Source organism: Adiantum capillus-veneris, chromosome 23 (assembly GCF_014529385.1).
Source record: "Adiantum capillus-veneris isolate H3 chromosome 23, ASM1452938v2, whole genome shotgun sequence".
Lineage (NCBI taxonomy): Eukaryota > Viridiplantae > Streptophyta > Polypodiopsida > Polypodiales > Pteridaceae > Adiantum > Adiantum capillus-veneris.
The window spans coordinates 79,455,426-79,599,604 of NC_140953.1; positions in this window are offsets into that span (position 1 = coordinate 79,455,426).

A 144,179-nucleotide genomic window follows, 5' to 3' on the forward strand; every position below is an offset into this window, starting at 1 on the left:
GTATTTGAGACATTCTTGACATACCTCACCAAGGCAATCCAAGAGTCTCTTAAGGATAATCGACCCCCTCAAAATAGTCACATGTATCCAAGAAGGGAGCAACAATGGTGTTCCATTTGCTTAGGTCCACATAGCACTAGTGAGTGCCCTACGTTTAGAGTAAAATTTAATGGAACTTGCAACGCATGTGGTAGGTATGGTCACCAAGCTAAGGCTTGTTTAATGATCAAACCTATGATGGCAAATAGACCACCTGTAGCCTGGACGGATGCGCCTCGAGCTCCTGTATTGATGCCTGCTCCACCTGTTGAGCAACTACCGCAACACATGGTCCCTAGATCTCAAAATGTTGTACAAGCTACACCGCTACCACCTCCTGTGCTAGGACCGCAGCCCCCGCATCCAAGAGTCGCCCCCGGTGAACCAAGTGGGTTGCGAGCCATCTAATGCTTATGCAGATGGCTGTGAGGAGGAAATAGACACTAGTATTGCCTACGGACTTGATACATTGGAAGAGTGTCCTATATACTACATGGAAGATTGTTGGGGGCAAGTCAAGCCGGTTTATCAAGCTGCTGCTCTCGCATCCAGAGGTCAAAATATCAACACCCAGGCTAGGAGGCCACCTCTTCAATGCTACGAGTGTGGTGGACCACATCGGGCAGCGGAGTGCTCTATTAGGTTGCAAAAGAATGCTGCTCAGATGCAAATGAATCAAGGGAGCACGTCTGCAATGCCAATACTCATATGTAATCGTTGTGGCATAGATCACTTGATTGCCCAATGCCCTTATAACCCAAATGCGCCTAAAATCACACCCCTAAATTTGGTCGAAATTGCTAGTGTGACATCGCCAATACCACCCGTTGCACTCGCTTATGCGATTACACAGTCCATGCTTCAAGGGCAAGGCCATATCCTCGAAGAGAGAGATACCGCGTCAGTTATCCAAGCAAAGAAAAAGAAGACACGAAGGAAGAGGTCGCAGAATACGGGAAATTCAAAGCCAAGTTCCAAAACAAACATAGGAACAGGAGATGACCCCGTGTATATGAATGACCTCGAGGATGATTCAGATTCAATCGAGACAATGGAGACTAGAACCAATACCACAAAGGGAAAGACCGACAAAGAAAACCGTAACATGGAACCAAATGAAAACCGAATAAGAGAAAACCATAAAGAGCCTCTGAAAACACCACAAGTGTTTCCAAATCCAATCCAAGACCCCCAAGATAAACCGCAGGGGCAAAAAGGGAAGAATCGTAAAAAGAAGATTGGGACGTACCCAAACCCAGTAGACGAGATTGAGCAGGTGAAACATCTAAGAGGTTTAGTGGAGGAGACTCAAAGGAAACTAGAACTAGAACCCATGCATGTCAAAATTCATGACACAGTGTTTCCCACGCAAGTTCATCCACCCCACATGAACCATAGACCGTTAGCCATACCTAGTATCATCCAAGAAGGGAGTGAGGATGGGACATCAGAAAGTGAGCATACACCTTTGTTGTTGGAAAGGATGTTTAATGAAGGAATACCTGATCCCATTGAGGAATATGAGATTCCATCCTCACCAGTTCCTAGTCAAGGACCTACACCCTGCAAAATGCCAATGAATGTTGCCAAACTAGTGAACTTCATGTCTTCTGAGGTCCGAACCACGATCATAGCAAAGCTGTATGGAGATCCTGAGTTATTCTTTTCACTTCGAGCATTCCTTAACGGAGAGTTACAAACGGGATTACCGCAGTTTGCGCAAACAAATAGGCCTGACTCGATTATGATTGATGAGGAAAATCATGTGCAATCACTTGACTTAGATGGACACGAGTCTGTGATCGAGGTACCCATTAACGAATTAGGGCAGTATTTTGAAGGCGACGAGTCTAATGCGACCCTACCCATCACTACCAAGGGATTAACTATAAAGGGAATTCTTGATGGTGGTGCAGGAGTTAGCATCGTTACAAAAGATTGTTGGGAATCCATGGGAAAACCCCGCCTCAGTGTTACTAACATTGTGGTAAAGATGGCAAATGGTACCATAGCCAAACCTATGGGGATGCTCAAGGATCTTAAGATCAAAGTTCTAGGACACAAGGTACGACATACGTTCATTGTAATGGATTTCTCTAAACACCTTATGTCATATGAAATGATTTTAGGACGACCATTCATGAGGGAAGCACAAATGGTTCATGATTGGTCTAAAAATCATGTCTATTTGCAATTCCAAGACTCTGTCCTTAGAGTGGATTTGGTGACTGGTAAGGTACACCCCTTAGGGATTAAAACCATTATTGATCATCGCTCTGACACCATAGTTCACTCGGCCCCACTACAATATTGTTACACTTGTAAGAAGGATACAAACATTGGCCAAGATTCTCCTTACATGGATGTGTTACCGGGTATGACGGAATCAGACAACGTGGACTGGGTACACCTAGTTGCAACCATAGATACCTGGGGAAATAGAGGAACCACTTGGGTCATACCAAAGGGGGAAGAGGTACCACAAATTGCACCTTTGAACATGATAAGTGCCATACATGCATCTTCTAAGGGCAAGGCAATTGTAGACCAATCTGACAGTGACACCGATAGCTCAATAGAAGACTTTGACCAACACGACTCAGACACGGAATCCCAGAGTGAAACGGATTCTGAATCTCATGAATTAGAGAGTGGAGCAAGTTCAGAGTCAAAACATTCGGAAGGACCGAGCACATCAACCGATGATAGCTCCTCCGAGAGTGAAGAGGACACCAAGGAGGACTCATTTAGTGAGCCAGATCTAAATGCAAATCAAAAGCAGGTCTCAAATAAGAAAAAGAAAAAATTTAAGAGGCATCGATATCGAGCCAATGTACGTGCTAGGATAAAAAAGAAGAGATCCTCAGCAGAATGGCTCAGTTATATAGGAGCATGTGATGCTCATCAAAAATTGGTAGACGATTGGGGTGAATATCTCCAAAATGTTATGTGGTGTAGACCACGACCCCATGACATAGCCCAATTAGAGATCATAGACAAGCCAAAGTTGAGCCGCACTGCAAGGAGGCGTCAAAACCAAGAGTTAGCTCGACAACACAAGAAAGCAGAAATAGAAGCATAGACCAAGGCACAACCAGAATCCACAGATTTGCATCCTGCACCAGAACATTTCAAATCTTACACCACAGGGAAAGCAAAGGTTGTGTACACAAAAGCCCAAAGAATACCTATCAATGGGAATAATGGAATCTATGATGGTCCGGCAATAGTTAAAGAAATAGAATTAGCCGACCCTGGTGAAGAATCAAAACCTGTTTTTATTGCCCAAGACCTCACAGAAGTTGAAGAGGCGGTCCTCAAAGAGCTTCTCAAGGAATTCAAGGACATATTCGCTTGGACATACCATGATATGAAAGGTGTTCCACCTTCTGTGGTCCAACATACAATCCCTATGATTAGCACTGCGAAGCCCGTACAACAAAGACCCTACCCGATGAATCCTAAGTACGCAAAGATCATTCAAGAAGAACTAGAAAAGCTTATCAAATGTGGGTTCATATATCCTATTGAACACTCTGAATGGGTGTCTCCAATAGTTATCGTGCCAAAAAAGAATGGGAAACTCAGGGTGTGCGTGGACCTCAAAAAAATTAATGCAGCTACTAGAAGAGACCATTACCCCCTACCATATTCCGAACATGCACTCGAAAGAGTTGCAGGCAAGGAATCTTATAGCTTTCTAGATGGGTACTCAGGCTACAACCAAATCACGATAGCACTAGAGGACCAAGCTAAAACTGCCTTCATCATAGAATTTGGCGTGTTTGCATTTCGTGTGATGGCTTTTGGCTTAACAAATGCCCCTGCTACATTCCAACGATTAATAAACACTGCTTTTAAAGAATATTTGAGAGAGTTTTGTGAAGCTTTCTTAGACGACCTTTGTGTTTACTCTTCTTGGAAAGAACATCTATCATGTTTGCGGAAGGTGTTTGAAAAGTGTAGGTTATATCGTATCTCATTGAACCCGTTCAAATGCCAATTTTGGGTCAAGCATGGAGTTATTTTAGGGCATATAGTATCTAAGAATGGTATCTCAACCGATGAGAGCAAAATTAAAGTGATTCTAGAGTTACCACCACCAACCAATTACAAGGGAGTTCAAAGGTTCATGGGACACGTGGGTTATTATCGATGGTTTATTTTATTTTCGTTGAGATAGCACGTCCTTTGTACAAGCTTCTCATTGAATTTAAATGGACTGAAGAGTGTGACCAGGCCTATGAACAATTGAAGAAAACACTAGCAAGTGCTCCGATTTTAAGGACACCTAACTGGCATGTCATTTTCCATGTGCATATTGATGCATAAAACTTTGCTATTGGGTGTGTTCTCACTCAACCAGGAGAACATAAATTAGACTATCCCATTAGCTTTGCAAGCCGTCAATTGAACAATGCTGAAAGGAACTACACCACTACAGAGCGAGAAGGTTTAGCAATGGTTTATGCAGTAAAGAAATTTTGCTACTACCTTCTAGCAAACAAGTTTGTATTTTATGTGGATCATCAAGCGTTGTTGTATCTGGTAAACAAGCCATGCTCCACAGGAAGAATCACACGATGGTTGTTAATTCTTCTGGAGTTTGATTTCACGATTGTAGTGAGACTCGGTAAAAGGCATGTCATGGATGATCATTTGTCTCGCATACCCAATGGTGAAGCCCCTACAGGAGTTGATGATGAATTACCCGATACTTCCCTATTCATAGTTGAGACTATGCCTGAATGGAGTGAGAACATTGTTAACTTTTTAGTTAATGGTTTTCCACCCAAGGAACTTCGTAAGGATATCGCTCGAAGGCTAGTAAAAGAATGTGAACCCTATTGTTTGATTGCCGGAACTCTGTATAGACTAGGCAAGGACGATATTCTTAGGCGTTGTGCCCGTGAGGATGAATATTTGTATATCTTGCAAGAAGCACATATGGGCATAGCAGGAGGACATTTTTCAGGAGACCTGACTGCTAGAAAGGTGCTGCAATCAGGCTATTGGTGGCCAACTTTATTTAAGGATGCATCACTTTTTACAAAAGGGTGTGATGAGTGCCAACGTTACAAGACCACACAGCGCAAAGACAGAATGCCCTTACATCCTATTAAAGTAACCCAATCATTTGAAAAATGGGGCTTAGACTTTGTAGGTCCAATTAGTCCCGCAGCTCGCAACACTCAATCTCGATATATTCTAATTGCTACGGACTGTGTAACAAAGTGGGCTGAAGCTAAGGCTTCACAAAAAGCTGACGCGAGGACAACAGCTAAGTTTCTTTTTGAGAACATTATCACAAGATTTGGTTGCCCTTTTGAAATTTTTAGTGATAATGGTACCCATTTTATAAATGAGGTAATAAGAGAGCTTACCACGACCTTTATGATATCACACCATAAGTCTACACCTTATTACCCGCAAGCTAATGGACAAGCCGAGAGCACCAACAAGACTCTAATCTCTATTTTAACCAAGACGGTAGAAGCTCATCGCATTGATTGGGATTTGAAGTTGACATCTGCTCTATGGGCTTATCGTACTGCTTATAAAGTGGCTATTAATTGTACGCCATTCAAAATGGTATACGGCCAAGAAGCGGTTATGCCTTGGGAGTTTGTCATTCCTAGTCTTAGGGTAGCTTCGCAAGAAGGATGGAATGGTAACCTCTTAACCGAGCGTTTGTATATCTTAGAAAAACTAGACGAAGTTGGCTGTGCAAAATGCTCTTGTGGAAAAGAATAGGAGAAAGAAGTGGTTTGATCGCCATGTGAAGGACAAGGACATCAAAGTTGGTGATAAAGTCCTTATGTATGGAGTACGTAAAGAGAAGAAAAAGTTGAAATATGCTGGTAAAGGACCATATAGAGTATGTGAAATTACCCCACAAGGTACCCTTCGTGTGGAAACTCTTGATGGAGTTGAAACCATTGGATTCCTCAATGGGAGTAAATTCAAAAGATATTATGATCCTTTAAGCCAAGAAGAACTACGGGCCATTCATCAAAAGAAGGCCGCCAAAGCACAAACCGAGTTAAAGAAGATACAAGCTCAAGCTGAGGCTAAGGAGCGACAACAACATATAAGACAAAAACGAGAGGCTAACCTTGGAGTCACAAATGCATTCCACGTGGAAATCGAAGAGGATTGGTTGGACTCTGACACACCTCTACGATACCCTTTTGAGTTAAATAGTGCCTATGGAAAAGTGCTATATAACGCCTTATTGGACATGGGTGCTAAATATAATCTGCTATCCTATGGGGTGTGGTGTCAGTTAGGGAAGCCACCTCTATCTAAGAGTATTATCCAAGTCAAGGGTGTCAACAAGAAAAAAACTACGGTTTTTGGAATCTGGCACACTTCTGTCAGTTATGACAATGGAATTGTAGCTCAAGACTTTTTGGTCATGCCTACTGGAACTATGGAGGGTAATATAAACCTAGGACGCACGTGGATGATAGCCACCAAATGCACTATTGATTGGGGGACAAGGGGTGTCACAACGCAAAAACCAACTCTTATCCCTACCACTCAAGCCATAGTCCCTGAGATATTGCCTAAGGAAATAAAACCCAAGACATTGCATGTCCAGGAGGTTGAACCATACGTCCCCATAGCCCAACTCTCTAGATCTTCAACTGATGTAGTTGAAAGAAAGATTGAGACACACAAGAACCATCCTAATATAACAAAGAAAGCATACAAGTGGGTCCCTAAAGCTTCTTTAGTAACCATGGCTGATGCTAAAAAACGGAAGCCTCGTAAGAAACGTCCCACTCGCTCCAAGAAATGTAAGAAAACGTGGCGCTGGATTCCTAAACGACTATTAAAAGCCCAAGGATACTATAAAGGAAATGATCAAATCTGGGTGCCCAAACATAAATTGTACTCTTACCTGTCACTTGGCCCATGTAAACCCAATCCTGTGGCTCCAAAACAAATTGAAAATCGTGGAAAGGAAAAAATCACGGAATGCGACACACCTGCTCCAGGGCTAGTTTGGGTAACAAAGAAATAACGATTTGTTCCACCTAGCTCAGGAACAGGAAAAGCAAATGAAGCTTCTTGCTCTTCATGTAGTTCCTATACGGAAATAGAAGCTTCGACACAACCTCCACCTACCATTGTACATATCCATACAAGCAAGAAAGAGTTTGCACCTCCCGTTGTAGATTCACCACCTCCAACAATGTTGCAAATAAAATCATGGGAGAGTACCTTACCACCCTTGCAACTAGATGAAACACATAGGGTGATCGAAAACTATTGGTTAAAGCCTTTACCCATAACAACTTGGAACAATTGGTTTCAAAAGGTGACGACATCATTCCAAAAAGTATGATCTACCCAAGGAAGGGGGGAGTGTTTGCTGACATCCGTCATTCACTTTCTTCCCTCTCAACCTTTCTCCCTGACCTCTCAATCTCCAATCTTAGGGAATGTATATATAAAGCCTTATACTCACAAAAACAAGATAAAAAAGTAAAAGAGCAAGAGCCATAACACAAAATAATAAAAACAAATTATGCACAAGAACACGACCCTTGTAATATTTGCACTCTAACCATCATCTATTTGCGTGTACAGATATGGCTAGTACGCTAGAGTCATCCACTCCTGCCTTGGGTGAGAGGTACCCTCGTTACTTTTCACAAATGTTTCACATGGTCTTTCCAGTGCTTGTATGTGAATGGGATTTGATAGGTACGCTAGCATGTGAGAGGAATTTTGAGGAGTTAGAATGGCTGATACGTCTCTTGACCACGTTTGATCCATACTTAGTAGAGAGCGTTTCTCCCATTGCACAAGCCTACCCTTTTGACCAAGATGACTATAGGCGTCTAGTGACCTTCTTAGTAAACATGGGCACTTATGATGAAGAAGAAAATTTACATGACTACACGGATGGCACATATGGTCTCATGGATGATGACTTTGTTTATCTCGACGACGAGGATAGGGGTTTAGCCTTAGGGTTTCTCCCCAACCTCTACAATATCCTAATCCCTTGACTCTTTAGGGGGAGTGCAAATAATTAGGTTAGGGTTCCTTATGTTTTTTGTTGTGTTCAATAAGTGTTGGTACCTTTTCCCACTAATGTGCCTCCTGGAGGTATTCCTTTTGTTTCCTAGTGTGTACAGGAGTGTGTTGCTATTGATAGGATTTGGACCTTCATGGAACCTTTCTCTCGTTCACACTTCAAATCAAGCGCGACCATCAACACAAACAGGTGTTTTATGTCCATTAGCATTGCCCTTATCTTTTTGCATCCATGTTTGTCTGCTTTGATTGTGATTGGTAGCATAATATTCAGCGCATTTGCTTAGTATCAAACATTTAATTCAATGTAATGTTTTGTCATAATCACTTGTCTAGGTTTAAAAATCAAGCAGTCCGACTAAGCTAGTTTGACCAAGCTAGGTATTAGAAATCTTCTCTTAATACCATGGGGAATGCCTTCCTAATAAGCAATGGTTACTTAGGTTCTTAATCCGATTTAGGCAGCATTGTGTGAAATGTACTAGGGCTTTCTAGTGGGCTTAACCCTATTGACCTTTAGCTTAAGTATTATAAAGGGAGTTTACTAATGTGATGAGCCTGGGGAGGGTAACAATGTTATATGACCCCCCAAAGTTACAAAATTAAAATGCTGAAAATGAACAAACAAAAAATCAAAGTGCCACAATGTAAAATTTTAAGCTGGAAGAGAAATCCCTGCTTAAATTGGTACTTCACTCACATGTATCGCCTATGGTACTAGAGCCCTAGAGGTTCCCAGTGTGGGCGCTTTTTCTTGAAAAGCAAAAAACCCAAGGCATACAAAATAAGCACACACATCAAAATTGAATCAATGTGAAAAGACTTTGGGGGGTGAAAGAAAAGGTAATCAGTCAGGCGATGATTTCATGAGAAATTCCTTTTATCGTAGCTTAACTACAAGGTCTTCTAGGTATAGCCTCTAGTCAGCCCTCGAACATCAAATACTTGGCTCTCGCGATTAAACAACTTAATTGACCAGAAAAAATTGAGAAGTTACCCATGGTATTAATAGTCGAGCTCTAGTGCCTTTTGACCGTTAAATTAGCGACCCCGGACTTGTTTAATTTTTTACCTTTACATCTGTTTATGCATTTGATTATATTGCAATTTAATGTTTATTGCTGACAAATTGTCTAAAATTTTGTTACCAATCAATTTGTCAGTCTAAAATTGCATATGATTTTTAATTGTATATGAGGATGCAATTACTGTGGCAATGTTGTTTGATTTTGCAGTGATTGAAGAAGGCTACGCACATCCATGTCGACTGCTCTTCCATCTCGACGAACGAGCTTCAACTGGATAGCTTCCGAGGACGGAATCTACATCAGGAAGGGGGGCATGTTAACCCACACGGCACACGGACACCCTATGATCTATAAACGTTGTATTGTTTAGAGTCAGGTACCGGGCTTGTCGGACCAATAGGAACAGGGTAAGGGTGATCGCCGACGACAAGCGCACTCTAACTGGAATATTCAAGGAGTTAGTTGGCTAAGTATGGGCGCCCAAGTGTGAATGGGGTGAGCTCATATAAAAGCCACTAAACCTAATTTTTACTCATTCTCTCATTGTGCAATAGAAGCCGCTCTTGCTCCATCTCCACCTTCTCCTTCACCATCTCCTTGTGTGTGTGTGTGTGTACATGAGAGAGAGAGAGAGAGAGAGAGAGAGAGAGAGTGAGAGTGTGTGTGTGATCGAGCGTTGGGGCGCCACGACGGCGGCGAGGCGGTTGAGCGCGGCGTAGCGGCGTCTCCCTCTTCTTCGGGGCGCGGGAATCCTTCATTCGCAACTACACAGGAAGGTGAGTGACACACCATTCTTCCTTGTGAGCTTGTCTGTTGTATGACTGTGTGCTAGGAGCCTTTGTGGCTCGCACACGGCGCATAGCAAGTCCCTAGCCGTGACAATGAGCAATCACATCCGAATCAAAAACACAAAACAATTGCATACCTCATGAATTGCGTGACAACTTGTGCTACCACGGTGTCAATCTGCAACATCATGCATGCCAAGATATAGCTTGCCTTGGAGCTTTGCGTCCATGCCCTCATAACTTACACACAGAACCATGTCTGTCTTCGTGCATGTTTTGGATTCCCCTTGCAAGCGTTATGGTTGCAGTAGCTTCCTCTTGCGGTAGCATACCGCACCACTTGCAAGAGCATGCACGATGCCATAGCTGAGGGAATGCGGACTTCAATTCCCTTTGTCGGCTACATGGCTTTTTTGCCTTTGGCATCTTGCCGATTGTAGCTAACGACCACGACTTTGTGGAAAAATTCAATTCCCAAAACACGGACAACTCGTACTTGCCAAGCGGGAAATTGACGGGTCTCATCCCATGCTAATCCGCAATCTTTGAAACCTGCGGCGTCATGGCGATCTTGTGCAATCCTACACATCGCAGGCAACCTCCTCCCTGCGTGGGAGGGGGCGCTTAGGATGACCCTAGGCCACCCCCCCTTGGGCGGCCAAAAGAAAGTGACAAATTTTGTTTTTTAAAAAATAAAAATAGAATTTGCATGTGAAACCTGTGGTGCCATGGCGGTTGCCGACTACGCACGAGAAGAGGAAGACACCACTTGTGCATGGGCCAGATTCGAGCAGTGCTGCAGAAGCGAAAAACACTACGGATGCCGGCACGCATCCATCAAGCTAAACCCCATGCGCTTCTGAGGTGGTCGAAAATTTGCCCCTTCCCAACACGAGCTGGCATACACACGTTGCCTTCGATTACCCCTTTGTCGGTTGAGCAACCCCGACTTTGCATGCCTTTGCATGTTGCTCGTTCCTCCTTCCTTGCAAGCTCGCCCAAAGAGAAAGAGAGAGCGAGAGAGAAGGCCATGCTTTCTCTTTTTCCATGGCTCCCCCCTGCTTCCTCTCAACCTCGCTCTGATACTAGTGAAAGGATAGGGGAACTGAACATGCTCTCATCCACCCAGCCATGCCCTATATAGGCCCTTGGCTTTCTAAATATAGGGACCCCCTTGACTGCATGTCCGTCCTGGCCCTTGGCCCGGATTGGTCCTACCCTGGTCCTGACACTTCTCGTCCTTCGACTTCTCAAGCTTATCCTAGAACGAGAACGAGAAAAGAGAGAAAGCTTCCCTCTTCTACTTCTTCAAGCTCGTGAATCCCCTTTGCTTCATCTCCCTCAAGCATCTCAACGACCGAGAGAGAGAGCCTTGCTTTGTATCACCGATACGAGAAGAGAGAGAGCGGGAGAGAGCCTTTGCTTTGGTAGCTGAAGTCGAGAGAGAGAAGGAGCAAGCTTCCTGAGCTCCTGGCCTCGCCTCTTTTCCGAACTCCCACCCCTTCTTTGGTCGTTCCTCACTCCTTGACAAAATTTTCTTCCCTTCGAGTCCTCCTCCTTCCAATCTTTTCTTGTTTTGAAGACGAGAGCAAGAGAGAGAAAGAGCTTTGCTTGTCGAGGATGATCCGTGAGCTTTTTCCCCTTCTCGCCTTTCGACTCCTTGCTCCTCCTTATGCCTTGCCTGTTATGCCATGGAGTACTTCTTGCCCTTCGACTCCCCTCCTTGCTTACACGTTCTCCTCCTGCTTCGTTACCTCGTTCCCCCTTTTATTAATAGCCCTATTCTTTTTTTTTTTAATGAAATGATGGCGCTGTCGTTGTGAGAACGACGCGGATGATGTGGCAGGGCCAAGGTTCGACCAACATGGAAATCGACGGGACTCGCTCCGAAACTGTTCGCCATGGGCTGTTGATTCTTTCTCGTTTCATAGCATGCTCGTCCAACCACTCTACCGCCAGTCGCGAGTCCCCCTTCTTTGCTTGCACCTGTTCTCGTCATCTGCTCGCCATGAAGGCTTCTTGTTTGTTTTTCTTTCCCCATCCACACACTAAGCCCTTAATTCTTCTTTTGGGCGGCCAAGGTTGTGGCCCTTGGGCAGGCAATCATTGGCCATGCCCTTTAATTGGGCAGCCTTCAGATTGTAGGCACACGGCCACTTGCTATTAGTTATGGGCCCTTGGCCTTTGAGTTTCATAAATTGGGCGGCCAATATAGTTTTATGGACAGTGGGCGGCCCTTAAAGGGTACCCCATTTGGCATGCATAGCTTCACTTTATTTGGCATGCTGCATTGATCAAAGCTTTGATCCGCAAAAACAAGGCATTATATTTGGCATGCCATCATGCTTTTGTAAAGGCGCCATAGTTGGTATACGCATCGGCCAAATCATTGTTCAAAGTGATATACCAACCAAAGCAGCCCTTGACTGACAATATCGACGTGAATTTTAGTCCAGCTAGCCGGGCATTGCCAATCACGACTATTGCCACCCAAGCACTACATGAAATGGCATCCCTAACATGAGACTCCTCAAACTATTACTGTTCCCACATTCCAAAACCCTGGCTGCAGGTCAAATTTTCCAAATGGCACTCCTATCGAGCAGAGCGGCCTAGTACGGAGCCGGTCCCCTGTGAATCTTTAACGGCTAATATCTTGGCGATCGGAACTCCGATCACTGATCTGAAAAGATCGATGCGCTCCACAAAGTGAGCACTTCAGCCCGATGCATTCATTTCAATTCTGTCATCTCAGTTGCAGTTGCCCAATCCAATACAGATCTGCAATTGACTTGAACTTCAAACTGCCATAAATTCCTCACTGTAGCTCCAATCGACGAGCCGTAAAGATAGGCCGGTAGAGCACTTCAAGTATTGCAGTTCTAGATCATAATCTCCTATCTGTGCTCACTTCAAGCATAGTCCTTTTTAGCATCATTAAAGCATCAGGTGGCTATTTTAAGCCGCATCTGGCATACATTAATAATTAAACTTGGTTTGTTAACAAGCCCTGGTCACTGACTGTTAATCAATAATAAACTCGATATGTAATTTTCTGGCATCTTTCTTAGCATGGGAGCGGAGTTGTAGGATAGCGTGACCATAGCCTAAGCCCGCTTTTGATGCTAGTATCAAGCACCCCTTCCACAAAGTGCCATGTTGGCCATACGTGTAATGAGGGTCTAAGAAGAACTCCGTCATCAAACAATCCCATCCAAGGGACTTCTCCTTGCCTAGTGAACAGAGAGCCTATGAACATTATACATTACGGTGGTGTGAGAGAGGAGTTTGATAACAACACAATGGCCTAAGTGAGGGGTGTTCTCCAACAGAGACGCGCATAAATGGTATGTTATCCAATGGTGGCAGACGCGGTGAGCATTGGATGTGGCTTAGCGGTCTGTCAGCGCCTGTTGATGGGTACTAGTGGCTTGCTAACTGTTGGTGTTGGAGGGTATTTGCAGGTCTGCTGGCATCTCTTGCGGGCCTACTGGTGGCTGGCCCTACCCTGGTCAGTTGTGTGGTGTGCCCCCAACACTACCCCTATTGGCTACGCAAACATCGCACATCAGAGAGAGCTTGAGAGAGAGAGAGAGAGAGAGAGACGAAAGCCCTACTGGTGGCTGGCAGTTGTGTGGTGTCCTAAGATGCTTTCGACTGCCCCCTGCTGGCTATGAAAAAAGCGCACACCATTGCCTATGAGAGAGAGCTTGAGAGAGAGAGAGAGAGAGAGATTTCATTATCATCATCAGAGGTCAAATATAACCTATGGGACCAAGAAAAACATACATGATGCCTCTTATCAATAGGGTACATTGGCCCACATGATTAGATGGGGATACAACAAAATTGTGACATGCGTCACTTAGGGAATGAGGGGAGGGTGGTTTGGAAGCTCTTGGAACCCAAAATTCCTCAATTATGGCCTTGTCACCTCAATAGATGGCCCATTTAGCTGCTGCTTGAGCATCTCACACCTTTTGAAGTTCTTAATTCTTGATTTTGAGTTGAGCAACGGTCAAGGCCTCACTTATCCAAACTTTGGAGCCCTTGAGTAGTCGAGCTTGTTGTAGGAGTGCGATCCACGTCTCTTTGTTTTTGAAGACAAGGGTGCTTTGGTGGGTGTGGTTGTCATGATGGACCTTCTCGACTGTGTTGGGATCAAACTCGATTGGGTGAATGGCTTGGTTAAGATTGGATAAGGTCAAGGTGTAATCATCATTCTCCCCCCACCAGGTGGAGGACAAGCCACCGATGCGGAGGGATAGCATCAATCCTTCTTGTCGATGGCGTTCTTGTATGCATTATTCTACTTTGGAAGAGACGGTGGCGATTGCTTTGTTGACTTGAGTGGCAAGGTTTGATACGCTTGCGGTGAGCATGTCAAGCGTGGCATGTCACTCAACTTTCTTTGCTTTGGCAAGACTATGATCGGTGTCAACTTGCTTTTGTGATTCCAAGAGGGTGAGACGGGCCTCCAAGGCCGCAAGGTGCACCTTGAGTTTCGTGTTTTGATCTTTAAGTTCTCAAACTTGTGCTCATAGTTGGATCCAAAGAGGCGTGTTGGCTTGATTGGTGTGGATGACCTCCCTCATTGTCGTGCCATGGCATGCTCATAATGTGAAATTAAGGTATCTACCTCACTCTTAATGTTTATCATGTGTGGGACCAAATGATACAATGTATATAGTGTGATATATGCGAAAATGAATGTCACGGTTGCAGTCGTGTACATACCTTGCCGGGCGGACGAGGCCCTACACGTGGCGCCATGGAATGCTTTTTCATATAAATATATTCCTAATTTTCTTTAGGAATGTACAAATGTCAAGTGTTTTGAAGTGGCACGCTCGTTTTGCTTAGAAAGTTCAATGCGGACAATCTCGGCCAAAAATAGCAGGTTTCATGCGCTGGTGTGAAAGACGTGTCCAAAGTGCTTACCAAGTGGGAAAATGAGGTTTAACATGAAATTTGAGCCCAATGGGATTTTTCCACAATTTTAGGGATTTTTCCCAGCTCGTTTGGGCTTTTTACGGACAAAAAGTGACATTTTTGGGCTAAAAATGGCCTAAAAATGGTAAAAAAATAGCCTAAAACATGCTCAAAATAGCTCAAAATTCCATATCAATGATGTTGGCGTTGTTGCTCAAGTTGTGTGGGAATTTTTAGAGCCAAGAATGAGCTCATTTGGGTACATGAGCAAGGAGATACAACCATTCCTTTATAGGGTGCTAGTGCAGTCCCGTGCTGCTTCCACTACATGGTTGAGGCTGTGAGGCCTCTAATTAGGGTTTCCACTCCTCAAATAACTACTCCAATGAAGTACTGAAGCTTCCATGAAATGGTCACGACGAAGAATCGAAGCGTAAATTCATGGTTTTTAACATGTCGAATGAGCACTGCATCTGTGCAATTGGGAGCGCGGCTACACCTAATCTTCACACACACACAAGAGTTTTGAGTTAGTATTGGTTCTTTTTCAAAGTGGAGATTTCATGGCTGGAGTTTTGTTCTTTTTTAGTGTGTTTTTGGCTTCAAATCGTCTACGCCTTGCTTGATTTTGCTACGAATCCTCACAGTCAGAGGCCCAGCGCTTTCCTAGTTGCACTGCGCACTTCTTGACACGTTTTTGGTGAACCCGACGCGAAGTAGGCTAGGGTGAGGGTTCAAAAGCTTCATTGAAGGTCTAAAATCAAAGCTTTAAATTTATGCAGCAACAAGAGCAACAGGGGGTTCGGTTTTATCCAGTGACAATGAAAATGTTTCAAGCTTTTGCAGTGTTTATGCAGCAGCAGCAAGCTGCAGAAAGAAGGGAGCTCTCCTCGACCAAAGAGATTCAATCTGTGGTGAAGAAAATGGACCAATTTAAAGGTAAATATGTAACAAAGTATCTTTGTGGATATGTAAAGGAGATGGAGCTTCATCGAGTGCCCGAAGCAAAGATGGTGCAAAGTTTTGAACTTGTTGTGGTTCCCGAGATCAGAGAGCATGTAAGGGGAATTAGAAATGAGCATGGGGAAACTTGGGAAGCATTCAAATTAGCCTTGAAGGAAGAGTATTTCATGGAGGACTCCGAAAGGGTAACAAAGAGGACTTTCTTAGAGTGGGTAGTTCGGCCAAAAGAGGGGCTCTCGCCTACCGAACTGCTCAGGGAATTCGAACGCCGTTATGATCAAATTTCAAGAACTGAAAAGGCTACCCTAAACTCGGAGAAGACAGAGCTCCTTTTGCAAGCCGCAAGTAAAGAGATTCAAGAGAAGTTAGAGCTACTACTTGAGGATAAGGATGCGGAATAGGGTTTGAAGACTGATTGGAATGAGGTCGAAGACGCCATTTCACTGCTAGCTAAGCGACAATGACAAAGAGACAAGATGATAATCAACCCTACTCAATCCCCAAGTGTTCTCGAGAGTCCTATAAAGCTTGTTATTGTGGTTCCAAAGAGTGACAAATCCATCCTAGATGATATTGTCAAAGGAATGCAAGAGCTCAAGTTAAAGCTTACAAGGCTAGAAGAAAAGGGGCAACCATCAGGTCCGAATCTACAGGGCAATGACCGCAAACCAGAGAAGGCTTTGTCAATAGATGCATATGGTGTGATAGTACTGACCATGGAAGGAGGGATTGTGAAAGTTTTAAAGACGCTTTGACAAGGGAGATCGTTTTCTTTAAAGATGGAAAAATTCACTTAAGTGAAACAGGTAAGCTCTTGGGAACAAACTTTGGCAAAGGCGGGATGAAGAAACTAGTTGAGGACATGGCTACTAGCCATGACATCTCGATGTTTGAGGCAGCTGCCTATGGGTTGAAGGTGGATCCTATTAAGAAAAAAGGATCATTCAAGGTTGGAGAAGATGAGTCTGATGATATTGGAGAGCTATGGCCATGCGCTATAGAGTCTGCTATGAAGGGTAAAATGACTATAGAGGTTTTACATGAAGTTGGAGATTGCATTCGGCTTGAAACAGGTTGGAATGACCCTGTGGACTCTTTGTCAGTGCATGCATATATTGCCAAATGTCAAGCAAATGAGGGAATTGTTGAAGAGAAACTTAGACGCGAGAATGGGGATGAAGGGCCTTCAAAGCGGGCAACGAGGAGTGGAGGTAGAAATGACACAGTGCCTCCTAGATCACCTTCCCCGCAACAAATGCCTGTCCCCGAAGTGCCTATGCAAGAAGCTAAAGACAAGAAGAAGGATGCAACAAAATCCAAAGCAAAGGGTGCGGCTTACAAACTCCAATCCGATATAGAGGCAGCAACAGATCTCAAAAAGGTTTTGGAAGAGAGGATTCTAAAAAATAAGGTGGAATCTACCTTGGGTGAGGTCCTTGGTATAGCAAGGAATTCCACAAAGAAATAATTGATATCATCAAGAGGAAGCGGCAGTCTCTTACTGAATCTATCCATGTACAGGGTGAAGAAGAGACTTTAAATGCACAGGGTGTACAGGTCTATGGAAAACAAGGTGATGAAACTATTGTTGGATGCTACAAGTCTAGGGGCGGAGTAAAACACGTTCGCTTCTTGGATGATGAAGGTGAAGTGGAGACCACTCACAAGAGCTACTACTTGAATAGTCACTGGGCAAGAGCAACTATTGAGACGCTGGTAAAAGTGGGAGACTTAGAAGAGCCATACATTGCGTTGATAGATCATGGGTTGGAAATTAACCTCATGTCAAAGAGTCTTTATCAAAAAGGGAAATGGCCAATTGATACATGGATGGATGATTCGTGCAGCAAACAACTCATCAGGGGAGCTGTACGGAGCTTGTCCAAATGTAAAGGTGACTATTGGGGATGTGAAAGATGACCAAAATTTCTTTGTACAGGAGATGTCTACATATCCTCTTATCCTTGGGTAGCCATACATCACTGCTACTCGCATGGAAACCAAGGTGATGGATGATGGGTCAGCTTATGCAAGAATAAGGAGCAGGGATGGAAAGCGTGCAGTACAGTTCCTTACTGTTTGTGTAGACCATGAAAGGAACCGTGAAAGTCTTAGAGAGCAACCCTTGCCAAAGACAAACAAAGAGTTCAAGGACTACAGGGATATGAGGGGTTTTGGCCATGTACCATTGTAGAGCGGGATTGCAGTGGTACAAGAAGAGAAAGGTTATCGCATGATGTATATGCAAAGGATACATTTTCTACAGGTTTTGTAGGATTATCAGACTATGTATCTATTGCTTTTACAGAGTGTGAGGACTTAAAGTGGGGTGAATGACAACATGTAAATAGTGTACAAAGACGTTTGAAGATGAATGGTTTGCTAGAAGATGAAGAATGCATTGCAAGTGTGTTTGATGAGTGTTCTTTTGTGGATACTATGCAAGATTCGGAGTCTTTAATGGATTGTAGTCTGTGTATGGGAAGTGAGGTTGTGAAAGTATGCTCAATAGAAATGTACAAGGCCATTGAGGATTTCAAAAATGCTCAAAGTGTTGATGTACGAGTGGAGACTAAGTATAAGTCCGTGGCAAAGAAAGTGAAACCAGTGGCATTACCTCTACCAAAAGACTGCACAAATAAGATGGAGCAAGCTGCTTTGCAACCTAGCCTTTTTAACCCAAGCAAGATTGGACACAAGTTCACAAAGGATTCTTTGAAAGAGTTAAAGGTTGGTTGCGAGGATAGTTTGACAAAAGCTGAAAAGATATGCTTTGAAGACATGCTTGCCAAACATGGAAAAGCTTTTGCATTTGAACCTTATGAGATAGGGTGTGTTGATCCATCCATTGTTGCTCCTATGGTGATCTTCACTATCCCTCATGTACCTTGGAACTTGAGACCTATTCCTGTTCCAAAGGCTCATTTTCCAAAACTCATTGAGTTACTTAATGAAAAGATCAAGATGGGAATCTTGGAGCCTTCTTGTGCTCCGTATTCAAATAGGTGGTTCACAGTTCCGAAGAAAAATGGTTCTTTACACTGTATTCAAGATATGCAACCTGTAAATAAGGTGACAATCAGAAATGTGGGTATAGGGCCAATTGTCGATGAGTTTGCAGAGGCATTTGTAGGAAGGGCAATATATTTTATGGGAGATTTGTAGTCAGGGTATGATCAGTTCCAGCTAGCAATGGAAAGTAGGGACTTGACTACCATGAGGACACCCTTGGGTTTAGTAAGGATGTGCACCTTACCTCAGGGGGTAACGAATTCAGTTGCACACATGATGAATGGTATGAACAAAGTCCTACGTGACTTCATACCGCAAACTACAATGCCTTTCCTTGATGATGTGCTAATCAAAGGATGTGATGTAAGTGATAAAGATGTGGCTCTAGACTTGAGGGGGTGCTGAAAGTATGTGGCAAACCATATCAACGATTGTGATAATATCTTGTCAAGGTTGGAAGAGGTGAACCTTACCTTGTCTGGCCAAAAGTAAGTGTTTGGTGTGAATGAAGTTCTTATTGTGGGACATATGTGCGGGCCATATGGTAGAAGGCCTTGTCCTGCAAAGATTGATGTAATCCAGAGAATGAAAGAGAAATGTATAAATGTCACTGAGGTTTGAAGGTTCTTGGGTGCATGCGTGTTTTATGTTATCTGGATTCCTCACTATGCACATGTAGTAGAGCCTTTGTATTAGCTTTTGAGAAAGAACAAAAAGTTTCAATGGGAAGAAATGCATACCCATGCCATGAGGAAATTAAAGAAGTTGCTGCTTATGTCTCCAACTTTGAGGAAAGCAAACTATGAATGTGGAAGATATGTAATTGTGACAGTGGATACTAGCCCCACAGGAATTGGATGGGCGATTGGGCAAGATGATAATGATGGCAAGCGATATGTGGTGAGGTTTGGAGCAAAAGTCCTAAGTGCTTGTCAATGCAACTATCCATAGGTAAAAAGAGAGTTATGGGGAGTAGTCACAGCTTTGAAATGTGACAAAGAGTACTTGATAGGAGCAAATGTAATAGTGGAGACTGATTGTCTACCCCTTCTTGGAATGATCACAAGTTGCTCAACTCTTGACATTGCGATGTTGAGATGGATTGCCTACATAAAGTCCTTGAACCCAGAATTTAAGCATATTGCAGGGAAAGATAATCCAGTTGCAGATATGCTTTCAAGAGTAAGGTATGAAAAAGAAGAAGACATGGTTGTCGAGGGCGATGATGTAAGCACATAGTTCTATAGTATCTTTCATGCCAAGGGTGATCATGTTTGCCTGTCAAATGCACTTGAGTCATTTACAGAGGACCTATATCAAGGTGACTGGTTGCTCATTGGACGCTATCTGAGCACTTTGAAAAGGCAAGAAGGGTGGATTGATCACGAGGTCAAAAGAATACGGAGAAAGGCCTATGGATACTTTTTGAAAGATGGGTACTTATGGAAGCGTCCAAAACAAAGAAATGGAATGCCAATGAGAGTCGTAAATGATAAGGACGCTCAAAATGAGCTTATAAAAAAGTTTCATGAGAGTCTATGCTGGACATAGAGGTGTATGGGCCACCTTTACTAAAATGAAAGAGAGGTATTGGTGGGAAGGTATGTATAAAGATGTATCTCACTTTGTGGAATCATGTGAAACCTGTCAAATGTATTCAAATGTACGTCATCGTGATGGGTTGCACCCTACTTACCCATTGGCCATGCATTACAAGTGGGTAGTAGATTTGGTTACAATGCCATTGGGCTTATGGCAAATGAGATACATAGTGCTTGCACGAGAAGACTTAACCAATCAAGTTGAAGGTCGTGCTCTAGGAACAAAAAGCACAGAAGGGGTATGTAAGTTCCTCTTGGATGATGTAGTTAGTCATTATGGCTGTGTTGGAAAAATAACAACGGACAGGGGTGAGCTGGATGCTGACAAAGCAAGGGAGTTTTTCTCTAGGTTGGGCATTAAACTTGCTCTCACTACTACTGCATATAATCCTGAGGGAAATGGTAAATCGGAGCGTGGGCATCCTCCTATCATTAAAGCTTTAGCTAAGGCCTGCAAAGGTAAAATGGGAGAGTGGCCTAGGTTGTTGTCTTATGCTTTATGGGCTGATCGTACAGTTATACTAGTTATATGCCTTTTGAGTTGATGTATGGTCATAAACCTATATGCCTTTTGAGTTGATGTATGGTCATAAACCTATAATGCCGATTGAGGATGTAATTCCCACATGTAATGTATTGCCTTGGGAAGATGGAATGAGTAGGGAAGACCTTCTTGCTTTGCACATACAACAGTTAGAAAGAAGACCCCAAGATATTGAGATTGCAATAGCACGATTGAAAGATGCAAGGTTAAAGAATAAGGACAGATTTGATAAGAGGCATAGGCTCAGACCTAAAGCTATTGAGGAAGGTGATTGGGTGTTGGTGTATGACAGTAGTCTTGAAAACCAACATTCAACAATAAGAAAGCTTTCAAAGAGATGGTTTGGTCCTTATGTGGTTCAGCATGTACATGGGAATGCAACTTATACCTTGCATGAATTAGATGGGACAAAAATGAAGATTCCCATTGCAGGGAAAAGAATCAAGTTATTCAAAAGAAGTGGTGATACAGATCCCTTTGATTCACAGGAAGGTCAAAATGAAGGCTCTGATGAAAATGGTATGGATGTGGATGAAGAACAAGAGGATGATGCGTTAGATTTTGTTGCAAGCTATGATGAAATCGACATGTATGTTGACTTAAATGAAGAGTGAACCTGCAAAAGATATCTGTGGCACATGCTGAAGGATGTGCAGGTTTAGAGGGGGTGGATGTCGTGCCATGGCACGTTCATAATGTGAAATTAAGGTATCTACCTCACTCTTAATGTTTATGATGTGTGGGACCAAATGCTACATTAGGAAAATTTTGAACTCATTTTTGGGCCTTTTAAGAGTGCCACATCATCAAAGTTGTACAAAAGAAAGTAACCCGGTAGACCCCTCTAAATATTGCTTAGAACCCCATGATATGACCTATCATTGGAAAGTTCTTGAAAAATGGATTCTAAAGAGCCAAGGTCCGAAAAGTTTGGATGCCTTCTATGAAAGTTATGCCATTTTTTTTCAATTAGCCAGGTTTTGTTACCATTACGGTAATCTAAAATCAGTTTTTTCTAGATCTACATGAAGGCAATGTCCGATACATGCATGCTATATATCCATAGATAGCATTGAAGAGTAGATTCTAAATATCCAACCTCCGACAAGTTTGGATCTTATTTGCAAAAAAATTACCGATCCCCACTTTTTGAAAGCTATGCCACATCAACAATTCTTACAAGGCCCATTTTTGAGTCCAAACTTTTCCTAATGCAATGTATATAGTGTGATATATGTGAAAATGAATGTCACGGTTCCAGTCGTGTACATACCTTGCTGGGTGGGCGAGGCCCTACACGTGGCGCCATGGAATGCTTTTTCAAATAAATATATGCCTAATTTGCTTTAGGAATGTACAAATGTCAAGTGTTTTGAAGTGGCACGCTCGTTTTGCCTAGAAAGTTCAATGCGGGCAATCTCGGCCAAAAATACCAGGTTTCGTGCGCTGGCGTGAAAGACGTGTCCAAAGTGCTAACCAAGTGGGAAAATGAGGTTTAACATGAAATTTGAGCCCAGTGGGATTTTTCCACAATTTTAGGGATTTTTCCCAGCTCGTTTGGGCTTTTTACGGACAAAAAGTGACATTTTTGGGCTAAAAATGGTACAAAATAGCCTAAAAAATGCTCAAAATAGCTCAAAATGCCACATCAACAATGCTGGCGTTGTTTCTCAAGTTGTGTGTGAATTTTTAGAGCCAAGAATAAGCTCATTTGGGTACATGAGCAAGGAGATACAACCATTCCTTTAGAGGGTGCTAGTGCAGTCCAGTGCTGCTTCCACTACATGGTTGAGGCTGTGAGGCCTCCAATTAGGGTTTCCCGTCCTCAAATAACTACTTGGGCTTCTCCAATGAAGTACTGAAGCTTCCATGAAATGGTCACGACGAAGAATCAAAGCATAAATTTATGGTTTTTAACAGGTCGAATGAGCACTGCATATGTGCAATTGGGAGCGGGGCTACACCTAATCTTCACACACACAAGAGTTTTGAGTTAGTATTGGTTCTTTTTCAAAGTGGAGCTTTCATGTCTGGAGTTTTGTTCTTTTTTAGTGTGTTTTTGGCTTCAAATCGTCTACGCCTTGCTTGATTTTGCTACGAATCCTCACAGTCAGAGGCCCGACGCTTTCCTAGTCGCACTGCGCACTTCTTGATATTGTTGCATCTTGTTTTGAAGAAGAACAAGTGAGACCTTGGAGGTGGGAATAGGGGTTAGGTAAGCTCCTTGGGTTTGAAAAGCTAAGAGAAGAAATCGAGAGCCAACAAGTCAGTAGCGAGGACCAGCGCTTGGTGAGGAGTGAGGATCACTTGATGAGATTCGAGGAGCGCTACCTGATGGTGGGGTTGCACTTTGGATGATTTGAGGCCTCCCTTTAGGGCTGCCCCTTGCCTAGGGGGAGGCCGCTGAGAGTGAGTGAGGGGATACCTGTTATTCTACGGCTTTCACTGACTCTACTAGGGCTTCAAAATAGAGAGAGAGAGAGAGAGAGAGAGAGAGAGAGAGAGAGAGAGAGAGAGAGAGAGAGAGAGAGAGAGAGAGAGAGAGAGGGTGTGAAAGCGATGTCGATGGTGATGGAACTCTATGCGTGCATTTCTTCCTTGTAACCTCAGTTTCCTCCCTTATCCCCTGTCGCCATCTCAAGAAGTAGACCATGACATCGATGTTGTGCCAAGTTCAAAACCTATAAGTAAACCTACTTATAGATTAAGCCACTCTAAAGCACAAAAAGTGGGAAAAAACTTAACAAATTACTTGAACAAAGGCTCTATTGGGCCTAGTCCTAGTCCTAGTCCTTTGGCATTGCCTATTCTTCTAGTGAAGAAGAAGGATGGATCTTTACATATATGCATAGATTATAGGGCCCTTTTTAAGATAACAATTAAGAACAAGTATTCGATGCTACGTATGGATGAGTTGTTTTATCAACTCTCTGGATCAATATATTTTTCAAAGATATACATGAGATCTGGTTATCATCAGGTTAGAAGTGGACTAGAAGATGTTGTGAAGACTACGTTTAGGACCGGTTTGGGACATTTTAAGTTCTTGCTTATACCATTTGAGCTAACCAATGCACCAACGACATTTATGATGCTAATGGACAACATTTCACGTCCGTATCTAGGAAAATTTGTAGTAGTTTTCCTACTCTATAGTAGATCTAAAAAATAATACTTAGAACATTTACGTCTAGTGTACGAGTTATTGAGAGAACATAAACTATTTGCGAAGGAAAGAAAATGTGATTTCTTTGAGACAGAGATTCATTATCTGGGTCACATTATATCTGCAGAGGGAACGCGGATGGAACCTGAGTGGCTAGCACTAAGAAATCTTGAGGAATTGCAGATTTTTCTTGGTATGTCAAGGTTCTACCAACAATATAAGAAGGACTATGGAAAGAGCACAGTCCTATTGATAGACTATCTGAGGTAAAAAAGTAAGATTATAAGTTGGGAGGAAGACCAACATAATATCATTGAAAGGCTTAAGTTGGCTATAGCAGCTGCAACCTATATTGACTATAGCAGATCCAAATGAGTTGGAGTTTTGGTCTTTTTGAGTGTGTGTTTTGCTTCAAAAATCTACAAATCAACAGGTACTTTCATGAACTCTCACAGCTAGAGTCTTGGCACCTTCCTAGCTAGTAGACTGCATAATTTTTGACATCTTTTGGGAAACTTGACGTGAAATCAAATGGGGTGAGGGTTTTTGATGATAGGAAATGAAGTGTACATGATGTGATTCAAGCAAGTGATATCAAGTACAAAGTCAAATAGAATTTAGTTACCAAAGTGATGTAGATGGAAGAAGCGGTGAGGATTGCATTGGGTGTAGTGTATTATAAATGCAATTTTATTGAGGGTTATGATCCAAGAGGATTTCTTGAGTTCTATGAAAAGGAGATGAAAGTTCTTGAAGGATTAATGATCATGTACTTTCAAAAGTTAGTGGCTCCAGATTTCTATCAACAGGTCCAAGAGATTGCAAGCAAATGCAAAGACAATTGGAATGCTTTTTCCAATGCTTTTATAAAAGAAAACTTCGACTTCATGCAAAGAGAAATGAGATGAATTACTTCAATGGATTCATATGTCATACATGATATTAAAAATAAGGAATTTATATAAGTACCATGCTATGCAAACAATCACAAAGAGCTCGAGAAAAGCTGGAAATTGTAATAGTTGAGTGCCTTCAAGAGAATAAGGCATTTCTACATGCAAGAGATGAGGACATAGTCAAAATTCTTTAACAAAAAACTTGGTATTTCATTTGTGGAAAATGATATTCAGGCTTCCTTGGATGATCATAACTTGGGGGGTGCACTGTTCAATACCCCCTATGTAACGTGCGCTCGTGGGGTAATTAAAAAACCTCCTTTTTAGTATGTTTGAATGAATAAAATGACCCCTTATTTTATGTTTTTTTCCAAAATTGAATATAAAACTCCCTTATTTTAATGTATCTCTGTTAAATTGCCTAAATTTTTTCATTTTAAACCCCCTCATGATGAACTCATGTGGTACATTAACATGATTACATAATGCACCCCCCGAGGATCATAAGGAGTTTCCTTCCAGATTTGTGGTGAAAGATGCTATCAATGACATCAAGTCTATGAAATATGTTCATGTAAACTCGATTTCACGTGGCTGTTTGTTGGATGTGAATGCCTCTTGTGATGCATGTAATTATATTGGTGACTTGGTTACACAAAGTACATCTTGTTATGAAGGAATGTCATGGATCAAGGAAGTAGCAACGGGTATTGTGTTGTTGAGGGTGGTGATTTGTGCCTCCAAGAGATTTTCAAAGTGCCAAATGTAGGGAGTACTTGTTCTACCAACATATGAAATTCCAATTTTGATACTTCTATGTGTGCTTCTTATGCTTGTGATCTAATGGATGAGATATGTTTCAATGGCATAGACGCTCCTTTAGAGGGGTGTAAGTGTATATGTAGCCTTTTATCCCTACTAATGAGAGATTATGATGACGACTTGGAGAAAGAGCTGAATGCTATCTTTATCAAGCATGCTGATTTTTATGAGGTTGAAGTGCAAAAGTACTTGAAAGAAGGTGCATGGTTGAGAAAAAGTGTGAGGGAAATATGGCCTATATGCATACCACATATGATGAGCATCCACTGCATCATGGGAAACTCTTGCATTTGAGGCTAAGTATGAGAAGACACTAGCATAAAGTAGCTAGTGTTAGAAGGGTGAAAGTAAAGTTATCGGATCGGATGCACATGTAGTGTAGCTTCATAAAGTCATCGATGTCTTGTGTGTGGATAATGCTTAGATATATAGATTAAGGGTGAACTAGGATTACATGGATGGTGGAGGCCAAATAAGCATTCTTATAGAGAAAACAATTCAACAATTAGGATTGCAAGTCACAAGTAAATCTTTGTTCAGTGTGAAGATGCCAAATCATAGTAGAGTGAAATGCTTGGGTGTCATTCATGACTTTGGGCGTAATGTTTTGGGTCAAAGGTGTCTCATGGGTATTCATGTGATGTCTGCAATCTAAGACAGAGAGGACTAGCATACGCTAATATCCACCAACCTTGCCATATATAGGCTTGTAGCCGGCTAAATATATCACCCCTTGACCGCATGTAAGTCTTGGCCCTTGGCGTGGCATTACTCTCTCTTGGAGAAGTGTTTTCGTCCTCAAAAACACAAGTGGTGATGTCTTCGTAAGAACACTAATTCTTTCCACAATGGCATCCGTCACACGGGCCAACTGTCCATTTGATCAATACATGGTGCAATAGGAGGTTCAATGAAACCAAGAGAAACATCTTGATTTTCCACATTTTTGTCCCTTTGCAACTACTTGTATCTAAACCAGATAAATACGATAGTTTGTAGAATAAATTTATAACTCACTTGAGTTATTTAAATGAGTGACCACAACTAAGAGGTGTCTAAATGAATGACCAAGTGTTATAATTTCTGAAGATACGAAAACATGCAATAATACCCGAGTCTTGTTAGATTTGTATGAAAGTGACATACTGACATATCTCATAAACCAAGATTAATTCCTTGACTTGCTATCATTTCTCCTCAGTAGACAACCCCACCCTAAATGTTGATCAAGATTGAAACCTTGACATAAACATGCAGGGACTAAACCTAGTCACAACATGATTTTCATCATGATAAGAAAACACCAAACCAGAAAGGTAATTTTTTCAATTGGGTTTCTTCTTGCTAATGTATTCTCTTAGCATATTCTTTAGCACTATATTAATACTTACAAGTTGCCCATCTATCTCTAGATGAGTGGTAGTACTGTATTGAGTTGTTTCTCCCCAACCATTTATAGACAATCTTTCAAAAATGAATGGTAAATGTGGGTCACAGTTACTCATAGCCAACTTGGTTAACTTTAGAGATGAAATAGGAAACTAAATAAAATTTACAAAGTCTAGTCAACTTATCTACCAGCACCATACCAAGCCATCAACTCGTATGGTGGTTGGTAGATCCACATTAAATCTCATAGAGATAATGCACCTATGGTGCAAAATTCTTTGTAAGCTATCAATTTCATGAATTTTCATGCCGCTCCAAGTAGGCCTTTGCTAAACACTAGAACCCATAACACCTAGTGTGCATGCATTTAGCAAAAAATTATTTGAACTTGCGTTTTTCATGACTTTAATTGCCAATGTGTACGGCAAATTTTATTCTCATAGCACTCCGATAATAGGTGGAAAAACAATGGGTAAATAGCTCTACAAAAAGAAACTACTTATTGCCCATTACAATTACTTGAAAGCCTTGAAAAACCGTTGGACCATAATAAAATGTGAAAATCAATCACATTAGGGTACCAACAATGAAACATTTTCATTAACAAGACATAGCTATGATATATGTGTAAACAACCATTCTTCAATGTTGTTTATAATACTTGCAACCTCAACAAGTCTGTACTTAGTACCTTCTGGCCATTGAAATTGTTCCTAATACTACGTGCTAAAAATGGTCTAAATAAACGGATGTGACCAACACCTGGGGACTCTATCATGACACATCATTAGGTTACAAGTGCTAGTGTTAGTCTTAGAGACTCATATTCTCTACATGCAAAATATGTCTCAAAAAATCATGTCAAGAAAAGTGACATCCAACAAGTAGAGATGTATTTGTGTGTAGAGGTTACAAACACTCAACGACATGAGTGAGAGGAACCCTCATATACCTTTCTCCACATTGGCTAATCCAAAATCCATGAGTTCCTAAACCATGTTACCCCTCTTGTGACTAACATGTGCCAAAAATCAATCATCACCATGTAGGCCTATGATAGAGTAAGAGACAATGGAATACCTTGTTTCACTTCAATGGTGGAGTGAAGTAAATCAAATATCCCCTCTAGAGTGTGTATGTGTCCCATCACTGATTTGTATAGATCCATGATCCCCCAAATCAACTCAATGAGCACTCCCATCTCCTACGCATCAATATGGATTTGGGCACCATGTCAAATGCTTTGCAAAAGTTCACAAAGCTACAATAAATCCATCTCCCATGTGCCCTACCCTCAATGATGGCTCTGAGTGGAGAAGCCTCTCTTGAATGAAAAGTGCTAGCTCCAATATCACCCCCCTCTTGAGCATGTCTCTTTACTTTGGGACTATATTGCTCTATTGGTATGATCTGAGTTCAAGAGTATGTGGGTTGTAAACCAAAGGCTTCAAGGTAAAGTTGAAATATATTTGGTGATTCTACATGTTCACTTTCTTCCATCCAGTCCTCATCCATAGGTGGATAGTTCTTGAACTTCACCAAATAAAATCTTTGAACCTGTCCCTTGACTTTTCTTTATTTGCGTGCCAAAATCTACTCAGGTATCAAGATCTCATCCAGTTCCTCAACTTTAGGTTGATCTCTAGCTAGCATATGTTAGGCACATCACCACCCACAAAGGGCATGAGAAGACTCATGTGAAACTCATTGTGAATCTTCCAACTATCAAGAAATTTCAGCCTATATGAAACATCACTGATGCTATCAATGACTTGAAAAGGCCCATAGTAACACATGATGAGCTTTGGAAACAACTTTTCCTTGCCTTTTCAAACTGTAATAAAACCCAATCACTAGATGAAAACAACAATTTATGTCGGTGACTCGATCAACTGCTCTTTTATGCTTTGCTTGAGTCTTCTCCAGGGCAATCTTAATCTTCTTATACATTTCATCCATATTTTCCACACATTGATCTACTTCAAAAATCTTACCTTTTGTGTGAAAAATGGGGATACTATTTTTACCACCCTTAACAATCTCAAAAGGTGCCTTGCCTGTTAATGAATGCACCGTATTGTTGTATGCATACTCAAGCAATGGGAGATACTATTCCCATTTGCCCTTTTTGTCTGACACATAGCATTCGAGAAAATCTAAGATAATAGAAATAGCCTCTTTTGACTGTCCATTAGTTTGTGGATGAAATGAGGATGAAAAACTTCTCCAAAACAGACACAGTTGAATGTGGCATACCATGGTACTTGAACACATTGCACATGAATAAACTTTCCATTTGATCAAATTTTATCTTCTTCTTGACAAGAATAAAGTGGACGTGTTTACTAACCCTACAAATAATGGTCCATATACCATCATTTTCTGCCTTTCTCCTTGAAAGATCAAAGATAAGATTCATAGCAATGCTTTTCCATGGCTTATCTGGAATAGGCAATGACTGTAACAACCCTGGTTCCTTTTGCTTCTCAAACTTGACCTTTTGGAAAATCACACATGTGTGCACAAAGGCATCCACATATCTCCTCAAAGTAGGACATTAAAATAATGTCCAATCGCTTTCACTATTGCGTCTATACCAAGATGCCTTGCATGCAATGGGACATTTCTTTCTACCATGACCTTATGTTGCAATGGCCTCGTGAAAAAAAGATCCTTGCAAAATCTTCATCATTGGCATACTGTTCCTTCATGTCATCAAGCTCATGTTGATAAGGAACTGACACAACTAAAATTTGTGGCTCTCTTGACAATGCATCAGCCACAAAATTCTTTTTGCTTCAATTGAGCCTAGCCGCTTCCCCACTAGTCGGATTTTAGTGTCAATTGTCCCAACCAGCTACTGATTGCTTGGACTTGACAAGTGCAGTGAAACTCTTGACCATTGGCCAAGAATTTGGGATTTCAAAAAGAGGGTCCCAAAAATTAACTAAAAATCATGGGAAAGAAACCAACAAATAAAGTTAGCGGTTGCCATCATCTCGTGACATGAACTTTCACCCGGTTCCTTTGTTTTTTTCTCTTCACTGGAAGACTCTTGCGTCTCTAAGGTGGACACTAACTTGTCCATAAGATAAGTCAATGACCCTATTTTTCACAACCCATAAGCCTTCAAATGGTGTCATACTTCTTTTCTAAGCAAAAATTCGGTATCTCTCTGGGAAACCCATAGCAAATCCACTCAATCTGGTCCCCAAAGTGATCCTTGTTTATAGGTAAATATGTATTCCAAAACCTTTGGCAATAGTCATCCAAGGTGTCTTCCTTGGTCATCCTTAGATGATTCCAAGCTATTGTGATGACATCCTATTCATATTCTTTTATCAACCATGCCGAAGTGAAAATTATCTTGAATTTTATCCACTTTGTAGGTGCTTCCTTGTGTAACAATAGAGTAGAACACCATGTCTGTGCGTTTCCTTTCAAGCCAGATGCTGCCCCTTTGTACCTTGGAGTGTTCTAAGAAATGATGTCTTGAGAAGGCGACGTGAAAGTGTTGTACAAACTCAAGGGCTTGATGGGTGTCCTGATAAAACGTGCCAAACTTGAATGCTTGGACCCCATCATTGAACTCCCTGAACTTCTTGTTCTTTCTATTTCTGCTAGATTGCTTCCCATGCTTTCTAGACTTTTCCAAAGATATGATTCTCTTTCTTTCTCTTTGCTTCTTCTGTTAGTTCTCTTCCTCTCTAGAACTAGAGGATGATGAATTGTTGGAACTCTCTAATGCGAAGCAAAATCTAGCTCATCCTCGAAGCGAACATGCTTCTTGGATCTGCTAGCCACCTCAAAAGTCAAAATATGCCCAAATAATCGGGAAATCTATTGACTTCCTCTTCTTTTGAGAGTGATTCTTACTCTTCATGAGAGCGCTGAGTCATTGTTCTACCACTTCATCAAAACATTCCTATGAGTACAACTTCTGCTTGCTTGCATGCTTGACTTTTCTTTTTGTTTCCTTTTTGACTTGAGAGGAGCTTACACGGCCTTGCGCCATCTCACATGCACATCGTCAAGAGGGTAATTATACAAGTGATCCATGTACTCTAGTCCTTGGAATACCTGATCAATCTTTTCATGCGTGTGTCAACCTGCAACAATTGACGCTTCTAGTTTGCTCTATCGAGATTCCCCTCTTGAAATTTGCCAATTTTTTTGGATTGCTCAGAATTTTTTTTACTCCCATTGGAATCTTCATTAATTTCTCATGTTCCTTTGTTGGGAATTTTTTGTTCGTTCGTTTTGTCGAATTCTCTGTGAGAAGTTTTTGTTCGTTCATTCTCTTGGATTCTCTAGGAGAACCCATGTGTGTTGCAAAAAGGATTGGATCCTTCATAGAAGAAGAATCATTATGAGCTTTGATACCATTAAAAAGGCTTGGAACACTCCAAGTGACAAATCAATAGCAAAAGTCTATAGGGCACAAGCACAACGGAGTTTGATGCACAAATGCATTGGCTCCAAAGATTAGCATCCCTTCCGATATTTCTTTTTTCTTGAGTCATGAAAGTACAACTCTCGAGGGTCCTCTACTCTCAGACTCACATCCAGATACTCTCTAGAGTGAGAGGCCCAAGGGATCTTTTGAACTTATAGGGGATGCCCAAAAATAGAGCCTCAAAAGCATCAAATCAAAAGCACTACAACCCCAAAAGAAACTACCCTAGAAAAACCCACATAAATTTGCAATTAGCTACAAAAGTAAAACATGGAATTTCATATAGTCTACCATGTTATCCAATTAATGAAAACATGCAATTTTTGTACAACAATTCCACATGGCATGCCAACGCGATTGACAAAAATCAGCCTCATAAGCAAGCTTTTGGTACTTTGGATTTAGACTCCTTGATCGGTGCTCCATAAGTTCTTTAAGTTGGTAGGGGTGAGAATTTTAACCCCTAACCCCTTTAGGCCTTGGGCATCTTTTGGGTTCAGTTTCTCTTGTCTATCCGGCCTTTTCTCTTCTAGCTCGGCATGCCATGTCATCACTTTGTGAAAAATAGCCGGAAGTGCAAAAAGCAAGGTTAAAGGAAAGGTTGCAAGATGCTACTTTGTAAAGTTCAAGAACTATCCATCATTAGATGCAAAATGGATGGAAGAGTCTAAATGGTCGATTCACCTCAGTCATTGCAACTATATCTTGAAGCCTTTCAAATGGAACCCACAATGACTTGATGTAGCTCTATGGAGCAATGTGAGAGCATGGTTCATGATGCTCAAAAGAGTTGTTAAGCAATACTATCTACTCTTTCCATACAAAATTTGGGTGGAGAATTTTTTACTCAAGAGTAAATCGGAAGACTTCTATGCTTGCTATATGTGTGGTAGCTAGGTTGATAGGATTGTTTAATCATCCAAACACTACATTTTTGGAAGCATGTATATCTTTGATTCCCATCATATAGTATTAAGAGATATCACCAGGTATTATTGGCATGCAAGTGAGGTCACTTGCAGTATTTGAAGGGTGGGGTATGTCATTGAGAGGTGTATTTTTCCAGTTTCCTTCTTTAAGTATGTACTACATATTTTTATATATGTTTATTTTGCTTGTTTTCCCAGAACCCTTGAAAATCTTCAAGTGGACATTGCATGGCCGATGTGAAACGATTGTAGCTGGCTACAAACAAATAGGTTTCTCACATTGGGAATCTAGGTCAGTCAGTCAAGGACTGATCAAGTCAGCTAGCACTAAACTTTGATGAGTATGGAAGCTTGTGTGCACCAAAATGGAATTTGGGCCACTCATCAAGTCACTAACAATTAGATAAGTTTGTAGGAGTTAGGAAACTGAACCATAAGGGGCAAAGTGGACACATGGATGATGGAGAGCCACCTGCTTGGCTTCTCACCTTTCCAAAAGGTCTCATCCTAAAAGGGGGCACCCAAATATTAGAAGGGGTTGCCTTTGGCTTATTTGTGAGAGGATTTTCAAGTTTGAAGCTTTAATGGAAAGCTTGCCTTCTCCCTTGTCTCATGTAGCATGATAATTCTACTCTCAAGCATCTCTCTCCCCCTTACACATATGGTAATGCATTGGGCTTCTCAGATGACTATGTACACCTATGTGGGTTTTATGCATGTTTTTTGAGGCAAAAGCCTTTTGAACAAGAACCAAATTAGCTAGTTGCTAATCCCCCACATGTACACTACTCCATCATGGCTCCTTTTCCCAAAAACTTGGTTTTTGACCAAATTAGAGCAAAATTAGCTTTGTTGTTTTCATATCTCTCCTCACTCAGCTTGTTTGATCCCGTTGGGATGTATTTACACTGTGTCTGACTGGCCACTTTTGTGAGTAGCCACTTTTGTGGCCACTTTTCTCTGGAGATACCATCTTATTCATGCCCTTGGTTTGATTTTTTCTACACTACGTTGGGCTACTATTCTACTTATCATACTATCCGAACACATATAAATTCCCAAATTGCACTGGAAAAAGTTCTCGTCTGTTTTAACTAATTAATTGGTACCAATAAATTCATAAGTTCATTAGCATGTGCAAAAAAATCATTTTCATTTATTTGTAGCCTTGGCTATAAATATTACATCCCTTTGGCTTCTAAACAATTGTCCTCAACTGTAGAGATTCATGATATTAATACATGATGTCTAAAAAATCTTGCAATTTTGATGTTGTCATCCTCTGAGAGGAAAATAATTCTTGAACTTTACTAAATACTTATGATGAGTGCTTAGACTTTAGTTGGAGCTTTTGATGATGAATGATGGCTGCTAGAACAAGGATGTTTTCAGTTTCATCTACTTCAGGGGGATCTTCTATAACTAGTTTTGCAGGAGGTTTACCAATGAAAGGTCATTGAAGACTCATGTGAAAAGCATTATGGATTTTCCACATTGATGAAAGATCCAAGAAAAATGTGAGTTCATTTACTCATTTTATAATCTTAAATGGTCCGTAACATTTGTTGGAAAGTTTTACAACTTTCCCTTTTTGATTGGCTATTTCTTAAGTATGTATTTGTCAAACTTGAGAAGAAAAAATTGTCCTTCAACTACCTGCTGATCACGATGATGTCTATCTATTGCTTTATTATGTTTTTCTTGAGATTGAAGGATAGAGTGCTTCACTTGAGTGTAAGTGGTATCTAGCTCTTGAATAAATTCATCAGCTACAAATATCTTATCCTTGGTGAGAAGGGGTTGGGGAAGATGTGGTTTGCTGTAAATATCCTCAGAGAAGGAGCGTTCCCTATAGAGGAATGTGCAATGCTACTTACTCTTCTTAGCTCCCTTTGGCTTCTTTTCTTGACCTTTGGGCTAATATAAAGGCCATTCTTGAGTGGGATTATCTCTCTAAATAGAGAGATCCTTTTGCTTTGGATGAAAGGTACTAAACTCCTGCATACAAGGAGTTTCTTTTGAATGGAAATTTCCAGCAACAACTAGAGAAGATTTCATCATAATCTAAAGGCTGTTTGGAGGGTATTGTTTCATGCTTTTTTGAAGTGTTGATTGGACTTTAGTTTCACACTTGCACATCTTTTTGTCATCAAAAGCTTTAACATCAAGGAGAATCTCCTGGAATCCTATCTTGACTTAGACAGAAACTACATGCCCTTTTTGGAAGAGCCAATCCCATTCTTTTTGTCATTAGAAGCTTTCATAAAGGGAGTGACCTTAAGGAGAATATCCTAAAATTTGTCTTGACTTAGGTAGAGACTACTTCATGCCCTTTTGCAAGAGCCAATCTCATTCTTTCTGTATGTACGTATACTGTTCCCACTACAAGATCCCTCTGGGGTTGTGTTGGAGCCTTAATATGAGATATTTTTTGACTCAATAATGGGGAAATTTGAGGTGGATCCTCTATCATCTATGATTTCCCCTTTTAAAGATCTTAAGCACTTTCTGTAGTTCTAACCGAGCAAGAGTGTCTCGCAATTTTTCCATCTATTACCTGAGCCGCTTGAGCTCTTCTGCTTGTCCCACCATGACAACAGGTATTTTCTACCAAGGACCATCTCTCCTTAAAAAAGGAACTGCGGAGACCTTGCTCTAATACTGTTGTCACAGATAACAAAAGCATGCACAACAACACTTTTGCAATTGCATGGAGATGGTGGCTCATGAATGGTGCTTCACCACCTACATTATGTAGATTGGCTATTAGGGTGCTTGCATAGTGTGCTACCAACACTTTTGAGTGAAATTGGAGTACCTATAGAAGATAGACCACGGTGAAGTGTGGATAACAATGAAGATGACCAAGAGGCAGGGGAGTAGGTGACGATTGAAGAACTAGAACTTTGTGAGCTTGGTGGATGTACTTTGTTTGAATTGGATGTGAATCTTGAGGTGGATGATTGTCCTCCTAGAAGACAAAGAAGGCTATTGGGGAGTAGTGATGTAACATAGATAGAAATGTAGGTTAACATTATGGTGGGGTACAGACCAAGTTTAAGTCCTTTCACACAAGCCATGTAAACTCTTTATTTGGAACCAGTGCCAGCTATTGCTTTATTGTCTATCAACATTGGAGTTTAAGTGGAACCATTTATGACTTTGAAAAAGAAATTACTTGAATCAATTAATGACTTTATCCACTTTGCATCAAAGTCTATCACCATCCAAGTTAGAGTACATTTATAAGGTTAAGTGACAAGTCGTGTTTACCACCATTGTCTATCACCATTGTCAAATGCTACTTTAATGTCTATCACCACTATAATTAAGTACATTTAGGACAATAATATCAGAACCATCATGTTGGATAGACACCAAGTAGGACTATCAAAACATTTGCAACTCACTTTATCCACTTGTCTTGTTACAAGTCAGTTTACAAAACACATTATACACAATGGCACTTTCACAACCAAAAGTTTTGTAAACGAGAATATCATATTCAAAGATTAAAAAAGTCACTTCAAATTTTACAAGGCTTCTATTTTCATTGCAATGGTATCATATACAATGATTCAAAAGTCACTGCAATTCACTCCTTCTGACATCTATAAAGATAAATTTAGGTTAATCAAAATAGAGTCTCTCTCTCTCTTGCAATGGTTGCCACTAAGCATTGATAGTATTTCTCCATTTGGAACATAGAATACCCAAGCTCTTCAATGGCCTTTGCATATATGGCACTCATTATTCACCATGTTTTACATGAGGCATGTAAAATGATACATATGGTTGCAAGCTATTCTATTATGACCACTGCAGCTATGGAAAAACTATCCAAAAACTAGGCAAGGATCAATAACATCTGGTGTGTAAATGAGAGGTGCCCGCAATTTGTTGGGATGCTTGATTATGATCATGATCATCTGTTGTTGGAACCACTCCTTGATTTTAGGAAGCTCATGCCTAAGGAGCTTGATGTGTCTCTGTAAATCTTTGGAGTTATCCATGTCACAGGCATTAGGGGAAGTTTGAGGTCTTGTATTTTCCTTTTGACGTTTAGACAAAGTGAGTGCTCTAAGCCAATGAGGGGAGGGCCTCCATTACAGAATCTTATTTTTGGAATTACATTCAATTTTCTTAAGTCAATTTTCTTTAAGACACAATATGAGGTAGCTCGGTACATGTGGCCTTTACCTAAAAAAGGTCTCTTTCACCACGATCCCAAAGATTTTTTGAATCTTCTTACGGTCTTCTTTTCCATTCTTTTCCCACCCCTCTTTGTCTCACCTCTCCTTCCCTCCTCTTTCTGTTGTCATCTCTTCACCCTCATCTGCTCTGGATCCTATTCTCCTTAAGAAATGGAGTCAACCCGATCCAAATGCCCTAGCACATCCATTGAATCTATCACCACTTATGCCACATTAGATGAGAACAACCAATGGATCCCAATATCTGTAACCAAGGGTAGTTGGATTATAATGCAGTAGAGAAGGAGAAAAAAAGACTCATCCAAGAACCCATTCTTGTCATGCTAGAAAGGGAGAGCGAAAGACTTTCAACTTGTTGGATCCAAGAAGATAGTGAAAGAGGATTTGGTGCAGCATGTTTACATGTATAAGGAGCTTTACCTACAATCCAAAAGCTCAAATCTTCCTATGCACAAAGCTAACTATAAGTGTTTCACACTTCTCTTCTTGTTTGTTGTTCAAATGTACAAAAAAGATTATCTTTCGTACTTGATTGTTATAATTTTGGTTTGTGTTTCTCTACTATGCTCATACAAACTTGTATCCCTCAAGCATAGAGGAATGGCAACTAGTGGAGTGTGTCATAAATATTTTAGATATCTGGCATGGATCCATTGGTGAATATATTTACAAAGTGAGAACACATAGTTCTCTGGTAGAAAAGGGGATATTCTTTTATGATCATTTTTATTTCCTACCAAAATCTATGAAAGATTGGGCACTGTCATCAAGGTTGCACTGCCTAGTTTCAAAGCTATAGGTGCAAGATCTTTTATGATATCCAAAAGTTTTTAAAGGCCAACATTGCAAGCAAGATGAGGAGAGTTTCAATGTTATGCCTATCATTTGTGAATTCTTTGCAAAGCTTGATGTGAAAGTCTCTAGAATAATGATGCTGGTTAAGTGCTTAGACAATGAAGATGTGTTAGAATTTGTGGATGAGGGTTGGAGTCAAAAAATAGTGGATGGGGTCCTTTGCAAAGTGCAATCTGGCTATACCCAAAACTTCATTATTTTATTTTTTATAATCGATGGAATCATGTGAAGGGGACTTGGTTCCTTTAGATCAAAACATGGACAATTTCAATGAGAACCCCATTCAGGACATTGATGTATGGATGCACAATGAATACTTGACAACATTAAAGATAAGAACCAAGTGCTCATTGTACCAAGTGAGACAGGACTTACACAATGAGGATATAAATTACCTGCAACTTTTGGTTTTCAGCTAGCTAGAAAGAAGGTATGTAGGAAATTGTTTCTCTTCTAATAGAGAAATTTTTGTGTGACCTATTCTTACTTTTCCTATTTTTCAATATGGATTGCAGGTCCCGAGGAGGATTGAGAAGAACGTTTTATGCCAAGAAGTTCCAGAAGGAATAGTACATCTTCTGTTAAGAAATATGATGTAGCTAAGTAGATAATTGAGTAGATTACTTAATGGAGAGAGATAATTTTCACACACAAGAGATTATGGAGTAGAGAGAGAGAGAGAGAGTACACACAATATACGTGGTTCACCCAATGTGGGCTACATCCACGTGAAAGCAGCCACTTAATGGCTTTAGTACTTCAAACAAGAAGTAGGTTACAAAGGGATTATACCCTTAATAGAACTTCCACCTTGCTTCACTCTCACCACCTCACACCCACCTTGTTACATCAACTTCACACTGTGAAATGTGTGTAGAAATGGCCTCCTTTTATAAGCCAAAAGGGTTGCCCTCTCTCATGAGAGGCAGCCATGTGTAGCCGCCCTTGTGTAGATAAAAGTCCAAATCGAACCCTCCAATCCGCCCATGTGTGGCCGCCCTTGAGAAGACAAGTCCTCCTTTGAAATCGGCCACCGGCCACTGACCATTGACTTCCGACCACCGGCTACCGGCCAACCGGCCAATAGATCGGTCATTTTTCGACCACTTTTTGGCCACCATCCGGCCATAATATTCCCACGAAGAAAATTTTGGTTTCCAGCGGCGGTGAGTGATTTTGGTTTTCGGTGAGTGATTTTTCTTCATGCACGATGGCTTCTCCTCATAATGGGGGCCTCACAAATATGCGTTTTTACCACAAAAAATTACAAGGGTTAAATCAGGCTCCATACTTAACATCTTCTTCTAAGCTAAAGCCTGCTAAAGCCAATGCAAATTGAATCAAACTGGCATTTTGTACATATGTTGGTTGTCTCTTCTTGTAGCAGATTGACATTTTGTACATTTCCATATTAATGACAAATGAAATTCAAATGCCTTATCTTGTTTGATTTATTGTTCAAATGTCTTGTTTTATATCTTATTTGTTTTTTAATGTTAAGATGTCTTGTTTGATGTCAATGTCATCAATATTGTATGCCTTCACGACACTATGCCTTCAAAACACTATGCCTTCACAACACTATAAATAGGCCAATTTGATTTTGGTTTGTCACCCTTTTTCCTCTTCCTTTTTTTGTAAGAAATATGTCAAGAGACATGGTTATGGATTCTAGCTCCTCTTTGTCATTTCGTGTGAGCAAGAAGGAGAAGAGAAAATCTCATGATAAGGAAGAGGTGGAAGAGAAGTAAGAGAATGAAGATAAGGAAGAGGTGGAAGAGAAGGAAGACTGTGAGCCAGTTTTCACTATCTCCACTTGAAAGGACTCTCACCATGGTTGGCGGATATGCTAGGCCCTTGTGGGGTAGGGTTGGAGGATGGCATGGATTATGGATTGGGCCTTGATATGTTTTTCTTAACACAATTAACACTAGAATGGTAACATGACACTTTTATGTCCTTGGACACTTTTGTGTCCTGTTAAGTGACCATTTTGCTTGAATTATTTGAAGAGTATGAAAATGAATTTCTAGGTGCTATATATCCACAAAGTTGCCTTATGAGCTGAAAAAAACTTAGCATTTTTTTGGAGTATCGATCTCACCATTAACCTTACTCTTGCACAACATTTTTGAACCTAAACTGTGTGAAAAAACGTGTCCTATTTTTGGCTTTTTTTTCAATTTTTGGCAACTATACCACTCTAAACTTCATGTTTGTAAGGTTTAGATGGCTAGAGGTTATGACCAATTTACAAGAATTGCATAATCCTGTTTTTTGGCCAAAATTAGCACTTTTATGATTTTTTTGGTGGCTTTCTTGATATCCAAATTCAATTTTGATTGTGTAAGTGTAATGTATAACATAAAGCTAATCTTCCTTGAGTTTTGGGGGACCTAATATGCTATATAGCATAGTATGGGATTGATTATGAGGAGACGTTCAACCCCATAGCCAAGATGCCTATTGTTTGTGTGTTTATTGAAGTAGGTGCCGCATTAAAATGGGTGTTGAAACAAATTGATGTAAAGAATGCATTTTTGAATGGAGACTTGGAGGAAACTATCTATATGGAGCAGCCACAAGGTTATGCAAATATGAGGCTATGTGACCTTGTATGCAGGTCAAAGAAAGCGTTGTATGGGCTAAAGCAAGCATCCAAAGCTTGGTATATGAGGATTGTGGCATTTCTCATTTCATTAGGCTTTGAGATGTTAGATGCAGACCATTCATTGTATGTGCAAAAGAATGAGGGAGGAATTGTGGTAATATGCATCTATGTGGATGATTTGATTATTGGAGTTGATAATGTGTCTGAAGTAGAGGGCATGTAGGCTCTACTTATGCAAGAGTTTGACATGAAAGACTTGTGGGAGACTTGCAGTATTTCTTGGGCATTGAAATTATTCGCACAAAAGAAAGTGTATGGATGTCACAAAGGAAATATGCTTTGGATATGTTGAAAAAGTATGGTATGGATGATTGTAAGCCAATTGCAATGCTCTTAGATCAAAATTTGAAATTGGAGAATGATGCAGGTCAAATGCTTGATAATGTTACCATGTACATGAAGATTGTGGGTAGCTTGATCTACTTGACAATCTAACGTCTATACTTGAGCTACATAGTTGGATTGGTGAGATGATACTTTGGATTATGCACTCTTTTATATGCGGATTGGGTTGCTAGTAAATACGATCGCAAGTTTACCAATGTATTCATTTTCTCACTTGGGAGTGTTGCTATCACATGGAGTAGCAAGAAGAAACCTATGGTTGATCTTTTGAGTATAGAGGTAGAGTATATGGTGCTGCAGTGGCGGCATGTGAGGTAGCATGGCTGGGATTGCTACTTCACGACTTTGGACTATAGGTACAAAGGTCGATTTTCATTTATTGTGATAACCTCAGTAGCATACAGTTGGCACAAAACCCAATGTTTCATGCCAAGAACAAGAACATTGAGCTGCACTACCACTTCATCAAAGAGAGGATCTTTCTAGGCAACATCGAACATCTCAACTCCTCTCGTGATATTGTAACCGTCTCTTGTGATATTGTAACTATCTCACTATGGATATCATCCACTATGCTCTTATTGAGAGCCCTCCTGTTGAATTTCACTAGCGCATTTAGAACATTGCATGTATAGCATCTTTGCAAACCATAAGGGAAAATCCACGTGGTTTAGTGTTATCCATATGCAAGTAAGGTATATGGCTTTTCCATGCATGTAAATATCTGGCACAATGAATTTGTCCAACTTCAATCTCCCCATATGGATGGAGAATTTAGACACAATCGGCTCTGCTTCCTTCACCATCTCTGTGGTGACATCTCTATTGATGTCTTTCCATTGCTTGCCTTTGGCCATTGCCCACTCACTGGTCTATAAAGCAACTCTTGGTTGGTCGTTTGGTCCAATTGCATTTGCAAGTAAGTGTTTTTTGAATTTCTTGCATTTGCAAGTAAGTGTTTTTGGATTTCTCACATTTGTCCATGTCTCACAGAAACACATTTACAATGTCTTTAATGAGAAACATTCATTACACTATAGTTTCAACAAAAAAAACTTTTGTGCATCACACGCAACAATGTATTGCATGGTAATTAAGCATCACAAGAAAAAAGGGACACTACTATTAAGACCACCATGTCGGATATACAACACAAGTAGTAATTGATGACCATTTATGACTTTGGATACATCACTTGATTTAATTTATCATTGCAACCATATTCCATCACTATACAAAAAATTCAATTTGCAACACGGTGTCTAGAATTTGATTTAAATTTTCACAACACACCACATATAATTGAATCACTTTGCACCATGGTCTATAATTAATGAGAGAGAGAGATACAAATAGAATCCATGGCACATCACTATACAAAAAATTCCATTCACAAGTCTAATGTCTACAAATCTGATCATATAATTGCCATTTACATAACATAAAAGATTTTTGTCTACAAATCTCATGGGTATACATCTTTACAAAATAACTACATATCAAATAAACTAGAATCTAGGAACCATCTCACTAAGAAACCACAAACAAACTTATGAGTTAAGCTCTTAACATATCCAAATGGTCACTCATATTTTGCAAAGTCTTTCTCAATGCTTGGGTGGTTGCTTCAAATATTTTTTGCATATTCTATTAACAATCATGCCACAATAAATTTTCTTCCACTTTTTCCAAGGCACGTTATAATGCTCTGAATTTTTTTTTCACCATCCACATAGTTTCTTGATGTAGAAAGCAACTGCATATGTGTTAGTGGCTGTAGTGTATAAGCGGGCAGATTTTGGATTACAAAGCTCAAGGGCCCTCCATGAGCATAGGGCATGCTTCATTGAGTATGTAATACTGGTTGCCTGCTTCTCAATGCCTAGTCAAATTGCTAATCCCCAATCAATGACACCGATAGGGGGCACACCCTCCTTCGTGAAATCAGTCATGATGTTCCATGGGTGAAGGTCACAATGTAAGATTCCTTTGCTGTGTGCATATTCCATGACCTTATTAGGGCATCCATGAAAGAAGGCACCCACTCAAGCATATGCTTGCACATCTCCAACTCTTGCTCTACAAGAGGGTTCCTAGGAGCTTCCATTTGAGTTGCCAATATGTACCCTTAGGTGGTGGGATGCACTCTAACATATCACCCATATCCATTCCATTAACAAGGAAAGATAAGGGCCATCGCTCTTCATGCATTTGTGCTATGTGCCTTACAGTGCTCCTGTGAAACAACTGCACACTCACCTCTAGAGTGAAAGATTGGTGCTTCTCTACTTCATCTCCTTTGAAGTCCTTCACTACATATTGCACTTTGGGTGGCAACCAAGTGACTCCTTTGATAGTGCACTCTGACACAACGGGCACACAACTTCGTAGCTTTATTTTTCGAGCTTTCTACCACACTTGGCCTTGGGTATGAGGTAAACACCAATGGAGCATTGTGACATAAAGTGGGGTGTGCACTAAATGCTCGTGGTCCACCCTAGATTTTGCATCAGACCTTGACACTAGTGCATGTTGAGAGGAGCCTACAAAAAAGGAGATGGTTCTAGCTATGTGAATGTGGACATCTTTGACATCAATATTGCACGCTCTTTTAGATTTTGATCTTTTTGCATGCCATACGTTAGCCCAATGTTTTAGCTTTGCTAGATCTGGGCACCCAAGTCTCTCAAGCACTATGTCATATTGCTCACAACACTATCCATTAGCCTACAAATAGCCTTTGAATTGTAATATGAGATGTGTGCCCGAACTACTTCAGTTATGTTCTCAAAGAAATGCTCTTTGTTATGTGTCTCACTCTCCAATGTGGAGGTGATATCCTCCGTGGCCAAGACACAGATACATGTGACCATGAGAGTTTTGATCTTTGTTTTTAAATCCTTCCTTTACACAAGATCCATCTATACTACAATGAGAACATTATTTTGTGATTTTTAAAGCCAACATAGATTGAAATTTTATAGCAAATATGAATATCATTCAATGAAGCTAACAAGTCGGACAACAACTCTAGCAACCATGGACTATCTTAAAGAGTAGGGCATCATTCAAAGGTACTAACAACAACTCCAACCTAGTAGTAGAGCTGATGCTGAGAGTAACACTGAACCAGACTAAAAGCAAGGTATCTAATAACAACTCTAGCCCAATAGTAGAGCTGATTCCAAAAGGAACGCCTAACTAGCCTCAAAATCAGGGCATCATTCAATGAGACTAACGACAACTCTAGCCCAATAGTAGAGATCATGCCAAAAGAAACACCAAACTAGCCTAAAATCAAGGTATCATTCAATGAAACTAATGACAACTCTAGCCCAATAGTAGAGCTGATGCCAAAAGGAACACCGAACTAGCTTCAAAATTAGGGCATCATTCAATAAGACTAACGCGACAACTCCAACCCAATAGTAGAGTTGATGCCGAAAGCAAAACTGAACTAGCTTAAACCATAGGGTATCATTCAATGAAACTAATGACAACTCCAGCCCAGTAGTAGAGTTGATGTCAAAATCAACATTGAACTAGCCTAAAACGTAGGGCATCATTCAATGGAAGTAATAATAACTCCAACCCAATAGTAGAGTTAATGCAAAAAAAACAACGAACAAGCCTAAAAGCACGTATACATAGATTGCACACAAGACATAGAAAGAAATCTATTAGCTTGTATAACAATGCTCCAATAATAGAACTAATTCCAATGACAATACTAATAAAGCCACCCATTAGTCAAAGGGAACCAACTATGTTCAACAAGGACACTTCCGGTCCAAAATAGAACAGAGCCGAAGTGAAAATAGTGGCCACGTTGTATAACAAAGGAGTTCCATCAATTTTCATGATAATACTATTGGTGCAAAGTAGAACCAATGCCAAAAACAAATTGATTAACTACTTATAATTTATGAGTGATTGCTAGTCTAGAGTCTCACAAAATGACACTTTCGGTCCAATAGCAGGACCGATGCTGACGTGAAAGGCAAGATTGACACACATTAAAGTTTACTAAAAAACATTATAGCACATATTTATACCAAATTAATCACACCAAAATATACATGAAATTAAGGTAAGGATTACACCGTTAATTTTTATCTAGCTTGTGAGAGCTTCACAGAGTTTAGGATAGCTTGGAAATTTAGAAAGGGGGACCCTAGGACCCTCTTATGTAGTACCTAGAGGGCCCACCGTGCTAAGCATCAAGCCCGTCGAGGTGCTGCCTTACGGGCTGAGCAAGTATCCCGATTGGCTAACCCTCTGTACTGATGGGCAAATCTAGCCGACCTCCTTAGTTCCCCATAGGTCACATTGTCATTTTTTGTTAATGTATAGAGTTACGATTGAGAATTTTTGAAATTAGTAATGTGATCACAAAAAACCCCGTGATTCCATTGTTGGGTAAAAGAAAAGTGGGCCATCTCTGTAGCTATTCAGCCCAAGAGAGTACATACTTCAACCTCAACACCAAAAATTATATAGAAAAAAATCTTAGTAAACCCAAAAAAAGGGCATATGCTCCCTTGGGAATTTAGAAGCACACACCCACCCAAAGGACCATAGCACATAAGAGCACAACCATGTCAAAGCACGGATTTATAGCACACGCCGACCAATGCATATGAAGACAAGGGAATCCCCTTTTGATAATTGAACATCACAAACCCACAACTTGAACATCAATTCCACAATTCATAGATCATCATGCCCTCCCAATCTATTTGCATGCAATTTGCCACTAGGATGCCATAGCCATAACCCTATAGAGAACTAGTCATTACCTGAAGAGCATAACTCCAACTGGGGCACTTTAAATCTTGTAAAAAATCTTGAAAAATTATTGGAGATAAATTTGAAGATGATAAGAATTAATTCTACACTCCGCTATGTGAAAAATTGATGCAAACAAAGAGCTGTCCCGATACGACTACATCTTGAGAAGGCTAGTTGAGAGAAAAAAACTACATCCAAAAGCATCAAGGAGACACAACGACCCAAAACCTGCAATTTTTTGAACTTTGGCTGAATGTTTTTAATTTTTTACATAATTTTTAGTTATATACAATTCATGATTTAAAAAACTCACTAACGGGCACTTACTGTTACCCGACAGTTGGCGTTACACTAGCGACTTGTAGTGCATGTAGCTGTCGTTGCTAAATCAAGATCCCATAAAAAGAAATTTTGCACACAGTTTTTTCACACGGTTTCATGTCCATATGTACAATTTTTACAAAAAAATAGGGTGTCCAAAATGCGCGCAACATAGTTTGCAAAACCCCCAGTCTGCTCGAGCATTCATGCTCAGCAGTAGCATAAAAAATTTATCCACCTGGATCAAAAGGCATCAAAACACAAACTCCACATTCAATAGTAGAGCTCAGCCATAATAAGGTTGTCAATAAACAAGAACCATATGTATGATCCACCCTTTTTTCAAGCATATTTCGTGATCCACAAATGCTACATATGGATTCTCATTTATCATAGGATGCAAGTAATCCGGCAATAGCTTCTCTAAAATGCCATAAACTTAGGCTGCCAATAAACATGAACCATATGTATGATCCACCCTTTTTTCAAGCATAATTCGTGATCCACAAATGCTACATATGGATTCTCATTTATCACAGGATGCAAGTAATCCGGCAAAAGCTTCTCTAAAATGCCATAAACTTTTAGTAGAAAACATAATCAAATCATTTCCTTTTCTTTTATAAAGCATCCATCCATTTCAACCACACCATGCTTGATAGGTAAGCTATCCTCCATGCATACCTTAGGCTCCTTAGCAAGATGATCAAGCATAGTAGCATCAACCATATTCACAGGAGGCATGAAAAAAGAATCTCCATCATTATTCATACCCTCTAAAACCTCAATATGGCTTCATCAATTAGGGCATTGTTACCCACACCATCATACACATCATAAAGTTGCTCATTGATAGGGCTCTCATCCCTAATACAAATAGTATACCTAGCTTCATTACTTTTTGAAATACATTCACCCAAAGAATATGCTTGAGAACCCTCTTCATATTCATCACCCTCATTCACATTATTATCTTCCTTCACCTCCATCATGTGATCCTCAACTACCTCATGTACAAGAGAAGAACTCAAGCTCAAGGCACACAAAAGAGATTATATTACTTAGTGTGAAATGGAAAGATAGATAGCCCTAGAATGATGGGCGTATATACATTGCACGGGGGAAAAACCTCCTAGTGAGGGAAAAAATGCCTCGACAGCCCTAAGTGTGTTCACACACATCACTACCACATGTATATGGTAACAAATCCCCCCTGGAGTGATGCGGTGAACTAGAGCTGACACATATAGTAAAGGGAGGTGACATGCCCTGAGGACATGATCAATCCACAAAGGGGAGTAAGCCCAAATCTTTGCGGAAAGCTTCAAACTTCTCACAAGACAATGCCTTTGTGAAAAGATCTACAAGGTTGTTCTGTGTTGGCACATAAGCCAAGATGATCTTGCTTGCTGAGAGCCTCTCCCTAACATAGTGGTAATGCACCTCAATGTGATTTGTGCAAGCATGAAAAACTAGGTTCCTTGCAACTACTACCAATGCGCTCCGACTGTCAGTGTAGATAGTGTTGGCAGTGTCCTATCCAACACCCAAATCAACCATAAGGTGTCTGAGCCATATACACTCAATTGTAGTTGTGAAGAGTGCCCTGTACTCAGCCTCACAACTAGAATTGTCCATAGTAGGTTGCTTCTTGCTCAACCATGATATACATGAACTGTCAAGCATGAAACAAAAACCACTTGTGGACACTCATGTGTCAAAACAACCGACCCAATTTGAGTCCAAAAAAGCATGTAAATCTGGTGGCAATGATCCCCCCTTGGTATAAAAAAATCCAAGATATAAAGTGCCACTCAAGTAGACAAAATTCTCTTGACAGCTTGCCAATGCTTAGACCTTGGGCTATGCATAAATTTGCTGACCTGTGAGACTACAAACTGAATATTCAGCCTCATGTTGCATACATAAATGAGGCATTCAACAATAGTTTGATAAAGAGTGACATTGATAGGATCATCAGCATCATGAAGACTCAATTTCAAACTTGTTTTCATGGAGTGGTAATAGGTTTTCAATCCTCAAGTCCAAACTTCCATAGCAATGTCTCTATGTAGCTTGTCTAACATAAGGCAATACCACCATCACATGGCTTAAATTGTATACCCAAGTAATGATGCAACATCCCCAAATATTTCATCTTCAAAGTAGAATAAAAATTGGCCTTAAATTCAGCAATATGTCTCTTATTTGGTCCAATGATCAGCAATATGTCTCTCATTTTGTCCAATGATCAGCAAATCATCCACATAGAGAACAACTATGACAAGTACATCAACCTCATTCTTTACATACAATAATGTGCTTTCTGTTGGACTGTTATGAAAAGACTCATTTGACCAAATGAGTGTTAGCGTTCTTATACCAAGCACGAGGAGATTTCTTCAACCCATACAAAGCTTTCTTAAATTCACACACTTTATCTTCACGCCCTTTAATGACAAAACTGTGAGGCTACATTACATAAACTTCCTCAAATATGTCACCATTCAAGAAAGCAATAACAATGTTTAACTAATGTAAATCCCAACCAAAATGATCTACCAATGTACATAGAATAAGTGGGGGAAAAAGTCTCTTCATAATCTATCCCTTTTTGTTGTGCATAAGCTTTTGCAACAAGTCGAGCCTTATGGTGATCAATCTCACCATTTGGCTTGCGTTTCAACTTGTAAATCCACTTCATACCAATGGCCTTTTTTCCAGGAGGAAAATCACATAAAGTCTAGTGTCATTTTCTATAAGTGCATCATATTCTAACTGCATGGCAGCCATCCAATTTTATGAATTTTGTGCTTCATCAAAAGACAGAGGTTCCTCAACATCATGTAAGAATTGACACAACCTAAGAATAACAATCTGATGCATAAGATGCATGGCTAGAGCCTGAAAAAGTACGACTAGACAAAAGTGCATCCAATTTACTATCATGTAACTATATGCACCAACCATTTTGGCATACCTCTAGCCTGCTTGTTTTCAGCTTTTTCCTCATCAAGTACATCATGTACATCTGCATCAGTAATAGATTGATCTGTAACATTTTCAGAAACCCCCATAGGCTATACATTTTCCTCATTGGAATTTACTTTTAAACTTCTATTGTGGGCTTACACCCTCAAGACACATAGACGACTCTCAAAACTGCATGCATGAAAGATTGAGAGAGCACAAGAAGAGAGAGAGAGACTCGTTAACTGATTTTTCATCCCTTTGCTCGTATCAAACATTACAATTTATAGCCTTAATCTACCTCTAATTCAACTAAGACTAATAGAATTTGACTAACCAACATCCAATTTTAGAGAAATATCTGACTTAGCAACATCTCACTCAGCAATACCTAGTCAACACATGGCACGCCCCAGTGGTGGATTTCGTAGAACTCCAACATGGATTCACATATTCCTTGATCACAATCAAATGCCTTATCACATGGAATATAATTATAAATATTTGAGAATAAAACATGTTGGGAAAAAAACATAATGATTCATTTGGCATTGGTTCACCAGAGGATTCCGCCAAATGCTTGTCCAAGATTGTACTTCTTGCAGGCTTTGTGTCTCTAGGTAGTGAGTGGCATAAAATGGTAACCATCTTTTTGCAACATTTGTCAGCCTACTCAACGTCCTCCTCCTCATATGTGTATATACTTTTTTACGCTATTAAGTTATCTAGAGTAAATTCCCCCTCTTCGTTTAACCTTTGTGGCGACACATACATTATACTCTTCCCAAAAATGTCACCTTAGTCATATATTTATATTACCACCCTTTTCTTTTTTGCTTTGTAAATAGAATAAGCATACAATCACCAACTATATACCCCCAAATTTTCTTACCTCTTGTGAATTAGTAGTAGAAAAATAATATATCCATCTTCCACCCCATATAGATAAATTCCCATGGAAATCAACTCTCCACTTGTCTTTACCAAAGATTATGGTCCCTCTCTACAAGTCTTCTATGCCCCCTACATAGGTGGCCCAATATCTCTTAAGAATATACATATAGTTTCTCTCCTTTCAAAAAGACTCCAATTGTATATTCTTTTCACAAGAAAATAATATTGGGCCCTCCTCTATTTGTTTAAGCATCATAGCCTTTTGAAAAAGCATGATTCCCCTTGGATGCATACAAGCAAAGGGCCCATACAAGAAGACTTGGAAGCAAAAGGTTCCCTAGCTTAGTGTGGACCTTCCAAACCGAATTCCTTGGTGCATGGGCGTGAATAATAGTCTAAATTCATATCAAACATGTTGAGAAGGTCAATTTTTCCTTTTGAAGCATGTCATTCTGAGCTACAGGTAAAAAGGTTATGGTCAAAATAGTGTAAATCTGTCAGATTCGCAGCAAAAGGGAGCTGTAAATCAAGTAAATCAAGAGGGTGAGATCTTATTTTTCCCCTACTCATCTTCTAGAAGAGCAATGAGTGTTCAAGGTCACTTGCATGTGATGGGACCAACCTAAAGATGCTTTCTAAATGCCAAGACAGACAAGTTGAGATACCCCGCAGGAGCCACCCGTAGGGCCTCATGGTGGGGCCCACCTACATTATGCACCCCTATGGAGCCTTCACAGTCTAAAATGATATTTTTGGTGAATAAATAGTCCCCTTTATATCTAATATTCAATGAGTGGTCAAAGGACATTTAATTAGGTCTAATCACTTACTCTAATTAAGTGTAGCATAATCCCACTCCTACACAACTATAAATAGCCCCCCTTGGAGAGACTCAAGGACACACACCTATATTTTCAACTTCATGTTGTTTCTTGATCAATAGTAGAGAAAACCCCAACTCTCCCTCTTTCACATCCTCCCTCCTAACCCTCCTCTTTGGAGGAAGTGCAACTCTATTCTCCACTCTTTCCATTCTACCATGTCTTACTCCATCAACCCAATAAATCATTTGTAGCACCTCAATAACTTGTAAATACATCATAATCTCTCTCATAGTTATGTTAATGATCATGAAATCATCTTCAAAACTTTTAAGTGTCGCAATTCGTGATGGTTAGCCAGCGTCTGTCCTCCCCTTAAAAGGTGTGCGAGAAATCAAGTAAGTGTTCTATTCTCAATTTACCATTGGTTTGTTTCTCCACACTTATTCAATTGGTCTAAAGAAATTTCTCACTCCAACTCTCTTTTGCTTCATTACATATGCATGTGGCTACCTCTCATGGTGATTTTATTTATTTCACGGCATTGCATAGATGGAGATGAGCTCTCTATGCAAAGTGTGTTAGTTTGATGTAAGTGATTCTCTTGTGTGTTTGAGAGGCAAGTCTTGTGCGCATAATTTTTTTGATGAGTGCTTGAGAGAGGAAGAGTTTGGATGTATTATGGGTATTCTTATGGGGAGAAGGTGAATGCTATTCCACAAATTGCATATTTCATTTTGATGCACGGCATTGGGTTGCATAATCGTTGATGGTGTTCAAGTGTCCAAAGTGTATATAGAGTAAGGGGGTTTTTAAAGTGTGTTGCTTGAGTGGGTGAGTGCAAGTGTTATTTTGATTGGTTTCCTTCTCCACTCCCAAAAGAAGGTGGTGCCCCAAGTAGTGTGCGTACCTCTTTACGAACATTTTGTGAGGGTAGTCCCATTGGTTTGGGTTTAGTGGCCCCATTTCAAAAAGCTCGCCCTCATAAAGTGGTGCCCCCATTGAGGAACATATTTCCAAGTTACCTTCAAATTTTTTAGTGATGAACAATGGAGTTCGCATCTATCCATTTCATTTTGCACAACACATTAGAGTAAATGTTCACATAGATAGAAAAGTCTTTTTCCAACAACGCATTGTTTTTATGTTTGGTGCAGAAAGACTTAGAGAAATACTAGCATCACCCAATCCAATTATACTTCCAATCATCAATTATGAAACTTCTTTTGATGTTCACGTTTTCATTTTGTTTTAAAAGCAGGAACAAGGAGTGGTGAAGGGGTGCTCAAGGGCCATATGAAGGAATGAGGTCTTCAAACCAACAACGAGGAGTAGCACATGAATCACGATCAAAACAATGAACCTTTTAGGCCTATTGCTCGGCAATCCATTCATATAATCATTGCAACTAAGTTTAGGTTTGAGTCTATCATAAGGAGGATATTTGGATCCACTCGCCTCAATGAAATCAATGCTTCAATTAATCCATTTATTCTACCTATGATAAAGTACGAATTAACAATGGATGTGTACATCTTCATTTTAATGTAATCAGATTTATAGTGTCAATAATCTTGTGCGGCCCGTAAGAGAAAAGTTTCTTTTAAAAAAAGAGATTTCAAAAAGTCTAAACAAAATATCAAGTTCTTTTCCCACGTTCTATGCAAGAAGTGGGGAAGATGCGCAAGAGTTTCTTTGACAACTTGGAGATGGCACATCTCATATCCGGGAGAGATGAAGAGGAAGTAAAGCTACGAGCCTTCCCGTTGGTTCTAAAAGCAGAAGCTAAATCATGGTATGAGACCTTGCAACCCCAAATCAAGTCCAATTGGGAGAGACTGCGAGCAAGCTTCCTCTCCAAGTTCGGGCAAGGTGATACTTCTGAAGGACTATGGAAATTTCTTATTGGACATAAGAAGGTATCACTTGAAGACTATCCCTCTTATGAAGCAACCTTTGTCAATCTATGGGGTAGGTGGGAGGCTACAGTAGAAAATCATGGTGGTTCACCTAACTTTCTAAAAAAAGAGAGATTCATGGTTGGCTTGTATCCACTTTTAAAGGATAAAGTAGAGCTAAAATTCCCATCCACCTTCGAAGAAGCACGTGAGGTAGCCATCATCAAGTTTAGAAAACTACACTTACAAGCACATAGAGCAAGGGGTTTGAATGAAGTGAGTGAGAGGGAGTCTTCACAAACCATGGAAGCACCAATTAGGGCCCCTCTTGCACAATCTTCACAAATAGGAGATAACTCTCAACAAGAGGTTTTACAAAGGCTAACTCAACAGCTTGAGAACCTCACTCTGAATCTAGTACAAGGCCTACCTCAACAACGACAACCAAGAGAAGGGAATCGCAATCAACGAAGACAAGCTCAAGAGTTTCGATGTTGGAATTGCAATGAAATGGGCCATGGCATGTACAATTGTCCACATCCAAGGCGACTTCCGGGAGACATATATCCCCCCAGACCTCCTCCTCTCACTGTGCAGCAAGAACAAGCTCAAGGCCCACCAATCCTTCGTCGACTACCAACAGCAGCAAATATACCTCCCGTCCCACATGAGGAGGAAGAAAGAGGAGTCAACATCATCAATCTAGAAGAGGTAATAGATGAGCATACTCTAAACTTTGATGTTATGCCGGCAGAAAAACGCACAAGAGCACATGATAAGGATGAAGACATGAGAAGTGAAGGAACAAATTCAGCCAGAAGGGACAAGAAGAAGAAGTCAAAGATGGAAGAAGCTGAAAGTAGAAGGAAGAAAAGATCAAGGCGAAGGGAAATTGGTATCAACGACTTCCCATTGGGAAAGGAGCTAGAGCCCTACAACATCCTGGAGGATTTACAAACCCAAAAGCCAAACATTTCATGGCCTCAACTTCTACACCTATCAGCCAAAGTAAGAAGGCAATGGCCAAAGTTGGTAAGTACAAGAATTCCAAAAAAGAAAGCAAATCTTTCCATTAAGTTTGTGGCCTCAAAGCTACAAAAAGATGTGGAACCCATTGTGGATGCTTACATAAGGGGTAAAAAGGTGTCTAATGTATATGTTGATGGTGGAGCTCAAATGTGTGTGATCACGGAAAAATCAATGAACAGGTTAGGGCTTGAAATTACAAAGTCCTCTAATTGTCAAGCTAGGCTAGCCAACAACTCAAGTGTGAAGTGTTTGGGGATCATTGAAAATGTAAAAGTCTCTGTATGTAACATAGATGCACGAGTGGATATGTATGTCATGCCAACTAAGGGGGAGGGCTATCCCATCATCCTAGGGAGGCCTTGGCTCATTGCTGTGAATGCAGATAAAAAATGGGGAAGTGGTTGTTTGATTCTTAAGAAGGGTCAACCGGTGGTGTATGATTGGCGAGAAGGAAAGCAACTAGATATCAACTATGAAACCATGGCAGATGAAGAGAGTGAGGAGGAGAGTCCTTACTCAAGTGATGAGGAAGCATCAACCAGTGCATCAACCAGTGAAGAGGAGTCTTCTTTGGAGGTAATGGGAATTGTATTCAACGCCAACACTCAAGATGTTCCTGTAGAAGAAAAGCCAATAGACAATCACACACGAGGGGATGAAAGATGCCACCACCTTGAAGAAGGATTTGAGAAGATGCTTGCAAAAGATCTTACTTGTGAGGAGAAGAGGTCCTACATCAATATGTTAAGGAGGTATCCCAATTTGTTTATCACTGACTACTCACAAATAAGAGGTGTAGATGTAATAGAGCATCGAATTGAATTGAAACCAGGGACCAAACCCGTGGCTCAAAAGTTAAGAAGACTAGGATCTGTGCAACAAAAGGCTCTCCTACAAGAAGTGAATCGACTCTTGAAGGCTGGCTTCATCTATCCAGTATCCAACTCCGAATGGGTATCACCTATTGTAGTCACTCCCAAGAAGAATGGTAAGTGGAGGGTCTGCGTGGATTACAAACCCCTCAACGCTGCGACAAAGAGGGACCACTTCCCTCTCCCTTTCCAAGATGAAATTTTGAATGAAATAGCAGGTCACGAATGCTACACTGTGTGTGATGGGTATTCAGGATATTTTCAAATTAGAATAGCAGAAGAGGACCAACCAAAAACCACCTTCATCACACCTTGGGGATGTTTTGCATTCAGAGTAATGCCTTTTGGGCTCACCAATGCTCCTAGCACCTTCATGAGATTCACAATATTTGTATTTCAGCCATTCTTTGGAAAATCTATAAGAGTCTTTATGGATGATTTCTGTATTTATAGTTGTAGATCACTTCATTGCCAAAAGGTTGAAGAGGGGCTTAAGAGGCTCCATCAATTTGGGGGACAACTCAACCCAGAGAAGTGTCATATCGGTGAATCTCAGGTGGTTTTGCTAGGCCATGTGGTTTCTTCACAAGGAATTCAAGTGGATCCCTCTAAAGTAGAGGCCCTTTTGTCATTATCTCCACCAACAACAACTAAGGAGCTAATGACCTTCAACCACAAAGTGAGGTACATGTCTCACTTCATCCATCTCCTAGCAGAAGCCATCGCCCCTTTGCATAGGTTGGCAAGCCAATCTACATTTGAATGGGGGAGGGAACATGCAAAATGTTTTGAGGAAGTGAAGGGCATTCTTAGCTCTCTCCCAATCCTAATGCCACCAGATCCAAAGGAGACCTACTATGTCACTCCAAGTGTAGGTTTCGAAGCAATTGGTGTTGTTTTGATGCAAAAAGATCCTAAAACATCATACATGAGGCCGATCTATTTTGCAAACAAGGTGATGACTCCGGCCGAGAAGGGATACACTGAAATGGAGAAAGTGGTCTTTGCAATCTTGTTTGCGGTAAGGATGTTTCGATCGTATCTTCTCCTTGTGCCATTTGTTTTTCTCACCTTAGAGCACAATCTACCATATGTAGTACAACACATGAGCCTCTCATCTAGAATAGCAAAGTGGGTGCTTGAACTCCAAGAATTTGAATACACTTTCCTTGTAGAAGATAGCACAAGAGCAGGACTTGCAGACATTCTCACCTACAAAGTGAGAGAAAGGGAAGGATCACGACTAAAAAGAGAGGAAGGCTCAAAACAGTTCAAAGTAAAGGAGATTGATAATGCCCATACTTTATACTTTGACGGAGCTTATCAACGCCAACAAGACAAAGCAGCAGGGGGAATCATCATTTTGAACCCACAAAAGGAGGTAATGGTTAGAAAAGGTATCACTCTACCCAGTGTTCACTCTAACAATGAGGCCGAGTATGCTGCTCTAACCCTTGGGTTAGAAGAATGCAAAGAATTAGGCATACAAAGACTTATTATAAAAGGTGATTCTTTGCTAGTGGTGAGGCAAATCCAAGGGACTTGGAGGTGCAAGAATCGTACATTGTTTGAGTGGCTTAGTAGTGTAAGAGCTTTGATGAAGGGTTTTAAAGCAACACAGGTACAACACATTGTGAGAACTCATAACAAGGAAGCAGACTTACTCGCAAATGAAAAGCTTCAAATGGTGGTAGGAGGTGTGAAACTATATGAACCAAAATATCAAGGTCAAGAGGAGCTAAAAGACATTATCTTCTTTCTACAAGCAGGTGAGTGTCCCAAACACTTAGACAAGGTGCAAAGACATAGACTAGTTAAGAAGGCCACACCTTACCAGTTGATCGGGGATGATTTATATCACAAAGGAAAAGATTTGGTCTTGAGGAGAGTACCAGGTGTGCAAGAGATAGAGAAAATTCTTCTTTCATGTCATGATGATGTCTGTGGTGGTCACTTTTCTCAAGATATTACAAGTAGGAAGATTTTACAAGCAGGGTTTATTTGGCCGAGCTTACATCGTGATGTCCAATATTGGTGTAAGGCATGTAAGCCATGCCAAATTGCTGGGGATAGACGACTAACATATGAGCCTCGAGTCCCAATAATATCTTATGGCCCTTTTGAAAAGTGGGGTGTGGATGCAATAGGTCCCCTACCTCGTACTTCTACAGGGAAGGTTTTCATCATCATGGGTGTTGAATACATGACATGATGGGCGGAAGCAACAAGCACAACCCGAATCACAGCTGAAGAGGTATCAAAGTTTATTTTTGATCATATTTGTAGTAGGTTTGGAACACCCCTAGAAATCTTATCAGATCGAGGCCCGGGTTTTAGGGTTGACCTTCTAAATGATCTCTTGAGGAGGTTAAAAGTGAAACACCTGCATTCCACACCCTACTATCCTCAATGCAATGGATTGGTGGAAAAAGTGAATGGAATGATATGTAAGATCATTTCTAAGCAGGTTGTGGACCGGCCTAATGATTGGGATCGCCATTTGACGGCTGCTCTTTGGGCGTATAGGACATCTTTCAAGGTATCTACCCAATTCACCCCTTTTCATCTAGTTTATGGACAGGAGGCACTTCTCCCCATTGAGGTAGAGCTCTCAAGATTGCGCGTTCTTGCAAGAGTGGCAAAAAAAACCAAAAGAGATTCTACATGAAAGGATCTTAGATCTCCAACGACTTGAGCTAGATAGAGAAGAGTCCATTGATCACTACATCACCAAAGCGACAAGCCAGAGGGATAAAATCAACAAGAAGCTCAAGGGGAAAGGATTGAAGGAAGGTATGTTGGTTCTTCGCTATGATAACCGACTTGATACTCGACTCGACAAAAAGTTTTTGCAAAGATGGGAGGGACCTTTCATGATAAAAACAAAGTTTCGGAATGGTAGTTACAGATTAGCAGATTTATCTGCAAAACTCCACAAGACCAGAGTCAATGGATGGAGATTAAAGCCCTACTTTCAACGTATCAATCCGTTGATAGGCAGTCATCTACCTACATCGTCTAAGCTCCAAATTGACATGGCTCCCTTCGGCTTGGCAAATGCTCCACCTATTTTTAAATCTTTGATGTGCAAAGAAGAACCAGCCTTGGAATTTGAACATACCCAAGGCAACCCTCCCATCTCCGATTTATGGGATTGAGGTAATGAAAACCAGGTCTAATGGAGTAAAAGAGTGCATGACACTCCTCCTATTGAAAAAAAAAAGTGGAAAAGAAAAAATGACAAAAAAAAGAGAGAAAAAAAAGAAGAAAAAGAAGCAACACCGTCCTCCTAAAGATATGAATATCTCTAGGCTTGGGGGAGGGCTAATATGAGTGGCATAAAATGGTAACCATCTTTTTGCAACATTTGTCAGCCTACTCAACGTCCTCTTCCTCATATGTGTATATATTTTTCTACGCTATTAAGTTATCTAGAGTAAATTCCCCCTCTTCGTTTAACCTTTGTGGCGACACATACATTATACTCTTCCCAAAAATGTCACCTTAGTCATATATTTAGATTACCACCCTTTTATTTTTTGCTTTGTAAATAGAATAAGCATACAATAACCAACTATATACCCCCAAACTTTCTTACCTCTTGTGAATTAGTAGTAGAAAAATAATATATCCATCTTCCACCCCATATAGATAAATTCCCATGGAAATCAACTCTCCACTTGTCTTTACCAAAGATTATGGTCCCTCTCTACAAGTCTTCTATGCCCCCTACATAGGCGGCCCAATATCTCTTAAGAATATACATATAGTTTCTCTCCTTTCAAAAAGACTCCAATTGTATATTCTTTTCACAAGCAAATAATATTGGGCCCTCTTCTATTTGTTTAAGCATCATAGCCTTTTGAAAAAGCATGATTCCCCTTGGATGCATACAAACAAAGGGCCCATACAAGAAGACTTGGAAGCAAAAGGTTCCCTAGCCTAGTGTGGACCTTCCAAACCGAATTCCTTGGTGCATGGGCGTGAATAATAGTCCAAATTCATATCAAACATGTTGAGAAGGTCAATTTTTCCTTTTGAAGCATGTCATTCCGAGCTACAGGTAAAAAGTTATGGTCAAAATAGTGTAAATCTGTCAGATTCGCAGCAAAAGGGAACTGTAAATCAAGTAAATCAAGAGGGTGAGATCTTATTTTTCCCCTACTCATCTTCTAGAAGAGCAATGAGTGTTCAAGGTCACTTGCATGTGATGGGACCAACCTAAAGATGCTTTGTAAATGCCAAGACAGACAAGTTGAGATACCCCGCAGGAGCCACCCGTAGGGCCTCATGGTGGGGCCCACCTACATTATGCACCCCTATGGAGCCTTCAAGGTCTAAAATGATATTTTTGGTGAATAAATAGTCCCCTTTATGTCCAATATTCAATGAGTGGTCAAAGGACATTTAATTAGGTCTAATCACTTACTCTAATTACGTGTAGCATAATCCCACTCCTACACAACTATAAATAGCCCCCCTTGGAGAGACTCAAGGACACACACCTATATTTTCAACTTCATGTTGTTTCTTGACCAATAGTAGAGAAAACCCCAACTCTCCCTCTGTCACATCCTCCTTCCTAACCCTCCTCTTTGGAGGAAGTGCAACTCTATTCTCCACTCTTTCCATTCTACCATGTCTTACTCCATCAACCCAATAAATCATTTGTAGCACCTCAATAACTTGTAAATACATCATGATCTCTCTCATGGTTATGTTAATGATCATGAAATCATCTTCAAAACTTTCAAGTGTCGCAATTCGTGATGGTTAGCCAGCGTCTGTCCTCCCCTTAAAAGGTGTGCGAGAAATCAAGTAAGTGTTCTATTCTCAATTTACCATTGGTTTGTTTCTCCACACTTATTCAATTGGTCTAAAGAAATTTCTCACTCCAACTCTCTTTTGCTTCATTACATATGCATGTGGCTACCTCTCATGGTGATTTTATTTATTTCACGGCATTGCATAGATGGAGATGAGCTCTCTATGCAAAGTGTGTTAGTTTGATGTAAGTGATTCTCTTGTGTGTTTGAGAGGCAAGTCTTGTGCGCATGATTTTTTTGATGAGTGCTTGAGAGAGGAAGAGTTTGGATGTATCATGGGTATTCTTATGGAGAGAAGGTGAATGCTATTCCACAAATTGCATATTTCATTTTGATGCACGGCATTGGGTTGCATAATCGTTGATGGTGTTCAAGTGTCCAAAGTGTATATAGAGTAAGGGGGTTTTCAAAGTGTGTTGCTTGAGTGGGTGAGTGCAAGTGTTATTTTGATTGGTTTCCTTCTCCACTCCCAAAAGAAGGTGGTGCCCCAAGTAGTGTGCGTACCTCTTTACGAACATTTTGTGAGGGTAGGCCCATTGGTTTGGGTTTAGAGGCCCCATTTCAAAAAGCTCGCCCTAAGTAGTACATATGATCTTTTCTTTGCCGATATGCCTCCTTTGGATCACTTCATCCTTTTCAAGAGTCATCTTCTTGAGTCCGCTTCAAAAAATCCCCTTGATGTTGACTCCCTTGGAAACTCCCGTTGGTAAATGCTAAGTTTGTAAGAATCCACTTCTACTATCTCATCAGCTTTAAAACACACATCTTCCAATAAAAGTATGTTTGGATTGAGAACAGGTTGTCCCACATCAATTGTAGAATGCACATCCATTGAAATTCATCATTCTGCATTTCAAACATCATTGCATGCTCCACAAAACTTGTTAAACCTGTTTTACACTCCTCAAAGACTTGCTCTTGACATTCTTCATGCTGAATCTGATATGTGAGACCTTTTTTTGATTCATCCCTATTTAGACTGGAACAAAAATCAATATGATTCTTCCAATTCTTTACAACTGAAGCATATCCTTGCTTGATATCGACTTGCAACATCAAAATTTGTCCTTCAAAACATTCAAAACCAAAATTTTGATTTGCTTGATCATCCGCAACATCTGGCATAGTGGTCTGATTTTTTGTCTGAATTTGTTGATTATCAAAATGAGCATCTATAAACTCCTTCAATGTTCCTTTTTGCAATATTTTCACATGTAGGGATCTTTTTGATGGAGACTCCTCCTTAACTGATATGGTTTTCAAAAATTCCTCCTCAGCAAATCTGATTTCAGGAAATCTGATTTCCAGCAATTCCTCCTCTGCATAAATAGGGTAACAACATGTTCCATATGCAAACAACATAAGTTTAAGCAATGAATCTTCCTCTTCCACTTTATGGTATACTCTAATGGTAGGTTAGGGATATCTAGGGGCTCTTCTAGGCTCTTTTGGCCAACCTCCTTTTGCACCTCCTTCTCCTCCATCTTTGATATCCCTACTTGGTGGACTACATGACACATTCTCCATCCATCATCATCATCGTCACTCAAATCCCCTTCAAACTCCTTCTCATATGCATCCCTCAGCTTCTCACATGATTTTTGCAACTTGAAAACCTTCTTTCTACCAGAACATGAATTTTGCCTATCCCCTTTATGATCATCTAGCCATTCATATGCATTCTCCAAGTCATCTTCAAAATCATCTAGCTTCTCTAAGACTCTTTCCATTTTGTTATAGGAAGTTTCTTCATGCAATTTGTGGCTAATGTAATGAAGTTTTGTGCACAAATCCACCATGCACCACTTCCTACAAGCATCTCTCTTTGAGCACTCATCAACTACACACGGACAATCATCCACCTCATGCTTCTTACTCATGCAAACCTCACTAATCTCTTTCTTCCTTTTATCCCCCATAACATTCACTTCATTAAAATACAACAATCACGTTTAGCCCTCAAGATCAGTGCACCACACCAATCCGAGACCCATTAAATTTGCTAAACAAAGAGCCATGAATGTTGTACCAAGATCCGTGTAGTCCATTTAATTCGTTGCTTAAATTGATTGGGATATTTTAGTTTAGTGATGTATTTATATGTTTGGAAAAATTCACTAAAAGATACCATTCTTGAGTTTGTTTGCTTCGACAGATCTGATTATCAACATCAAATTCAACATTAAATTTCTCTATTTGATTTCAAGAAATTGTTCTTCTGTCTCTACAAATCATCCAAATTTTTGTCATTTTTCAAAGTTTGAATCTGTGCAGCCTAAACCTACAACACCTTGTTGAATGTGTGCAGCCTAAATCTGCAACACCTTCCTGTATCTATACAACCTAAATCTGCAGCACTTATAGTAGCAAAATCTGAATTTTTAATCTGTAGCGAAGCTTCTAATCAAACATGATCTATTGCTCCTGAATTTCCACTCCTCGGTCTAACAATTTCTCCTTCAGGATAGGTTCTTTCATAGCATCATCACTCTTGTGAAACACAAACACCGACCTTGAATGCTAACACAAAGGTGATCAGACCCAACAAACATACCATTATAGTAGGTAATCAACAAGACAAGAATGTCAAACACAACACACAAACAATTGCAGTAGTTTCACCAAATGTGTTGGCAATACCCGGTCAACAACTTCCACCACTGAAAAGAGGCAACAAAGTGTCATAAATGTTCTGTGAGCTTACATTACTGTCTCTAGTACATGACAACAAGGGTTTAATAGAATTTTCCACAAACACAACATCTTGTGAGACCAAGATGCACTTTGTTTGTGGATAATACAAGACTTGTGACCTTTGCTTTCAACACTCTAACGAACAAAAATACATTTGATAGCCTTATCATCCAATTTTTTGCATTGTGTTTGTGGCACCAAAGCATATGCCAAACATCCAAAAACACGCATGTGATCAAAAGAAGTCTTTCTATCATGTCATGCTTCATATGGAGTAATAGACTACAAAGCTTTTGTAGGACATCTATTAAGTACATAAGTGGCACACATGATGGCCTCAAGCCGAAACAAATGTGCCAAAGCTTGACTTCTAACCATACATCGTGCCATTTCCATAAGTGACCTGTTTTTCCTCTCAACAACACCATTTTTTTGAGGTGTATAAGGCACTGTACGTTGGTGTTTTATCCCACAACTAGCCAAAAATGCATTAAATTCATGAGACGTATACTCTCCCCCTTGATGGAACGGCGGGTGCCCACAATACATTTAGAGACATTTTTAGACATAGCCAAAAAACATTTGAAGCACATAAATGCTTTGGACTTTGCTTTAAGAGTAAATACCCATGCATACCTGGAGTAATCATCAATGAAAGTTACAAAGTAAAGGTAATTGTCCAAGGAAAAAGTTTGCATGAGCCCACAAACATCACTATGTACAAGCTACAATCTGCATGTGGCCCTAACTGAACCATCCTTTGGAAACTTTGAACGCTGCATCTAACCCAAAATATAGCCTTCACAAACATGTTTGACAAATGCTTCAAGAGGTGACAAAGAAGCAACCCTATCAGATTTCTGCAAACGCAACAAACTGACAAGATTTAGATGTCTAAAACGTGCATGCCAAAGTTTTGAATTTGAAATAGATTTAGAATCCACAACGACATTTGCAAAACTTTGCCCACACTTGTTCTACAAAGTGAGCTTATACAGCCCATGACATAAAATGCCAGATGCAACAATTTCATCACCAAAACTGAGATCATGTACTATACATCTGTCATCCACAAATTTGACTACAAGACCAAGTCTAGCAAGTGCAAATACAGACAAAATATTTTTCTTGATCCTAGGTACATAAAGTGCATCAACAAGTGTGAAAGAATTGCCATTTGCAGCAACAAGAACGATATTTCCAACTCCATGAATCAGATAAGAGGCATTGTTGACACAAGTAATTGAATTCCCATGAGGGACAGACACAAGAAAGGTGAATAAATCACGATGTGAGGTAATGTGCTTTGTAGCACCAATGTCAAAATACCACACATGTGAATCTACAACAACTGACATGCATGCATCATGGACACCAGGATTATAGGTACACTCTGTACTAAAATCCCATTTTGCATCAACATCAACATCAACATCACAATCTCCTTTCACAAAAGACTCAACAACAATAGCTGCATTTGTAGTGGAACCAACATTTGCATTGGAACCACCCTCTTTCTTCTTAGCCTCTTTGGCCTTCAACTTAGGACACTGCTTGATCAAGTGATCATTAGCTTTACAATAATGGCAACACATCTTCTTTTTTCCCTTGTAACCAGAATTTCCATGCAAATTGTTGCGTGCAAAAGCATTAGGAACATGTGACTTTCCAATCATAGAAGAACCATAAGAAGTGACTGCATGTTGTTACCACCCTTTCTTTGAGCAATAATAAAAGCTGTTCAACTGCACGTTGTCTAGTCCTAAATTTTTTGGACAGTAACTCTTGCAATAGCAATGTGCACAATGCATCAAACTTGACAACTTCAGGATTTCCTTGGGTCATAAGTCTCCAAGTACTAGCAAAAGTCTGGTAAGAATCTGACAAGGCATCGAGAATAGTCTGCACAACAAAACTGTCTGAAATGACTTCACATGTAGAAATAAGTTTTCATTAATATTTTTGACACCAGCAAGGAAAGTTTTCATATCATCTTCCTCATGCATAATCTTCAACTCCAGCTCTTTACGTTGTCGTGCTGTGACACGTACATAGTGGGAACACATGCTACAAGATCTATCTTGTATTTTTTTAGATACATAATTATATTTCCTATAGTGTACATATGCATATTTAAGTATAATAATAAGCCTTCTATCTCATCCTATTATTTTTCTCAAGGGTAACCTATCCTTACTTTACCATCAGAAAATACTATGGGAAAAGCATCAATAACTCCGCCTCTTTAACTTGGGGCAAAAAGCATTGATTCTTTATTTCTACTATTTCATTATCATCTCACACCCTAGCTAGATCCTATATCTAGGGTAAACTCCAATATATATATATTCTACGTATTTTTTATACTTTTCTTATATTTCTTTTTAAATAGCTACTAGGAGAGAATCAAATCCTAGTGGGACACTAGGTGGCATGATTTCAAAGATACACTTATTTTAATGCATTATTACAAGCATGATTACAAAACTTTGTCAAGGAGCAATGTCATGCTTTCATATGGCATGAGGTGTCCTTGTGAATTAAATGAAAGTCTAGGCTAAGGAGACCACATGAAGACTTTTGTTGCCATAAATGGACCCTATTTTGATGAATTTTTTACACAAGGTTCCAATCCGAATTGGAAAACGATTTTAAAATAAAAATTGTAGCTAATGAGCTGAAGTTTTTGCCCATATTTTTACTTTTTTAATTGGAGCCACGGTTGAGGAAATATGATCAAAATACTGGACCCCAGTCTGCCCACATCATGCAAGCACAACTCATTTTCAACTTTTCCAATTCATGTTCACACTGGCTCCTCTCTTCTTGTGTAAACCCTTGGGGGTTCCCTTCACCTATAAAAGGGGACCTCTTCTTCCTTGGAAGAAACTCAAGCATTCAAGCCATTGATGAGAGGAATTCTTGAGGGAGTGAGTAGTAATGCCTAATTGTACTTAGCCATTAACATAAGCCCAAGCCTACACTTTCTCCTAGAGGAAGACTAGCCATTCTTGTACGCTATCCTTGGAAGATCAACTCTAATCAAAGAAGGTCTTGCACTTGGCGTATCAATCAAAGTGGAGTTCTCCCCTCTTCTTCTCTCTCCATCAATAATGGTGCCGAAGGGTTTGTCAAGTAAGATGTGTTCTACATTGATGTTTTCTTGATTTCTTGTTGTTTTCTTTTTCATCTCTAATCCAGCATATATATATATGTATCTAATCTCATCTCCTTAAGCAAACCTATCTCTCTCATTCTTAGTAATTCATCCTCTCTGCAAATTCTAGGTTCTCTTTTCTACAGGTACATCTCTCCCCGCAATATCCTTATTGCCTACGGGCAAGAATAGGGTTGGGGAGGGAAACTTCTCATCTCTTCACTTCTCTCATATCTACATTTCTCACATACTATCCTAGATGAATAACCCACATGATGATCATTTCTATCACTTTGACTCTGTACGATCTATTAGAATTAACGTATGGATTAGCCGTAAAATACACTTTCAACAACGTATAGTGGTTCTCTTTGGCCCAGAAAGGCTTAATGAAATACTTCTATCACCGGATCCCATCATACTACCTCTCATAGACTATAACTTTTCTTTTGATGTAAGCGTAGTTATCTTGCTATGAACCAAGAGGATTTCTACACACAATTAATCCCAATCACTAGACAAAATATATATATTATGGTAAGCACAAAACTACAATTCCAAAGAACAATTTGTAGCCTATTTGGTCAGTCAAGATTGAATGCCATTAACTCATCTATTAACCCTTTCATATTACCCATGATACGATATGACCATAGCCTTGATGTTTTCATTTTCGTATTGTTTTGACATTCTCTTTTGCATTCTTTCTTTGTGTGTGTGAATGCAAGAGAGAAAGAGTGAGTCTTCTTTATTGCACTTCTTTTCAAACCCTAGTCTTCATGGCATCTATGGTTTAACTCCTTCATATAGTTTTTGTTGAGTTCTCTCACAAACTCTCATAGCCATAAGCCCGGTGCTTTCCTAGCAAGACCGCAAATTTCTCGACAACGTTGCAATGCAATTTTTGCTTCATTGCGACTTGCATAAAGACCAGCCAGAATATACCAAGCCTGTTTTGCAAATTTCACTGAACGAATGTGTGTAGTAATAGTGCACTTCACATAAAACACAATCAATGCATGAGCCTATGCATATTTTACATCCCAACAAGCTTGTTCAATCGTAGGAAAAACAACTCTAACAGCAGCAATCCTTGCAGCAAGACCTGCAACATCCTCAACATTGCCTGTATTCTCATAACCAGTACATACATCAATGCCTTGCATAATGTTCCAAATGCCCTTCAACAAAATAACATGTTGCATCGTATAAGCCCACATACGGTAACTGTCCCCATCCAATCTATCCTCAGCAACAAACATCTTGAACACATTTGTGTTGTTGTCAGCCATGATATATGTTGCACCTGATGTGAAAACTGCCCAAAAATAGGAGAAGAAATGCAAGAACAACAAGTGCTATATAACACAAACAATACAAAAGTAAGGGACCTATTATGCACAAAACCGCATTGACAAGTTTTCGCACAAAATGACAAAATAGGCTGAAGTGAAAACGGAGGTTGAAATGAGCCCAAATCAGAAATCTGAGCGGACTAAGATCTTTGAGCTTACCCAAAAAAAAAATTGACCTGCAAACACTCACCAAATCTCATAAAAATTAAAGAAAGTGAGCAGGTGCGTGCTAGAGCTACTGGGCGACTAAGCTTGGGAGGATGCAACTTGCTCTGATACCAATTATTATAATTAGGGTTGCAGGAAAACACACACATCTTAGAGAAGATGAAGGAAGATCAAGGCACACAACAAATTGTATATTACTTAGTGTGCAATGGAAAGATAGATAGCCCTAGAATGATGGACTTATATACATTGCATGGAAGGAAAAACCTCCTAGTGAGGGAAAAAATACCCCGGAGGTCCTAAGTGTGTTCACACACATCACCACCACATGTATATAGTAACAAATTACCGTCCTGTCGGTGTGGCCTTGCACAATTGCCAAATTTTTACCATTGGGCTCGCTAAGGACATAATAGCAAAAGATTGGCGTTCAAGTCGTCTTTAATCGTTGAGATGACTAGCAATGACATGAAACTTTGCAAGGATAGGGAATAGGGTTCTTTTCCCATACTTACAAAGTTTCATGCCCATCTATTTCTATCTCAATGGTCAGAGGTTGCACAATTGCCATTTTTTGACATTGGGCTCACTAAGGGCCCAATCGCAAAAAAATTGGTGTTCAAGCCACCCTTGACCATTGAGATGGTTAGTGATGGCCATGAAACTTTATAGGAGAGGGAGTAGGGTTCTTTCTTGGCCCTTTCAAAGTTTTATGGCCATCCATTTCCATCTTGATGGTCAGGAACTATATAATCACCAATTTTTTGCCATTAGGTTCATTGAGGGCCCAATGATCCTAATGGCCCAATGACAAAAGGTTGGAGTTGGAAATGCACCTGAATGTCAAGACGATTAGCGATGTCCATAAAAGTTTTCTAGGGGGGGAAGTAGGGTGCTTTCTCTACTCTTGAGAAGTTGCACGGCCATCCATGCCCGTCTCATTAGTGTGGCATTGTACAATTGCCCATTTTTTGCCATTGGGCTCGCTAAGGGCCCAATGGCAAAAGATTCGTGTTCGAGCCACCCCTAGCCATCAAGGGGGTTATCAATGTCCATGAAACTTTACACGAGTTTGGAGTAGGGTATTTTCCTCACACTTGCAGAGTTCCATGACCATTCATTGTCATCCCGATGGTCAAGCACTAAATCACCAATTTTTGCCATTGTGCTTGCTAAGGCGATTTAGTAGAAAATTTCCTTATAGCATCTAGGCACCTAATGAGACTGTGTGTCATGTTTTGCTTAGGCAAGTAAATAATGTTTTAAGAGAATCCTATAACTCATCAAAACTGTAATGGAAATGGCCATGCCAGACTCTAGAATAATCAAAAGCAGTCAAAATATCTAAAAGCAAGGGAGTAATCATATTATTGGAGGGAGATGACTCTCTTTGATCAAACAAGTAGGAAACAACCTTTACAAGATAACCCTTCATAAGAACAACCACAACTTGAGCTCTGCTTATCAAAATCATGCAACCTAAGACTCACATCTATGGTATCACTTTTAAGTTTTAACAATGTTTGATATTTCTGTAGGATCACCTTTACTTGCCAATTATTATCACCAAGCAATCCCAAAGAAGATGATGGAGAACTTATTTCCCATGCACGAACCATGCATGCGACTCTATAAGTAAACTCTTATGAATTGAAGCATGCACAAGTTTCTAATTAAAAAAAAGGTTAAAATTTTGGCTTCATAAAAAAGGCCATTATGTTTACATGATGAAAATGCCACTTTCTTGGCAAGATAATCTATCATGATTTTTAGTTAGCTTCATGGTAAACTTCTATAATACAAAAATCCATATTGGGGTGCCCGGGGGGGGGGGGCGTTGATGGTGTTGGAGGTTGGGTTATGACTCTCAATATTGTGTCATTTCTTTCTGTCTCTCTCTCATTCTGTCTCTTTAAGTGATTGTTTATGTATGTGACTGTGTCCTTCTATCACTTTGATTATGTTTAGCCATGTAATATGAACATCTCATTTTAATTATTTACAAGTTGGTGGAAGTCTATTTCTTTTAAATTTTGTTACTTTGGTATCGGAGAACATACTAGGTTCTTCTTCTATAGAGCCGCTCGATCCAAGAGACTCTATTATCTCTCAAGGCAAGATTCAAAAGTGTTAAAGGTTTCTCTTTTTTTTAATCAAGAGATCATTTGAAGTAAGAGAAAAATTTAATGAGCACAAAAATTACGTCTTAATTTCATTGAATAATTAGCAATTGTAAGAAGGAAGACAAACATTTCTTGATAACTATTATTCAAAATTTAATTCTCGAATGTTTCTAATTAGATAAGGAGAGCTCTCACTTTTATTTTCAAGTAATCTAAATAATTAGAGTAGCTCAAATATTGAGTGAATACAAGCTTCTTGCAACGAGCTCAGGAAAGAAGAAGTGTTGTTCAAGTTCCCAAGAGTCATTATGAAGCATGGAAAATGATTCAAACCATCCATGTTGTCATAATATCCTCCTTAAAAAGGCATCTAGTTTCTCTATGAATGTTGTTTTTGAACAATCAAAATATGAATAGAAACATAAATATAAGGGAGTGCGAGGCAAAGAATCCATACTCGTAGGGTGCATTCCAAAGAAAACTATAAGCACCAACTTAAGCATCTTATAAATGAATTTCTCACAAAGAGTTGGATGCAAGGAATCATACTTGCCCTTCTTTTAAAGAATGGAGCATTGTTGGGGAGATATCTTCTTCCACTGAATAAGATTTTCTCACATTTTATTATGTATATAACTTTACGTGTTGTTTACGTTTTGGTCAAGCAAAGCAATGTATATTATAATTTCTCATAATGCACAAGGGTTCAAATTATTTTAATAGTATATCTCAATATCTATGCAGCATGGTAGATGCAGATGCTACTACTATGGTTGACACATATGATGTGCCTTTACTAACGGGGAGTTACAAGATCTGTATACTCTCTAATCTATTTTCTCTTTCCTTATACAAGGTTTTGTGCTGCATGAAGGATGAGAGAAGATTGGGCTTAACAATATAGACTAGTAATGGGACACTTTCATGTCTTGAGACACTTTTATGTCCTCTTAAGTGGCCAACTTCCTTGAATCATTTAATAAGTTACAAAATGATTGCTTGAGTGATCTATATCTACAAAGTTGTCTCATGAGCACAAAAAACTTGGGATTTTTTTGGGCCATCAATTCAACCATTATCCTTATTCTCGTTTCTCAAGCTCAACTGTGCCAAAAAAATGATATTGTCTTTGCCTTTTTTTAATTTTTGCAATTATACTACCCTAAAAGTCATTTTGGTGAGTTTAAAACTAGTACATGACTAGCCTTAGTAATTCTCAACTGGATTTCATGATTTTAAGGAGAAGAAAAGGTTCACATTGACAGCTATGGTCTAGTAATGAAATTTATCGATGTTGTTTTCTAGGAAAAATATGTCCTTTCATTGGTTTTTTTGGTCATTTTAACAGAATCCAAAGCCAATTTTGACTCTGTATGTGGATTCCATAACACATAACTCTTATTCTAGGAGTTTTGGGATACCTAATAATTCATATAGATAACAATAGAATCATGGTTGAGTTTTTTGGTTCAACTTGAATCATAGTCATTTTGAGTTGGAAATGCTAGCTCCCTTTACATTGTTATTTTGATAAGAAACTCATATTAACTTTGTACCTTATATCTATGTTTAATCGTACCTTCTAGATTTACATTTATATTGGGGGTTTTCTAAGGGAATGTAAAGGCCATGACATGGAACCCAATTTTTTCATATATGTTGTTTAAATTGTTTAAGTTCTTCTTTATTGTGCCCACCATTCTAATTGGTGGGAGATTTTTTATGCTTTTGGAATTCTTAACAACTACCTATGAATGTAAAGACCTAAAGAAATCTATGAAAAGACACATTTAGTGTGGCAATAATGAGCATGACTATATTATACCTTATTTCATTTCCAAAAAGATAAAGAGTGGGGCTAAAATAATCGTATAGCACAATCAAGAACACATTAAAGTTATTGGGAAAAATGATCTCATGGTCTCAAAAACTTCCTAGTGTTTGTAGTCTTATTTGACCTCGAGAAATTGTTGTTTTTGTTGATAAAATTCAAGGGTTCAACAACTTCGGAGGTTATCATGACCAAGTGGCCAAGAATTTGGGAGGTTATTCATTTTTTCCTTAAGTAGTGGTCTCTTAGCCACACAACTCAAGCTTGGGGGGTTCACCACACATAATGTTAGTGTACCACGTGAGTTCCAATGAAGGGGTTATTTGATATTAAGGATTTAGAAAAATTAACAAGATTACATTTACAAAAGGGGTTTTTTAATTCAATTTTAGAAAAAAATCACTTAGTTCATAAGTAAATATGCGTTGTTTTATTAGGGGGAAAATTTAACTAAGGGGTTTTTTAAATACCTCTTGAATGCACGTTATACCAAGGGTTTTCCTAGTAGTGAACCCCTTGGGAACTCAAGAAAGTGCTTCCCAAAAGAAAAGGTTTTTTAAAGAGAACCTGATTTTTTTTCAAAACTATGAAAGGATAATTTTATATCTTGTTTGGTTAACAGTCCACGGTTAAAGCCCATGTCTCTCATGCTAAAGGTTATTGTGTGGCATTTAATCTACATTAAATGTTACAATGGCAAGGTTCTAACTTGCAATGTGTGAAAACAAGACATTTCCTTGAAATGTTTCTCAACATTTAGAGTGTCACAAACTATATAAACATTGTTGCAAAGAAGTGTGGGTGTGATCTTTGATCTAATGTAGCCAAGATAGAACACACTATCCCAATATGGCATCAAAAGAGTAAGTAACAAGTTTACATATTGGGAATCTTCAAAGTTTAAGAGGATCATTAGATACAATGTTTGGCAAATGAATATGTATAGTCCTCAATATGTTTTTTGGACATAAATTTCACCATAATAATGATGCAAATAAAAGATCCAACTCTCAACTAAAGCATTATAACTCTCTTGAGTCGAAGAAGATAAATCTTTCCAAAAGAGTGTGTGTAATCTTTTAGATATTGTTCTAAAGATAAAAATACACCATACTACATGGTATCAAGGGCAAAATATTTTGCTAATGCATCAAAGATATTTTAAGATTCATTCTACAAATGTTTGTTATTCCACGTCTAGTAAAGCTTCTAAATGATTAAATATAAGAAAGGATTCCAAGGGTGACAAATGCATACATCATTAATCTCTTGAAAAGTTACCCAAAAGGTTAAAAATAAAGTTTTTCAATTCTTGATGAGGATAAATAATTAGCTTATAGGCTCAAGATTGTCAAGTAGTTACCTGAAAGTTATGCCTCTTCAGTAAGCCCATCGCCTCCTCTTATGAAGACACTTCTTATTCATAGCATGAAAATACTTAGCTTGAGGACATTTTTAAACATATATACTTCTTCATATGTGGATGAAATCCCACCAAAATGCTAGATAATCCAATGATCAATGTAAATGAACTGAAATCTTCCTTGGTCAAGATTTACATGAAAGAAGATACGCTTGTGATAGACTATGTCCCTCCTCAATTACCACGTAGATTAGCCATCTACTAGGAAAAGGCGTATAGGTTAAATGTATGGAAACATGCTTGCGATGGACTATATCACTCAAGCACCAAGCAAAATAGCCACCTACTAAAAAATGGAATTGCTTCTCAAATGATGATCCACAAGCATGACACCTCTATTTTCTTGAAGATGACTCTTAGTCAAGGACAACCAAAATTGTATGTTTGTAAGAGCTCATTAAAGTTTAATGTTGAAATTCATCCTCTAAAATTCTAAAAAGATTGAAGGAAATAAGAATAAAGCTGAGACATAAAACATGATTTCTCTCTCTCTAAGCTAGAGAGAAAAAATACTCTATAATGCTTAATTTGTAGATGTAAACGTAATGGAAGTGGTCATTCTAGACTATAGATAAGCCATATATTTTTGGAACATTGAAAAGCCATTAAGAACATATTTATGAGATTGAAAACCTAAATCAAACTTTATTCTCTTTTTAATTTAGAGAGAGAATATACATAAAAGTATTATTTGAATCTACAAAATCAGTGAGAATGGTCATGACAAAGTCAGAGACCATGAAACCTTGGAACCTTCACGAGGGACTCAAATAATTTCAAGAGATAAGTAAGTCATAGGTGAGGACGACTATGATTTCAAGGGAGATGTAATGTCACCAATTATGCTTTTTATGGTACACTTCTATTACTTATGAATTTATGAATACTTTTTGTGATGATTGTCATTATAATGTATTTTAAACATCATTTCCTCTCATTAAAAATGCGCTTTCAAGTTGCTCTACTTACCTTCAAAAGTTGCTACAATATTAGAATTGTATATGTTGAACTCAATGATTACATTGATGTATCCACTCCAACATGCCACCACTACAACAACTTGCAACACCCTTCCTTTCCGAATCTTAGTCAAAATTTAGCTATTTGAACCTAGCACAAACTTTCATATTATATAGCTTAGATTTGTACAAGTCATGCAATTATAGCTTAGTCATTGTTGTCCTTCATAGTAGACAAGTACATGCAGAAGAGATGGTCATACAACAATAAACATTCAAAAACCTCTCCTGATCTCTCTCTTTGAATACCTTGAACTCTTGTTTTGGTTGATGTAATGTTTGAATCTAGGCTCAAAGCTAAGATCAATTGTCATTGCTATAGCTTGTAGCTATTATGATTACTCCTTCAAAATCTATGTCAAAGCTGCAAAATAAAGGTCCGTAGAAGAGTGAACGTGGAGAGAGAGAGAGAGAGAGAGAGAGAGAGAGAGAGAAGAAGAAGAAGAAGAAGAAGAAGAAGAAGAAGAAGAAGAAGAGAAGAGAAAAGAACTCTTATGTCATCTAAACAATCGTAAGAGACCTCAAAGTTGTATTGAATGAGTGTTGAAGATCTATGACATGCTGTGTGTGTGTGTGTGTGTGTGTGTGTGTGTGAGAGAGAGAGAGAGAGAGAGAGAGAGAGAGAGAGTACAAGTTTAACATTGATACATACACTTTTTGATCCAAACAGTCACTTCTTTCTACTCTAAGAATGAGACCAAATATTAGCCTCTATATGCAAAATAATTTCAAAGATCCACTATTCAATAAATTTATTTCCAGATGATGTCCTATGTGATTTATGGCTATTGTTGCATGCATTGATTAACAAATAAGACAATCAAGTGGACGACTAATTTGTCGTGTTTGGACAAGTTTTTACTTGTGCCATCACCGTCCATATAAATGGAAACAAAGAGTAGTGATCGACAGGAGACCTTGTTCCCTTCATTTACACACACGACCAATTCTCTAGTTGGGACTTGGCACTTACTTGGACACATTTTTGCAAAACATAAGAGAAAAAATGCTCAGGAAAAGTGTGTCTAAACTTCTAATCATGATGCTTTGAAATTCAAAAAGATTGGTTTAGAGGAAGAGAAAAAGAAAAACTCTTGGGCTAAATTTAGGGGAAATTAATGTAAAGTTAGTAAAAGCTGCCCAAAATTTCAAAATTTCCTCTTTAAAAACCCAGAAAAAGGAATTGGGAATGCTTGTGCAAATGATTTTTCCCAAACCCTGAAGAGTGGGAGAGATACATTAGAAATCCAAAATAATTTACAATGTTAAGGGACGACTCTCCTTAAGATGCTCTCTCCATCAGCACTACTATCCAAATAGTTACATTTTCAAATCTTGATAAAACTCTTTGCATAAGCTACTATCATTATCTACTTTGTTATAAAGATAGGGATAAGTTTATAATGGTAGTGGTTAAGTATTGGGGTGGTTGCCCCCAGTTAGGTGGATGTGATCGACAGAGCCGGTCACACAATTTTTGGGAGCACCAACATGTGGTTTGGAGGTATAATAGCTACTCACTTTTGACAGGTACGTACATATGTGCATGCAACACAGTGGTAGAGTTGCAGTCTGCTTCAGCTTCAATGCAGGGTTCAAGAGAAATCAACACATGATACACAATTATCTGAAAGAGGTGTGTTTCTTGATATCTTTTAGATATGTGGTCTTGTTATCTATCTTCTATATAATAATACAAGACATGCTTCAAAGTAGATTCTTTATTGAATTTATAATGCTCTAGAATCACTAATTGTGGATTTGGGATTCAAATGTTCAGAAAGATAAATTAAAGACAAGTATGATTCAAAATGAGTAGGTTAAAAGGGAGGGATAGTTCACATTTGAAGTTAAATGGCCAAGTGGTTGATCTAGGATGCCCCTATTGTTCACATTTCAATTAAATTGGCCAATTGTGAATGTGCAATGCATTCACCTTTCCAAATGTACAATGCATTCATCTTTCCATAACTTGTTTAAATTGTCCAAGTGGTAAATCAAGGATACACCGGACAACTAGGGAACCTAGGATACACATTATCTTTAGAAACATATTCAGAATGGGAAAGTGGTGAGCCTAAGATGCACCAAGTGGTAGATCTAGGATTCATCTATCCTTTATAAGTTTCTTAAAGTCACAAAATGGATGATCTAGGATAAACACACCTTCAAAAACATCCTTAAAGTGTCTAAGTGATAGCTCTTGGATTCACCCATCAATCCGAAACCTAATATGATTGACCAGTTAGTGGATCTAGCATGCACCCATCTTTTAATATTTGTTTAAATTGGAAACGTAGTAGATTTTGGAGGAAAGGGAGAATGGTAACCAAATTCTCAAGCTTTCAACACACACATATTTATCACACCTCTCACTATCTCTCCCAATGACACGCACAAGTAGACAAAAACTAAGTCAATCTACACACACAAACACACATGCAAATAAATATAGTGAGAGATGATGAAAGCTTGTAAGGATAGAGATGGTGACAAAATTTCACATACACAAAATAGTATGTGTGTGTGTGTGTGTGTGTGTGTGTGTGAGAGAGAGAGAGAGAGAGAGAGAGAGAGAGAGAGAGAGAGAGAGAGAGAGAGAGAGAGAATCTTTCTTAAAAATGGCCTAGAATATTAGCCCCCAAAATCCTCAGTACCCTTTTGGAGTTGGCTATTTGATAGTTTATTAAGGTAAAGTAGGGCCAAAAATTAAACGCTCCTCTTTTATACTAGAGTTTGTTTGTGGTTCTCATAGCTTATTGCATGAATCATAATGGGGGGTTGGTTTCACCACTTATGTACAAAGTGAGCAATGTCAACTTATTTGATGCAAACAAAATTTGTAAGATCCACTTGTGCTATAACTAAATGCTTTATTGAATCTATTGCTTAAATCTGTTGAAATATTCTCCTCAATTTCATGTCCTCTAATTTACATAGAATCAACTAACCATTAATTAAAAGAAATAAAGATAATAATAATAATTAATCACTACAAACCAAAAATTTCCAATTATAATGCTAACCACATCCAATATAAGTGTGACCTATATCATAACATCTCTCTATCCAAGAATAGTAATTGTCTTTAATCTCTCAATAAAGACTCAACTGGACCATGCGTGATGAAAAGTAGAGAGAAGATTTGGAAAATTGCAAAAAATCTTGCCATCCATTTGGCATCTCTCTAGGGTGTCCCTTAAAGGCCAATAAATATATACGGGTAATCATGCTAGTGTGTAGTGGTGGTCTCATGATCAAACAACATTTGCATAAATGAGTTTTTCTTCTTGGTTTTCAAGTGAAGGTGGATCCTCATAAATAGGGCATGGAGGTAGGGGTCCTTGAAAGGTAGTAAGAGGCATATGTGGAATGCAATTGTGAATATGAAAATGTGATGGTAATCATAATGAAATGAAACATCATTAATGATAAAAAGTTATCTTGATAGGACCATAAAAACATGGAGCAAGTTTTAAAAAGAAATTGGTGTCAACACTTTTGATCATTGATTTCTCAATTTCAAGCATAACATAATCTTCCTTTAAACATATGTGCTTTGCAATGCTTATTGGCATGCTTTATGTATAGTTCTTGTGAATCCTTGATGGAAAAGTGTATACTTGTATGAATTTCATGAAAACTAATAGTGAAATTATTAGCAATAGCGTGCACAATATTAGAAAGAAATGAAACAAGACATTATCAAATGGACATTACCTGTAGCAGAGTGAGTGATATTCTTACATAAAATTTAAAAAATATATAGGTAAACATACCATGTCTTTGGTTGAGAATGAATACAATCTTTAACTAAATCAATCACCATATGGTTAGTTACTTCTATTTGACCCTTTGGATCAGGATGAAATGAAGAAGTAAAATCAAGTGTAGTACCAAGATTTTCAAAGAGTATAGTCCAGAAAGCACTACAAAGTTTGGAATCTTGATCAAAATTTATTACCTTCAACAAACATGGTGTGAAAAGATAGTTTGGAGAAATAGAAGTGTAGCTTGATGTGCTATGAAAATTTTCTTGTATCTTATGAAATATACTTGCTTAGGAAAAATATAAATGATATTCCAAATCATATAGTGCCTGTGAATAGTGAGTGAAAACCTACTTACAAAATCCATTGAAATATTGTCTTCAGGTTTTTTAACAATGGCAAGAAGATGCAAGGGACCCAATTTCTTATTAGAGGTATACTCAATCATTTGGTAGATTAAAAAAGATGAAAAATACAATTTAATGTCATTTTTCATATTTGTCCAATAAAAATAATGACATAAATTTGAAATGTAGCTTCAAAACCTCTACGTCTAGCATAATGTGGCCTATGAACTTCTTTAACAATCAAATGATGAAAAGGTTGTGTGACACAATATATATGCTTGAAGTAAACAAAATTGCATAGTTCAAAAATGTGTGAGAAGAATTTCAAGCATATGGAACAATGTGATCTTAAAATTATCATCTTCCACATAAGTATCATACATATATTCAAATGAAGTACGTGCAATGGTTGATGGATTATTAAGAGATACTTTCTACTCAAAGAATCAACTACACCATTCTCTTTACTAAGTTGGTATTGAGTATTGGGATACTACACCATTCTCTTTACTAAGTTGGTATTGAATATTGGGATGTAAACTTTTAATAAAGATAACCCACTTGCTATGTCTATCATTGATTAGGGCTTGATAAAATCAACATTTAATGCTTTATTGACCAGATTTTATTAGGGTTGATACCCAAACAAAATTCTAACGCTATACACCTAAATCCATGGCCAAAGGGTGTGGATGCAATCATGGCCAACTAATGAGAGAGGTGGAAATGATGCACACATATTACATAATTTGACATTCATATAAAAAATTCAAGCTCACAATTTTTATGTCAAAACCCTTCCCTCATAAGTGTTCAACCACTCATTAGATTGAAATTGAGCTATTGAAAAAAACCCTTTGCACCCTTTGATAGTCCACACACAAAAACTTATGCACAATTTCATTATCAAATTCCACATTCAATTCCACCCATGTCATTCTTTGAAATCATAATGAGACTTTAAAATTAAAAATTCCTCATCACTGATTGGTGCACAATATCAATCCCTTAATTGCATCCACATCATTCTCTGATATCATCAAATGGGACTTTAAAATCAAATATTCCTCATCAATGGGTGCACACTATTAATCCCTCCATTGGTGCACAATTTTAAAATTAAAAAATCCTCATCAGTTGGTGCACAATACTAATCCCTTCTATCCACATTGATTCCAATGGGAAAATACTTGAACATACACTTTGGTCTCAAAAAACTCCATAAATATAGTAAATTTGAGTTCAAATCCATAAATCTGATTAAAATACTGAAATTTTCCTTGGCCAAAAACATAGTTTCAATCATTGCACATAAATTGCTCATATCCAACATCCCTACTAATCCAAACCCCATTGAGTCCTGGCATTTTTGTTTGGAGGCTACACACACTTGCTGTGGGACGCATGTCTAACCTCACCATCCTATCTTATTGCAATATTAGCGAGAACCACGATTAATTTTTCAAACCATGGGACGAAGCTGACTCGACTAGTGCATAGAGTCTACAAGAGGTTGTCAATCTCTCAGAAAACAACTAACAACTCGCATCTAATTCAAGCTACACTCAAGTGACTGAAATCACCAAAAGCCAATCGCTCAGCGGCAAGCAAATCACATCTATTACAACATCAAATGACATCCAAACGTAACGAAACTTCTAGGACAAATTTATAAGACCTAAGCACCCATGCCTATGGTCTCAAACCCCACTTTAGTTCAAGTTCCAAAATCGCGATTATTAACAGCAGTGGATTTTTGACCTAGTCATTTTTGACCCAGAATGCATCTAAATGCTTAGCAATGATGCCCCAATACCCCGCCTATGCTTAGTTTTCGATTTAAAAGTGTAAATTCCTAGTTATGATGAAATTAGGCCGTGGGTCGACGACGCCAAAAACTACAAATACTGTGAATGGCTTACGTCAATGCGTAGAGCTCTTCCCTGCGGTTGCAATGCAACAAACAAAAATGCAATGTGACAACCGAAGAGAAAGTAGGAAGCACGAGAAGGAGAGAAGTGAGCGCCGTTAGGTCATGCTGTGTATTTCTTATCCAAAAACTTCTAAAAAACTTACAAAAATTGGCTTTTATACCTTAGCCAAGGTTTTTGGGTCGTCAAAACTAATAATCTGGAGTTCTACCAAAACTGGGAAATGACTGGCTGATACAATCTGGAAGCTTGTAGTCCTGGCTCATTAATTACAGAGTTTATCCGAGAAAATAGGAGTTATAATATTCTCGATTTATCAAAATAATAATTATTTTACAAAGAGAACTCCGAAAAATGGTGTCCGTGTTATCTTGCTGCTAACATTCCCCCCCTCCTTGCCTGTGTCATCCCTTGACACAGCTTTATGGACTGAAGTAGTCCTCGGGTTGACGGCTTGATTCTTCAGCTCCACCGCTGAGTAGCCTACAAACCTGGATGTTAGTTTGTTGATCACCAGTGCAAATATCTTCGTTCGCAAGGTGAAGAATCTAGTGTAGAAAGCTTTTTTAAAGGCCATCATATTACTCGATGGTAGGAACATGTATCTGACATAGAATCGTAAAGGGCCTCCTCTGAAGGTTGCCCACTCAGATCATAGCATAGGCCTTTGTTTCCTTCCAAGAATGATATCCATGGGGCTCCTGTTTGCTCCGGCTCATTAAAAACTTCTATACATGTTAGCAACATTCTGCAAATTTTATACAACATGGCACATGAGAGATCTGACAGACTCTTGAAGAAAGACATGGGCCCGTTAGGGTTTTCACCATGTATTCCTCCGTCGTTTGGCCTCTTTCTGGAGCTGGTAGCTTGGGAAAATTGAGCCAAGTTGGCCTCTTCTTTTGCAGTGCTACATGCGCTTGCCATGTCCTTACTCTGGGTATAGGACAAAATGTTGGATGTCTTTGTAGGGATGCAGGTGCTCTTGTGAACAGAATCAGGTATCTCGGATTCTTGTTCAGCCAGCTTAATCTCCACTTTGGGTGGTCTTTACCTGTGCCACCTTCTTGCACATCCTTGTACATCCTTTCTTTCACCTGTAATAGTTCTACTTGGATGAGACGGTACGACAAGGATTGTTGGTGAAATTGAGCGTTGATCTAATTGGGAGTGAATTGAGTGACGTTGACAGAGTGTAAAGCTCTCAAATCCCAATCCATAGCGGCCTTCCACTGCTCATCCATCTCTAAGGTGATCCTCTCCTTCAATGAGTCTTCTTCAGTTTTTGATAGTTGGACCATTGACATTGTGTCTTCATCTGTGATGTGAACTTGAAAATCTTCATCACCACTCGGCTCTGTTGTGTGGATTGTGTCTCAAACTCAGCAAATGAGACCGAGGGTATGTCTAGTTGTGGTGGCTCTGAAGTGCCTACCTCTTCCTGCATGTCTGGTTTTCCATCTCTGAGGAGTTGATTTATCTGCTTGAGTTCTGCTATCTTCTTTAGGAGCTCCTCCTCTCTCTAAACCTGCATCAGTGCCAGGTCCCTGCGCTGTGATTGTTCTAACTTTAATTCCAATTCTAGGTCTTTGTTTTTCTTTTCAAGTGCCTTATAGACTTCATCAGTTCCTTTGATCGAGGCCACGGCCGGATTTTCTTTGATTTGTCGTAAGAAAATGGCTTGATCATTGATTCTCTGTTCAAAATATTATAGAGAAGAGTTGATAACATCTAATTGCACCTGAATTTTTTGAGCTGACAGAGAGGTCGTAAGAAGTTCATTCGTAATAAGTTGCTCGTCTTTTACTTTGCAGGCATCAGATAATTTGTTGAGTAGATCACCTAACCCCTCCATTTCTTTTTGTTGTTTATCTCAGGCTATCTGATGTTGTTCTGCTTCTTCCTTCAGCTCTTGCACCTACCTTTGGAGATCAGTGATGACATTCATCCTGTCTTCTAGCTCTCCTTGAAGAGCGTCGGTCACCATTTCTAGTTCCTTGGCCTTTGTGCTACGGTTTAAAGCTGCTGAACAGAGTCTCTTCATCATTTCCTGCATCTATCGTGCATATTCATTGACCTGTACTATTACTTCATCGTTTGACTGCCACTCCTCCTTTCTTGCCAGCTAGGATGTGCTTGTAGCCTCATGTGTTGCTTCTTGCGTCGTAACTGCTGGTGGTTCTTGTGTGGAGGTGGATGGTCGGTCTTCTTCTTGGCCATCCTGAAGCTTTGATGCTTCGGCAATTTCTAGCTGAATAGAAGTGGAGGGTGTTGTCTCAACCCTTGCTGTCTCCTCAGGTGCCGGCCTTTCTTCTTTCTCTGGCTGAGTTTCTTTCTTATGTGCAGTGGTAGGCTCTTTTTCTGCATTTGCTTCCTTATCAGTTTCTTGTTTAGATCGACTTGTCTTTTCCTCTTCTGGCTTATGAGTATCTTCTGTTGCCTGCTCCGGTTCTGGCTTTGCTTCTTTTTCTTTTTGTCCGTTGAGGTGATCAGTTTCTTGTGTAGATTCTGTTTTTTGGGTGGACTCAGAATCTTTCTCTTTTTCAGGCTTTGCTTCTTCATTGGTATCTTTGCCTGCTGGTGATGGTGGTGGACGAGGCATGGGATGGTCTTGTTGTTCTATAGGCGGTGAGGTGGGTCGGGGAGATCCATCACTTTGCTCTTGGGTAGCCATTTCCTCAGCTTGCCTTTGGTCTTCTGCTTCCTTGTCTTTCTTTGCAGCTTCTTCAGCCTCCTTTAGCTTTAGAGCTTCAGCCTCTTGGTACATTATTTCTAACTGCTCTGTTGGATCATCGGCCTCTTTTCGTGTATGATGCTTTGTTTGAGGTCCTTTAAGTCCTGCAGGTACCCATCTTTCTAGGTCCTTCCCTTGTGCTTGCCTACTGTGCTGGTACGCTTGTTTTTGAGCTGGCTCTTCTTGGTGTGCGGCCACAACTTTCCTTTTCATCTCTTCTCTCCGAGCTCTCTTTTCTTCGTTGTCAGAGCTCTCGCTGTTGTGCCATTCCGGCGAGCTGTCAGCTGACTCGTCATCAGCTGACTTGTATCTCATGGAGAGGGTTGTGCTGCCAATATCCATGTATTCTGATCAGGGGAAAGCGGTAGGTTGTCGGCCATGCCCATGGCATGATATGCTATTCTAGTTAACACCTCTGGCACACCCAAGTACGTGATTTTGCCTTCCTTCTTGGTGCCCTTTAAGGTTGTCAAGACATACTTCACGTGGTCCACGGGCTGTCTTGTTGTCGACTTAAGAACCAGAGTGAATGTGGTGGCCACGATGTGATTTGGTGTATTGTACCTTGGTGGCCTTTTTGCCAGAAAATGGAAGTGTTGATGGTACAAACGGGATGGCTCTTCCACTTGTTTGTGGATAAGATCGGCGAATGTAGCCGTGGCTGTCTCGTTGGTAAATGTGCCTACGATTTTCATGTCTCTTGCCCGCATGGTCATTCCTTCAGTGGGCAGTCTGAGTACCTCTACCACTATCTCTTTTGTGATCACTACTTCGACCTTGTTTCCTTGAGTGTCTGACATCTGTGTGGTTTCGTCTTCTTTGATGGTGGATAGAAGCTCGTAAGCTTTCTGAAATCCACTCTGCAAGGCTCTTGTTCGTAGAAATTCCTGAGCCCCAACCTGCGGTTAGCCTCTTTTGTCTCTGTCTTGGCAGCCACATCATAGACTTCTTTGGGCAAGAGTTGCAACTCCACCTGATGCCCCTCTTCACCCTTGAACCTGCCAGTGAAGACCTTAGTGTGGTGCTCTTCCAGGTGTTCTCTAGAAAGGTAGGATGCCTTTGCCGCTTTGACTGACTCGGGGTCTAGTTGATACGCAGGCAGTTCCTGTAGTTTCTCTTTTTGGTTTAGCTTCTTCTTGGCCCTCTCCGCTGCTTGCATTGCTCCTGTTCAGTGAATAGAGTGCAAAGTTAGCAGATTTGTCTGAATTTTCTCTGGAATGTTCTTTTAGATTGAAATGCTGACAATTTGGTCCAAATTGCTTCAAATCAATTTTTGAACAAGCAAAATGCATAAAAACATGGAAGGAACAAAATTGTATGGTCAAAACAAAAATTTGCAACCAAAGTGTGATTATTTACAGCTGAGGAAAATTTCCAACATTTTGCAAACTTGGCTTTATAGGCTTGAATTATATACCAAATACATGCTCTTAGTGAATTATGGGCTCATTTGGATGCACAGGATGAAAATGGTATCAGATTTTGGCTTTAGGTCTCTGAAACAGTATATGTAAAGGAAATTTGAGATTTTGAACTCCAAATTGATTCAAAATTGGATAGTGGGCTTAACACATCATGCACTTTGAACATATGATGACAAAATATCCAAATTCCCCAATTTTGACCAAAAAGTAAATAATCACGATTATTAACTTTTCTTCCAAAATTGACATTTTTTGGTACAAATTGGTTCTAGGCATTGTATGGTCCTTCGGTATGAGATATGAAGTGATTTGGATAAAGAAATGTGGTCCATAACCCAAATTTTGGCTTGCAAAGACTTCTTTGTGTTTTTTGGCAATTTTACAAGTAATGGGTGGTCATTTTGGCTCATACTTGATTTTTGGCATGTGGTAGGTGTGTACACATGATAGGTGAGGTGATTTGATAATTTTCAAGAAAAACTAATACAAAAGTGAATAATCACGATTATTTCCTACAGTGACAAAAACTTTGCAAAACCTACAAATTTTGACCTAGACATGTTTCATACACCTAATACAAGTCCTAAATTGAATTTGGTCAAGTTTGGTCACGCCGGCATCACTTTGTGCTCTGTTGACTCTGAAATCACTGTTTTTTGTGACTACTCTATATGTTGGGTTGATCGGTCAACTTTGAGACTTTGGACTTGTCCGTAACATAGTCGTGAAGCAACCTGTCCAATTCTGGCTCATTTGGAGTCAGTTTGACCTCGTATGTCGAATTTGATGCTTTGTAACCTTTGAGCCTTTTTTTGCTTTTCAAGGGCTTTGCTTGATGGAATTGACCAAACCAATCATATACATTGTATACGGACCTCATTAGCAAGCCATCTGTGGGGTCAGGTCAGAATTCTGGCATTTGCTAAAAACCTAACTTTTCTACTGGGGATCCCCTTGACCCCAGTCGAATGGTCATCTGATGGTATAGAAAGGTTCTATTATGTTAGGGCATGCTATGGTTCAAATCCCATCTGATTTGGTCAAGCTGGTAGGCTGCTATGGTCAGTTTCAGGTCGTAGGTCTTCGTGCACTGCTCGGTTTCTAGGGCTTTAGACTAGCTACCGGCCATACAAAATGGATCATTGTTGAGTAAAGAACTTACCCCTCATGTCTCGTGTGAGACGGTGCTGAAAATACTATGGGCTCCAGAAAAGTCGCACAAAGGAGGCCGAAATCTCTCTCTGCAAAGGCTGCAAGTGGAAATGAGGTGGTTTTACCCTACCTTGGATATCTATACCCGGACTTCCCGAACCATTTTTTCCCTTCCCCCATTAGTCCTACTAGGCCGTGAAATCTATGTTAGACTCAAAAATTTCCCTGATCGGATTCCTATAGCTCATTTTGCAAGAGTTTTGCAAAAGTAGGCCTGGCCGTCTAATTTAGGCTTCCCGCTTTTATCTTCTGATTTCATTGAAATTTTTGTGCTTGTCCGCCTTGTCTTTGTGATCACCATCGTGTCTTCCATTTTTCCATTTGAGATTCCCTGCTATTTATTATTAATTTTTTATCTATTTATTTGAAAAAATCAAAGAAAATAAAAAAATGCTCTAAAAAAGTAAAATCCTTTGAAAAACACAGCGTTATTGTTTTTTGTTGGATTTTTCTATTTTTAAGCTTCATTATTAACAAAAATGATTAAAAAATACCCAAAAAAGGACTATTTTTGACGATTTTCTGATAGTATATACACTATTTACACTCATCGGGAAGATATTAACAGTGAATTTTCCCTTGATGATGAATTATAAGGGCATTATTAGGTAGTTTTGCAAAAGATCACATGTTAACATAGAAATTTTTCCTCCCTCTTGAAACATTGCCCGTAATTACTTAGTACTTAGTACCCTTCCACCCCTCCTAGATGGCGTACTCCGGGACAACTGTGTGCATGATTGAACAATCGTGTCTATGCATAGCCGTGATTGTCTCTACCATGATATGAAGATCAATGCAATTCAAACCAATATGTTGTGCAAGAGCTCGGTCTTGAGTAATTAACTCAAAGGTTTCCGATGTCGAGGTTTGCTGTTGCTGATGTCTTCCAAAGAGCAAATCTTGTATTTTGTGTGCTCTCTGTTTGATTGTACCATCAGGATGCTTTAGCACGCTGATTGCTTGAGGTGTTGGTAGCACTTTTGACTGTTGTCGAGAGCTTTTTCTCGGCTTTGGTAATTTGGTCGGCATGGTGCTGCATGGTGTGGTGGAGTCTGTTGAGACTTAACTCGCCACTGCTTGATTGGTTTCGTGGTTTGTGGAGAAGATAAGTGCTCCTTTTTCTTCCAAACCATTTCCATGTTAGGTTCCTTACTCGAAGATGCTCGTCTTTGTGTTCAAACCCTTGGAACCTTCTTTTGTTTTGTTTGTGAAGTTTTAGGCACCCAAATTTGAATTGGTTTATCCTTAAGTTGTGCTTTTGGTACCCAAATTTGCATGACTCCTTGCATGCTATATGTAGCATTTGATTGTTGAGGGGATGGAGAAGATTGACTTTGTGGATTTGTCTGCTGATTGCTTCTTTTCCATTCCTCCTTGCTTGGTGCAATTGGAACAATGAGTTGCCCTCCTTTAGGCGATAGCTTTAGTTGATTCGTATCCCAATCTGGTATTGCTTTGTATGTACGCATCCAGGGAATTCCTAGAATCATCGTCTCATTCATGTGTTCATATGGAAAGCATACAAACTGATGAGGACATGAACATCCATGTACTATCACGTTCAAGTTGACTACTCCCAATGTTGGAGTTGGGTTCTTGTTGCATCCTTTGATTGTCGCTATTCCTGTCGTCAATGCTTGACTTGTTGCCTTCTTTTATTTGGAATAACTGACTGCATTCACTCTAGCTCCTGTGTCGACCAAAGCATTGGTGCTATGATTGTTGAGCTCTACTTTGATGCGCAAGTCCATTCCATCTAACCAGTCATCATCTATTGAAACTGTATCTTGACAAATTTCTGGATCAACACCCTTGAGATCCTTGTAAGACCAAGCAAAGATATCTCGGTATTCCTTTAACAAGCTCAACAAAAGCTTTTCTTCTTCTTCTGTTAGGTCATTCACAATGTAAGCAGGTCTAGGCTCTTCTCTTGGTTCAGCCAAGTCTACCCTTTTAGCGTTTTCATGCCCTTTGTAAGATTCACCTTTTTTCCATAGTTCTCTAATAGGTTGTTCAATTATGATTTTTCGATCTTGGTGATTATACTTTTTGTAATGGGATGGAACATGCATTGCATCCTTACCATCCTCTTCCGTGGTTTCCATTTTGGTTGTGTATATCTCCTTTAGAGATTTTTTCAACTCTTGATATTTCTTTTTCCACTCGACTCTGGTCATGAGTGGTTTCTTATCCTGTGATTTTTCTTGAGTACCCTTCCTTGTTTTTCTTGATGTCCGAGACATTTCTGAGTTTTTTTTTGAAGGATATCTGCCAGTTATTTTGTTCTTGACACATTCATTAGCATCTATCTGCATCAAGAATTGTGTTTTACTGGAGACTGATGGCATAGGTTGTGTTTTCACAATTCCGGTGTCTCTCTTTCGTCTATACCATTTTTGTCTTTTTGATTTCTGGTTTGGAAAGTCAATAAACTTTTCCTCCCCTCCTTTTAAGAGTAATTTAGCTCTCGTATGCTCTTTTTTTGACCCCGAATCTTCTGAGGTAGCTGAGTGTTCATCGAACTCATTAGTTGCATTGTAATAGAGGTCTGAAAAGACTTGTTGAGCTTTCATTAAGTCCTTGGGTTCCTCATGTTCGTTTTCAATGTTGAGGATTGAAATCATTTGGATGGGAATTATGTCGTAGCCATCCTCATTGCAAAATTGAGTAGGCATAGACGTATTCACACATACATCCATTGTCGCTAAAATTTGAGTCCACTCGAATGGCTCAAATAAATGTTCTGGAAAGGGTTCAGGTACGTAGGCTTCGTCAGTGCAGTCCCTTTCTAGGATACATTCTTCTCGTCTTAAGCTTCCATTTTCTGAAGCCCCACACATCCAAATAGGAGTGTCTTTGTTTAACCATGATGGGAGTTTACTTTCAGCCGAAGAGACTAAATCAAACTCTTGGATGGGTGTTTTCAAGACATCTCTGTAAGTGTGATCTTTTAGATTGACTCTTGTTATAGATCCCACTTGCTTCAAGTACAGATAGTTGTTTCCCCAATCTTGGATAAGCTATACATGTCGCATGAAAGGTCTTCCCAATATAATTTCATAGTTGAGTTTTTTCCCAAAGTCTACGATAGCAAAAGTGTGTTGATATTCAATTCCACAGGAATTGACTATCACTTTTTCAAGCAGCCCTAATGGTCTCTCAATGTGTCTATCAACCAACTGCAATTTCATGCGAGTTTGTCTGATGGCTGTCTGTCCCCAAGATTCCCATACTGTTTTAGTGGCTATGGCTATGCCAGTTCCACTATCCAGTATTGCCATGGTTTTAATGTCATTATATTTCACTAGGAGGGTGGTGTTTCCTTCTTCCCCTTCATAATATTCTTCGACCTTGTTCATAGAAACTGATCGAATATCTTTGTTTTCCATTTCATTCTTCAATTTTTCCAAATTCTTCGAGATTAACCCCGTTATCCCCACCTTCTCTAGGGTTTTCTGTAAATAGTTCCATAAGTATGGTCTGAGTTTTAACAGTTCTCCCAAGGTAAGAGTGCACTGGATGGGTGTAGACATGATTGAATGAATGTTGTCTACTTCTAGGGTCTGTTCAGCTCTTTTTGCTTGAGTGGTCTTGCACACAAAGGATTCATCTTCGTTATCTCCCAAGTAAGAAGGTAATTTTTTTAATGCCAATGGTTTCGATATTCCTTAAGCTTTCGATCCGCAATCCCCGTACAAGGATTGTAAATCCATGTTCATATCAGAAGGTAGGTTATCCAACTAGACTTCCTCTATACGAGCTGATTTTAAAGTTAGGCTCCCATCATTGATCGCTCTCACTTTTTCCCATAAGTGTCCTGGCCAGTCTTCCTCTATGAATGGAATTCCATCTAAGGCATCTTCGTTGTTAGGCACTATAAGCACTGGTTCATTTGTTTCAAGATGGGGTTCTGTCACCACATCGGATTTTTCTTTAGTTTCTTCTACCGCAAGCTCTTCAGGTTTTGCAATACTTTTAAGCTTGGGTTTTTGTTTTTCTAGCATTTCTTGCGTGATTCTTGCCAAATTTTGATAAGCTTCCAGTTGAGCTGCTTCCATGTCTAGAGATGGATAGTTTTTCCACTTGTTTTTCATGTTTTGGCTGTTTTAAGTCCTGCTTGGTAGGCTTCCAAGGCGACATTAATAGGCTCAAAAATTTTATCAACCAGAATGGATCCTCCAGATTTCACGGTTGTTTCCTTGAATTCACTGCCAGTTTCTTTCAACTTGTCCTGGGCTAGCATTTTTGCTTTCTCTTCGATTTTAACCCGTTGTTTTTGTTTTTTCATCTCATATCTTTTTCTTCTGCTCCTTTTGATTCTTTGAGAAGAAACATTTGTGTTCTCCGAATCATCAGAGGAGTTGTGTTTCTTTTTCTTTGCCTGGGCTCTAGTGATTACCTTGCTTGGAACGTTTACAATGGTTTTACCCTTGTTCAAAGGATTCTTAGGACAATCTTCAGAAAAGCGTCCTCCCTTTTTGCAACATTGTATGCAATAGGCTTCAATTGGTTTAAGGTTTTTGTCAGGCTCTGGACATTCGTTTTTCCAATGGTCATCAGCACCACAATTATGACAGTTTCCTGTTCTAGGCTTCATCATGGGTCTTCCCATGGGAGGTCTAACACCTTGATTAGCTACATAATACATCGGTTCTAGCTCTGGTGGAGCATAAGTCACGGTTTCCTCCATTGGTGGTGGATGTGGACTATACCAATCTCCCTCTACCATTATTGTAGATGGACTAGGCTCTGCATAGGGTGTAACAGGCACTAATGCTTGTTCATTTATGACTCCTTCAGAGTGCATGTACTTTACAAACACTGCATTATGTCCTGGATACGGAAGTTGTTGTCCCAACACAGGTTGAGGTCTTTCCATACCCATTGGTGGTCTTTGAACTTGGGCCATATTAGGCTGATATATGTACATGGGTTGTCCTTGTGGCCTCATGGGAACGTATTGAACATTCCCATCATACTTTGGTCTGACGTAGCACTCTTGGGAACGTACTGAACATTCCCATCATACTTTGGTCTGAAGTAGCACTCTTGGGTCTCATGGTTGGTCCTGAACATTCCTCATGGGAGCGTACTGAACATTCCCATCATAATTTGGTATGAAGTAGCACTCTTGGGTCTCATGGTTGGTCCATTTATCCTCGATTTCACACCATTTTTGTGGCCTAATTGGTTGTCCCTCTGGAGGTATTCCTTGTCCTGGTCCTCTCATAGGTGCTTTTTGCATATTGTTCATCATGTCGTTCATCCTTTTTAACATATCTTCTATGGCTGAGAGTGGTGCCGCAGCAGCCGTTCCCACTTGTGCTGGTTTTGTGGATGTTGTCTTCTCGCTTTGGTTATCCTTAGGGACATCTTCTTCATTGAAGATCTCTCAATTGTCTCCTAAGTCAATAGCATCAGACACACATGCTTTTAGGCTTGTATGTTTTTACTATAGAGTATAGCATGAAGGCGTGCATCAAAATTAGAGAAACCCCCCTATGTACGGTATCTTACATGCTAACCTACCCCCTACATACGGACATGATACAGACGTTCTTGCAATGAGCCATCCCCCCTCATATGGATTTCGTACGGAATGTAATGACCCACTATTTTATGTATATACTAGTAACATAACAATTTTAGAAGCACATGCTATTGCAAAAATACATGTTGTACTGAAAATGAATAGAAGTGTAGATTGTAGTGTGTTTTCATTTGCAATAGATGTTAAGAGAACAAACCATGAAAAGCAACAAATATAATGAATACTAAATTAAAATAAACCAATCGATTCAATGTAATTTTTCATAAGACGGACATCATTTCCCTTGTAAACTAAAAAATGATACTAACCACCTACTCAGTAGGCTTCCCACATGGGATTTAAGGCACACATATGAAATGGATTGTTCTCTAAGTAACAAATAATGGTATGCTCATTAACAACCATGGAAAACTTCACTTATTAAATCAAAACACATTACAAAAGGTATTAACTTATATTTTTTTCTCTAAATGTATCTCTTTCTTATTAAAATCTCTCTCTCTCTCTCTCTCACTCACACACACACACACACACACACACACACACACACACACACATCATGTACCCCCCCCTTGCAGGTAGGTCCCCCCCTCCCTTATGCATACGGTGCGAGCATGAAATAATGGGGGGCTACCCCTATTGTATACGCTTATGTCTGACCTCTAAAACCCCCCCTCTTGTACACTCACGTGATACCATACGGAAATCCATAGTGAATCCCCCGGGATGATGCTACACCTCTCACTTCAGAGTGGCCTACAAAATTTACAATCTTAAAGTAAATCATTATTGATTATTCTACATAGAAGCACAAAAATTAACGTTCGTCATTTTAAGAGTGTAGAGATGCATACTTTATGCCCTCTTCATCTTAATACGACTTTCGTTATTTTTGTGCTTCTATTTCTGTAGTAACATCATTGTTCATCAGCAGATGACTTGGTGTTACTCTGAACGTAGATATATACAACAATTGATTTACATTTGAGATTGTTGAGCTGTTTACCGATGGTTCTGTTGTGCGTGCCACACACTCCATTAGAAATAGTTTATAAAATTTACAATTTTAGATTAAGTTTTTCTGTCATATGTGTTACATAGAAACACAAGCGTTACCACTCGTTATATTAAGAGTGAAGAGATGCATATTTTCATGCCCTCTTCATCTTAATGTGACATACTGGTTACTCGTGTGTTTCATATTCCAAAAGAACATCATTTTTCATCATTAAATGACTTGGTGTTGTTTTGGATGTAAACACATACGATAGGTAACTTACATCTGCAATTGTTAATTTATCCGCTGATAGTTGTGTTGTGAGTTCCACACACTTTATCAGGGATTAGATTGATAAAAACTATCAATCTATTTTACAACAGCATCCAGGACTTGTGCTGAGAATATCTCACACTAGCTGAGTTGTTCACATATACGATTTTCCAACCCTTTAGATGTAATTTCTTTCATCATCTCACAATTCTACACATAGCAGGGTCCAGTTCTTGTGCTGAGAGCATCTCACACTCCTGGCCTGTTTCTCTCTCTCTCTCTCTCTCTCTCTCTCTAAATTAATTTTCATGGTCGATTCACACAATGTGGTTTGTAATCATAATATTTTCTCTTTAATTTGCAATAATTTAGTATTGTTTAATAAATTTGAATCATCATTTAATATATATATAGGGTTAACAATCATTATATAATAACTATGTTACTATGGTGTACAATCATTTCGTAAGATTCTTAATTTATAATTTTGTCATACAGATATGGCAGACACGAAGCTAGCGAAACATCAACGAAAGTTTGTCTCCGAAGTGATTGTGAGACACTTCCATTACTCGTTAGAGGCAGAGATTAGGCGTTGTTTAAACCCTGTCGTTCCGGAGCATTTTTATCAGCTTACAGAGACTCTAACCAAGTCTGTGTTTGAGCAGCTCCAGGCAGATTTTGCACCAGCTATTTTTGCCATAGCCCTCCTGACATCAGGTGCTTTAGTAAACATGGTCAAACAAACCATTGGACAGATCAAGAAAACCTTTCAAGAATTGAAAAATCCTGCAATTACTTCCTTGCCAAACATAGCTGAGCGCATACATCTTGTGCAACAGCTTTACACGGAGTTCAAGATCAAGGAAAAGTTAGAAAGAGCAGCAAAGCGTTCAAGAGTGGAAGCCAGCTCTTCTGAAGCTGTTGTTGAACCAGAAATCATTCTTAGAACAGAGACTGCAACGTCATCCGTTGCTACATTAGACCTCTCTCAACTACCACCTATTTTACACCTTTTACCCGACACAGCCGTCTTCAATATCCAAGCTCCACAGCTAGGAGAGGGAAGATGGGCACATGTGAAGCGTGTGGGTGTCACACATCCCACTTTCAAAGATCAAGAGTATGCTGCAAAAGTGTTCAAAGTACACTTACATGGCCCACCATGGAGCAACATGTCAAAGATGAAGCAACAATTTTGGATATTTCACATCGAGGTATTATCTACCCTCTTGCCATGGTGCGCCACGTGGAGTGACCAATGCTCATTTCACGATTTTGGAATGGCGGCCATGTGGAGCAATGGATCAAAGAATGCACTGCAGACGGCATCCAACCTGTCATCCGCGATTATGTACTCACTACAGGAACAGTAGAGCTATTCTAGGAGAATATTTTGCAGATCATCAATGCTCTCCTCCAAACTCTAAAGTATATACATTCGCATAACTACCTCCACAATGATCTACACTCTCGGAATATGATGCTGCATTTTGGCGAAAAAGGTGTTTATGCCGGCATTGTGGATTGGGGTTCATGCACCAAAACAAATACCACAGCCGATTTTCCTCCTCTACGCGATATGCAGATAGAAACTAGAAAACAATATGAGAGAGATTATCCATGGGCAGCCCCCGAATGTATATCTAGTAATCCTCCCTCCTGGACCAAAGCTATGGATATTTATTCCATGTGTCATACATGTAAACGCATTTTGAAGTGCTTACCAGAGCCCCAAGAACAAAGCAAGAGACATTTTTTGAGTAATGTACTTGCTCATCTTGAAACCGGCAAGCGCCTAAACCCCAAAACCCTTCCTAACGCTTTTGACCTCTCCTTATGTCTAAATGGTGCCCATAGAGTGGGTCACAACATTGTAATGACATCTGGCTTACGACTAGCTGATGATTAATGAAAACACAAGTCTCATGATTTCATCATTGTTTTACTTTTGGTGTCAGATTCAATTGTAAGTTTAATTGAACAAAATATCTATGTTTGTCATTTGATATACTATCCAATGTCAAATTAATTGAATGGGTATTTAAAAGTAATGGCATGTTCACCTAATATGCAGATATGGAAGAAGAACTCAACCACGCTGAAGCTCAGGCAATTTTTAAAGAAGAACAAGTTAGATGTGGACAAGCAGATCTTTCTACTATTGCGAACATTGAAGAAGATGAATCTGAGCTGCATGGCGAACCACTAACCCTTAAAGAGTGCAAAAAGCTTTGCCCTAATCACTTTGTACGCAATCAACTATTTCAAATAAGTGGCAATGCAAAAGATACAGCTCCGCTAAAGCTCTCTGATTTGCAACATAAAGGACTGGCACGTGTATTGCTGCAAAGGTTTATACGACAAGAGAGATGCCTACCAAACAACAACCAAGTAGCAATTTACTTTATCCAACAATGCTATGTTCGATATGTTTTGCTGAAGAGAGTGGATTGGTCAGATTGTCCAAGCACCACTGGCGTTGGACGTGGACGCATTGCAGAAAAGGTGGCAGCACGCAATGCAAATAATCCAATGCCTCCTTGCAAGCATCCTATTGTTTTACTTCCTGAAGAGTCAGAAACAATGACTGAATTAGCCAGCTAAGGACAAGACCTTGCCAGCCGGACATGCTTCGTGGCCGTATTCTTGAGCTTGAAATAGAGTTAAGTGATGCACAAGCAAAGCTTCAATGATATGAATCATTGTATGGACCTTTGCCAGATGATACTACCACTTCACATAAAGATGGTGCTCAACCATCCCCTGAGGTAGGAATTACAGATTTTACCATAGACCAGCTTATAGCAAATCTATCAAACTCATAAGTCACTCACAAGCTTTTTGTAATCTCAAAATTATATCAAACTCTTTTCGATTGAGTAATTTCCCAGAACCTTGTTGTAATTTCAAACCTACATCGACTTTATGTAATTGTTATTCGACAAGATATTATCGGCAATTTATATTTGTGGGTGAGTAAATATGTGCGTATGAGAGAGAGAAAGAGAGGTTTTGATGTGAACGACAACGAGATACCACTTTCTTTCATCATATGCAAAAACTTGTTAAGTATTACAATGGTACTCTCACAAATCATCTCCATCTTCAAAAACTGCAATCATATCATCTACTTCGTCCATATCTAAGCATTCTGAAACTATCTCCCATTCCATATCATCTTCATCATCAACTTCTGTAGAAATAGCTTCATGCGTTTGGAAGACTCCATATTGCTTTTGAGCGGCTCTAGTTGCAATGTTTTGAGGCTTATAAATAAGTCTCATATTGCAAAAAACATACACCAAATCAGCAGCCCGTTTAGTATGAAGTCTGTTTCGCTTTTTCGTGTGCACAAAGTCGAATGCTGACCAATTTCGTTCACAACTTCCACTTGATGCAGCTACTAATAAAACTCTAACTGCAATGTGTTGCAACTCCACTTTCTCTCCACCATACTCCTTCCACCATAAAGGTGCACTTGTTTTGCCAATGGCATCTATATGCCACGGATCCTGAAACATACCAGTTCTGTTGGCATAATCTACTCGCTGATGAAAATCTGTTTTTCCATCTTCGTGCCCTAAGAGTTGGGAGCACATTGTTTTGAAGTCGGACATAACTTCTTTGTTGTCAGATTGCTAATGCATTTGAAACTTAGGATCCAATACAAAAGCCGCACCATGCAATGGTGTATGCAACTGCACCCAACGCTTGTTAACAATTGTAATCATGGTAGCTTTATCCTTTGCACCAAAACTGACATTTTCTCTTAGCTTGCGTATAGCCTCTGACATATACCAGTAGACCCGACCAAAAATAAAAGAATCTATGTCAACTGCTCTCAAAAGATCTACAAATGGCTTAGACACAGTTACTATTCTTTCTACATTACACCAAAAGACTGGCGAGTTTACTATTTGTGCACATCGACCAGCTGCTTCGTGATAACTTGGATACTTGCTGAGCCATCCATCCCATCTTCTGTCTGGTAAGGTTTCCATCAATGCAGGCTTCAACTCTTGCAAAGCGGCAAGAACATAGTATGCCGTAGCAAACCTTGTTGCGCAAAATATTTGCAGAGCTTTATTTGGTGACTTGGTTCGAAAAAGAGAATACGAAAATTGATGCTCTCTAATGAATTTCACCACATAATTTGCATCCAATAAAGTTTGCTTCACACATGCCATTTTACCAATATCTTTTAAAAGAAAATTTAAAGTGTGAGCTGCACATGGTACCCAAGAAATCTCCAGATACTTGACTTGAATAGCTCTTCCTGCTCCTTTGTAGTTGGCCACATTATCTGTGACAATAGCAGTCACATTCTTTGGTCCACCTGACTTTGCAATTGCACGCTCATACACTCCTGCTAGGTAGGTGATAGTCTTCTCTTTCAATGAGCTATCAATTGCTTCCACGAACATAGCCCCTCTAGGGTTAATAAGCATTACATTGATTAAAGGTTTTTTCTGACAGTTAGTCCATCCATCCAATGCTATGGTGCATCCATATGCTGGAACAAACTCTAGGACTGTGCGTTTGAGAATGGCTTCAGTACTATCTTTGACTTTATCAAGATATTCAGTTCGCATCTTGTTATAGTTAGGAAGCACAAATCCTTTTTTGGCTGTACTCATCAACGCATCTTGAAATATTGGATTGCGCATAACATTGAACGATATGCCACACGCAACAAATGCTTGTGTCCATTTTAAATGCAACTCAAGCAACCATTGTTTACCTAATGCTTCAGGAATTTTCTGTCCATTGGATGACGCTCTGCCGGATTTGCTTGTGCTAGGAACTCCTCCTGATGTAGAAGCATGTCCATGAAGAGGGTTCAATTGAGAACTTTGATCATTTACTTGAGTGGTACACACCTCTTCTGTTTCCTCATTGCATACAGATGGTTCAATATTCGCATGAATATCTTTAGAAACATCACCTTTATGTTTAGCTGCAAGAATCAACTTTACTTTGCGAGAATACATGGCAAATTTTTCATGAATATCTTTTGGTGGTGCTCGCACTTTTCAACATTGCCAGGGACTTTAAACAAATGCTCTTTAATTCTGGTTGCATTACCACTGAACTCGTGGCCACAAGATTTACATTTAAGTCGAGATGTATTTCTCCCAGCTTTCAACTCATGCACATAACTCCACTCTTGTCCTTTCACCATCATGCACAAAAATAGTTTGCTAGTAAAAACAAAGTCAATGATCATTTTCATAATAAAAATCAATTAAAACATTAAATTAATTTAACTAACAATGATTGAACGAAATTAAAAAAATTAAAAACAATGATTGAACAAAAATACAATAATAAAAAACAATACCATTGGATTACATATAAATTGCATCGATTTATCTAAAGTGCAAGCTTGTATCTTTAACACATTACAATAATCAATAATTACAATTAAATCAAGTATTAAAATGATTATCATTATAAATTACTATACATACAAGAGCTATAAGTGACATTTTTAAATGTCAAAACGATAATCACTTACAATACTTGATAATTATCGTATCTATGTAAAGTGCGAACAAAAAGTTCTTACACTTTACCATAGATTTTTAAGCGATTATCTATCTACAATGAGAGCATATGTATGCTCTCACACAGTACGATAGATTTTGCAGTCCAAATAAAGATAAGAGAATATCATTATTTTTGGACATGTTTTTCCTAAATTTTTACTCTAGTGAGAGCATAGCAGTGTGAATAGCTCTACACAAAACGTAAAAATATAATTTTGTTTCATTATATTCATTTTGAAGCGAGAGAAAATCTCTACACATCAAAATCGAACTTTAAATTATATAAAATTAATTTTTATTTAATTATATATTTAAACTAATTATCTCATGTGAGAGTACACTCTACACACAACGATAATATCTTACTTTTTTTTTATTAGTCACTTTCAAGTGTCAATTAATTGAACACATTGACAAGTGATTCTTATAATTACAGTTTGTATCAGGTGAGAGATTAAACTCTTCACAAAATACAAACTTTCAACTATTTACTAAGTTTTTCAAAACATATTCATATATTTGAATCACAAAACTTAAAATTCTATTGAATTTTAATTTTTATTGCATTCAAATTGTTTTATTTTTTTACAAATTACATTTTTTGATCGTTTGGTGAGAGTACTCACATGGAAAACACTGACTTTGAAAGCTGGTATGAGACCTTTCGCGTGTTGCTATATATACTAACATATTCGATCGTTATAATTTTAGATCGAAAATACTTTCGTTCAAAAATAATTTCGATCGAAAAGTTTTTCGATCGAAAAATTAAGAAGTTATACGATTGGCCGTTTCTGCTGATGTGGCACCATATAATACGGTCGTATAATTTAGATAAACGAATAATACGCCCATTATTCGCGTATTATACGTCTCCCGAATAACAAATAATGCAACTTAGCCATTCACAGCCAAAGAGAGAGGGGCATTACATATGTAGATGGGATGTATTTTGTCAGATTCTACTCTCTTGATAATGTAATCTTTTGGTTTTTGCTAAGGTTCTTATTGCATGTGTGCAGTGCGATGGAGAGCTCCTAAGGTGGAGATCCCATTGCAGGAGAAATTTTGTGTAATTGCGAAAGATTTCAATGTTGCTTATGGCTTCTCCATGACTGGTTTGGATCCCAAATTGGTGAGGTGGGGGCAGCTCAATGATGTGGAATGGTTATGTGTGTTCAAATAGACAAAGGATCCAAGAGAGTACCGCATTAAATGAAAATTCATCCACATCAACATGTATGAACAGGTGATGCAGCTACACTATAAGGTCTACCAAAAGGGTCCAACAAACATGGAGATCAGCTCCGCATTTGCAAAGGGATTTGTCAAAGAATTTAGTCCTGTTTTGACTGCAAGTGAAGTTCAATTGGGTTGAGTTCGTTGTGCAGTGTTTGTAGGATCTTCATGAGAAGGGCTAGTACGAGGGCCATGTCAACAAGTGAAGGATGCGTAATTCCTAGCATCAAGTTCCAAAACATGAGGATGAATCAGTTGAAATGTGGGAGGACAACTCAGGCCAAGTAGGTATGAGAAATTGGCCAGCTTCCAAGGCCACACTATTGTCTTGTTGTAGCACTCATCCAGCAGGAGGCAAAAAGCCTTTCATTTTTTGGCTTGGAGGATTTGCAATGCATCACAGCAATTGTCCTTCATCTGAGGACACAATTGCAAGATGCTAAAAGGATCTCAGAAATGCACAACAGGACCTAGAAGCCGGAAGGGTGTTGCAAGCAAGCAATATAAAGGTCAATCCAGTTGTCATGGAGATGAAATAGAAGCTGCATGATGCTGCCAATGAAATGCAGACTTTATCACAGAGCTATGATTTGAATGCAAAGAGAAAAATGGAGCTCAAGGTGAAAATAGACCAATGAAAGAGAGACTCAATGATTTGGGGTTTCCTCACTATGAGGACACCACCTCTCATCTGGTAAGTGTTCATGATTTTCAAACTAGCACCTTATGTTTGATACGTGTGCACAGCTAACCTATGACTTACCATGCTCTTTTTGTCTTTTTTTGTAGACTGAGGTGGAGGTCAAGGAATCCAAATTTCAATCCGATGAAAGTCTACTACACTTACTGGTGCATATGCAATTTAGGCTACAAGGCTCTTTTTTTCCCACTACCCTATGTAATTTAGCTATTGCCAACTTTATAACGGATAGAGGGGTGTGTGACGATGGTGGGAAGGACCAGTGTATTGGTTGTGGTATGCCTCTTGAAGTACAGAAAATCCATGTAATGGTCAAGCTGCCTTGTGAACATAGCTACCACCTTTTTTTGACCTTAACTTCAAAACACAGCAATATGGTCAACATTTGACAACCAAATCAGTACATGTCAACCTATCTAGTGCTAGTGCAAGTGTATAAGAAATAATTTTCAAATTTAAGCACCTCAAATGCTCACTTACACATCCATATATGTTCTAGGTCAACTCTGAATCTGAAAAACCACAATGTAGAACCGCAAAGTCAAATGCAATCTTTTATGCATACGACAACACCAAAACCATATCCTAAACTAAATGCTAGTCCTAAAAGAAAATCAAAGACAAAATCTATACTAAAACTAAAAGAAAACTAAAAAAATAGATGACAGAGGTGGGTGGTGATCTAATCTACTTCCACTAACTCCCTACCCTAATCACCAAATCTAACTTAGCTATGCTAAACCACAAGAACTCAAAGGTGGAATTGATGCCAAGCACAAAAACCATCAACCAAAATCTTTTAACCTAAAGTGAAAGTCCGAACCAACCAAAGAGAAAACAGTAACCCTCCCTGCCTCTCTGTCTAAAGTAAAGTATGATCAACAAACTAGAATTGTATTGGACGATGGGTAAACCTCACCCCAACCTCCTCTGCTATAGTGTAAGTCCTACATCCTCAATAATGGCACCAATTTTGGTGGATTTCCACGATCGAACGATGTAGCATACGATAATATGTCAATCCGAGGGCGTAGCTGACCTGACTAATGCATGGAAGCGTTGAATACAAAGCTCCACAAGATAAGCAATGAGGAGAAATGTGCCACACTCTCTATACAAGGTAGATCTAGCAAATAGCAGGAAACCTACGTGCGAGCTAACAAGAATAGACAATACATAGAAGAATGGAAATATATCTCCATTGTACCATTGCAAAAGATGATAGAAGAAGACAACAACAACGATGGAGATGATTAAGAGGAAAGTACTTTTGTATTGGCCATGCCAATGAGCCAAGATTTTAACCTAGAAATCTATGAAGGGAACCTTGAATTGTTGTGGGAGATGTTATCGTTGGGGACAACTTCACAATCAAAGTTGTCAAGGCTACTGAGGATTTCTACCTTTTGATGTGTACAAAAGCAATGTATCAATTAATATGAACATAGAAGGACAAGTGGAATATTAGAATTTTCTTTGGTGGAATCGTAGCTAAAGACATGTATTGGAAAGATTGTTAGCTGGATAGAATAGGCAGGCACCCATCTGGCCGGACACCACATTTGTAATCTATTATTTTTTTGAGCTTGTGTAGTGATTTTGTGTGTAAATCTTGATTCCAGAGTAGCAGATCAATTCCCTGAGTTGTAATTCTATCATGATATCTATAAAGGCCCATGTGAGCCATCCACTAGCCATTTAAAAAGCCCTAGGTATAAAAGTCAATAACATAAATGTGAAAAGAGTCTTATATTTTGAAGAGGAAAGAGCTCTATTGTATGTTCACTCGAGAAACTTATCAGCTCTAATTTGTAATCATCATAACTAATGATTGGGTAATCCTTTCTCAATTCCAAAACTTGCATTTTGTTTTCTCTCTCCATGCTCTTCCATTCAAGTGTAGGCATTGTCAGTTTTGTTCTAGTTTGTGACTCCGTGTCTACGAGCCCAATCTTTAAATTTGAGTGCTTAAATCACAATTTATTGAAGTTTTGACCACAGGAGAGTGTTCCTAGACCATAGGGCAACCTTTCTAGTATATTATGTTGCAATTTCTGGGACTTGGGTCATGATGGATCACAATCTATGTACCTTGTCAAAATGCAACAAGACTTTGTAGCCTTGTCCCTTCACACCTAGTGAAGCTTTCCTTAAAGTTTCATGACAGTCTGTATAGTCGACAAAATGGTGTGACAGCCTAGAGCAATGAGAAAGGACATGGCAATTTTTTCAATCATTGAGTGGATGTGTTTTCTTGTTAGGTTTACTTCTTGAGGGTTGACAACCTCAAAGAGACTTTGTACCCCATCCAAGTTTATTTTATGAGTATTGACATTATGCTAGTGGTAGTAGACAGTTATGCTGGAGATGTTCAATTGCAAGGTGACCAACTAACATTGATGTTGTTATCGAGGAGTGATCCTTAGATTGTGAGTGACCTAGTGTGTATGTTGGAATTAGGGTTGTAAAAAAACACACACAACTTGGAGAAGATGAAGGAAGCTCAAGGCACACAACAAAGACCGAGTGATCCTTAGATTGTGAGTGACCTAGTGCGTATGTTGGAATTAGGGTTGTAAACAAACACACTAACATTGATGTTGTTATCAGCGAGGAGTGATCCTTAGATTATGAGTGACCTACTAAGTATGTTGGAATTAGGGTTGTAAAAAACCACACACAGCTTGGAGAAGATGAAGGAAGCTCAAGGCACACAACAGAGAGTGTTTAACTTAGTGTGCAATGGAAAGATAAGATAGCCCTATAGTGATGGGCGTATATACAATGCATGGGGGGGAAAAACTCCTAGTGAGGGAAAAATTGCCCCGACAATCCTAAGTGTGTTCACTCACATCACTACCACATGTATATGGTAACAAATTCCCCTCTGGGAGTGATGTGGTGAATGAGAGTTGGCACATAGAGTATAAGGAAGTTCCATGTCCTGAGGACATGATGATTCAACAAAGGGGAGTAAGCCCCAAACTTTGCAGAAAGCTTCAAACTTCTCATGAGACAACACCTTTGTGAAAATATCTGTAAGGTTGTCATGTGTTGGCACATAAGCCAAGTTGATCTCTCTTGTTGAGAGCCTCTCCTTGACATAGTAGTAATGCACCTCAATGTGCTTTGTGCAAGCATGAAAAATTGGGCTCCTTGCAACTGCCAATGCCTTCTGACTGTGAGTGTAGATAGTGTTGGCAGTGTCTTGTCCGACACCCAAATGTTTAACACCCAGTGTCCTGTTCTGTCATGTCTTGTCCAACACCCAAATTATCAATTAGGCGTCTGAGCCATACACACTCAACCATAGTTATGAAGAATGCCATGTATCCAGCCTCACAACTTGAAGTGGCCACAATAATTTTTGTTACCATATACATGTGGTAGTGATGTGTGTGAACACACTAGGACCGTCGGGGCATTTTTTCCCTCTTTAGGAGGTTTTTTCCCCCGTGCATTGTATATACGCCCATCACTCTAGGGCTATCTATCTTTCCATTGCACACTAAGTAACACACTCTCTATTGTGTGCCTTGAGCTTCCTTCGTCTTCTCCAAGCTGTGTGTGTTTCTCTGCAACCCTAATTCCAACAATTGGTATCAGAGCAGGTCACGTCCTCCTAGGCTTAGTCGCCAGCTGCTCCAGCACACGCCTGCTCACTTTCTCCGATTTCAGTGAGCTTTGGCGAGCGTTTGCAGGTCGCCAAATATTTTGGGAGAACTCGAAGAGCTCGATTATGCTCAGAATTTTGATTTGGGCTCATTTCGGCCTCCGTTTCCACTACAGGCAGTACTGCACAGGCTATTTCGTCATTTTGTGCAGATTTTTTGTCAGTGCCGTTTTCTGCATAACAGGTGCCTTATAGTCTTCTACGGTTTGTGCTATATAGCACAAGTTGTTCCCGCTCCATTTCTCCTATTTTTGGGCATTTTTCACATCAGGTGCAGCATTTACCATGGCTGACAACAACAACACAGATGTGTTCAAGATGTTTGCTGCTGAGGACAGGTTGGATGGGGACAACTACCCTATGTGGGCTTATATGATGCAACATGTTCTTGTGTCAAAAGGTGTCTGGAACATTGTGCAGGGCATTGATGTACGTCCTGGTTCTGAAGATGTAGGCGATGTTGAGGATGTTGCAGGTCTTGCTGCAAGGATTGCAGCTGTTAGAGTTGTTTTGCCTACGGCAGAACAAGCTCGTTGGGATGTTAAGGATGCGCAGGCTCATGCATTGATTGCGTTGTCTGTGAAGCGCACCATTATTCCTCACATCCGTTCAGCAAAATCTGCAAAACAGGCTAAAATTGCAATGAGGCTAAAATTGCTTTGCTGCATAAAGAGCTAGAGTCGAAGATTATGCATGAGGAAGATGATATGGACACTTTCCTTGCTAGTGTCAAGGATATCAATGAGAAACTCATTTCTGCAGGTGAAGTCATTTCAGACAGTTCCCTTGTGCAGACTGTTCTTGATGCCTTACCAGATTCCTACCAGACTTTTGCTAGTACTTGGAGACTGATGACCCAAGGAAATCCTGAAGTTGTCAAGTTTGATGCATTATGCACATTGCTGTTGCAAGAGTCACTTTCTAGAAAAAACAGGACTAGGCAGCGTGCAATTGAACAGGCTTTTATTGCTTCTCAAAGAAAGGGTGGTAACAGTAATGCAGCCACTTCTTATGGTTCTGCTGTGAGTGGCAAAAATTATGTTCCTAATGCTTCTGGTGGCAGCACTTCGTCTGGAAATTCTGGTGATAAGGGCAAAAAGAAGATGCGTTGCCATTATTGTAAAGCCAATGATCACTTGATCAAGTCGTGTCCTAAGTTGAAGGCCAAAGAGGCTAAGAAGAAAGAGGGTGGTTCCACTGCAAATGTTGGTTACACTACAAATGCAGCCATTCTTGAGTCTTCTGTGAAAGGAGATTGTGATGCTGACGTTGATGCAGAATGGGCTTTTAGCGCAGAGTGCACTTACAATCCTGCTTTCCATGATGCATGCTTGTTAGTTGCTGCAGATTCACATGTGTGGTATTTCGACAGTGGTGCTACAAAGCACATTACCTCACATCGTGAATTGTTTACCTCTCTCGAGTCTCTCCCTCATGGGAATTCAGTCACTTGTGCCAACAACGCCTCTTATCCAGTTCAGGGAGTTGGAAAGATTGTGCTCACTGCTGCTAATGGCAGTTCCTTCACACTTGTTGATGCACTTTATGTACCTGGGATCAAGAAGAATCTCTTGTCTGTATCCGCACTTGCTAGACTTGGAATTGTAGTCAAATTTGTGGATGACAGATGTACAGTTCATGATCTCAGTTTTGGTGATGAAATTGTTGCATCTGGGCTTTTGTGCCGTGGGCTGTATAAGCTCACTTTGTATGACAAGTGTGGACAAAATTTTGCAAATGCTGTTGCAGATTCAAGGGCTATTTCAGATGCAAAACTTTGGCATGCACGTTTTGGTCATCTGAATTTTGCCAGTTTGCTGCGTTTGCAGAAATCTGATATGGTTGCTTCTTTGCTGCCTCTTGAAGCACCTGTCAAACATGTTTGTGAAGGCTGTATTCTGGGTAAAATGCAACGTTCTAAGTTTCCAAAGGATGGTTCAGTTAGGGCCACATGCAGGTTGCAGCTTGTGCATAGTGATGTTTGTGGGCCCATGCAAACTCCGTCCTTGGGCAATTACCTGTACTTCGTGACTTTCATTGATGATTACTCCAGGCATGCATGGGTATTTCCGCTTAAAGCAAAGTCCGAAGTTTTTATGTGCTTCAAACAATTTTTGGCTATGGCTGAAAATGTCTCAAAATGTACTATGGGCACCCTCCGTTCCGATCGAGGGGGGGAGTATATGTCTCATGAATTTAATGCATTTCTGGCTAGTCGTGGGATAAAACACCAATGTACAGTGCCTTATACACCTCACCAAAATGGTGTTGCTAAGAGGAAAAACAGGTCACTAACGGAAATGGCACGATGTATGGTCAAAAGTCAAGCTTTGCCGCATTCTTTTTGGCTTGAGGCCATCATGTGTGCCACTTATGTACTTAACAGGTGTCCTACAAAAGCTTTGCAGTCTATTACTCCATATGAAGCGTGGCATGATAGAAAGCCTTCTATTGAGCACATGCGTGTTTTTGGCTGTTTGGCATATGCTTTGGTGCCACAAGTGCAGCGCAGAAAATTGGATGATAAGGCTGTCAAATGTATTTTTGTTGGTTACAGTGCTGAAAGCAAAGGTTACAGGTTGTATCATCCGCAAACAAAACGTATTTTGGTTTCACGGGATGTAGTGTTTGTGGAAGATTCTGTTCAGCCCTTGCTGTCATGTACTAGAGACAGTAATGTAAGCTCACAGGACATTTATGACACTTTGTTGCCTCTTTTCAGTGGTGGAAATACGAATGTAAGTTCCAATGAGGCAAATGTACAGCCTATGGGGATTTCTGAAAATGTTTTAGATCAGGCATCATACTCATTTTTCAACGACTCATATCTAGTATTGTTGACTAGATTTGTGTTGGTTTCATTAAACTATGGGTGTTCCTTCCATACTCTCCTCAGCCTCTTTAGGAATATAGGCATGTTACCCAACCCTTTTGGAATGTGTGGAGCTTGTTGAATAGTGTTAGCCCAAACCTTGCATTCATCCTAGAAGAAACTATTTTGTGGATGTAAGTAAGAGACTAGTTTCAAGTACATGCTTGTATAGAGAATGCACATTATTAGACAATGTTCATTGTAACTAAAAATGGTCCTTGCATCTTCATCAATACAAGAAAGAAGGTGTGCATTGTATTCATAAGATTAAGCATTTTTTAACATGAACAGAGCATGGTGTAGGCTTTCCTTCTTAGCAAGGATAAACTCATCAACATTAAGAATATTTGTTGACTTGCACACCTTGGGGTTTGATTTTATCTAGGAAGGGAAACTACCAAAGATCATCTAGCACCTCAAAATAACTCTTCAACCACACCATTGGCATCCACAATTACCACCCAACAACTTTAGTTGGTAGATCTTTAGGGAGCTTTATGTCCACCAATGGCTCTTTTAACCACCATCGATGTTGCATTCCTATAGTATGCAAAATTCAAAGGAGTGAAATCAAAGACATTATTTGTATCAGAATCTTGAATACAACAATTGCAGCTTACATTGCTAAGTATAGGAATATACATTACCAAATAAAATGTAAATAGTACCAAGTTTTCGTACTTGTTTGGAACTATAGTATAAAATTCACACAACACAATCAATTTTGGGACTAGGAATTATCAAAATAATGTAGCACATTACCTTCTTTGAACCAACCAAATAGTTGCAATCTGATACTAAAAAGTTAAAGGTAGAAAAATTCCACTTGACAATACCAAATTGGTACTACTAGACTGACCTTTTGGTAGTATGAAGTTTCCAATTTGGAAGTATTAAGTACCAAATTTTTTTCCGTGCAATATAAAAGCTAACATACAACATTATTTGACTCCATAAGAACCTTATAAGAAAGACAATATGAAAGAACAAACACTTCATAAGAAAGATAACATGAAAGATATCTACTGGTTGCACAACACCAAAATTGGTACTATTAGACAGACCATTTCAACATATAAAGAACCAATTGGGTAGTATGAATCACCAAACTTGGTGTTAAGCATTATAAAAATTAACATTTGGTTTTACACTTATAACAAAGGAGACATAAAATATTGTTAGACCTTTATAAGAAAGACAACATGGTATAAAAGATAGTTAAAACTCTGTAAGAAAGACAACATGGTTGATTTCTACTAGTGGATGGTACCAAATTTGGTACTACTAGACATACCATTTGGTCGATTATGGTACCCAATTTGGTAGTACAAAGTAATAAATTTTGGTAATGAATAATATCAAAACTAACATTTGGTTTTACACAGCATTATATGACTCCTTCGCAAGAACCTTATATAAACAACAACATGAAAGACTGTGTAAATTGGACCATCATAGATGGCAATGACAAAAGAATAGAAGAATGGATTTGATTCATGTAAATCCAATACAATTCACAAAACCAGGGACTAAGACTTGCAGGCACACAAATTTGAACCACAACCTATAAGGCACTTTGGGTTGTTCATAATATAAAGCTTTCATAGAGAGTTAGATTCTTCACTTATATATTTGTCACCAATTCACACACCAAGGAGGTAAGACTTGTAGGCACATGGATTTTAACCACAACCTATAGGGCACTTTGGGTTGTTCATAATCAAAAGCTTTGATAGAGAGGCAGATTCTTCAACTGTATATTTGTCACCAACAGAAGCCATATCCCTTGTAGCCTTACCTCCCTATGCAGTTTTAGTCTCCATCCCCCCTCCCCCCCCCGCGCGCGCCCTTGGTAGCCTATCATCTTGACCCCTTTTTGACATCAAGATTTCTCCTTGCCGATGTACCCTCCTCCCCCCTTCTTGGCAGCACCTCCCACTTGGCCGGTCACCTTTGTTGTATGCCCAATATTTATTTTGGATTTTAGGTGTTTATTTTACTTATTTTTCAAAGTCTGGTTAGGGAAAGTTATTGACGTGAATATATATATATATATGTGTGTGTGTGTGTGTGTGTGTGTGTGTGTGTGTGTGTGTGTGTGTGTGTGTGTGTGTGTGTGTGTGTGTGTGTGTGTGTGTGTGTGTGTGTGTGACCCATTACCCCCATTGTATTATTGTTAGTTTATTCATTGCCAAGGTTGAGTTCAAGAGACTCTATCTTGTGCTTTCTCCCCTTGGTCTCCACTACCCCCATTGAATTATTGTTAGTGAATATATATATATGTGACCTATTACCACCCCCATTGTATTATTGTTAGTTTATTCATTGCCAAGGTTGAGTTCAAGAGACTCTATCGTGTGTTTTCTCCCCTTGGTCTCCACACTTCCACATCGTTAACTTTGACATGGTATGAGAGCTTTGTGCTCCGTGACCTTGGGTGAGGAAAAGCACCCATGCATGAAGAAGAGCAAGGCAGGAAGATACACATTGTTTTGAAAAGTGGAAGAAGATCTCCCTGCCAATGCTACTTCACTCTCCCTTGCATGTCACCGTTGTCACAGGAAGCTCATGCGATAGCAATTTAAAATGCTACTAGGCAATGCTTTGTGCTCATGTGCATGTAACCGTGGACAGCCAAGCCTCCTTCGTTGCATTTTAAAACACTAAAATCAATAGTGCTTGAAGGTGCTGCTAACGTGTTGCCGCCCGACGGAGGTCTGTAGCATAGTTTTTTGGTACTAACAAAATTTCAATATGCAAGGAAGCGACTTGAGATGGGGCACGGAGAGTGAATGAGAGTGTCAATCTCACCAAAGTGAACTCAGAGGGCTATTCATACTACAACAAAAGCAAATCAACCACTTCCTAGTTAGAAAATTAGTATATCTCCGATCTTACCACTCTAGGTTATCACGCCTTTTCGGCATCCAAACGATTTTGGAATGCAGCGAAACTTAAGGAGAGGTATTACAACACCTAAGGGTACAATCTACCAAGTTTTGCAACCATCTGGAAAGGTACATAAATCACGATCCATCACAAAAAATGTGCAAAAAATTGAAACAGAACTATATGGAAAGGTCCCCCCCTTAAGCATAGAAATACTTATCCTATCCAAGGTCAAAACATAAAAAAAAAACCACTTAAGACCTCAAATCAATGCATTTAGCTCACAAGAAAAAATTCACAAACCACATCAAAATCAAGAATGATTACACTTAGATTGTAGAGCAAGAGACAAGGAACACAATGTGCTATTCGGAAATGAATTCTGATTAGCAGACAAGGAGAAAAGTGGATTACAAATTGTACCAGCAAGAGGCTCTCACAGTGGATGTCCAATACTCCTTCTTGCTAATGATAATGTTTTTGTCAAAAACTAAGGGTTTTGACTTAAGAGCTAAGGGGACTTTTCTGCGGCCATTCGGCCACTTACAAGGGGTGTAGACTCAGAGAGACTAAGAGGGCATGACAAATTAAATTACAATTACGAATCCTCATTAGCTGAATTATACTGATTTTTTCAAAAAAATGAGCGAGTACTACAAGGGTTGGTGTAAATCCACCTTTTCTTGTCAGCTCGTCGTGTCCACAAAACATTCCCTCATTTCTATTCATTGCACATCCTCGTGCAATCTATCTTTGAGTGTCTTCTAGTAGTTAATTAGTCTTTTTTCTAGCATTGCAGTGAGGTGCGTGAACTTCTGCACCCTTGCTTCGATTTCCACTTTTGTCGCCAACTCTCTGAGAAGGATTATTGCTAAGAGTGCTTTGACAGGCTATATGTTGGGCTAGCAGATCTTTGGTCATGGGATTAAATATGGATGACTCTGCCTCAAAGAATTTGGTCATGAACGCCTCCTCAAAAGTCTGCATGTAGTGGGAGGGTAGGAACATGACTCTCACATAGAATCCCATGATGACATGTTTGCTTGGGATTTATGTCTCCATATTCTAACAGAGCCCTCTAGTGCCTTCCACAAAAACCTGCCAAGGATGCTCCACTACCTCTATATAATTGAATGTCGTTATGCAAGTGATTAGCATCTTGGCAATTTTCACGAGCATTTGGCATGCAAGATTTGGGATCTCCTTCATCATGTCGATGACCCCTCTGAGCGTCTGAACCATATACTTTTGTGACAGGGGGTTGTTATTGATTGGCTTTGTTATAACCAGGTAGTTCAATACTGCTAGTCTTTTTCTTTTCCAAGAGTAACAGATGTCCCAGGATCGTCGTCTATTGATGGGACAGTAAGTTGGGTCGATCCAAAGATGTTGCGGAGCATTCCTATAGTATGTTTCATATGTGGGTCACTACTCAAACCATTTCTTTTGCCAGACGGGTTGATTGTCAATGATAGTCTGAATTTGTAGCACTATGACAGGAACACTCTCTGTAATCACCTATGTTGTTTCGCTCAAGGCCATGTGGGTCAAAGCATGGTTTGGTGGTACAAAAAGAAGTGTCCTTGACACAACATATGCTTGGTGATTCTTGTGTGTAAAAACCATGGGCATTTTTTTGGAATTGGGGCGGGGCCGGGGGGTGGGGTTACGGTTGGGAGCTTTCACTCCAGCACCTCTCTCTCCCTCCCTCCCTCCCTCGCACGTCCCTCTCCCTGTGTGTCTCACTCAATTTTGAACCTTCTCACCTTCCTTGCCACCTCCATAGCCACCAAGCTACTGTGTTCAAGAGCTCTCTCTCTCTCTCTCTCTCTCTCTCTCTCTCTCTCTCTCTCTCTCTCTCTCTCTCTCTCTCTCTCTCTCTCTCTCTCTCTCTCTCTCTCTATTTGCAAATGGATAGTAGCGCAGGAGATTACTGGCTTGGTGATGCTCAAGACCTTTCTTTCGATGAGATAGAAGGCGATGCTCAGGACCTCTCGTTCAACGAGGATGAAGGTGATGCACAGCTCGCCTCTATCGACGAGATGGAAGGTGACACATAGTTCCTCTCTTTTGACGAGGTACAAGGTGGCCCAAGAAATGTTCAGTAGATGCACATCAATTCCATTAGCACTAGTATTCCAGCTACATGTATCGGTAATCAGGCTTTTCTTCGTGATTATTGGGCTGCAAAGAAACGCGCACAGAGAAGCAAGGAAAGACATCCTACGTCTGCTCTTGGATTACCGGAAGCCAGGTCAAGAAAGAACATTTGTGCAGCGGTGGCTCGATGTTGGCGCAAGCAAACAGTAGGGATTGCAAAGAATGAGCAGAAGGAAATATTCCGGCAACTCCTGGACCACCAAACATTTTCCTTGCTGCAACCATCACATTTCAGCAAAGTCGAAGACACTGTTGTATCGGGTGTGCGCAACACTTTGACTCAAATCAAGGTCCCTCATTCAGCAAGTGAACTTTTTGTAAAGAGAAGCTCTTTGGCAATGATTATGAACAATAGTACAAATTCACAATCAATAAACCAATCCAAAATGGCTAGTATCCTGGGGATCCATCGAAGGAATTAAGCTGCAGCAAGCTCACGGCTAGAGAATAAATATGAAGATGAAGTGTTGCCATTGAGTGCTTGTGAGAGACAATTTCCATGAGGAACCGTTATTACCAATGAAACAAGAGATTTGGTATATGCCTTTTGGACATCAGAGAGCAGAGTTTCACCCAACAAGAAAGACATATGCAAGATGAGAATTGGAAGGAAAAGTGTCGTCAAACATCCTATACATCTACTCCGACGAATCTCAGGTACTAACAACTTCTAGTAATTGTACATCTTGTTTGGTGCTACTTAAGGCTTATTTGGTCCAGACAGTACCAAATTTGGTAGTCTGCTATACGGCAAGAGTGTTTACAGTACCAAAGAATATCTATAAAGTACCAAATCCTAGCTATCGAGTGCCAAAGCCTATCCATAGAGTTTAAAACCCTCTCTATAGAGTATCAAAACCTAATTATCCAGTGCCAAAGCCTATCCATAGAGTTTAAAACCCTCTCTATAGAGTATCAAAACCTAATTATCTAGTACCAATGCCTATGTATAGAGAACCAAAGTCTATTTACAGAGTACCAAACTCAACGGATACCACCAAAGCCTCTCTGTAGAGTACCAAATCCTATCACTATAGGACCAGGATCAATTTACAGGGTACCCCACACTTCTGATAGTACGAAAGCCTATATGTAGAGTACCAAATCCTGTCTATCGAGTACCAAAGGCTATCTATGGAGCACCAAAGCACATATGTAGAGTACCAAATCTGGTGTATCGAGTACCAAGCCTATGTATGGAGTACCAAAGCACATCTATAGAGTACCAAATCCAATATATCGAGTACAAAATCCTAGCTATCGAGTGCCAAAGCCTATCCATAGAGTTTCGAACCCTCTTGATAGAGTACCAATACCTATTTATCCAGTACCAATGCCTATGTATAGAGAACCAAAAACTATTTACGGAGTATCAAACTCATCGGATACCACCAAAGACTATATCCTATCTGTAGAGTACCAAAGCCTATCACTATAGGACCAAAGTCTATTTATAGGGTACCCCACACTTTTGATAGCACCAAAGCCTATACGTAGAGTACCAAATACTGTCTATTGAGTACCAAAGGCTATCTATGGAGTACTAAAGCACATATGTAGATGATGCATGGTTTTTAGGACCCCTTCTGAAGATGCAATAAAGGCACAGTCAGTTGTTGGGGAGATGAGGATACTCTAGTCCAAGGGATCTCGAAAGAGAAGAAAAATCTACTTCACAAGCACCAAAGAGTAAAAAGTGCCATGGACAGAAGATACGTGGGAACGAGCTCTTATGCATGCCTACAACCTATATCTTACAGAATAGCCCATTCTAGGTGTGAATTTCTAGTGAAATTTACACGAGGATGTTCGTGTGGACTCACAGCACAGCATACTCCGTTTTCACTTTTTTTACCGACAGTAAATATTTTTTACCACAGTAAATATTTTTCACCTACATGGTAAATACAAATCACTTTTTACGTACAATAACTTTTTTTTACCCATGGTAAATATTTTTTACTGCACCATAAGTATTTGGTAGGTAACAGTTCACTGTTACTAGAAGCAGTGATTCGGCATCAACAATGCAGTTACAGGAGGAGAAAAGGGGAAAATCTTATGGTAAAGGTGAGTCAACAGGGATAAAGACTTTTGAGTTGAAAAGAGACATGCTGATTTTTTCAAAGAACACATGTCAAAAGAAGCCATGGTTGAGGATTTTTTGAGAATTTGATATTCAGGAGGACCCAGCTGCCACCTCCCCCCCGCAGGTCCCCCCCTGACATGTGCAGAACCTCCAGTTTCAACAGCCACCTTACCTGCTCTTAAATGCTGGTCAAGGCCTTATCCTATTGATGTGTTGCTAGTAGGATCATACCTACTTGCTGGGTTGATTGTTTTTGACAAGGGATTATGCCATCCTTGGCTTGCTTCTCTATATCCTTGTTATGATCAGATGCCGTTGTATTGTTAAGCTGATTTCTTGTGTATATATATGCTACATAAGGTCCCTAAGATTCGTTTCTATGTGTTTTACCATATGTTTTGATGCCATCATAATGCCAAAAGTCTCACTTGCCTATGTGCATTATGTGTGAGGTCCCTAAACCTCTTAATTTAGGGTGGTGTCCCCTTTGTTTTGTTCTTTGCTTGTTTGCATGAGGCGTGGTTTGTGGAGTGTGCACGAGTATAGAGGCCACCCGATTGCACTGCTCTTTTTCCCGCTATCAGTAGAGTACCAAATCCGGTATATCGAGTACCAAAGCCTATCTATGGAGTACCAACTCAGATCTGTAGAGTACCAAATTTAGTATATCGAGTACAAAATCCTAGCAATCGAGTGCCAAAGCCTATCCATAGAGTTTCAAACCCTCTTGAAAGAGTACAAAACCTATTTATCCAGTACCAATGCCTATGTATAGAGAACCAAAGTCTATTTACAAAGTACCAAACTCATCGGATACCACCAAAGACTATCTGTAGAGTACCAAATCCTCTATGAAGAGTACTAGATCCTATCTGTAGAGTACCAAGCCTACCACTATAGGACCAAAGTCTATGTACAGGGTATCCCACACTTCTAATATTACCAAAGCCTATATGTAGAGTACCAAACTCATCGGATACCACCAAAGACTATATGTAGAGTACCAAATCCTCTCTGAAGAGTACCAGATCCTATCTATAGAGTACCAAAGCCTACCACTATAGGACCAAAGTCTATTTACAGGGTACCCCACACTTCTGATAGTACCAAAGACTATATGTAGAGTACCAAATAATATCTATAGAGTACCAAAGCCTATCGACAGAACCAAATCTACGGTACCATATTTGGAACTGTCTAAAGCCAGTTTTGGCACTACTGTAGTAGTGGAATTTTACCAGTACCATGAAGTTGGTTTTTTTCTGAATCTCCATCTCTTCATACTCGAAACATACATAATTCAATTCCATGTGGCATAACTCCTCTCAAAAATAGCCCACCAAAAAGTTGGCACTTAGATTTGCAAAAAAGTAACCTCGTAAGCCTACAATTCTATCTGAGAACCTCTTAAAGCATAAACAACTCCCTTTTGTAAGTAAGAAAAAACAAGTGCCTAAAGCAAGCAAGAACAACCTCTCTCTCTCTCTCTCTCTCTCTCTCAGCTTCGGAGTGCACCACCTTGAGCGGCCCTCCCTTTCCTCTTGCCAGATCAATAAATGAGAGCAGTAAGGTGTGGATGCACCCGTTGCAACTACTTCGATGGCATATGTAGTGGCAATGATGAAGTGATGTGCCCAATGAATGCATGATGAGCTCAAGCATACCCATTTGCCTCATGACCATCTCAACAAGATTCTTGAGGTATGATTTTTCTACTACTTTTAACCAAACATGACTAACAATTAATCCATGTTGAGATCTGCTAGGAACACAAGAGAAGGGCCCATTCTATGAGGCTCATGTGAAATAGGTAGATGTTTAGTTGTGTCTTTGCTTAGTTGTGAAAAAGCTGATTTCTAAGGTCTCTTTTACTCAAACCAGTTTATAGACAATGAAATTCTTTAAGTGAAGCTTGCAAGTGCAAATTGGGGCTTGTATGTATGGACAAGACCATGAAAGGGGAGAAATCATCCAAGGAAGCATAGAAGGTTGTTAGATCTTTTAAAAAATGGTTGCATCACATCGAGAGTGTTCCTTTGGAAGTTAATACTTGTGAAGGAAACTGGATATCTATGCTCGATAGAGAAACTAATACAATCAACTTATAGTGCAAAATCTGAGTAAAATAGAGTTCATTTCAGAGAATTTAGCAGGTGCTTGTACATGCAAGTTAAATTGATTGAGAGGTTAACATGTCTAGCTTTCATGGATTTGATTGTTGTCTTCTAAAGGTATTTGGGTAAGAGTAGGCAGTAAAAGAGTTGTGGCAAGCTCCAGTTTACTAGTTATCAAAAGTTTCGTCTCGCTTAAGTTCCTTGGCAACTTGTGCAACATGCAATGGTTTATAAGATACCTCTTAATTCTTTGAGACTTTCTAATTGCAAATTCAAGGATAAAATAAAGCTTGAATAGGTGCCTTGCAGGGACCTCTAGAAGGCTGCTTGAATTGATCATTTTGCTTCTAGAACCACTTTCCGTGCAGACAATTTCTTGCTTAAAAAGAGTATCGTGATCATTAAACAGAAACGATTTGACCTAGAGCCAAATGCAAGTTCTTTTGCACAAAAAAAGCCCAAGTCTCGAGTGCATTTGCCTGCAAGATGCATAGGTAAATTTATGAAGCAACAATTTCTTAAAAGCTCCTATCCTGTGAGTGCTCTCACTGGGATATCCAGGCCCGCCTCACTCAAATAATGGCAATTCAAAGCTTCCACAGCCTTTCAGGATCCTTTGTAGTAGCACGTAAACAAGAGCAACCAGCACAAGTGCATAGTTGTTTCTTATATACATTGACATGTATGGCTGCAATCCAATGTCCAAATCCATTTAATCATGGAAAAAATCCCTTGCATTACTCGCTATCACATTGCAGGTGTTGTTGTACTATCATCCATTTTAACACCTCAACATCATGCCGTCTTGCCATTGTTTTCCCAAGAGGAACACAGTTGAATTATATGCCTACCTGTGGCACCACTTTCTATGCCTGATGTGCCGCTTTCTTTGCTAGTGGCACCGCAGGTTACAACACATCCCTAGTTTTCTTGACGTTTTTTTAAAAAGAAATGACTACCCATATGACCCTACCCCTCCCTAGTCTTCTCCCTACCAGCATGAACCTACCCTCCCTAGCCTTCTTGAAAATGTTGTTTTAAAGATATTAATGAGCCGCAATGCACATGACCATACCCCTCCTTGGTGTGTTTGCTGCAACCAGTCCACGCCGACGTGGACAGGTTGTAGCAACAGACCGGGGAGCGGAAGGGTCATGAGGGTAGGGTGTTTTTTTTATTAAAATTTTATTATTTTGGTCTTCAGGACAGTGACAATGCCATTTTTTGAGAGAATTAGACCTCGTCCCTGGCTTACCAATGCTGGTCAACAAGGAATTCATCTTGATGGAGCGGGATCATCTCTACATCAGGTCTTGGTAGAATGGGAACGATGGTAGAAGGAGCCACTAGCCATTACTTTTAGCAATTAAATCTAGCTCACAAGTCAGGAGCTTAGCAAGGTATCTCCAAGTTCATCATCTTCATTTGTACCATGCCACCCTACTCCTATGCACAATAGGCTGGCTAGCATGTCGTATTTGACTTGCCAATGAAATGGAGCCCCTTGCGTAGCTACAACCACAAAGGTGGAGTCTTTTGATGATGAAGAGGGTCTGGAAGAAGTGGTTGGGCTTATGCGTGAGCGTTATGTGGACTGGACTAGTCTTCCCCATGATACTGTTATAGCCCTCTTTGGCCTGCTCGATTATAGAGACCACACCTACTTCAAATCCTACACGAGATGATTTTATAAAAAATCATAAACCTTCTCGATGATTTTATACATACTAGTATGTGACCCGCGTGTTGCTGCGGCCAAAGAAACATGGCCACTATTCTCATAGGGCTATCTTTTCCTTTGAGTAGAGCACCATCAATACTCTCTTGCTACATGTATAGTCTATTGTATTTTTAAAAGTGATGCATGACACAACCTCTTGACAGATTCTAACAAATATGAATATATTCAAGTAGTTGCAAATCATTTTTTAATACCAAGCTTGGGAGCTTCTTAGAGACTTTATTTTTTGTGAGCTGTTAGCCCTTGTTCAATAAACCTAATAGGTTGTACACACACACACACACACACACACACACACACACACACAGAGTCCTCCTTTTTGTGTGTTTGGGTCTAGCAATGCTAACAAGCTTGATTATATAGCTTAGATAAGTTAGCATGGTGTGAAAGAGTTGAAAGCCAAGAGAATTCAGTGTGATCATAAAGCTTTGTTTGAAAATGGAGTGGGTTCTATAGGATTGGTTTTAGCAATGGAAACAAAATTGGTTTCAACAATACAGTGGGTTCTATAGAATTGGTTACAACAATGGAAAAACAATTGAATTCAATGTCTCGACTCCACTCTCTTACTTGCTTCTATCCTTGCTTCTTTCTTGTGAGACCAAGGCATGTCAATAGTGCATATCATAACCTACTATATAGTAGAAGGACGTTTTCCCCTTGGTACCTGGGGTTGATAAAGGTGCTACCAAGTGCAAAAGTACAAATTGGGTAAGGCAGCAAGTTTTTAAAGATGAGTGTCCATAACTGGTACATTGTGTAATCATAAAACTTTTCATGTCTAAGAGTGGAGTTGTGAAAAAGTTATTAGGGCTCATAGTTTCTAATGTAGCAAGAGAGCTTCAGAGATGAGTTGACTTTCTTTTAATATCAAGAATGTGATTGGCCCTTCCGTCTATGTTGCTCTACAGATGCCACACTTGCTTGCATCACTGTCTATGTTTTGTGCACAAGTATGGTGATAGTGTTCACCAAATTATAACGATGCATAAGTAGGTTAGTACGTGTACACTATTTGTTTGCGTACACTTACGCACCATTGGCACCTTCAAATGTGATAGAAGTAAAAGCAAAATAAGGTCACCTAATAGCTTATGTTGATGCTCTCTCCTTCTTCAAAATTTTAAGCTCCATTACATATAGTATAGAATTTGTATGTGAATGCTCTAAGAAAATCTAGATTTAGTGTAATCCTACATACAAATTTTGAGATTTAACTCTAAATGCTAATTCGAAGGTGAGAAAAAACCCTAATTTTACCAGAATTCCACATACAAAGTTTGAGATTCACGTCTAAATTTTCCCTCTCGCCTTGGATTCCTCGTGCCGCTTTGGATTTGATCACGCGGTTTTGGGTTCACTCACCTTCTGCCTCGGCCTTGCTTGTGTTCAACGTTAACCTTGGATTTGTTTTCAAATACAAAGCTTCCAATGCTCATATAGTATAAGTAGAAGTAGAAGTAGAAGTAGATTGCATATAAAAGTTTTCATATGCATGCTTTCCAAGTGTCTCAACAGAAGCATTGTGTATATGAGTGGCTATCCGATTGCTTGAAAAAAAACACAAGTTTTGTGTATTCCCACATATGGAAATTTGAAGTCCACCTCTAAGTTCTAGTTTTGAAGATGAGAAAACCTACAAACTTTAGGGAAAAATCATTGATGAAACATAGCAAAATTACCTTTAATTTTTCAATATGTCAGATTTTAAACTTCTATGAAAAAAGCATTATATTATGTGCGAATGCTCAAAGTAAACTTAAGGTTTACCTATAAATTTTGAGATTTAGCTATAAGTTCTCTTTTTTGTTTGCTATACTCACAATTGTGAGTGGAGAGAATTTATAGTAAGTTGAGAGGATTGTATTCTTTTGAAGTTAATATAGATTTAGCAACAAAATTCTAACTTGAAGGCAAGAAAACCAAGTTTAGCACAAATCTTAAAGAAATTCGTGTAAATTTTCTCCGCTTGTTTCCTTTGCCACCTCGGTTTTGCTTGTGCCACTTCAGATTCATGCATGCCACCTTGGGTTTGCTCGCCTTTTTGCCACCTCGAATTTTCTTGTCGCGTAACATTCATGCATGCTGCCTTGGGTTCGCTCGCAAAAACACTTGTCTTCCACGTTGATTTTGCTCGCCTTGATTTGTCTCAAATTTTCTTATATGTCGGTTTTTATACTTTTGTGAAAAAGCATTGTGTTGTATGCGAGTTTAGTGTAATCCTACGTATCAATTTTGAAACTTAGCCATAAATCATAACTCGAAGACGATTAAAAAATCCAAGATTAGCACAAATCTTAGAGAAATTCAAGGTAAAAACCTTCAAATATCGTCAAGATTTTTCTCCTCGTCCCGCCTTTGCCACCTCGGATTTGTTTCTTCCACTTTGGATTTGTGCACACCGGCGTGGGTTTGCTTGCCTTTTCCCCATCCGTTGGCTCACTTCGGACTCTTCGGATTGGCACACAGTGCCTTGGGTTCGCTCATCTTTCATTTCGATTTTTCTCACCTTCAATGCTTTCCTCCATCCCTCGTCTTGGAATCAGCCTCTTATTCTCTCTCTCTCTCTCTCTCTCTCTCTCTCTCTCTCTCTCTCTCTCTCTTTCTCTCTCTCTCTCTCTCTCTCTCACACACACACACACACACAATAACTCAAAACTTTAGAAGCTGGCATCGGATAGAGAGGCGTTCTCTCTCTCTCTCTCTCTCTCTCTCTCTCTCTCTCTCTCTCACACACACACACACACACACACACAGGCAAAGTGTGCGCTTGAGTTCAAGACTCTATGTATAGATATTTGAGAGCAATTATTTACAACTGTTTTGATGATATCAAACTCTCTCTCTCTCTCTCTCATATATATATATATATATATATATATATATATATGCTTGTCATAATTGAGAGAATTTATGGATTTTTAAGGGTGGCACATAGTTTAACTCCTAAAAGTAAAAGGGGATAAAATGCCTTAGAAATGGTAAAAGGCAACAAGGCAACTGGGCAATCTCTCTTGTCATTTGGAAATACACTATAATTCCAAGAAAATCATAATTTCTTGGAAAGGGTGCCCCTGGTGAGTAGGAGTCCCCATGAGCTTGATGGTACAATCTCTCTCTCTCTCTCTCTCTCTCTCTCACACACACACACACACACACACACACACACACACATGGCCAATGACATGTGTAACAATCCCATCATTTGCATGCATGTCCCCAAAGCGATACAAAATGAAGTCGACTCACAGACAGACAAACCTTCTTCTTTTTTTCTGGGGATAGATGTAGATCTTTTAGGGTGGCACATGGTTTAACTCTAAAAAATAAAAAGGAGAAAATAACTATGAATTGATAAAAGGCCCGTCAATTGGGAATTCTGTCTCCCCAAGTTTGAGATGCCAATGTTAGGGTTGGTTTTTTGTCATACATTTTACCCATTTCAACGCATTTTTCTTGATTTGTATGGGAAAAATGTTAGCTACTCTTTTGTAAATACATGATAATATTAAGAAAATAACGTCTTGGAAATTTGAAGTGCAAGGGTGTCCCTAATAAGTAGAAGTCCCCATGAGCTCAATCGTAAAATCTCTCTCTCTCTCTCTCTCTCTCTCTCTCTCTCTCTCTCTATATATATATATATATATATATATATATATATATATATATATCAATAATATAGATAACAACCCCTTCATTTGCATGCATGCCCTAAAAGCGAGACCAACCTAAATCGATGCACAGACATGTGAACCTTCTCCTTTTTCTCAACTGCTTTAAAAAATAAAAAACTTACACAAATTTCTAAAAGGTATCAATATTGGTCTTGAAAAAAGCCCTTGATAAAACAAAGACAAATTTATTATTAAAATTATTTTTTTGTTAAATAACAAAATGTCCACCAAAATTATCTCTACTTACCTAGGTGGAGTGAAACTAAACTTATACATTTATTCTATGTCCAGTTGAAAGTCTTTGTACATTTTGAAAGGCTTTTCATTTCCCTGTGCATGTCAAATCTTACCCTTCACTTTTGCATTTTACTTTAGATGTTTGGTATGGAGTTTTGTGAAGTGAACCAATGCATGACATGTGGAGGCCTTCTTCTTGCTTGAAATTTTTAAGCTGCATTATATATAGTATAGATGGTGAACCTATTGGAACTATTCCATGCTGGCACGGACTGGTTGTGGCAGGTTTCACAAGAGCAAGGACAATGTGAGAGGCCAACGAGCAAAAAAGCATAACCTTATTGCATTGGTAGAGAATGCAAGCAGAAAAAGATTCGGTGTCATAATCTTATTGCATTGGTTGCCAATGCAAGTAGAAAGGGATTCAATAACAGAACCTATATTGCAATGGTTACCAATAGAAGAAGTTTTGACGGTAAGTTTTTCTGCATGCAAAGCTTCAACACAAACTCTTTCAACACTAAATAAGATGGAGTTAAATATGCACACTCTATATAGAAGGTGCTTTTTCTAATTATACACTCACCATCATGGTGCCAATATGGCGAGGTCTTTAATGGCCACATATGCTTATGTTGTTTCCTCCACTTTAAACACAATTGTGAGAACAACCCCAGCTAGGGCACCTACAGTCCTCCCAATGGGGAAATGTGTGAATGACAAAAAACTACAAAAATCCAAAACACCTAGAAAAGGAAATGGAGCTAAGAACAACTACTCAGATAGAAGCAAGACCCATGTCAATGTGCCTGTAAGTTGCACAAATGATATTTGAATGAATTTGTTCAATTAGAAAAATTGCAGAGGCAAGGCAAGGGGCTGATTGCAAAACAAAGGGTCTGGTGTCATATGCACATGAGTCAAAGATACTTTGAAGATACAATTGAAGGGCATGTTTTGTCCAAACCACTCTCAACATTAATAACACAAGTGACTTGTTGTACACGCTACAATGATGCCGCAATGTAGGGCACCCATCAAAAGTAGGCAAAGTTTTGCACTCAAAATATAATCAGGGACATGCATAACATAATCATTGCTAATTAGCATATTGAAAAGGATGTGGAAGACTTGGTGCGTTTGCATGTATGACATGTACATTAAAGCTACAATTTGCAAGCCCAAAAGGAGTTGAAGGAAGCTGACTGCTCATCCAAGCTCCCTCGATGTCCACTGCTATTGCCAGCCCGTAAGAAAAAAGCACTTGGCTTGTGTGTCCAGTCAAAAAGAACATGCTGATCAGCCTATATATGGAAATGTATTTCAAGTGGATAATACAAGTGCAAAGCACCAATAGCTCTGTCTAACATTCCCATGCCAATGCAAAATGGTCCCGACAATCATACACTGATCAGCCAACAAGCGGGGGCTATTTATTTTGCTCCATGATTGAAGGGATTGGAACTTCTATTGGTTCCATTTAATAGATTGCTCTCTTTAATGTTATGAATGTTTTGATGTCATGAATTCCTTCTTTCTTGGTGATTTTGTTCATAAGTAGAGTGACAATCTGGTTAAAAAAATCTCCCAAATGGCTAGTAATTGGTAATCACATTGAACAAGGCCATTGTTGTTAGGTAAAGTGAGTTTGAAGATAGAGGCTATGGAAGGAAGGAAAATCTTCAATTTCCTTTTATAATGATCTTGTAGATATAGATTCTTCAATATTTAGAGGCGTTTGAAATTGATTAGTTTTTCATGATTACAAAACCACTAGCTCAAAAAATGTCATGTAGTTGCATTGTGTGATTAAGATTATTTTATTTGTGATATAAAGGTGTCCTAATCTCAAATGTTTTTTATGCTATAATAATGCAACTTCATATTGGTATCTCCTCATAAGAATCAAGATATGCTATTATTTTGTTATCACAGCTTGCTCATAGCTAGACTTTTCCTCATGCTTGGCTTTTGAGATAGGATGAGTGTGTTGATTACAATGAGTGTATTGATTACATGATAAATGACATTGTGTAAAATATGATAGTTAGTAGTGATTGTGAAGTTATTTAAGGGGTTGTTTATTCTTTCAAAACTTGGGTGTAGTCCTTCAATTAGGAGAGTCTCTCAAAGAAAAGGAAGAGGGTCTTGGGCTCACGATCTTCTATGCAATGATCGAGTGTGCTCTGTGTCAGTCATCACAGAGGACTTTGATGACAATGATCTTTGTGGTGATGAGAGTGAGAGCACATACACTAGAAAATCCACTTGCACTTTTGCAATTTTCTTTAAGTAATAAAGAATGTCTGAAGGGACTTGCTTGATTATTTTGTTTCTCAAAAATACTCGCTTGCCAATTTGTATCACCCCTGAGATCCAGCGCTGAATTTCTTCCTTGGCCAAATCCGAGATGGATGTCGTGGTTGGATCTTCAAATTCCTAAGTTACTTTTCATGTGCTTGTACTTGTCACATCTATTTGGTGAGCTTCAAAAGTGGAATGCTCAAATCCTCCTGTTTGCTCAAATTCCATTGGGGCTGTGTTTGTTCAGGCTTTTCTTGTGTTTCCCTTAGAGCCTCCAAATCCCCCCGAGCCTCTGCCAACTGCTTTCTCAAATCTTCAATCTCCTCGTCTTTGGCTTTTTGCAGTGCTCTATGCCGCTTACTCTCTATTTGGTGCATCTGACTCTTTCTTTTCATTATCAATGTCCGCTCTTATTGCGCTCTGCCTTGTTTGTTTAACCTCTGGTTTTGGCCTTGTGGATGGTCCTGCTACTAGTTTTACTGCTCTTTTGGATTTGTGGATCAAATCTATCTGTGCTTCTGTAGGTGGTAGATTAGCAATCATTCCCAATTCTTGGTAGGCCATTCGAGTAAGCATTGGTCCATCATTCATGTTGGTCTTGCTCTTTTGGATCTCCTTAAGATTTGCTTATGTTATCGAGGAGGTAGTTGCCAAAGTTGCAGCTGACCACTCTTCTTTCTGCTAAGCCCATTGCCATTACTACTGCCATGTGCAACAGCGGTTCAATGTATCTTGGTGGCTTTTGTACTTTGAAATGTTGCGTATGAGACGCAACGGTAATTTTGTTTCTGAGTAGATCAAATCTTGATATGTCAACTTGTGTCCTCTTTGCTTCAGGAAGGTGATGCATGGTTTTTAGGACCCCTTCTGAAGATGCAATAAAGGCACAGTCAGTTGTTGGGGAGATGAGGATACTCTAGTCCAAGGGATCTCGAAAGAGAAGAAAAATCTACTTCACAAGCACCAAAGAGTAAAAAGTGCCATGGACAGAAGATACGTGGGAACGAGCTCTTATGCATGCCTACAACCTATATCTTACAGAATAGCCCATTCTAGGTGTGAATTTCTAGTGAAATTTACACGAGGATGTTCGTGTGGACTCACAGCACAACATACTCCGTTTTCACTTTTTTACCGACAGTAAATATTTTTTACCTACAGTAAATATTTTTCACCTACATGGTAAATACAAATCACTTTTTACCTACAGTAACTTTTTTTACCCATGGTAAATATTTTTTACTGCACCATAAGTATTTGGTAGGTAACAGTTCACTGTTACTAGAAGCAGTGATTGGGCATCAACAATGCAGTTATAGGAGGAGAAAAGGGGAAAATCTTATGGTAAAGGTGAGTCAACAGGGATAAAGACTTTTGAGTTGAAAAGAGACATGCTGATTTTTTCAAAGAACACATGTCAAAAGAAGCCATGGTTGAGGATTTTTTTAGAATTTGATATTCAGGAGGACCCAGCTGCCACCTCCCCCCCGCAGGTTCCCCCCTGACATGTGCAGAACCTCCAGTTTCAACAGCCACCTTACCTGCTCTTAAATGCTAGTCAAGGCCTTATCCCCATGTGTCACAATCAGAAAAATCAGAATTTACCCTCCCCTCTCACATCACTCTAGAGAATATCTTGATGGTGACATATCAGGTGACCTCAATCTGTTGACCACCCTAAGCAAAAAGTAACCCCAATCAGCGGATTTAAGCATGTTTATCCCTAATCCTAAACCCTCTCAGAAACCTATATAAGGAGGCCTTCTCTCACTCAAAACCAACACTTCACCCACTTCACCAAGCAACGAAGCTATGACGACATTGCTCACAACGAGGAGCTATGGATGGAGCTCTACTCTCTCTCCCTCTCTCTCTCTCTCCCTCTAGTATGCTACATTACTAGCCCTAAAACCTAAATAAGGAGTCTTCTCTCATGCTCCATGGCCACCATCCTCGCCATCATTCTCTAAGGTATTGATGTGTTGCTAGTAGGATCATACCTACTTGCTGGGTTGATTGTTTTTGACAAGGGATTATGCCATCCTTGGCTTGCTTCTCTATATCCTTGTTATGTATGATCAGATGCCGTTGTATTGTTAAGCTGATGTCTTGTGTATATATATGCTACATAAGGTCCCTAAGCTTCGTTTCTATGTGTTTTGCCATATGTCTTGATGCCATCATAATGCCAGAAGTCTCACTTGCCTATGTGCACTATGTGTGAGGTCCCTAAACCTCTTAATTTAGGGTGGTGCCCCCTTTGTTTTGTTCTTTTCTTTTTTGCATGATGCGTGGTTTGTGGAGTGTGCACAATTACAGAGGCCACCCGATTGCACTGCTCTTTTTCCCGCTATCATTTTGGTGCCCCCACGGAGGAGGGCTACACAGACCTTTAGTCCACAAGCAATGAAGATGTGCAATCTACAACATGGACGAATGGTGTGAGGAGTTTGCAAATTGGAGAACAGAAGAGGAGGAGGCTTTAGAGGCCTTAAAAGCTTTCATCGAGGTCTTGTTACCAGGTTGCAGTGTCATTGAAATTCAAGAAGTAAGTTCTTCTACATGCCTTATTCGTGATCGTCGCCAACGAAGGAGAGTGAGAAGAAGAGCTTGATATACCTCTCCTCTCAACCTATGAGTGCTCCAGAAACCTCCAACGCACACGAGCTTGAAATATTCTACATCAACATACACGAAGGTACTGTGACACACATTAAGGGAAGAGAAAGCATCACCAGACCTCTCTTTCCTGAGGAGCCGACTAAGAGGAGGAAGATCACCTCTACACCTAAGTGGCCCAAGGCCGCAGCACGTGCTCAAGCGTAAGGTATCATTTGGCTTAATCTCATTAATAAGGGATTACATGACCACTACAGGCAAGAAAAAGGCTAGTGAGCAACCAACTTCAACCTCCAACTTGCAACCACGACTCTCACCCCTAAATCCTTCTGAAGCAAAGAGGCGAAGGCTTGCCTACAAGATTGCCGCCCGTCTGCGAGTGCTCCCAGTGCACTTTGTGAATCCAGACACCACCAATCCCAAGCCAACCTCCTGTCCGCGTGAAGATCACTTTGGATATTGTCCAAAGTGCTTTGGAGACCGGGTGAAAAGCCTCCCTGCCCTACCTTTGCTGCTAATTTTCAAGAAGTTATCTCAATCTAAGGAAACTATCTTAGTTGATGATGTGCTGCACATTAATGGTGTCACTTTCATTCGTCATGCTGATTATGGTAATAGCATCCAATTGTTGCTTGCTAAAAGGCTCAGCATTGTACAAAGTGTTGCCATCACGCCTTACGTCTTCACAGATGCATCAGGAAGAGTCGAAGTGATCCGAGGTGCTGACCTTCTGTGGATGATCAGGCTCATTGGTTCCAAGGTGGTGCAACTAAGCTAGGCTCTTGTGTGTAAGTATGGATGCCAATAATGAGAATGATGATCCCCGCATGTTTCCTTTCCATTTTGTGCGTCATATCCGTGTGTATATTTGTATTGATAGAAAAATATTTTATCAGCAAAGAATAGCCCTGTTGTTTGGAGCCGAGAGACTTGGGGAAATCTTGCGCTCTCCTCATCCTGTCATTCTACCCTTACTAGACTATTACCATTCCTTTGATGTGTCGATCTTCATCCTATTTTGAGCTAAGTTGTGCTAAAGCTCCAAATTGTAATTACCATACTCTATTTTAAAATAAATTGGAGCTGTTTTTGTAATTGTTTACTCTCTCACTTATGGCCTTCCCTAATTTTTATGGTAAGCCTGGGGAGGTTGCTCCAGACTTTTTGAATAATTTGGAAATGGCCTTTCTGGTATCGGGAAGGGATGACGAAGCTACTAAGTTAAGGGCCTTTCCTTTGGTCTTGAGGGAAGGTGCAAAATTATGGTATCAAACTTTGGCACCTGAAGAAAGAAGAGACTGGGAGTCCTTAAAGATGGCCTTCATCGAAGAATTTCGCCGCCATGAGCCTCCAGAGGAGATATGGAGACAGATCTTAGAGCTACGCCAAACATCACCCAATGACTATAGAAGCTATGAAGGAAAGTTTTCCAACCTGTGGGAGAAATGGTGTGCATCACTAGGTGAAGGAGAAAGGGCGCCAGAATGCCTAAAGAAGGACTGTTTCCTAGCAGGGCTTTACCCCATCCTTCGAGAAAAGGTAAAAGGTAAATTCCCAGATACCTTTGATAAAGCTATGACTTATGCAAGGGAGAAGGATAGGAAGTTAAAATTCCAAGCTCAACTACAAGGGGGAATGGAGCCTCCACCGCTAGCTCAACCTACGGCAAGGGTAGTAGCAGGGACAGGAGCAACAGACCAAGAGTCCTCTCAACAAGAATTACTTCAACAAATCACCAATCAACTAGAGAGCCTGTCCATCAATCTGGTTCAAGGTGTAAGGGCTCCCCATCCAGGAAATGAACGAAATAGACAAGAAGGACAAAGGCAAGCACGTGAGTACATTTTCTACAACTGTGGAGAGGTAGGTCACGGCATGTATTATTGCCCCCATCCACGACGCTATCAAGGAAATGGTAATCAAAGACGGCCTCTCGCCAGCAAGTCACTCCTCCTCGAGCTAGGCCACTAAATGGACAAAATGCACACGTGGCTCCACCAATCCAAATATTGACACCCCCTCCTCCACCACCACAAGCACCAACAAAGATCCCTCCACTACCATCGAGAGGGGAGGACAGGGCTGTCTCTGTCATAAGTCTTGACAATGGTAAGGATAAAGGGAAAGAAAAAATGGAGGAAGCTGTTTCCATGCCAATAAAGAGAGTTAGGAGACAAAGAACTGATGAAATGGAAGCTTCAGAGCCGGATAAAGGGAATGAGGGTTCCTCCCAAGTGATAGGAGACAAGAAAAGGAAGAGTAGGTCAAGGAGGCACATAGGAGTAGAAGACTTTCCACTTGGGGTAGGATCCATACCTTACGACCTGGTAGCAGATGTGAGTAAGCAAGGACCAAAGATTTCATGGCAGCAACTCCTCCACCTTTCCCCAAAGATGCGTAGAACCTGGTCTAAGATGGTCAGCACCAGGAGGGCTAAGGAAAAGTCAGTTGGGTCTATTAGTGCAAGAGGCATGAAGGATATCGTGCCAATCATTGATGCAGAGATTAAGAGTCAACGAGTCTCCAATGTGTACATAGATGGTGGAGCCGAGATTTGTGTTATGACAGAGAAATTAATGCACAGGTTGGGTTTGGAAGTAAACGAGCAAACTTCCTTACAAGCTAAGATGGCAAATAATGTAAGGGTGGCTTGTGTGGGAAAGGTTAATGGAGTGAAGGTTTCAGCTTTTGGTGTTGCAATCTCAATTGATGCTTATGTGATCCCAACTAAGGGGGAGGGCTATCCGCTAATCCTTGGAAGACCTTGGCTTATGGCTATGAAAGCTAGGCAAGATTGGGAGACAGGTTCCCTTGAGTTGCAACAAAAAATTGTGTATGACATGAAGCAGGGTAGACAACAAGACCTAGAGATGAAGACTTCTATGGATGAATGGAGCACAAGCAGCTGCTCTTCATCTGAGGATGAGTCATATGAGGAGGATGCTAGCTCTTTGGAAGTCATGGGTATAATACTGCGAAACCCAGAAGGAGAAGGTGGTCAAGACTCTCTAAACAAGGAAGAAGCCACAAGCTTAGAGGAGATGCTAGCTAAGGACCTAATAGAAGAAGAGAGAGAACCCTATTTGCAGGTACTAAAGAAGCATGCTGGCCTCTTTATAACTGATTACGAGCACATTAAAGGAGTGACGGTAACCCAATACCATATCCAATTAAAGGAAGGTGCCAAACCAGTGGTGCAAAGGCTAAGGAGATTAGGGCTAGTGCAACAAGATGCACTCTTAAAAGAAGTAAAAATATTACTCAAGGCAGGATTTATCTACCCAGTGGAAGATTCTGAGTGGGTGTCTCCAGTTGTGCTAGCACCAAAGAAAAATGGGAAGTGGAGGGTATGTGTGGATTACAAGCCTCTAAACGCAGCCACAAAAAGGGACCATTTTCCTTTGCCTTTTCAAGATGAAATACTAAATGAAGTGGCTGGTCATGAAAGGTACACAGTGTGTGATGGGTACTCAGGCTACTTCCAAATCAGAATTGCAGATGAAGACCAAAGAAAGACTACCTTCATAACACCTTGGGGGTGTTTTCCTTATAGAGTTATGCCTTTTGGTTTAACTAATGCCCCAGCTACTTCCAGAGGTTTATGAACTTGGTGTTTCAACCTTACTTTGGTAAGTCCATACGAGTCTTCATTGATGATTTTTGCATTTACAGCTCTAGGGAAGTACATCTGTCCAAGGTTGATGAAGGTTTCACCCGTCTGGCCCAATTGGGTGGGCAATTGAATAAAGACAAGTGCCACATAGGTGAGAGCAAGGTCACTCTACTAGGCCATGTTGTGTCTCAAGATGGTATTGAGGCTGACCCTGAAAAGGTAAAGACATTGTTAGCTTTACCTACCCCTTCAAACGTGAAGCAACTAGTCTCCTTCATTCAAAAGGTTCGCTACATGGGACGATTCATACATCTCCTTTCTCAAGCAATCTATCCTTTGCAGCAGCTCACTAAACACACTACATTGACATGGAGTGAGGAGGGTGAAAGGTGCTTTCAAGAAGTTAAAACCATTTTGAGCTCATTGCCTGTCGTCCTACAACCCACATGGGGTGAATTATTCTATGTAAATCCTAGTGTAGGTCCAGAAGCTCTAGGAGCTGTCTTGATGCAAAAAGACCCAAAGACATCTCTCATGAGACCAGTCTACTTCTCTAGTAGAGTGATGACAGCTGCTGAAAAAGGTTTCAGCGCAACTGAGCAATTGGTGCTAGCTCTTAAGTTTGCAGTGGAGAAGTTTCGGGCTTACTTACTTCCGAGACAATTTGTGGTGATCACAACTGAGGAGGTTTTTCCATATGCTCTACAACACATGGAATTGTCTCAAAGAATAGCAAAGTGGGTGGTGTAGCTTCAAGAGTTTGACTACACACTACAAGTAGAGGATTCCACTCGTGCTTGTTTGGCAGATGTCCTCACACAAAGGTGTTATGAGAAGGCCAAGAAAGAGGCACTCAGTAAGGTACCGCCTATCCCGGAGCGTGAAGTTCTACTGGGAGCACACAGTCTGTATTTTGATGGGGCTTACAAGAGAACCAAAGACAAGGCATCAGCAGGCATAGTAATATTAGGTCCAGAGAAGGAGAAGATCTTTGCAAAAGGGTTTCATCTAAAAGAGGTTCATTCTAACAATGAAGCAGAGTACCATGCCCTTGTTTTAGGGTTGCAATGTTGTCTTTCTCAGGGCATCACAAAGCTAAATGTTTTTGGTGACTCCATGTTGATTGTTAAGCAAATGGTTGGTGTATGGGCCTGTAAAAATGACAAATTGTCTGTTAAGATGAGGGAAGCAAAGGCCTTGTTGAAGGGTTTTAAAGAATTTCGAGTGCACTTTGTACCTAGAGAAGATCTTTTCAAAAGGGTTTCATCTAAAAGAGGTTCATTCTAACAATGAAGCAGAGTACCATGCCCTTGTTTTAGGGTTGCAATGTTGTCTTTCTCAGGGCATCACAAAGCTAAATGTTTTTGGTGACTCCATGTTGATTGTTAAGCAAATGGTTGGTGTATGGGCCTGTAAAAATGACAAATTGTCTGTTAAGATGAGGGAAGCAAAGGCCTTGTTGAAGGGTTTTAAAGAAGTTCGAGTGCACTTTGTACCTAGAGATCAAAATCGAGAAGCAGATGCCTTAGCAGGTGAAGAACTACAAACTCTCATAGTAGGTGCTATCCTTGTGAAAAGTCCTTTATACCAGGGAAAGGAGGAGTTGCATGATTTACTTTACTTTCTTGAGCATTGTGAAGCACCCTCTGGTATGAGTAAAAGTGAACGTAGGTGGTTGGCAAAAAAGGCTACCAGCTATAGCTTAGTGAATGAGGAGTTGTATTGTAGAGGGAAAGATGATGTCTTAGGGAGAGTTCCTGCATCCCAAGAGATAAAGGATATATTGTTTAGTTGTCATGAAGGTGTGTGTGGTGGCCACTTTGCACAAGAGATTACTAGCAGAAAGATTTTACAAGCAGGGTTCACGTGGCCAAGCCTTCATCGAGATGTACAACATTGGTGCCGCACATGTGAGGTTTGCCAAAAAGCTGGACCAAGGCGTCTTACCCATGAAAATCAGCATCCAATCAAAACCTATGGGCCATTTGAAAAATGGGGGATAGATGCAATAGGGCCACTACCTTGCACTCAATCAGGGAAGGAATACATCATTATGGGGGTGGAGTACATGACCATATGGGCAGAAGCTCGTCCCACAAAGCGCATCACAGCCAAGGACGTGAGTGATTTCATTTTTGAATGCCTTTGTTGCCGTTTTGGCACACCTTTGGAGATTCTCTCGGATAGGGGACCGGGATTTTGAGCTGATTTAGTCGGGCAATTGATGAGCAAGTTAAAAATCAAGCGCAGGCACTCTACACCATACTACCCTCAGTGCAATGGTCTTGTGGAAAAGGTAAATGGTCTTATATGTAAAATCATCACTAAGAAAGTGCATTTACATCCTAAGGCATGGGACAAACACCTAGATGCAGCACTTTGGGCCTACAGAACATCCTTGGGGTATACACCTTTTCACTTGGTTTACGGGCAAGAGGCACTATTGCCTATAGAAGTGGAGCTAGCGAGCCTCCGAGTTCTAAAAGCACATCAAGAGGATAGTCAAGAGAAGCAGGTGGAAGGAAGAATCATCGATTTGGAGAGGTTAGGGCTAGATCGAGAGTCAGCAGTGAAGTACTATGTAGCCCAGGCAGAGAAGAAACGAAAGAAGTTCAATCGCAACCTTGTCAAGAAAGGTATCAAGGAAGGTTCTTTAGTGCTCAAATACGACAATCGCTTTGATCGTAGGAAGGATGGTAAGTTCTTGCTTAAGTGGGAAGGCCCTTTTGTAGTGATACAGAGGTTCTCAAATGGTAGTTACCAACTAGGTGACCTAGATGGTAAGGTACATCAGACCCCGGTAAATGGTTGGCGATTGAAGGCCTACCAATGTCGTCTTTCACAGCCATATGCTGGTGAAATCAATGCTAAGGATGGTTCAGAGGAGAGCTCATCATATTCGAGCTCCAACTAAGGTAACAATCATGTACATAGTCGTTTCAAAAAAAAAAAAGGAAAAAAAGAGAAGAAAAAAAGAAAAAAAGAGAATGCTACCAGTGAAAGTGGATATTGACAATGGATGGGGTATGGCTTTCAAGGGTCTAGGAGACCAGTTGTTAGTCATGGATGGATACAATTATTCATCAGAAAGGACTAAACAGGGTGCATCAACCAAGAAATCATGTAACATGGCAAATTCAATTGGTACAAGGTGGGTAAGTATTCAAGAGAACCCTATTGTAGCACAACCTACAGCTAGAGGCATCAAATACCTCTAGCTTAAGGGGGAGGGCTATATGATGCATGGTTTTTAGGACCCCTTCTGAAGATGCAATAAAGGCACAGTCAGTTGTTGGGGAGATGAGGATACTCTAGTCCAAGGGATCTCGAAAGAGAAGAAAAATCTACTTCACAAGCACCAAAGAGTAAAAAGTGCCATGGACAGAAGATACGTGGGAACGAGCTCTTATGCATGCCTACAACCTATATCTTACAGAATAGCCCATTCTAGGTGTGAATTTCTAGTGAAATTTACACGAGGATGTTCGTGTGGACTCACAGTACAGCATACTCCGTTTTCACTTTTTTTTACCGACAGTAAATATTTTTTACCTACAGTAAATATTTTTCACCTACATGGTAAATACAAATCACTTTTTACCTACAGTAACTTTTTTTACCCATGGTAAATATTTTTTACTGCACCATAAGTATTTGGTAGGTAACAGTTCACTGTTACTAGAAGCAGTGATTGGGCATCAACAATGCAGTTACAGGAGGAGAAAAGGGGAAAATCTTATGGTAAAGGTGAGTCAACAGCGATAAAGACTTTTGAGTTGAAAAGAGACATGCTGATTTTTTCAAAGAACACATGTCAAAAGAAGCCATGGTTGAGGATTTTTTGAGAGAGGGGTGGAGTCTTTGCCCATGAGGTCTGAATTTCAGCCTATAGAGTCTTTACAAGGTCGCATGTCAAGGGTTCATCATGAACCAGTGGTTCCAGTTACTACTCAGGTTATGCCAACAATGGTCACTACAGCAGTGCAAGATGATGGGCTAAGGCAAGACATGAGGCAAGTGGTAGATTTGATGAAGAATCCTAGCCTAAACATGCTAGGTCAAGTGGGAAATAATCGAGGTCAAGGGAGGTTTGCAAATGAGCCAGGAGGTGAAGAAAGGCCTAGGAATGGTGTTGGACAAAGCAATGGTAGGTTTTGGAGACAGACGCCCACATGTTACAATTGTGGATAGTTGGTCACATCAGCCCGCAATGTGATAAGACACCAAGGATGGGGGGAGACATGTATCCATTTCCAAGACAGGTGCTAACTAGGTCAAATGATTATGGCATCGAAATTAAGGGAGACGAAGGAACCAGTGGACTGACCCAGGAGGAAAAGGGAAAGACAAAATTGCTAAGTGTAGTCACCTTGGAGAATGCATCAAAGCTAGAGGATACATTAGTGATGCCTATTGGGAAGTGGACCACAGAGGATAAGGAAGGAAGAAGTGCCCCAGGTCCTAGTAAGAAGAAAGGAAAGAGCCATGAAGGCGAGGATGTCAAGGCCAAGAGGAAAAGGAGAGCTCATCAAAAGTTTCATGTTTCAGATTTTTCACTAGGGGATGGGCAATTAAGCTATGACTTGAAGGAGGATCTGACGAGCACGAAGGCAGATGTTACTTTTGGGCAGCTTATAGAGATGGTGCCTAAGCTAAAGCGACAGTGGAAGAGGATGGTTAACCCAATGGAGAAAGAGCCAGAGAGAGGTTCAGTAAAGGTGTTGGCAATGGATGAGCTACCAGACATTTGTCCAATAGTAGATGTGTGGCAAAAAAGGAAAAATTTGGGACAAGGTTATGTGGATGGCGGAGCCCAAATATGCGTCATAACACACTCATGCGTTGAGAAGATGGGTCTCACAGTGGCTGGGGTGTCAGGTTTTTGGATCAGATTGGCAAACCATCAAAAAGTAAAATTCTTGGGTGTTGTAAAGAGCTTAGAAGTGGAGGCATATGATGCAAAGGCAGTGGTGATTTTCATGTGATGCCAGCAGGGTTGGGAGCATATCCTATTATATTGGGCAGACCACGATTACGTGCAGTGGGAGCTGTTCAAGATTGGCGACGTGGTACGATTAGCCTCTATGGAAAGAAAGGTGCCAAGAAGCTATATAATATGGACACAAGGAAATGATTGGAGGAGCTTTATGAAGATGAGGATGAGTCTAGTGATGAAGACTATTCCACGGTGATAGATGAGGACAGTGATAGTACTACTAGCAGTGATGAGGATGCTGAGGTTGCATCTCTTTTGATGGATAAAGAAATCCAAGAGGATGGTTTAGTTGCATTTGCAAATGAGGTTGAAGATGAAAGTGAAGGGCCTTATAAAGTGATTGAAGGGCTGATGCAAAACAAGGTTGAATTGTCAAAGAAGCAGGAATTGATGACACAAATGATCAGTGGAGACCTCTTAGCTATGGAGAAGGAGATAAATTTGCATATGCAGGTCTATGCCAAAGTAATTGATGGTTTTCTTGATGCAATGTTGATGTATGGCATCTCTATAAGTTTTCTTTGGGAACCAGGTGGAAGCTTGATTAAGCTTTTGATGCAAGGAATGCAAAGTGTTTTTGTGTGGGATCCAGGTGGAATGAGCATCTACTAGTGTTGTTGCTGCTGAGCATGAATGCTCTAGCAGGCTAGGGGATGGGCAAATTATGTCAGGAGTTTTTTGGAGCAAGGGATTTTGCATATGTACATACACATTCATGGTGCATCGAATAAAGAATTGCCCATTTTCCAGAGCCAGGTGGTTACGTGGGGCCCACATGTGTACAGGTAGGACACCATGTACATAGTGCATCGATTTTCATTATTACCAGTACCAGTGTGTTTTCTCTACAATAATGAGGAGTTGGTAGCGCGTAAAAATTCTCGAGGAATCTATCCGTGGGTCGACAACATGAGGTAAGCAGGTGCGTCAGATGGCATCTAGTGGCGTCAGGAGGGCGAATGGGGTCAATACTTGCACGCGGAGAAGTACGGACACAACGTGGGTTTTTTTTTTGTGATAATTATGCAGAGAGGTCATCATGAGGACCACTTTTTGAGGCCACTCCACGTGGTAGCGGGATGCATTATTGAAAAGAAATGAGTGCCAGGTGTGCGTATGGATGCAAAAACATGACAAGTATGCACTGCGAGGTCAGTTTTTGGCCTGTTCGGGGTCCGTTTGAGGTCATCTAAAAGGCCAAGGGTACCCAAATAATAAGGCTAAGTGTGGGAACTGAAAAAACTGAGAGAAGACCAAAAAAAACGTGGAGAAGAGAGGAGGAACAGCCGCAGGTGTGTTTTTGCTCATTTTGGAGCTTGTTTTGGCCGTAAACTGCTCATCCGAGGTCGGATTTGAGCACTTTGACATTGTAGACTGGGGTTTTGGGCCGTTCCGGACGCGATGGTACTGTCCATTTTTCCAAATTCCTCACTCTTTTTTTGTTGTTTTTCTGTGTAAGTTTCTCCTATGAGCGAAGTTTCTGCTCTAGTTTGTGATTGTATCTGGCTTATTTTACCCATATTGTGTGAGCTATTTGCCCCATTGGTGTTGGCCCAAGCTCAATTGTATCTAAACATCAGAAATTATCCTCTTTTGAGCTGAGTTTTTTGGGTGTGTGTGTGCGTGTGTGTTTGTGCATGTGTGGAGTGGGCAAGTGGATAGTCTCTCTCCTCTCACTCCAGAGGTGTGTTCCCTGGCTCGGCTAGGTGTGTTGTCTAAGCCGAGTGGTGCCCCATAGTGTGTGTGTGTGTGTGTATCTTCCCAAGAGTGTGTGTCGGGTCTTTATAGAGGCGCTGTGTGTGTTTTCATCCCGCTCACACCGTCTGAGTGTATCTATCAAAATCCGCTCTTCTTCTTCGATGAGGTCCGTGGTGGCAATGTATGCCGATTTAGGTTCCATGCTTGGTTCTACTAAGTTTATGTATTTGGCTTTTTCAGGCCCATCATATGAAATTACAGGCTCTTTTGGGTTTTTGCACCACAATTTTTCTATCTTGAATAGTGTACTTCTTGTAGTGGGAAGGTGCATCAAATTTATCATTGTTTGATTCCTCATCGGTTTCCAATTTTGTTGTCCAAACTTCCTTAGCTCGTTTCAATTCATTGTACTTGTTTTTGCGCTCGGTTTTGGACAACTTCGTTGCTTTTTTGATAATACTATTTGTTTGTGGTTTTTGTGTGTTCTTTGTTTTCATTTGTTTTTTGGTTGAGTCAGGTTTCATGTCCTCTTTGATATCCCATCTTTAAGGCAATCGGTTGCTTCAACCAACCTTAAGTACTACACTTTATCGGTTAACAAAGGTACTGAGTATTCTTCCGCCTTGTTTCGTTTGTTCATGCGTTTATTCCGATACCTACACTATCTTTGAGGGTTTTGGTTCGGAAATTCATAGTATATCACTTTTCAATCCTTTTATTTGATGTTCTGATCTAAGATACTAGAAAGCTTGTCGTCTGTGTTGTCCTCTAACAGCTTATCCGTGGAGTCGTAGAATGCTTCTTCATCTGTATGGTCAAGGTCCCTTAGTGAGATCTCATCCACTATGCGTCGACAATCTGCAACTTCTTCCTTGTGTCAGGAACTTCCAATTTTGATTTTGGATTTAGGCCGACACTCATCATCTGGAATGGAAGGATATCATATCTTTCCTCATCACAGAATTTGGTCAGGGTCACCTCATTCATGCATACATCAAGAGTGGCCAATATTTGCTGCCATCCAAAAGGTTTCAACATCTCTTCTGGAAAAGGATCTGGTACATATGCATCGTCTTGTGTTGACCTATCACGAATGAAATCCTCTTTTTTTAAACTATCACCCTCAGAAGTTTCACATGTCCAATTGTGAGCTTTGTTTTGCTCCCAAGCTGGTATTTCTCCTTCTTGGTCAGTTGTGGAGTTTAGTTCCTCTCTTGGGGTTCATTCTACATCTCTATAGCTACGGTCCGTGACATTGTTCTTCGTAGTGACATCCTTGTTTCTAGGTAAATGTAGTCGCAACCCCATCTTGTACCGTTTTGAGATGATGCATAAATGGTCTGCCCAATATAATATCAAAATTGCTGCTCTCATCGAAATTCATAATGGCAAACGTGTGTTCATATGCAATTCCGCAAGAGGTTACTACAATTTGCTCCAAAATGCCAATAGGTCTCTCCAGATATCCATCTGCTAATTGGAGTTTCATTCTATTTTTTTGGAGAGTAGGTTTTTTTCATTTTTTCCAACATTGCTTTGGTTGCTATGGCTATTCCAGCTCCACTATCCAATATTGCTATCGACTTCACGTCTTTGTACTCTACAGGTAGCGTAGTATTTCCTTCTTCCCCTTCACAATAATCTCCTACCTTGTTCACTGGCATTGGCTCATGTTTAGCTTGTTTTGAGATTTGGGTATTTAGTGTTTTTGGAGAAGCATTTGGTGGGGGAATTACCATCCCTATTTTCTCCAAATTTCTTCCCACCTTTTTCCAAAGATGAGGTCTTATCTTCAGTAACTCTGATAGAGTTAGCGTACAACAAATAGGAGATGACATCAGCTCATGAAGAGTTTTGGTATCCATCATCTTAGGATTAGCCTTCCATTGAGATGGTACTTTCTTTACCTCTGATCTAGTTTCATTGGTGCTAATAAATGAAGGTAAAGTCTTCAATGATGGAGGTTTGTTGTCTTCTAATATCTGCATACCTGCATCACCATATAGTGATCAGATATCATTTGGGTAGAGCTCATGCTCAAGGTGGATCTTCATGATCGATGCTGACTGAAGCGTTGCGCTTCCATCTTTTTTGTTTTTCAATATATTCCCACAAATCTTGTGGCCATTGTTCTTCCACCTCAGGAATTGGCAGAGGTGCTTGAAAATAAATTCCATCTATTGTATTGGCTGCTATCCTTGTATCCAAGGGAATTTCCTTTACAGAATCTGTTTGGTCTCCATCTCCGATTCTATGTTCCTTTAACACTTGAAATTTTTTGTGGATTAACACCTCAGTTTTTGGAGCAGTTGGAATTGGTGGTTTCATAAGCACTTGAGCAGCTTGGATGAGCTCCTTGCACATCTTTAACCTCTCTTTTTCATACCCCGGGTGAGGGTACGTTAGCCACCTATTCTCTTGGGTTTGGTTAGGGTTTAACCTAGCATCGTAATCTTTTAAGATTGCGTCCAAGGGTTCAAAGATCTTGAGACAGATCCTCCTGACGGTATTTCTAATGGCTTTGCTACATCACCTTTTTCCTTAAGGTCTCTTTCCATCCTCAAATGTTCCTCTGTTTGCAATAATTTGGTTTCCAAAGTCATTTTTTCTTTCTCTCTTTTGGCTTTTATCTTGTCTCGTTTTGCCTTCCAGGATTTCCTAGGGGTTTTGACAAACAAATTTTCTATCTCTATTTGGTTGGCTGGGGCGTTCCTTGTAGCCTCATGTGCTTGGGCTCTCGTTATCGCATTTATCGGAATGGTTGGTTCTATTTTTTATCCACTTGAGCTTGCAAAATTCTGATTTTGTTAATGGTTGCTTTCCCTTTTTGGACAATGTGAAATGAGATGGTCACTTGTACACCCTTCACAGAACCCAAAAAGTTTGATTCGTTCTCCTTTGTGGACAAATCCTTGCCCAATGATCACCGCCGCATTCATAGCATAGTCCTACAAGTGGTGGAGAAGCTTGTGGATCCCCCATCGATTATCCTGTTCTAGGAGGATATCCCCTAGGTTTGTAGTTCTGGTTTGCCATGAACATAAGCATATTTTCATCGACCAAGTAATGGTTTTTCGTTGGTTGTGCTATGTATGAGGGCTCTGGCATCTCTTCAAGAACCATTCATGGAATTTGTCCCTTTGAAGCATATGCATTCCCGTCAAACCCCCTCCATAGGTATTATCTAAATCTTCTTGGTATGAAGCTACCTGGACCATACTCTAATCAGAAGGTGCTTCTATAGGTTGAGAAATCCTTACCATGGCCCTATTTTCCTGGGGTAAAGGAAGTTGATTCCCCAACACAGGTTGAGGTTTTCCCTGCCCTTGGATTGCGTTATTTGGCCCAACTTGGTATCTTGGAGGGGATGGAAATTGATGCCCTCCATGTGGCCCATATTGTCTCTCTCTAACATAGTTTCTATTATAGAAACATTTGTGGGTTTCATGGTTTGTCTATTTGTTTCAGTAGCACACTACTTCAGTACACGTGGTACATTTGCTCCTGGCCTCTATTGAAGGTTGCACCACTGAGTTGGATGATCTCCTCCACAAGTGTCACATTTTTGGGTGGACGGTCACTCGTGTGTTTGGGTTCGTCCTGTTTCCTTGGTTCATCCTTCTGATCACTTCCTTGATCATTTGATCAACATCCGGCACAACTGGGTTTTGCCCACCCAGTTTCATTGTCGACTCACTAGTGGTTGAAGAGGTGCTACCCATCCCTTGGTTTGTGTCTTCGATCGCCTCTCCATATGCTTTGGAATTGTCTACCGAACACAACACCTCTTTCGTTACTTGCTCAAAGGTAACACATGCTTTAAGTGCAAGTCTTTTTTGAGAGTGTCATTTCGTAACCCTTCTATGAAAAGGACTGGCAATGTCTCATCCTGAGGTAGTTCTCTAGCAGGGCATCTTTCTATGTATCACTTGAAATGAAGCAAGGCTTCCTTCACCTTTTCCTTATCCTTTTGTCTAAATGCATGGATCTGGGAGACAGTATTATGCTTAATTTCTCTCTTTGAGAATTCCTCGGTGAATTCTCAAAGAAGTTGCTCAATAATTGGGAATTCCAAGTTGTTTAAAGGTTGAAACCAGGTCAAAGCAGTCCCTTCTAAATTCAACCCAAAACCTCCATATTGAGTATGGAAATTAGTTACCTATTCCACCCTCAACACTTGTTTGAATATCAAAACATGGGCATACGAATCTCCCAATCCACTATACTTTTTGGGTACACATTTTTCCACTTTAGATGGTCGCATGCATCTGGACTCCACAACCATCCTCACCACCCGTGGTCCTCCTGGTGGTGTCTCTCTAGGTTCATAATCTTCTCTTGACACTATGATTGGTATCCTATCCGCTATACGTTCATCAAGTCAATCTTGTGTAATAGTCAGAGGGATCTAGTGGTGTAAGTTACATCAGGTGCCGCACTGCTCATGTGTGTGTTCATAGAAGCCCTAGATCCTATTGATCCCATAGGCCCTATGTGTTCATAGAATCCCTAGATCCTGTTGATCCCATAGGCCCTGTGTTCAAAAATCGTTAATGTCCAAAAGAATCTTCCACTCTGGTTCTCACTGGGCTTACATGCCCAGTTTCTGGTCTCATGTGAGTAGTCGTGGTTTTCACTTCTATCCATATATGTCTATTACCTCTATAGTACTCTTGTTCTTTTAAGCTCCATTGTGATGCTATCCATACCATGTGTTTGTTTTCTTGTGTTGATTTCATGGCTTTAATCCAACCCGGATCATTGACTTTGACTAAACAGCTCGAAACAAACACTTGCTTGACTATTTTTTTCTTTCTTAAGTACTTTGGCTAAAATATCTTTGTTTTTCTGGGTGTCTTCCTAGAGGTTTTAGTTGGGTCATCAATTCATAGGAAGTTTTGAAAGCATGACTTGCTAGAAGTATCTGATCCACGAGGGTTCTTTGATGTAGAGGCATATGATGTCACACCTTTCTTGCTAGTCGATGGAAGTTTCACTTTGGCTTTACCTTTGTCTGCAAGATTTGTCATTGATTCTTGTGACTTTTGCAACTCTGAATTTAGCATTAATGGTATCTATATTTGTTTCTTGAAAACACTTGGGTAAAAGAGTAACATTGTATCCTCTCTGTAAGCCTTGTGTTGGTCTAACCACTGATGTCCAAGGATGACATCTACAAGCATTTCTTTTGAAGGATTTATTTGAAACTTTACTTGCTCTTCATACTTTTGGATGCTAAGAATAGCAACCATGTCTTTTTTACGTGTATGCATACCTAGCATTGTTTTTCTATCATGTTTGCATGGAGTGAGTTGGAGAATCCTTTGGATGTTCTTTGCAATCATATTTCATTCTACTTCTTTATCCAAAGGGAATTGCATTTGACACTTGCTCCTTTTACACTATTGAGAACTACAGATATTCTCATTGGAGGTTCTCTTGAAGATTTATGTCCTACTTTTGTCATGATCTTATCTTTATCCAAATGTGTCTCTATGGAGGGTGGGCTGAGACTCTATTTTCCAATCAAAATTTCATTAGCTGATTCAGCTGGCAATGTATGGATCTTTGGACTTCCTATTGCTTCCTAGGCGTATGCAATTTTGATCTTCTTTTCTTCTTGTCTTGGTGGAATTCTCTGCTCAATAGCTTTCGTGGTTGCTCTTTGCTCTGTTTGATCTGCACTTCTTGATGTCTGATATGCTTTAAGCTCTTCTAAGATTAAGTCTGATGGAGATGAATCATCTTCAATAAGATTTGCTTTAGCATCGGTCTCCATTTTAATTGTGCTTGAGGACTTTGTGTTGTCGTCCGAGGGTGACCAGTCTTGGTCTTCATTCTTTGTTGTCTATGATGACTCCATCATGTTTGAACTCCATATCTCTAACATCTTCTGGGCCATGGCATTCCCACTATGATGGTATCTGGTACATCTTTTGTTGTTACCACATGAAATTGGATCTGTGGACCTATTTGAATGATGGTGGAGATGATTCCACAACATTCTGCTCGTTTGTTTCCAGATATGCCAATGAATTTAGAAGCATTTTCTAGTTATGGTTGGCTGCATTTTTTCCAAGTGCAAAAGGACATGAGGTTCTTGTCTAACTGGAAATCTACCTTTACTTCACTTGAGAGTTTTTCTTCATTCTCACCCAACAATGTTGCACTTGATCGTCTCAAGATTTGTGTATGAAATGACTGCTTTTGCTATGGCAGTGTCCTTGGATTGAACTTTTTCTTCAACTCCTTTGCTTTGACCATTTTCTTCAATTGATGTTGACTCCATTGGCTGTAATATTGTACTTTTTGCTTGCAATTGATGAGCATTGTCTAAGTGACCTTTGATCTTAGAAGATCCACTGTACTTTCTGGAAGAATTTGTCTTGTCGGAGGAGATGTTTGTGGTGACCTTTGTGTAGCCTTATGGACTTTAGCTTTCATTAATTTTGACTTTTCTATCACCTATTTTGGTAGCTTGAAGTTCTGCATCATCTTTATATAGTCTCTGACTTCAAGTTTAACATCCATAGGGGCTTGTACAAGGTCATGAACTTGTTGATAATCATTGCCATTTTCATCTCAATATGCATATGTGAGCTTGGTCATTTGAAATTGTTGAGAACTATGAGACTTGTCAAATTTTGGATTTGACTTGTGGACATCAACTGAAACTTTTGTCCCTCATGATCTTCATAGAAGAATTTGTCTACAGATTTTGATGGGATCTGGGTCAATGGAAAACTTTCAATAACCATATGATCTTCCAATTGTTTCTGCTTTGAAGGGGTCTGTTGGCTAGAAGTTCTAGGGATTCTAATTGTCATTGCGGTTCCAAGTACATGAGCTGATTTTGATGGATTTGCAGCTCCCCCCTTCCTAGGGTGATCACTATAGCCTGCTCCATTATGAGAGTTCAAAACTGTTTGACTCTGGTTTAGTCTCACCTTTTGGGATTGTGAAGGCACACTTTGGGTAGCACTATTGATGTTTGGCATCTGTAAACCTTCTACATAGTTTCCTATGTATCTCCATGAAACATGACAAATTATTTCCCAAGCCAAGCTATAGATAGCATTATCTTTGCCATGTAAACCTTCTGCCTAGTTTCCTATGTATCTCCGTGACACATGACAAATTATTCCCCAAGTCAAGCTATAGATACCATTATATTTGCCCTGATATTGTCTATCTCATGGGTCTCCTATGATATGAGATTCTATGGTTTCAGGACCCAAGTCATCATAGATCTTAAACTCTCATCTATATCTACAACTATTTTGGTCAAAGTATATGCTCGTTTGGTCACAAGATCGAAGTTTGATTTTTGATGGAGGAGAGTTTGGCTCTGAACAAATTTTTGGGTTCACTCAAGTAATATCCTTCAGTTCTAGAGAGGATGGACTATAATAGATTCCATCCTAAAATGAATTAGACACACTTCTATGAGCTAAGATGTGGGTTGTTCAAACACTGGTTGATCCTTTTTGTACAGTTGCCCTTTTTGGTCCACATAGTGTGCATATGAATTATGTCTACCATACAAAGCTAACATCATTTGTTTTGATGTGTCCCTTAGACTTGTGAATGATTGCATACTTGTGGTAGTGGATGCAAAATCATTGCAAACCTTACACTCTTTTTTACCTTGGTGATAAATCGGGATTCACGTTTCCAATTTTCTCCATGCTTTGCTTGGCAGTTGATGTGTCCCTGTTGTCTGAATTTCTTGGACAATATTCATGAAAATGTCCACTTTTTCTTCCACAATCTGAGCAATATTCCATGACTGGTGGTATTTCATTTGGTTCTGTCATGTCAAGCTCTAGTTGAGAAGTTTTAGCTTCTGTACTCGCCAAGTTGTCGACATCTTCTTTTAAAACATTGAGCATCAAGTTGTAGACTGCTCCATCCTGATCTTTATACTGTCTTTGACTCGGTTCTCTAAGTAGATTGGCTTCAATTCGTTGATATGTTGGATCTCCCATTACTGCCTCTTGACTGTAGATTTGACCAATGTAATCCATGTACAACGATCCTGATTGCATATGCGCTAAATGGATGCTTTGGGGGCTTGTGTAGGTTTTTATAACCACTTGGATCCATCTTTTGCACTTCTATCTGCACCTCATCTTTGAGCTTACAATACCTAGCTCCAGTGAAGTCTGTGAACATCTGGGAGTTCTTCAAATTTGGCTCTACTCTGATCAATAGGATCTTGGCTCGTGTGTTGCTTTTGCCAATCATAAGATACCTATTGCCTTCCAAACCTATATACAAAATCTTATCTCCAATGTATGCATATAGCTGTAAAATTTACTCTGTTGCAGTTGTGCATGTGTTGCTACTGCTACTAGTTAGCTTTGGTTCTTGTGCCTTTGAACTCTCGGCTCGACTTGACTCCATGTTGTCTTGGTCTCTAATAAATATCTCTTACCAGAGCCTGGTGTTGAATAGCAAAATTACTTCTACTCGAGTTGGATAAGACTACTTTTGCCAAAGTACTTTTTGTATTTGATGCTCTTAGACTCACAAGAGTTAATTAACTCTAGCTCAAAAGTGTCGATATTGATTGTAAATTTGATCGAATAAAAATTTGGGCTCTGAATAGCCTAATCTGCAATCTAATGTGATATTTTCTCCGGTTCATCTAACTAAGTCGAATAGGAAGACATTACAGATGTTGAGTTGGAATAAGTGTCTGGGACTTCTTCAAATATAGTGCCCAATTGATCACCTTGATTTACACTCTCTTCGGTGGATACCCTATTAGTGGTCTCTCCAAGTATGTCTTGGTTTGTTGTTGTACAACCAGATCTAAGGTTCATATAGACTTATTAAGCCCTGGATAGAGTACTTACCTGCGGATTGGA